General features: G+C 33.5%; 1 pseudogene; it reads right to left on the reverse strand.

Moving 5' to 3' along the window:
- Positions 1-26,559: 26,559 nt before the first annotated feature.
- LOC138381395 (DNA (cytosine-5)-methyltransferase 3A-like) lies at positions 26,560-85,026 on the reverse strand (annotated as a pseudogene).
- Positions 85,027-144,179: the final 59,153 nt, after the last annotated feature.

The following is a 144,179-nucleotide window of genomic DNA, read 5'->3' on the forward strand; positions in this document are numbered from 1 at the left end:
ATAAAGGCAAGGTATCGGGTTAATATTTAAGTTTTCTCTCTTGCCACCATCAACTTGAGGAACAACTCACCCCTGCTTAAGGTAAATCGTATGGGAGAAGAGCAAGAACTTAACAGTCATGTGTAGATAACAAGATATCATGTAAATTTTCCCCTTTTGTCCTAAAAATGTGATCAACCTCCTAAGATAGGGAAAGCAGGCATCGAAGAAAGCCATCATCAGATGGGGCAAACCACTTCCCCAAAGGGCTTGCAGAGAACTATGAGTACGAAAATAGATCTTCGAACAAGACTGGCACAAGACAGTTGTAAGAGTTATCAGTCTTTTGTGGAGTGATTTATTTGGGGTGATAAATGTTCTTTCCCCAAATCCAAGTAAGTAGAGTTCCAAGAGTTAATCCTAAAGATTAGAGATGTTTGTAAAATGGAAACACACACCTGAGCTTATCCAACATCCTCTTGTACCTCCAGCACAACAGAGTATGTGATAAAAGAGTTCTCTGAAGGTTGTTCTGGGAGCCTAACAAATTAACGTGAGTCTACTTTCAGTCCTATTTCTTAAATATGATGAAGAAGGGAGGCATATTTAATGTTTCTTTCCCTGAAATTTTAGGGCATTTCTGACTATATACTGCAGCCTGCCTCTGTGTTTTGGGTGACTGAAGATAAGGGATCTATAGAGTTTCTGACCCCAGTAGGACCTGAAGGGACTATGTTGTAATGTATTAATACCTGGGACCATGATCTGAGTAATTCCCATTCCAGTCAACAACTTTGCAGGACAACAAGGTGGCAGAGGAGAACCCTCGTGGTTTTAATGTCTCCACAAGAATGAACATGTAGGCTAGATAAGAGGAAGGATTTACTGTGCTTTGCCAATGGCTTCATGAGTCAAGTGAGGGGCAAAGAATCCAACAAAGGATCAGGGCATTTACTCTTGATAGGGTCAGGGAAAAGCATGGTGTCTCTTTGGAAGTGTCCCTTACATGCAGAGAGGGATGAAGAGTGTTGAATATAGGCCTGCAAAAACACACAGACAAAATTTACCTAGAAGCACCAAATTAGCAGAGACCCACAGCATCAGGGGAAAAAAAAAAAAAAAAAAAAAAAAAACAGAACCAGAACAAGACCAACAATCTGTGCCCCAACGGCAAGTGGGCAGTCAGATAAGGAGACCTCTGTCTGCTTTATTCTTTTCTTGTATTTCTAACCCCTGGAGATAATGCACCTAGAAAAAATGGGGGGAGGGTGTCTTAGAGCAACAACATGCCCCCACCGTTTCTAATCTAAGCAATGATTGTTCAATGTAGAATAATTTTGAATTGAGTTTTGAGGCCAAACTTTTAAAATAAACTAGAATTGATTTCAATTAATGAAATGAGATTGCATCACTAAACATTTACGAAATCTTTGTAATCACACCCGGACCCAACAGAGTTGAAAGTAGAGATGGGTGTCCAGTGGTGAAAAAAGCGAAACTGTCAACCATGTTAGAGTGCTTGCAATTTGACAAGACAGGCGTTATGTAAAAAAAAAATTACATAAAACATAGGAAATACTACTAAAATGTAATAGGCAGAATAATAAGGCAAATGAATAAAACATATGGCAAGATTATCCATGGGTTGTAATACACAATGCTTAATTAAGAAGTCTAAAAACCTACCAAATGCAAGCCACAGAATGGTTTTAGGATTTCCTTTTAGGCTTTCCAATAGCAACGCTACGTCCTTAAGCTGTTCTGTAAAATTAGAGCAGTGTTTCTTAGTGGCTAAGGGTGTGAGTTGGGAGAAATTGTGTTCCCTAGAGCAGTGACCCTCAACCTTTTTGACACCAGAGATTGTTTTCATGGAAGACAATTTTTCCGTGGACCCGGGAGTGGACCTGTTTCAGGATGATTCAATCATGTTACATTTATTATGCGTTTTATTTCTATTAATATTACATTGTAACATATAATGAAATAGTTATACAACTCACCATAGGTTGGGGACTGCTGTCCTAAAGGATATTTGGTAATGTCTGGAGACATTCATGTTTCACACAACTGGCTCAGGGAGGAGTTGTGCTACTGGCATCAAATAGGTAGAGGTCCCAGCTGTTGCTAAATATCCTATGATGCAAAGGACACTCCCCATAACTAAGAATGATCTGACTCAAATGTCAGTAACGCCAAGGTGGAGAAACTCTGGATTAAAGCAAGAGGCTAAGACTGTTTACCCAGATCTATGTGAGAGATGCACCAGCCATATGGGATCAGGTGAGCCATATGCATTAGGTGGGTTTGGGAGGATAATTCAGTTGCTGTCTCGAAATAGATATTCTAATCAGAAGAAAGTTGTTGATATGTTGTATTGTGAACCTTAATAACCAATATAAATCATTGTATCTCTTTCCTGCAGACACTGACAACAGCCTTGATAAATTAATTTAATTCAGCTAGGTTTACGATAGCACTGGAGAACCACTAACGACACACACAAACTGGTTTGACCATGCGGATATAAGTTTTCACTTAATTCTTTCTGAATCTAATATTTTTTTAAAAGTTTATATTCATTAGAGATATTTATTCCAAAATATTTTTGAAAACCATTTATGTTTTAGGCATTAAGCTAAACATTAGGTAAACAAAAGAAAAACAAAGAACGGTCTTGGCTTTCAAGAAGCTTAGAGATCAACGGAATTAAAAAATAAAAATTAGTTGAAAAAATAAACAGCAAAAAACAGGATTAATGAATTTTCATTTTTAATTTCTTGTTTTGTTGAACAAAGAATACATGTCTTAAGTGGAGCCAGATTGTAGCTATAAACACCAAACAAAAATTTATTTTAATTTGATTGGGAATATAGAACAATTTTGTAGAAAAGCAAAAACACATTTAAAAGGCCATGTATTTATATTAATACTTCTTTATCTTTCATGGAATATAATATAATTAATATTGTAAAGTTCAGAATACAAATAGATTAAATTTTAAATATCTTGAGTGCATTGTCAAATTTTAATAGGAAATATATTACTGTGTAATGAAAACCAGAGATTAAATGATATTAAATGTTTTTATCTGAGGGTTGTTTTCTCATAGTGCATACTATAATTAGAAGGAGTTGTCTTCAGACATCTACATTAAAAGAAAATATGGATAGTTTTAGAAATTGGCTATTTGAAAGCAAACAAACAAATATTCTAGGTAAACATTGACTCAAATCATTTACTTCCAACTATAATTGTATTAGAAGTGGCATTAGAGGGATAAGAATAATATTGGTTTTTTTTAAGAAAAATGTTAAAGTTAAAAATATCAATATCAGAAAAACCATCAATGTTTTTATTTTATATATGTCTCTCTTTCCATTTGTGTGTGCATGTATATTGTTATCCTTAAATTTTTAAGGCCTTTAATAGTTTGCTTGTTCTTTTCTCATATAACTGTGTATCACAATTTCTTCCATGATAAAAAGAGATGTTTTTTCCTCAGTCATTAGGAAGACTATAAAATGTTATTTAAATATTTCAAGAACAAATCAGAAACGTGATAATACACTTTTGATAATATATTATGAATTTAAAGGTACATTATCTTATATATCTGATTTTATTCTTGGATTCATAATTATCACCTCTATATAAATTTTGTACAATGCATAGATGAAAGGTATGGGAACTGTCAGCTACATAGTCTGTTAGCTAAGTGATAATCCATTTTTTCACAAGGAAAATTATTCAAAAAAGTAATATTTCAAAATATTTTATTTACTCAAATATGCCATTTTCATCTTATTCTTTTAAATTTATATATTAAGAATTCCAAGTCCTTATGAAAAACTCTAATTACTCTCCGATATTTGAAGTGTGTTTTGGATTTCTGTGACAAGCCTTGAGAAATTTCTTAATTATACCATTACAGACAGAACTGAGGAAGGTGGAAATGGCCTTATTGGAAATGTTATGTCTTCTCTGATGAGAAGTGAGGGCCAATAGGACAATCTAAAATGAATGTTTGGGAATCTTTCCTAAGTATCAAATCTTTATGGATTCCGTACATACATTATTCATTGTTTTTAAGCTGGATAAAATATTTTCTTCATCTCTTTATTTGATAGTTTTGTGTAGATTCACATTCTGTGTTTGTTGATAAATACTTAAATGTTTTGTAAAATTTATTTTTACAGATATTTGAACTATCTGTATGCATGTGTCTGGTTAGACTGTGTGTGTATCTGTAGTTTTATGTATGTGTATACTTATATATTTACATACTCGAGGGACTGTACCTCCAAATGGGTAGCATAAGACATTCAGGAAATTCAGATCTGCAATGCATTTTGAAATTTAAAAAGAAAAATAATTTTCCTTTTATGTATAAGGATATAACACAACAAATGACAACTCTTCTGAGAATTCAGCATTTCAAAAATGCGCTGAAAATAAAAAGGGACTTAGGCAACTATATTGTATCTAAGGGTGAAAACGATCAGGAAAAAGCAGTAAAGGCAGTTCAGGTTTACAGTGGTCTTTTTAGTAGCTGCATATGAGCAATTAATTTGATCTGCAGTCTAAGAAGCATTTTATAATTAATTTCTCAGCATTTACCACATACAAGCCATCACTTTAAAGTGCTATGTCATTAACAAAATCCCATTTTTTTTCATAAAGAATAGGCACACTGATCTACATTTTTCCATGCTGCCAAGGCAGAATGGACTCGAGGGATATTATCTTATTCAGAAAGAACCTTTCAAGGTTAAATAAAAGAAATGGTGCAGGGTCCCTGGGAGAGGGAAGTGATCATCATTTTCACCTTCAACTCCTCTTTGATGTGGCAGAGTCAATTTTTAATCAGCAGCCATCAGACTGGGCTTCATTTCGCCTTACAAAGTCCTATTACTCTGCCACTTTCTGGAAGGAGGTGATAAGGACAATGCTCTTCTTTTTCTCTTCATAGAGCCCTGCATATGATGAGTCCCTTTGGAGAGGCTTGATAAAAAAAAAAATAATAATAAAATAAAATAAAAACAGAGTGAGAATGTAGGGATAAAGGTCATCTCTCTGTCGGAATTAACTCTTCAAGACAACAAACTTTGATTTCCCTGTGTTTGTTTTTAGGAACTCTCCTATTGTCTTTGGAGGCAGTGGCGGGAATCAGCTGATGTGGGGAAAAGAGGCTCAAATGCAGACAGCTTTTGATAAAAAAATTATATTTAGGCTTATTAGTCTTCCCCAGACAAACAACATGGTAAATATAATGCTAATGAACAGTATAGATATTAGTGACATATATGAAAAGCATACAATTAAAATCTACTTCTTTTAGTACACCTCAAAGAAATCATTTATCATCAGAGTGCACCTAAGTGCCACACAGGCACAGTAAGAGAAAATCGCTTCTATGCATTCAGCTAAATTGAAAAATGAAAAGGAAAAAAAAAAAAAAAAAAACCCACATTTTTCCCCTCTGGAAGTGTTTTTTATGTTAAGTAAACCTAAATTATTTTTTAAACTATGCACTCATGCAGAAAAACCTCTATAATCTCTTAGTATCATTTATTGTAGTCAGCAGTCTTAATTGCCTCACTGAAATGGATCGGAGTTCTGGGAATTATCCAGTAAAATGATGTTACTACTCTCCAGCCTTCACATCCTTTGATATAATCTCATTAAAAATATCAGGCCTCTAGGTGAGGGAATACATATGGATAGTAAATGCATGTTAAGCAGGAGCACCCAAACTGATGACCTAGTTATTACAGAACAGAGCAGCAGACGATGAATTTTAATTCTGAAGTACAGCAGTTTCTTTCTTGGTTAATACCATAATTATTAACATATTTTTGGAATGAATCTGCTTGTTACTCTTGAAAAAGATAATAATATTGAACCAACCAGAATACTAAAATGACATTTTTTGGAATAAAATATAAACTCTTTTTTTTTTTCCAGAGGACCACACAAGTGAGAAAACACACGTAGTTTCATTAACTATAATTACTGAGAGGAGATGGGAAAAGATGTGTGCCAAATCCCTTTTTGTGTGTGTGTTCTTAAAATGTAGCTGAGTCGAAAAAATATAAACCTCCAGAGGAAACACACTCATCACCCAGCCAAATAAAGGGGGAAGGAGTGGAGGGGAGAGTCATGCTGAGTCCACCATATGAAATAATTAGATTTTTATAGAATTGGATTTCCTGTTGTAAATTGGAAAGTATAGTTCCACAAAGGGGGAGTGTATAGAGCATAAAAACTATCCTGTGCTATGCAGTCCAATGCGTTGTAATAACAAACCATTCTCTTTTTGATAGTGAATAACGTGGCAGACAGAACTAGCACTGTATGGACAAATCTGTTTTGTTTATTTTTTAAAATAAAATTTCAACGTTTAGATACCTATAATTTATAATTTCAAAGGTACAAAAATCTAGGTATCCCAAGTAGTGAGTGAATTTGGTTAAAGTGAGTTATCTATATACTAAATGCTGCTGAAGCATAGAGTTATAAAATTATATCACAATGATATACGCTCCTCCCCTGACTTGGGAAAAAATTTTTTGGAGTGAAGACCTGTCTCATTTTGATGATATGGGAAGCTTGATCCTGATTATTTCTTTTTTTGTTATTCTTGCTTCGTGCATCCTTGATGTAGCTACTAGTTTGTTCTATTGAAATTTGCTTTTGGGATAAAATGTTGGAAATAACGTATGGAAAAGTTCTTTTTAATTTAACACATTGGGCCAAAGTTGATTGACTAGAAGAATAAAGCTCAAGAAATTCATCTGGCAATACGCAGGTTAGTAGGTTCCAACGTAATGCCAAAGGTTAAAATGAGAATAACACTATCATTTGGTTATAACTCACTAAAATGTGTGACTTAATTTGCTTATGTCACACAATTTTCTAGAGATAAACAGGAATTATTTATAGCCGTATTGGTCATTTCTGTTAGTAGCAGAGACCAAATTATTTATAAAGGTAGGGTTTACCAAGTGAAAAAATAAATAAATAAAAAGGCCACCAATATCCCATGGTCAGAAGTATGAAGGTAAGACTGGGAAGTAGAGAAAGTGGGGAGAGAAGTTTCCATTAGAGCACTTGTTTCTTTCAAACCAGTATTTTAATGCCCATACCTGCAAAAGTTGGGGTCAAATAGAACTTACTCCTGTCAGAACACGTGCATAGCTGCCTTGGACCCATTAATCTTATTGTTCCTGACTTCCAGACATCCTTCCTTAGCCCTGGGCATTTGTCACTGTGTCCATTGTTCAAGCCTGTATTAAACGTAGTCTCTTAAAGTTGTGTGTGTTATTTCCCTCTTTTAGCCCATATTAACCTCTGTCTTCTCTGCTCCCAACTTTTACTCGCGATATCTTGTTAATCACACTCTGCTACCCCTGGAAAGCTCCATCTTCAGTCTTTCCTGGTGAATTATGGATTCAGAGATGAAGAATCCAGAAATCCTAGAACACTGGGTTTCATAAACATCTATAATAAATTTCTTCTTCACTTTTACTTGTATTTATTTATTTAGATTTATGAACAATTCTAAGGATTGAGACTAGAATTTTGGAAGGCCATTTATTTCTTCATTGTATCCATTCTGAAATGCATACGTGTATGGCTAATGTTATAAATATCAAATAAATTTGGCAAACAAGAAAAGTGAAAGCAGAGACTTGCTAATTATTTCACAGTAATTTATTTTACATATTTTATAGACTAATGATATTTATCAAGGTGGCAAAAGTTAGAATGGGGTCAATATACGTAAACAGACCAGTTGTTAAGATATATTTAAAACAAATAAACTCGAAGAAAAATATAAAAACAACATGACAGGTTGGTTCATGGTAACATTTTAAAGAGTTTGTGTTATATAGATATTAGAACTTTACTTTTGCTTCTCCTAGAACTTCCCTCTTTTTTTCCTCACAATAAGAGTAAATTGGCTAATAATTCTATCTTCATGTTGCCTTAATCTCAACATACACACAGGTAGAACCACTCATTTTAAATAAATTCCCATTCTATGTACTAAATGTATATGTTTATGTATTTAGTATGTATTCTGTATACTAAAACCAGTCCCTGTGATACAGGAGTGAGGAGAGGGATTTTGAGTAAGATCATTTGACTCTGATATTAGAACAAATTGTATTTCAAATTTTGTGGGATTTCAGTAGCAAATCATAAAAGGAGACACAATAAGGCATTATCATAAAAAAGTAGAACTTAATTATAATTTAGTGACCCCTGATACTGGGCAAATCTGAAGACAGGGTTGAGCCAACGTCCAAAGGTAATCAGTCTAGAGTAGGCTCCTGGGCCAGGTTTGTCTTGTTCTACTTTCTGGTTTGATTATTATACAACTCGGGAATTTCTTGTCTTCAAAGCCAGTGTGTGTTTACATACAATGTTCTTCCTTTCTGAGATGTCCTTCTCCCAATTTCTCTACTTGGAAAGCACTTATTCATTCTTCAGGAGCAACCTAATATGCTACCTCTCTTGTGTTTTCTTCCCCGGGCCTAAAGATTCCTCGTCTCTGCTCTGCTTCGATATTTCTGTTTGTATTGAAAGTGTCATTTTCCCCTGTTAGATAAGTTGGAAACTGAATTTGGATTGTTTCTGAATTGTTATCATTTAACCTAAGTCTCCAATAGTATAGAACTTTGAGTACAACTGTATAATTTATCTTTCTCTATTTGTGGGTCTATGTCTATATATCCTAATGTTGGTGACAAGAAAAAGAGGGAGGAAGAAAAGGAGGAGGAGCAGCAGGATGAGAAACAGAAAAGGTTTTCATGGCTGGGGAGAGATTGGTAAGGGTGGTAGAGAGTTGAGTTAGGATATTTCCAGGAAATAACAGCTCAGCTTGTCCACTTATTTTTGCTTGAGACCAAGTATTGAATGGTAACCATCAGCGCCTCATCATAATGCATATATTTTGAGAATGATTCCATGATAGAGACCCTATAAAGTCTTATTGCTTACACATTTTTGTAAACTTTTACATACAACAAATTTAGTCTTCCCTTCAATATTCTTTTGAAAAAATAAAAATTCTCCAGTAGTCATTGAATAAAATAAAATTTCTTTCAATGTGGGATTTATCCTTTCCTAAGATTTTATTACAGAGTAGCTATTTTCATTTAGCTTTGAGAAAACCTTAGTTTTTGCTTCATGTCATTTGATCTATTAAAATGCATCAGCTCTGTATTTATCATACTTCTCTAATTGATATTTTTAACCTCTTTTTATTATTCTATTGAATATTAGAGGAAATAGATCTTTCTCTTTTCTCTTTGGGGTTATCTTCTATGATATTATCAAATCTTTACTTTGCAATAATCGCTGCAGTACTGGTTTGTATCTTTTCTAAGTAAGAAGTTGAAAAATAAATTTAGCTACAGATTTTTTTTTTAATGCAAGGTAAGAACATTTGTGAACTTAGCTTTCTAGCCAGTGTTCCTCATGCTTTTACCCTATCACCTTATAAAATAATATACGTAGACAATGGAATCTCTGTGATTTTACATAGCCTTTAAACAGTTGGATGTAGAACAAAATCTTTAAGATGTTTTGGTTTGATTAAAAAGCACTGTTATATCTTTAACCACAAATATGTACAATTATACCATAAATAAGAGTATTTCAAGACTATGTAAGTCATATTTAATCTCATTTACATTGAGGATTATTTCAAGTGATAGCAGATTGATCTTTGAATAGAAAAGAGTGTTATGGGAAATAATCTTTTCTGTGTGAATCATTCCAGCAGTATTAATTTTCATGACAACTAGAAAACAATTTTAGTTGGCTATTCAGAGAAATAGAAATTTTTGGCCTAGGTGCATTTTTATATCACAAGGGGACAAAGTCAGATTCAATTAAATTATTTATGACTGGGAAAAATCTTCTTAAGAAATACACAATTATTTGATTTTTTTTTATTTTAACCAAAGGAAATGTTGTGTCTGGAAAAGCAATTTAGGCCTACTCTTTTTACATTTATTTTTGAGGATTTTGAAAAATTTTCCTTCTATAACCAGTAATTACTGTCATTTACTGAGCACTTACTATGTGCCAGGTATTTTGCTGAGTTCTTTTCCTACTTTATGTCATTTATTCCTTCTAACAACTAACTTTGTTAGGTGTCACATAACCATGTTATATAACGAAGGGAAATGTGGCACAGAGAAAATAAATGATGTGCCCTAAATCAAACAATGAATAGGTGGCATGATTTTTATTTGGGTAATCTGAACTTATAGCCTGTACTCTCAATAACTAACCATAAAATAAATGTTCAAAATTTTTCCTGGAATGGAGAGAGGAAAGGAAATAAAAGAAAGGACCATTGAGTGGAATGAGAAAATGTTCTATTTGATATAAGAAGTTTCATAAATTAAAATATAAAATAATTTATCTCTAAATATTTAAATATCTATGTTAAGTCACTAAACCTGCAAGAAACATATTTAATTTTCCTATCCATTTGGCTCTAAGTCATCTTATATAAAATATTACTGACATTCTAAATAATAAGAATAAATGGAGTGGTTGGTTACATAATTGAACTCAATCTTTCACACCCTCACCCTCACCCCCACTCTGCATCCACACCATTGCAATGAGTGTAGTCTATTTCTCTGTCTGTTGACACTGAGCTTGGTCACATCACTTGCTATGACCAATGACATATGTATGGCATGAATCACAACACTATCATGATATCATGTAAAAGGGTAATAGACTTCAAGAAGGAGTTGTCCATTTTACTTCTAAGTCTACTTTTACTGTATACCATTAGAAATAACTTTAGAAAACTTTATAAATCAAATTTTTCTTTTAGGATCAAGATTTTAGTAAAAGACATTATTTTTTTCTTACTATATATGTCAGGGATACTGATAGTTGATGTATTTAATTCTAAATTTGGCAACTCATAGTCCTGTAGAGCATCATAGTTCTTTCTTGTTCATGGTCATATGTCCAACTAAGCCCTCTTAAAATCTTAAAAAAAGTAAGGAGAAGAGTAGGGATACCAGGCATTAGTTTCTTTGATGGCCTGGTAAAAGAAGTGCTACTGAAGAATTCATATTATAATTTTGAAGCTGATGAATACTACATTGAAGCCTAGAAACAAGAAGTCTTGGTGAATAAAGAGGATTCTTGCCTAGAAATCATGCAAAATTTCAAATATTATGTAAACTATGAAAGGGAGATGGATTACCTATTGCTTTTAAATATCAACTGACACTATAAAAAGCAAGTTGGGTAAGAAATAGCCATTTTAATCAGTAGAAAGTAATCTAGCAATCTACTAAAGTGATAAGCAGGAAAAGAAAATGTTGCAGTATTCTATCGTCAATGTCAATAAAACAATTAAAGGCAGTGCAGTGACTCATAGCCCAAGAATAAATGTATCATGGAAATAGCTTCTCTCTCTCTCTTTTTTAATGTAAAATGTTGCCTTCCTCTCCTCCTGCAAAAATTAGTTAAATGTAAATGCATATTTTCATCACACCTAAAGTAAGTGCCATAACCTCAAGGTAGAGTGTAATAACCTGATTGAAGCCTGCTACATAAAGTGGAAAGACTTAATCACTTATGATCCTTGCTATATTGGCTCCCATTCCCTAGAATAATCTGTGAGATTTAAGTGTTCGTGTGTGCGCACGTGTGTGCATGCACGTGTGTGTGTGTGATAGAGAGAGACAAAGACAGAGACACAGAGAGAGAGAGAGAGAGAGAGCGAGAGAGACAGAGACAGAGACCAGAAAGAGAGAAAGAGAGAGACAGCGAAGATGTATTGGTGCAATGAACTTTATATTCTACACACACATGTGGATACACATACAATCTCCAGACTCTGATTCTGTTTTTTGTACTTTACGTTTATGGATCGATGGATGAAATAACAACACTATCATGATATCATGTAAAAGGGTAATAGACTTCAAGAAGGAGTTTTCCATTTTACTCCTAAGTCTACTTTTACTATATAACTTTAGAAAACTTTATAAATCAAATTTTTCTTTTAGGATCAAGATTTTAGTGCTTAGAAGCACAATCAAAACTTTTGAAACAGACACATGTAAATCCATATTAAAATGTAAGCAATATATTTTATAAATAACTAACCACTGACCAAGTAATCAGCTGTGTTTCAGAGAAAACGCTAGGATGGTGATAACCAAAATCAAAGCAACTGCATGTACAGAAGATGGGATAAGTTTGAAGTCGTTTTGTAGCAATCCAGTCTATCCTGGCTAGACTGTTTGGTAGAGCACAAGTCATATTTTTGTAACATACTAATCTCAAATTTGTGAGCCTCATTGTACTCACTAAAATTTTAAAGACAGTTTTGAAATTAAAATGAAAAAAAAAAAAACAATTACAGAGATTTTCTCAGTTGCAGTGTTGTGATACAGTCTCCTTCTAAGAACCATAATGTCGATATCAAAACCAACAATTAATGGAAATGTTCTTTACAACAAATATCTTTTCATTCCCACAAAAAAGTATAATATTTCTAATTAGAAAAACTTTGCCAAAATGGAAGGTTAATTATCTAAAATAAAATTGGCAACAAATGCTTAGTTAAGAAGATTTTTGATTCTCTCACATTTCATCATAATTCTCTCATTTAAATAGCATAAAATGGAAGTTTTGTGTAGTGTTAAACAGCATGTTAACTTGAATTTCTTTGTCAACATGTAAAAATAACACATACATATATATGAGTCTAATTTTTTATAGAAATGAGATGATCTGCCTGAAGGATCAATACAAAATAACATTTAGCCCTTTTGGCTTATGAGAACATCGAATGCTTGGCGGTGGGTGACAGGTAATTTCCTCTAGCCTCTGTCCAACCCTGCAGCTATTAATACATGATGATCTTCAAGTGTTATTTCTAAAATTAGGCATAACTATGAAAAAAACAAAAAAGGCTTAGTTATTAATTTTGGGCTAATTAAAACAAAGTTGGAAATGCACTCCTGCTATTGAAAAAAAAGAGTGTAATGGTGGCCTAACCATTAGGCCTGAAAGACAGACTATCACACATACGGAAAAATGTGTTATAAAGTACAGATGTTCTCCTAGATTAGAAAAATAAAGTTTGCTTTTAGCATATGTAAGCATACCATATGGAATTCATTTTCATCACTTCGATGCTTTTAAAAAATATTTCTTGAACAAATACTTTGGGAGTTTGATATGAAGATGTTAAAATATTTAATCTGTTTTTATTCTTTAGTATTACAAAAGATCAAGGCAATAATTTAGTAATTTACTACTGAATGGTATAGTTAGAAACTAATACGATGTAATGGATAAAAGTTTCTTCTCATTTGTTTATAGATTATGTCTATTTTCCATGTAAAGCCTCATGTGTATATAAATTAACTCTCACATTTTAGTTGATACATTCTTTCCTTGGCTATTTTTAGTTCAGTTACATAACTTTGAAATCTCCAAAAATTCTCATAGCCCACTATTAAGCTTCTCTTCTATTTTCATGACAATTTCTTCTTTATTTTTAATTTAATAATCCAAATGGTGATATTCCATAAAATACATGTTAGGACAAATATGTAAGACAAAAACTGACATGTAAATAGAGAAACATTTAAGCACTAACATTAGTTTTTTTTTCTTGTTTTTCCATCTATATTGTGTTCTTTAAACAGTAGAGTTAAAATATAGCTCTTTTTTTATTTGTTAAAATCATTACAATTTTTTATGTATTAGTATATTTAGTTAAAATATTTCCATCAAATTTCATTATTTTTTAAATGCTTGAGATCTTACCAATTGATTACTTTTCCCTTACCATCTTCCCATGCAAGTCTCTGGTAAGTCATCTTTCTCTTTTGCTTGAAGAAGAATTTTTATGTTTTTTTTTTTTGTTTGTTTGTTTGTTTTTTACAGAATTAAAAAAGATTAAAAATAATTGGTAGAAATATTCTTTATTCTTAGTTGCATTAATAGAAAAAAAATCACTTTTTTCTATGTGTTTTTCCAAAATACCTTCTTTGTGATAGACATGTGTGAAGCTTTTACATGGATAATTGGGTGAAAGTTTTTAAATTTTGCATAAAAATCATCTGAGTATCTTGTTAATAATATTTCTACTCTCTGAAGATTCTTTTTCAGCAGAATGAAATAGAACCAATGAACCTGCATTTTTAAGCACATATATGTGATTATCATGCATGTCACTTGAACCCACTGTGAGAAACTCTTAAATAGAGAGGTTACACTTCTAAGGTTTGAGTTTTGTATACGTAGTGGTCTTTACACCTGAGTTCCCAAATGACGTTTCCTCATTTTCTCTATTTTCCTCTTGTGTACATCAGTAGTATCATTGAATCATAAGACAATGACCTCAAAAGGCAAGTCACTTTATAATTTAATTTCTATTTCACCCATATAGATGATACAAAGAATACTTATATATATTGATTAGTGTAACTGTACAGAAATGACATAATACTGCTGTCCAAGCATATGGTAACTTTTCACAGATACAATCTAGTGTAATGGAGATTTACTAAAGCTTAAGTCTTATTGTTTAATGTCCAGAGAGTCAAGTTTCAGCAATAGAGTTATTTTTATTGGGCATTCCCAATTGAGCTATGAAGGAATTACCACCCTTACCTATAAAAATAAATACACTTTCAAATATTTAACATTGGAAAGACAGGTCCATATGTGGGGAAATTCAGTTGCCCTGTCAACTTTTGCTCTGTTCCCTTGGAAATCCCAACTTCCCCTTAGGGTTTTCTCGCTTGGATTATTATGACCACCAGAGACTAAATTCCATGCATTCACTTTTTTTCCAAGGGTCTGGCTAAGTGTAAATTTTATAAAAATTGAAATATAAAGCCAATTAGTAACTCAAATAACCAAGATTACAACCTGGGTTATTTCTGATGCAAATAAGTCTGACTCTCTTCTATGGTAAAATATTGATCTCTCTCATAGGTTGTAATGTAAGACAGGTAAAACATATTCTCATGTTTTAAATTTAAAAAAACTGTTTTGGCCGGGCGCGGTGGCTCACATCTGTAATCCTAGCACTCTGGGAGGCCGAGGTGGGCGGATCGTTTGAGCTCAGGAGTTCGAGACCAGCCTGAGCAAGAGCGAGACCCCATCTCTACTAAAAATAGAAAGAAATTATATGGACAGCTAAAAATATATATAGAAAAAATTAGCCGGGCATGGTGGTGCATGCCTGTAGTCCCAACTACTCGGGAGGCTGAGACAGGAGGATCCCTTGAGCTCAGGAGTTTGAGGTTGCTGTGAGCTAGGCTGATGCCATGGCACTCACTCTAGCCTGGGCAACAAAGTGAGACTCTGTCTCAAAAAAAAAAAAAAAAAAAAACTGTTTAATGTATGTATATATCATTTTTATGATTTGTTTCCTCAACTACCTTGTTTTTAATTGACTAACTACTGCTTAAATAACATCAAATAATAGGGTTTTTACTGTACTTCAAGAGTCATCTGGATGGGACTAATAGTCCTTAAAATTTAAGAGACTTTTAAAAAGCTATAAAGAAAAAATGTTTTAAAATATAGGCCTTTCAGACATCCTGAAAAGAAAAATTGCAAATATCACTATCTATTTAGACCTGAGTGTCTAATCTAACACCCCACATTTGGTTGTATATGCCATCCTCTCCCACTCACTGCCAAACACATTCCAGTCAGCAACTTTGGGCGTTGCTTTTAAGGACACTAGTTGCACTTTCGATATTTATCCAACATGACATCTATCACATGGAACTGTAGCAATTCTTCCCCTGAAACACTCTCTGTCCTTGTTTTTAGAGACAATTCTCGCTTCCCCTTTTCCTTCTGCCTCTCTGGATACACACTGAAGATTTTAAATCTTCCTGCTCCTTAAATGTTAGTAATCAACAGGTTCTTATTAATATAATAGATCCCGTTGCTTCTTTTCTGTCTCCATATACCTCGTTCTTCTAGTCTCGTGGTTTTCAACTAAACTCGATATACTGATGTCTCCTACTCTAAACATGGGAAGATTAACATCCTACTGCCTACTTCCCACGGTATGTGCATGTCCTACAGACACCTGAAGCTTAAAGAAAAAACAGAGCTTTGTATATGAAAATAATTATGGCCAAGAATAATCAAAACATTCCTGAAGAAGAAAACAAAATTAAAAGAACAAATTTTCTACCTGATAACATAATATATTTTAATGATATAGCTATTAGGAGAGAATTTTATTGGTTAAAAGGTAGAAAGGTTATCAGAGCAGAAGAGAACGAAAAAACAGACCCAAAGCACGTAGAGATATCTGATTTATGGAAAAGGTAACACTCAGAAGATTTTCACAATAACTTGTTCTGAGCTTATTGAATGTCTACGTGGGAAAAACATTTGATCTCTACATCATATCATAGCTAAAACAACAAATAATTCCAGGTGCATTTTGGATTTGAATTTTTTAAATTAGCCAGGCATCGTGGTAAGCACCTGTAGTCCCAGCTACTTGGGAGGCTGAAGCGGGAGGATCGCTTGAGGCTAGGAGTTTGAGACCAGCCTGAGCAAGAGCAAGACCCAGTCTCTACAAAAAGTTACCCAGAAAAATTAGCCGGGTGTGGTGGTGTGCTCCTATAATCCCAGTTACTTGGGAGGCTGAGGTAGGAGGACTGCTTGAGCCCAGGAGTTTGAGATTGCTGTGAACTATGATGACACACTGCACTCTAGCCAGGGTGACACAGCAAGACTTTGTCTCAAAATAATAATAATAATAATAACGGAATAGAGCAGTAGAGAGAAAAACAATGAGTATGAGAAGATTTTGGGAGATATAACAAATTTTAGGTAAATATGGTGGAACTAAAATGCTGCTTGTGCAATCTTGTAACTAAGAATGACATGAGAACTCCTTGAAGTTGTTGCTGGTATTTGCAATTTCATATTTTAGAGATATTAGATATAATAACCCTGAACAAAACAAAGAAGCAAGTCATGTTTGAGGTTTTGGAATATAAATGCATTGATATTATATATCAATTCTAAGCTCAGTTGTTTAAATTTTTGAACAAGTGTGTTTTTTTATGATGTTTCAAAACCACATTTGCAATTCTCATCTCTCTCCACACACCATGAATCTCTCCAAATGCAGAGCTTCCATTGACTTCAAAGGAAATATTTCACATGGAAGCAATAGGATTTGGTTAAGAACTGAAACCAAAGAAAATGCAGATACTGCAGATATATTGAGAGAGATGTCAGATCATATATTCAGTGGACATTTGCAAATGTATAGGAAGTCCGTTCTGGAAATATATTCTTTCATAAACAAGTTAAAATTGTTGTTACAAATTTCACAAAAATGCATTCATACACTATTTATCTTTACGAAGAGCCAATACACCTGTTATTTGAAAAAGATCAAAATCAGAATCATACTCCTTCCTTCCTTACTTAGAGAAATACAGTAGATTTTAAGATATTTTAAATTTTATAAAAATTATTTAAAATATATAAAAATTATTTGACAGATTTCTTTGTAATGCACAAACATAATAAAAATATTTTGAAATTTAAGCCAGTTTGGTTAAACTAATTTCAACGCTTTTCTCTGTTAAATAATCAAGTCAACAAATATATTTTCAATTATTTCCTTTTTACTGAACACAAGGCAATTTACCAGGGACTAAGAAAACTCGCATATAAACCTCACAACTAGTAGGGCAGAAAAGTAACTATGAATAGAATTACAAAGTATTGAAACATATACATACACATATAATGTGAATATTTATATATGACAAAAAATACACACATTAGTTTGAAAATTGGGAAAAATAAAACACAGTTTATAATTTCTGTACTGATGACAGTTTTTTTCTAGAAAAGCAAATTATAACTAATAAGAGTTCTACAGTTCTTATTAGACTCACAATAATATATATCACAAAGATGAAATTATCTCACAAAATGGCAGTCATTTTATTCTTACTACAAATTTTAAATCTTTCTTTATAATTTTAATGAATATAAACTACAGATCCTTTACGTAAAAAACACATACAACTTAGACAAGCAAGGAATAATTTTTTTAAAATATCAAACCAGGTAGTTTTCTTATATCTGTTAACAAGTTGACTCTCAAATTTTAAAAATAAAATTGAAATGTATATGTTCTTCATAATTTATTCCCTTCTTTCTCTCTCTCCCTCTGTATGTGTACCTCTCTTCCTCTCTCCCACCTTAGCTCTGTTGACTTGATTGCTAAGGTAATTTTTTAAAAAATTAAATCATGATACCCTGGCTCCACACCAATAATATATTGCTGTGCATTCAACTACAATATTCCTCCTGAGGCCAAAATTTTATATTCACAAAGAATAATGCTATGCAAAGTAACAGAAAACATACTGTGAATAATGTCTTACACATGAAAACCTTGGTGCCAATACTAAAACATTGGTTTTGTGTACGCAATCTAAATAGCCATAAAAAATGACAACTTAACAGTTTTTAGAACTATCAAATATATTTCAGTTATAAGCACTTTATCAATTGTTAAAGTTAATTTTTCTTAAAAAACTTTAAAGTTCTAGCTTTAGAAATATGTAAAAAGCTCATGGATTATAATTTTATCTAGTGTCAAAAATATTAAAAGGAGCATGGCACACACATAATTTTTGATGTTTACTTTTAAATGGCATAATGCTATTTATCTGAAAGCTATGCCAATTTATTGATATGAAAGTTATATAATGAGTATGTAAAAATATCTTCTACATGCTTAGAACAGTGGTCTACAATAAACTATTTATTTACAAATATTTAGTTGTTTGTTTTTATGAATTTTATTCATTTTCATTCACTTTTTACCTATACATAATAGAAAATATAAATAATCTACAAATTCTTTGGATTTTAAATTAAAACTTTTGTTAGTTTACTAGTTTCTAATTTTTTTAAACCGATTTCTTATAAATTTATACTTTTGCCAATTAAACAAGTAAAGAATTATATGATTATATGCAGTAATGCTTTTTAGAATTTATATATGTCTAGTAAAATAAATTAAATTATTTTTAAAAATTTCCAAGGGATTATTAGTAATGAGTAATTCTTTTGACAAGGTAAGAGGGGAAAAGTAATGTTTAAAAGACAGATTAGAAAGAGAGAATTCTGGGAAAATGTTAGAGTAGAAAAAACAGCAATCTGTCTCCCCACCTAGACAATAAATCATTTGAGAAATACGTCTGATGTAACTATTTTGGAACTCTGGAGTTTACTGAAAGCTTCCAGCTTCTAGGGGAAAGCTAGAGTGGTAAATTGTGATTGATTTTGGTCAATTTCAGCTTTTAGTACAGTAGCAGATGTGGCAGCCAGTTGTGCAGGTATTCCTGGAACATCTTGCATGCAGCTTGTGGCAGTCAGAATGGACAGTAAGGAAACTGTTCTCTGAATATTTGAGACCTGTGTCCTGATCACCAATTACTGCCATCCACAGAGGTGGATGGCCATTGTGGTTGCACCTCCCCTTGTTGTAAGATCCTCTTCCCCAGGCTGAAGTGACTTCTAGAGAATTTAAAATGTTAGTATACTTTTTCCCGTCCACTCCCCAACCCTGCTTCATTTTTCTCTTTTTTTTCCCCTCTTTGGGAGCCAGACAGCAAAGACTAGGACACTCAAAAGCAATTGCATGTATGAGGAAGATCAGAAAGTAATCCTATATTTACATGTCAGGCTGATCTTTGGCATGGAGACAGCCTACAATAATCGCAAACCAAAAACAGTAAACAAAAACAATAACAAAGAATAGCAAACCCCCTGGAAAGGGGAGAAATCTGATTTTAACAGTTATCCCAGTATTAGATTCAAATGTTCAGTTCTCAAGAAAAACTCTCAAGGCGCACACACACACACACACACACACACTCAAAAATACAGGAAAGTACAGTTCATTTGAAAAATCAATCAATCAATCAACAGAAACTATCCCTGAAAAATACTTGATGACAAATCTACTAGACAAAGACTTTAAAAGAACTGTCTTAAAGATGTTAGAACTAAAGAAAGATGTAGAGAAAGTTTTAAAAAAAAGTATGAACACAAATAGTTAAGATATAGAAAAACTACAAAAAAGCCTCACAAGTTCTGGAGCTGTAAAGTACAATAACTGAAATTTTAAAATGACTGTAGGGATTCAAAGGCAGATTCGAATAGGCAAAAGAAGGAATCGGTAAAATTAAAGATAGAACAATGTAAATTATTAAGCTTGAGGAACAGAAAGAAAAAAATTGCAGAAAAGTGAACACAGCCTTAGGGACCTGTGGGACACCATCAAGTGATTCAACAAATATTCTGGAGTAGTCTCAGAAGGTGGAGAGAGATATAAGAGAGGAGAGAATATTTGAAAAAATAATAGCTAAAAATATCTTAAATATGATGAAAAACATGAATATAAACATCAAGAAGCTCAATAAACTCCAAGGGGAGCTCAAGTGACTCACAGAGAGATACATTATAATCAAATTTTCAAAAAACAAAATATTGAAAAAAAAATAAGAGAAAAGCAATTCACCTCAATAAAATTGTAAAAAGATATCTACACAGAAATTTTAAAAGTCAGAAGACACTGGGACAATATGTTCAAAGTGCTCAAAGACAAAAAAAAAAAAATCAAAAAACCCCAAAAAACTGACAGCCAAGAATCCTATAACTAGCAACATTTTTTTCAGAAGTGGGGGCAAAATAAAGACAATATCAGATAAACAAAAGCAGAGGGACTTTCTTACCACTAGATTTGGCCCATATGCTCAAGAGAGTCTTTCAGGGTGAAATAATAAGACACTAGGCAAAGCCAGGTGAAGAAATAAAAATTTAATAAAATTAAATAAAAGAGCAATTGCAAAAGCTAGTATTACTATAAAAACTGTTTGTAACTCTACTTTCATTTCCTATACAATTTGAGAGACAATACATTTTAAAATTATTAATTTAAAAGCCGGTATTATTGAACCTTGAGTTTGTAACTCCACATTTTATTCTCTGCACAATTTAAGAAACAAGTGCATTTAAAAGAATTGTTAGTTTATGTTTTGGGATGCATAATATAAAAAATGTAATTTTTTGAAATCAACAATTTAAGTGGATGGCGACTGATCTAGTAAAGAAGCAGTCAGTATTTGCATGCTATTGAAGTTAAGCTGGTATAAATTTAAACCAGTGTTATAACTTTCGAGTGTTAAATGTACTCAGTAGGGTTACCACAAAGAAAATAGCTTTAAAATACATACAAAAGGATATGAGAAAGGAATTCAGTTTTTAAAAAAATTGATCACAAAAGATATTAGTAATGCATAAGAGACAAAGAGCTGCAGTGATATAGAAAACAAATAGCAAAATGACAGAACTAAATCTCTCTTTATCAGTAATTAAGTGTGAATAGATTAAACTCTACAATTAAAAGACAGACATTGGCAGAATACATAAAATAATTTTTTAAAAAAAATTATCTAACTGTATGATATCTATAAGAGACTCACTTTAGATCCAAAGACACAAATACGGTGGACCCTTGAAAAAATGAGTTTGACCTGCATGAGTCCTTTTATACTCAAAATTTTCCTATTTCTGCTACCTTTAAGACAAGACCAAACCCTTTCCATCCTCCCCCTTCTCAGCCTACTCCAATGTGAAGATGATAATGATAAAGTCTTTTATGATGATCCATTTCCATTTAATGAATAATAGATATATTTTCTCTTCCTTGTGATTTTTTAAGTAACATTTTTATTATTTCTAGCTTATTTTATTATAAGAATACAGTGTATAATACATATCACATCTAAAATATGTGTTAATCAACTATGTCATTGGTAAGGCTTCTGGTCAACAGAAGGCCATTAGTAGTTAGATTTGCAGGAAGTCAAAAGTTACATGCAAATTTTCAACTCTGTGTGGGTCAGTACTCCTAGTATCTATACTGTTCAAGGGTCAACTGTAGATTGAAAATGAAAAGATGGAAAAAGATATTCTAAGCAAATAGTAACCAAAAGAGAGCAGGGGTGTTTATACTAACATTAGAAATAAAAGATACTTTATCAAAAATGTTTACAAGCAAAAAAAAAAAAGATTGTTATATATTAATAAAAGATTAAATGAAGCAAGAAGATACAACTATTATAAACATTTATATACATATATACAGAATTCCTAAAACTCAGCAATAACAATAAGAAATAACCTAACTCAGATATGAGCAAAGGACTTGCATAGACATATTTCCATAGAAGATACACAAATGGCCAAGATGTACAAGAAAATATGCTCAATATCACTAATCATTAGGGAAATGCAAACCAAAACTATAATGTGATAGCACCTCACACTCAATAGGTTGTTTATTATTAAATTTAAAAAAGCAATAACAAAATAAGTGTTGGCAAGGATATGGAGAAATTGGAACCCTTGTACACTATTGGGGGGATGTAACATTGTATAGCCACTGTGGAAAACATTGTGGTGGTTCCTCAAAAAATTAAAAATAGAATTATCATATATAATCCATCAATTCTACTTCTGGGTATACATCCAAAGGAAATGAAATCAGTATGTTGAAGGGGTATTTTTACATCCATGGTCACAGCAGCATTATTCACAACAGCTAAAATGAGGAAGCAAGTCAAATGTTTATTTACAGATAAATGGATAAGCCAAATGTGGCATATGTATAAAATGGAATATTATCCAGCCTTAAAAAGAAGGAAGGAAATTCTGACATATGCTGCAACATACATACTTGAGAACATTATGCTACATGAAATAACCTAGCCACAAAAAAGACAAATATTGTATTATTCCATTTATATGAAGTACTTAAAGTAGTCAAAATCATAGAAATAGAAAGTAGAATGGTAGTTTCCAGAGGTTAGTGGAGGGAGAATGGGAAGTTACTATTCATCTGGTATAGAGTTTCAGTTTTACAAGATGAAAAGAGTTATGGAGATGGATGATAATAACGATGCACAGCATTCTTAATGAATTAGTGCCATTGAAATGTAGACTTAAAAATGATTAAGGTGGTAAATTTTATGTGTATTTTACCACAATAAAAAAACTGAAAACAAAAAAATGGATGAGGTATTCATTTTATTAAATAATACACTTTGTACATTTTCAAAGCATTCATATCTATAGTATAATTTATTTTTAAAACAACACCAAATTAACCAAAAAAACCATTAAATGAAGATATTCTTCCTACTATTTTGACAAATACACCTCCATGAAAACCTGGAGTGTCACTTTAAACTTAGAAATCCTGGACCCCATGCGGTATCAAGCAGAAATATGCCTGGGTAGGGAGAGCAAGTCCTTGCCCCCGAATTTTCAATCTAAAGTCTGCCTTCTTTTTGTTCCTGCTTTTTGGTCAGACCATCACTGTGAGGGATCTCATTCTCCTGCTTATGAACAAGACTGTGTGCAAGTCTAAACACTGTTCACACGCCCCCACACAGAAATAGGCATGCCTTAGCCATCACTCAGTCCCCTGTGTGCACATACCTACGGTGGGGTGAGCAACATGTGTGCTACAGTCTGCCCTCTGGAGGAAAGATCTGTAGAATTGGCCTAAGCAGGACAAGAAACTACAAGTCCAGATATGCAGAACATAGACTAGAATAGGTGAGTGCACCAGGGTCTCCTGGCCCCTTGAAGTAGGTTGTGGCCACAGGATGGTCAAAACAGGGGCTCTCTCAAGCACAGAACCTAGAGTAGACACCCTACTTGTTCAGATCTAAAAGAAAACTTTAAGACATAAAAATGCTCATTGAGTTCAAAAAACAGCAAAATCCTCAATATAAGTGAAACGGAGTAAGTGAAGAGAAAAGTGACAGGAGCCAAAATTGAACAGCTTGCTAAGGTACTAAACTCGTAGGGGACTCAGGAACAGTGGTCAGGAGCTTAGGTGTTATTTTTAGCAAGATGAGAAGCCCTTGGAGGGTTTTGAAGAAAGAAGAGACATGTTCTCTTTTTATGTTCTATAAGATCATCTTACTGCTCTATGGAGAATATGCAGTTGGACACCAAGAAAGAAGGTGGGGAATTTGGTAAGACTATCGTTTTTCCAGAGAAGATATAATGTGGCTTGGACAAGTACGGAGATAGTAAGACCTGGTTGCATTTTAGATTTATTTTGAAAATGAAACTGATAAAATTCGAAGATGATATGGATTGTGAGGGAAAAATTCAATAGAGGTTATAGGGATTTTAGTCTTAGTAACAGAGCCAACAGTGACGCCATTGAGAAAGCCAGGGTGTGTGGGGAAGGAGGAAATCATGATGTTTTGGTCATATTAAGTTTGAGATTCCTATTAAACATCCCAGGGTAATTACTTGGAACACTTCATGGGATATATTAGGCCAAGGCTCAAGGGAGAGGTAGCAAATATATTAGAATTACCAAATGGAGGTGGGAAGGAATAGAAAGGTAGAATAAAACACGTGTAAATATAATGTCATGAAAGTTAGCAAAGAAGGGTTTTGAGAAAGAAGGTGATCAACCTTGTCAATTGCTGCTGCAAAGTAGAGTAAAATGAATAGTGAGACTAAAATATTGGATTTGGCAAGATGGAGGTTGTTGTTGGCAACAATGACAAGAGTGGTTTCAGTGGTTGACAAGAGAGTGGGAGGTAAAAAAGTGAACATTTCAGCTTAAGTGATACATTAACCCATATCATCATGAATATTATGAAAGTGAGTTACCATTTCCTTTTTCCCCACAGACATTCTTTGCTTTCTGGTATCAAAGCCACATTGTTGTCTTAGAGATAATCATTTCCTTTCCTTTATGTTACCATCTGCTCATTCTTGGAGCATGTTGCTTAGGTACCAATGACTGGAGTTCAACAAAATAGATCTATAGGGTTTTCACCCATATTTTTCCTTTCATCTTCCTTTTTCTCTTCCCTAAAGACATGGGTTAAAGATATTAACAGGAGCTTTTTTTTCTTACAACTATAACTCCATGATTTATTTAACCATTATTCTAACTTCTTTTAGTATGATATTCTTCCTGGGAGGCTCTTTATCAGCCATTCTGAATTGACTCCTCCTGCTAGGCAAGTTCCCCCAGGAATTCCTTCTCAATGCCTGAAAGTGCTTGAATGAAGCTCATATGTTGACACTGGAGCTCTATGACTAAAACTGTAATCTACTGAATATACTCAATCTCTTATTATTTTACTATCTATTTGATGTTCATAGGATCAATAGTGATGGCTCCTCCTGCATATCTGATAATAGTAATTTGAGTCTTCTTTCTTTTCTTCTTGGTTAGCCTGGCTAGAGAGTTACCAATTTTATTTATCTTTTCAAAGAACCAGATTTTGGTTTTGTTGTTCTTCCTATTGTTTTCCTGTTTTCAGTTTCATTGATTTTTGCTTTATTTTATGTTAATTTTTTTCTGCCTGCTTTAGGTTTACATTGGTCTAGTTTCCTAAAGTGGAAGTTTAGGTTTTCATTTCAGATAATTTTATCTTTTCTAATATATGCATATAATGCTATAAGTTCCCATCTAAACACTGCTTTTGTTGTATTACACACATTTTAATAAGTTATATTTTCCTTTTTGTTTAATTCAAAATGATTTTTAATTGCTGTTAAGACTTGTTTGATCTATGAGTTATTTAGAAGTGTGTTGTTTGATTTCCAAATATTTGAGGATTTTCCACTATCTTTTATTTATTGATTTGTAGTTTAATTGCCTTCTGGCCTGAGAACATATTTATATGATTTGCATTCTTTTAAATTTGTTCAAATGTGTTTTATATTCAATATGTAATCTATCTTGTTAATTGTACCACATGAGCTTTAGGACAATGTGTATTGTTATTATCATATGGAGTATCTTGTAAAGGTCATTTAGACAAAGTTAATGGCACTGTTCAGGTCAACTATGTCCTTACTGAAATTCTATTAATTACTAAAGTAGAGTATTGAAGTCTACAATTAAAATAGTGGATTTGTCTCTTTCTCCTTTCAGTTCTACCAGTTTTTGCATCACCTATTTTGACACTCTGTTATTTGGTTCACACACGTTTAAGATTGGTGTGTCTTCTGAGGGAATTGATCACTTTATCATTAGGTAAAGCCCCTCTTTATCCCTGATAATGTTCTTTGTTCTGAAGTTTGCCGTGTCTGAAATTAATATAGCTACTCCACCTTTCCTTTTATTATTGTTACCATAATCTTTACCTATCCATTTATGTTTAACTTACTATTTATTTATTTATCTTTCAGAGGTCTCACTCTGTCATCCAAGCTGGAGTTCACTGATGCAATCATAGCTCACTGCAGCCTCAAACTCCTGAGCTCAAATGATCCTGCTCCTTCAGTCTCCCCAGTAGCTGGGACTACAGGCACATACCACCACGCTGAGATAAAGTTTTTTCTGTTATTATTGTTACCATTATTTTAGAGACTGAGTCTTGCTATATTGTCTAGGCAACAGGTTCTTTTTGTAATAGTTAACAATACCATATATATCTCTCACTAACTCACCTCCGAGGCAATGTAGTGGTCCACCTGAATGCCCAAATCCTTCAGCAACAGGGGCCCTGTAGGGATTCCATCAAAGACAGACAGCATCCAGATGAGCTGCTTCTTCTCAGCTGAGGCAGACGGGTAAACCCTCAGAGGGTCAAACTCCTGCTTGTAGTTATTGGTGAAGAACATCTGGAGCCTAGCGAGCCAGACGTTCCACTGCCACAGAAGCCAGTAGATGCCCTTGTGCCCGCACTTGTAGCAGTTCCAGGGGTCTTCCTTAATGGCCACCTGGGCACCAAGAGGTCCAACACTCCACACAAAACACCTGCAGCAGTTGTTCCTGCACATGAGCATTTCGTGTCCCCCACAACAGGTGGTGCAGGACCAATAGCCATTGTCATAAGTATTGATACGCACACTTCAGGTAGCATTTCTTGCCATTTTGGCACATCCCTTCCATGAAGAGATGGTGTTCCAGGATGACAGTGAGGCTCCCACAAGGGAAACAAATGTCTTCCATATTCTGGTAGTTCTGCTGCGCCTTGTACATCAGCCACTCTCTTGTGAGTTAATCAATAATCTCCTTGACTTTGGGCTTCTCTGTTGTGCTCTTTCTGAGCTTTCTGGATGGTGGGGTGGTGCACAGGCAGCTGCCTCAGGTTCAGCCCACATGTCTGTGTAAACTTCTTTGTAGGGATTCTTCTCCTCTGCTCATGGCTCCCGGCCCTTGAGGCCAGAGGACTGGAACCCCCCAATGGCCCATTCAACTATTAGCTTGTACTGTAACTGTAGGGCTCTGGCAGCGTCAATCTTATCACTTTCATGGCATGGCAGGAACAACTTCCCAAAGTGACTTTTGGCCACCTGCAGGACTTCACAGATGGCTTTGCTGTGCATGGGCTGCTTGTTGTAGGTGGCCTGGTGGAACACTGCAAAATGAGCTCAGCAGCATCAACTTCTCCACACACACCACTGGGAACTTGTCGTCTGCAAACCAGATGACCCAGCAGGTGACTTTGCTGCTCTGCTCCAGCCGGTCATCCACCAAAACACAATGCCGCATGGCCACCAGGAGAAGCCCCACAGTCTCCCCCCACAACAAGCTCCCCAGTGCCAAAGCCTTGGCTGTCCTCATACTCCAGTTCATCATCCTCCATTTTGGTGGCATTCTTGTCCCTGGCATCGACCCTGACAGGTTCAGATGCAGTGGCCACAGTAGAAGATGCAGGATCTGTGGCCTCCTGCACCTTCTGAGACTCCCCAGACCCCTGGTTTCCTTCCACAGTATCATTACTACAATTACCTTGGCTTTCCTCTCAGCCTGCAAGGCCAGGTGCAGCCCTTCTGCGGTTCAGCTCCGGGTGAGCCCTGGCCCTGCAGCTCTGTAAGTAGCTGCCGCTCTCCAGTCTTTATACTTAAAGTGTATTGCTTAAGACAACATATTGTTGTTATTTTTTTTTTATTTTTCGCATTAATCTTTTTATTTCTTTCTCTTAATCTTGTTCTTTTAATTGGTATATTTAGATCATGCACATTTAAAGCGATTATTGATAGATTAATATCCACCATGTTTACAGTTGTTTCCCCTTCATTATTTTTGTTTTGTTTTCTATTTTCCCACGTTTTTTGCATCCCTATTTCCAGTTGAGCATTTATGATTCCTTTTTATCTCCTCTTTTAGCATAGCAAAAATTTTTTTAGTGTTTGCCTTGGAGTTTCAATATACATTTTTAACTGCTACAAGTGCATTTTCAAATAACACTGTACCTCTTCACATGTCGTGCAGGGACCTTGTGTAGCCTCAGTTACTCTCTTCCATCCTTGATGACACTGCTGTTATTCATATCATGTATCTGTTGCTATATACAATTGATACTTTAATATCAATTAAGAAAAAATATTTTAGCTTCATTTATTCCTTTTCCAATACCCTTTCTTTCTTTCTTTTTTTTTTTTTTTGGAAAATTTGGAGTTTAATTTATCAGCCCTCAATTTATAGGCTATAAAAAAAGCAAATGATTTCTACTTACCAATTCTTTCTGCACGGGTTCAAGAGAAAGGCCTTTTGAGAAGTGGGCAAGTTCCTTTTGTATATTTTTTATTATTTTTATTATTTTATTATTTATTTTATTATTATATTTTTTATTATATATTATATTTTTATTCACTCTCTTAACTTTTTTATCATTCATAATGTTTATCTTTTAAAAAAGAAAAAAAGCATTAATCTATGTTCTCATAGCCATGAAAGATAAAATATGTTCAACCTTAACCTTGTTAAACCTAAAAATCTAAAAGCTCTTATCAACAAATTGGGGATAATTCACACTAAAATTCTTAATCTTATTGGGAAATTTTAGACAAAAGATTTTGATTTCCAAAAATAAGATTTATGTGGATATGCCTCACACTTAGACTTTACTAATATAGGAAGGCCAAAATATGTTACTGTGATAAGGTGATTTATAATTAGATATATATATTTGGTCTTTGTCCCCATTTCCTGTCATACAACTTCTAAAATCCTTGGAATCTCCAAAGGGATATGCCTGTTTTTTGAATGCTAATGAGATGGCTTATGGCTAAGGTCTCTTTAGCTTTAGAGGGTTGGAACTTTTAGCTTAGGGAGAGGAAGGGGAGATAAGGTGAGGGTTCAATTAATCACTAATGGCCAATAACATTTAATCAATCATGCCCACATAATGGAACCTCTCTAAAACACCAAAAGAATAAGGTTTGGAGAGCATCTGGATAGCGAAACACACAGAGGTCCCTGCAGAGTAGCATGCCCCTTCCCGCCAGGCACCCCTTGTCCTAGGCATCTGCCATTGGGCTGTGCATCTCTTAGGTTGGTACAAAAGTAATTGTGGTTTCTGACCGTAAATTTTAAATTATAACTAGGCTCAAACACATCTTTTTAAGCAAAACAGGAACCAATGCCATTTCTTTATGTAGATCTGAGATTTTTATTTACTTTATTTTCTTTTTCCCTAAAGAACTTCTTTGATATGTCTTGCAAGGCAGATCTGCTGCCAAAGAAGTCCCTATCTTTGTGTGGCAAATACTTGATTTGTCCTTTACTTTTAAAGGATAATTTCACTGAATATAGACATCTAGGTTGTTTTTCTTCCTCAATATTTTAAATATTTCAGTCTATTCTTGTTTCATGTTTACTGATGAGAAATCTACTATGATTTTACTCTTGTTCCTCTAGAAGTAAGATTCCCCAGCTTCCCCACCCCATAGATTCTTTCTAGAGTTTCTCTTTGTCTTGGGTTTTCTACACGTTGAAAATGTATGCAACTGCTCTTAATTCTGCTATTTATTTTAATTAGTGTCCTTTCAGTTTCCTGAATCTGTGGTTTTGTTTCTACCATTAATTTTTCAAATCTTAAGCATTGTTATTTCAAATATGTCTTTTGCTCTATTCCCTCTTTCTTCGCATCTGGTATTCTAATTATACATATGTCAAATCTTCTGGAATTACCCTCACAGTTGTTGGATGTCCTGTTCTGTTTCTTTTCTTTTCTTCTCTAATGCATTATTCTTTTCTCTTTGCATTTCAGTTTGGGAAGTTTCAATTAACCTGTCTTTAATCTCACTTAGTCTTTCTTCTGCTGTGTCCAGTCTACATATAATTTCTCAAGAAGCATTCTTCATTTCTGTTAAAGAGTTCTTGATTTCTAGCGTTAACTTTTGACCCTTTCTTAGTATTTTTATCTTTCTACTTATATTTTCATGTTTTTGCTTATAATCTACTTTTCCCAATAGATCTCGTGACATATTATCCCAGTTATTTTAAATTCCCTTTTTTAAAATTCCAACGTGTGTTATATCTTGAATCTGGTTCTGATGCTTGCTTTGCTCTTTGGATGTTGGTTTTTCTTTCTTTCTTTTCTTTTCTTCTTCTTCTTTTTTTTTTTTTTTTTTTTTTTTTGGCATGCCTTGTCATTTTTTTGTTGAAATCAGGACTTCTTGTTCTAGATATTCGGAATTGAGGTCAATCAGCTGTTAGTGTGAAGACTCCAATTAATATGGGTAAGGGTTGTGCTGTGTTTAATGTCTACTGCAGCTGTAGCTGTCGAAAGCTTTAAATTTCTCTAGTGTCCTTGTTTTTGTCCCCGCTCTTGAGCTAGGCTTTGCTAGACTATGACAAAAAGTGTATATCGATGGTCTTATATAAAACTGGTGCCAAAATTAGAAGGAAATTCAAACCTAGAGGATTCAATGCCAAAGCAACTTACGGGAGGCGCATAAACAGATGTGTCTATGTCTGGACTTCTAGTGCCCAGACAAGGCCAGAAGTAGAATCCTGTGTGTTCCTTCACACAGGGTCTGTGTCTTGCAGCTATGTAGGCTATAATTTACCCTTTTTATATCACAGTCTTGTTAGGATGATGATAAGGTATGGGGAGATGGAAACATCTAGAATCTAGAATCTAGAATCTTAATATTAAATCTCAGTCTTTTATTGGGCCTGTGTTTCTGGACATTGACATTCACAAATGTTTCTTCTCTGGAATTTCCTCTGTCCTTTAGTGAGACAGAAAGGCAAATGAGGCTGAAGTGGGAACAGTGCCATTCTGGGAGCTAGGATAAGGCTCTGGTAGGGTTTTTTCTGGGAGAGTAGGCTTTTCTTTTGGTTGTATTTCACAACGATTAGTCTTTACTCAAAGCTACAGCTATGAGGATATCTTTCTTGGATCTTCATTGTAAGAACCTAGTGCAGCTACAGTAGAAAAACTCCACAAAAATGTGGGGCTCTCCATTAGACTGTAGATTCCATGAGTTCTCACGCTTATGCTAAGCTAGTCCACATCCAGCCTCCACCAATTCATCAAAATTATCATTTTAAGTGTTTTATCAGTTTACAGTTCCAGGTATGTAGGGGTCAGTTGAAACCCTTTAGAAACAAATGTTTTCTTAAATTTTGGAGAGGCAATTTTTCCTGCAACCTCAGTTTTCTGAAGGGTTCAAGAAAAACCATTTCATTGTTTTTTCTCATTTTTATTGCTTTTCGGTTTGTCAGTTTGGCTCCTTACAATGGTAGAGATAAAACATCAGAGCTCTTTACATGGTAGAGCTGAACTGGAAATCCTCACTTAACATCTTAAATATTTTAAAATATCAAATTAAAAGTTATTTTATGAATTTTTGGGATAGGTTCCATTAAAAATTATTAGCATTGGTTCTACAATCTGTATATCTTCACTATTTCCAAGTAAATTTAATGAAAGATTATTTATATTCTATTAACTCCTTTGTACAAGTTAAATATATGTGACTATATTTAAACTGGCCTTTTTCATCTCTAATTCATATAGCTCAATAGACCATATTCCAACTTCACAAGCATCAATATACACAACATTGGACTACTTCAAACTGCAAAAATGTTCAAGTACTAGGTAATAAGTAGACAATGATGTCAAACTAAAAGCAAGTGATGATATACCATTGCCTCAAGAAATCTTACAGAGCTGGAATTTCCTGTCTGTTTGTATAGTTTATATAATCCCTTTCACTGCATATTCTGGTTTCTAACTGAATGCCATTTCTGTGTTTATTTATGATATCCATTCATCAGATTTATAAATGCATAGACTTTGCATAACTCTTTAGGTATGTGCACATAAAATAAATGAAAACAAATGCTTTCATTAACACAGCTGCTCTATAATATTTAGTTCAAATAATTCTGTACTTGCTTCTCACAGACAAGAGACTTGGGAAAGAAAAGGAAGTAAATATAAAAATAGAAAAATATCCCTCCTTTTAGTTAAAAACCCAAAGTAGAAGTAGTGATACTTTCACTCTAAAAGCACATTGAAAGTAGATAATAAGACACAAATAGCATAAATGTAAATGCTAAAATCTTCATTCTTACAGTGCCATCCAAACACATGCTACAGTCCTTTTAAGAGTTCTAAGGTTCTCAACTAAAAGCACTTTTAAAGAGAATATGAGCTGTACCTTAGCTAAATATGTTTCAGGTTTGTTCTAAGACATTGAAAAAATTAAGACATTTCATTGCAGACAAAGATTTTAGATTACCAAGAAAAAAAAATTCAAGGAAGTATCCTTTTATTCCCAACTAAGAAAATCTGAAGCCACATTCATATATTAACTGCACTTGCCTAACATTGGATTTTTTTTTTTTTTTAATTTAGAGATGTCCAGCCAGGATACATGATAAATTGACAAGGGAAAAGGAGTTGACTGAAAGTTTGCCTGTAACTCACGGAACAGCATACTAATACATAGAAATCCTGGATAGAATATGACAAAGAGAAATAGAAATACCAGTCTGTCCGGAAAGTATCCAGCCATTGTTAATATAAAAAAACAGTTTACATGACATCAACATTGATGTAACTTGGCAGCCAAGGTGGGTGGACTGGAATGCGCATGTGTGAACAATGACTACTTCACTGTACTAGTCAGTGGGGCGCTAGATGCCGTTGAGTGACCATGTGTACATGTGTATGGTGTGGCCCTTGCATCTAAGATGACTGAGTGAGTAGAGCTACGAATCTGCATCAGATTTTGTGTTAAGCTTAAACAATCCTCCACAGAAACTGTTCAGATAATTCAGAAGGATTTTGGGTACGATGCAATGAGTGTAGCACAAATAAAAGTGTGACACGAATGTTTCAAAGATGGTTGAGAATCTGTTGAAAGTGATCCACATTCCGGAAGGCCTGCAACAAGCAGAACACCTGAGAATGTCAAACGTGTATGGGCTGCAATCAACAAAGGTCCCACAGTGCGTACTTTGAAGGGGACTGAGACGTCATTGTCCTATGTACAATCTTTCTTGTATCTTCTTTGATAAATGTCTCCATTTTTCATATTACATGGCTGGGTACTTTCCAGACAGACTTTGTATATAGCTGGTCTCAAAACAGGGATGAAACAGGTGGATGCCATAAACAAGGGGGGAAACTCAATCCTAAAGTAGTGAAATTGAGTTGAAGCCAAAACAACCCATAGTAGATGCATGGCCAGATGTGTCTATGTGTACTTTCAATGTCTAGCCAAAGTGAGGAGTGGAATCATATGCAGTGCAGTAAGCTGGACCTCAGCTCCCTATAGAAAACCAGGAACCAGAGTTATCTTGTGCAGAACATTGTTGTCCACTGTAGTTATTCACTAGGTCTATAACAAATTATCACAAAGTTAGTGGCTTAGAACAGAAGAAATTTATTCTCTCACTGTTCTGGAGGTTAGAAGTCCAAAATCAAAGTGTTAGCAGGATCATGCTCCCTCTGAAGGCTCTATGGAAGAATCCTTTCTTCCCTCTTCCTGACTTCTGTTGCTCCCAGCAATTCTTGGCATTCACTTGGCTTGTAGCTGTGCATTATTTCTATTTATGCACAGATGTTTACCTGGTCTCCATTTCTGAATATGCATCTCTGTGTCCTCTCCTCTCCCTATAAGGACACCAGTCATTGGATTAAGGATCCATCCTAAATCCAATATGATTTCATCTCAAGATTCCTAACTAATTGCATATGCAAAAAACTTTATTTCCAAATATAAGGTCTCATTCTGAATTTCTGAGTTGACATTAATTCTTGAGGGACAATGTTCAACCTACAACATTCACTATGTCAAGAATTTGACATTGAAGTTGGACATTCACACTGGTGTCATTTCAAAGAGAGGTACCAATGAGAAATTGTAAAGCCAATTCTGGCATGTTACCTGAATTTATCTCATCTTGTAGCATAAAACACCAATATTAAGTCATAACATAAAATCTTCTCCAGATCAAATAAATTCATAGCACTCTGTCATATACAGGGGAAGCTTCCACAACTCATGATCCATGGAGGATTCCCAACTAATTTGAATTTATTCAATTTCTTATCACTAAAGCTTTCTAAAATGCCAGGTCAATTTGCATAGAAGACAAAAGACATAAGCAATGGACAAAAGGTAAAATTGTTATGGTTCTTCACGCAGCTTTCCTCTCATAGAACATCAGTTCCTCATCAATAAAATGGAGATTACCATAAATTCTCTGCTTATAACACAGATTATTGTAAGGACAACATGAAGCAATGGATTTGAAAGCATTTTGAAAACTGGAAGATGCTATGCAGACAAATGAAAGAGATTAAGAAGCTTTGGAAATGTCTATCATGTGTGCAAAATAAGTCTGAGTAACCAATGTTTAAAGGTTAATAGAGCCAAAAAATAAAAGTCTAAGTATAAAAACCCTACAAGAGGCCAAAGATTTTTCCAAAAGAACACATAATTTTAATTGTTTTATCTAAATTGAATGGTTTTAAATGATGAAAATACATTTTAAAAGTAAAGAATGAAATCAAGCACACTTTTTATAAGGTGATCTAACTAGTTTCCACTATCAATAAGCTTCAGACTGTGCTTAAAGACTCATGTCCAGTTTTATCCTTAGTTTTGTGCCTAAGGATAAGTGGATTTCTCTGTTGCCTTTCTAGGTAGGTAGTTTCACTGACATTTCCTGTAAGTCACACTTAGCAAAAAACAACATGCATTTGTACTGATATTAAGATCCTAGTGGAAAAGAAAAAGGCTGCTCTCATGAGCTCAGTTCACAGAGTTTGCTTCGTGCAACAAAGCATTCATTGCCCACTATATCCCACATTCCCAAGCATCACTACGGGAATGCCATTTTCTTACTAGCATTAAAAGACAAATTGTGAGGTTTTTCTTATGCTGTGCAAACTTGTTTTGCTGTCACTGTTATCTTGGCTGCAAAGGGTTACAGAAGTCCAAGAAATGAAAACAGTAGCTTTCCGACGTGGTATAATCCCATGCTCACTTTTTCACACAATGCAGAGGCCAAATCAACCAGAGATTGACCACGTTGTGTTAACCACCAGGACTGTAGCTCTCAATTCTTGGTTTAGACAGCCTACTGTGTCATTTCACTTGACTAATTTCTTATTCATTCTCTCCAATCATATGGAGACTCAACAGGAGGTCTGTCTGGGAATGATTAGAATGACATGTATCTTTTGTTGCATCTTTCTCACATCTTATCAGTGGGGTAAATGACATTATTTTTAGCTTATAATCAAAAGTGCATACTGGCCCTTACATCCTTTATGTCCAGCCCATAAAACATCAAGCAAGATTGCCTCCTTTATCGTGCATACATTAGTGAAATTGAGTATGCCAGGCAAATTCACTTCAGGAAATCTCTCTCATGTCAGATCGTTAGAGCACTTACTAGCACCCTTCCTGATACAATGGGAAGAGGCAAATTCCCAGCAGAAAACATTTGCGGACATGTTCCCAGTTCAGGTCCCGTTTGCTGACTTCCCCTCTGGACCTATTCTGGGTCTGCGTTCCTCATTTTCTTTTGCTTTGTGCTTCTCCATCTACCAAACTCCTCCAATCAAAGCTGTCTGGCCTTGACGTTGAATCACCCTGGAATTTGTCTCTTTTATCTTCCTCCCCTTGTTCGTGAATTATACACCAAAGACTATGTACACCCCATACAGGAGAAAAGCCTAAGGATCAGGAACACAAGAACTGAGCCCGGATTCCCCACTCTATGCTTCTTTTCTTCTGATAAAAAACTTGAAATATGTCAGGCAATATGCTAGGCCCAGAGATTAAAATAATAGAGAGAAAATTTCTGCTTTGATAGGCTTTTGATGATGTGCAGTTGATTTCAGGAGTTACATGAGAAAATATAACTCAACCACAATGCAGTAAGTGATAAAATGGTGCTGTTTCCTGAGGACTGTGAAAAGAAGAATGATGAAATATTAATTTTGTTTAGATGAGTAAAAAGCTGGATAAATGAGATGACCTTTTCTTTGAACCATATATAAGGAATCCCATGGCTGAGTTCTGATTATGGTATGTTAAGGAAAGAAATGACATCGTTTATGAGGCAGATAAAAAAAAGAAGACTTAAGTTTTGTGGGAGAAAAAGGAAGGAATACTGTTACTATCGTGACCTTGCATAGTATAGCTGTACTACACAATTAGAAAAAAGAAACTAAAATTTAAAATAAAATGTACAATTAATCTTTCTGTTTTGTCTATCATAGTACTACACAGGACAGGGATTTGGGGAATAATTCTTAAATAACAGAAATATCTGTGCTATCATCAAATTTGTAATATTTGTTGATTGCCTGTACTGTAATTTATTTAATTTTTAAAGTTATGCATGCTTTTAAAGTTTTATTTTATTTTTAATTGATAAGTAATAATTATATATATCTTTGGGGTACAATGTGATGTTTTGATACATGTATACCTTGTGAAATGATCAAGCCAGGGTAATTATCATATGCACCACTTCCAATATTTACCATTTTTTATAGTAAGAACATTTCAACTCCTCTTTTAGCTATTTTGAGGTATATATTATAATACATTATTAGTAATTTTAGTCACTTTTCTGTGAAATAGAACACCAGAATTTATTTTTCCTAACTATAACTTTGAACCCATTGATCAATTTCTCCCTTTGCCCATTCACCTCCCCCAACACCCACCCCCATCCAACTACTGCTACTAAACAGTAGTAACCACCATGCTACTCTTTACTTCTATGCTTTGACTTTTTTAGATTCCACATATAAGTGAGATCATACAGTATTTGTTTTCCTGTGCCTGGCTTATTTTACTTAACACAATGTCCTCTAGTCTCGTATATGTTGACAAGATTTCATTAGTTTTTATGGCTGAATGATATTTATTTGTGTGTGTGTGTGTGTGTGTGTATCTCACATATTCTTTATCCATTCATCTGTTGATGAATGTTTAGATTGATTCCATATCTTAGATAATGTAAACAACACTGCAATAAACATGGGGGTGTAGGTATCTTTTCAATACATTAATTTCAATTCCTTTGAGTATCTACCCAGTAATGGGATTGCTGGATCATACAGTAATTCTATTTTTAGTTTTTTGGGGAACCTCCATACTGTTTTCCAAGGTGGCTGTACTAATTTGCAATACTACCAACAGTGTATAAGTGTTCCATTTTCTCCACATCTTCATCAACATTTGTTATCTTTCATCTTTTTGTTAATTGGCAATCTAAAAGGTGTGAAGTGATATCTCATTGTGATTTTAATTTGCATTTTTTCTGATGAATAATGTTGTAGAACCTTTTTTCATGTATCTGTTGGCTATTTCTATGTCTTCTTTTGAGAAATGTCTATTCAATTCCTTTACCTATATTTAAACAGGATTATTTATTTCCTTGTTATTGAGTAGTTTGAGTTCCTTCAATATTTTGGAATTAGCCCCTTATCCAATGTATGATTTGCAAATATTTTTCCCCAGTCTGTGGGTTGTTTCCTCACATTATTAATTGTTTCCTTTTCTGTGCAGAAGCCTTTTAGTTTGATATAATTTCACTCATCTATTTCTGTTTTTGTTGCCTCTGCTTCTGGGTGTCATATCTAGGAAATCTCTTCCCAGATCAATGTCATGGAGATTTTGCTCTGTGGTTTTTTTCCAGTAGTTTTATAGTTTCAGATCTTATGTTTCAGTCTTTTTTTTTTTTTTATTTCATCTTATTGTTATGGGGGATACAGAATTGCAGGTTACATACGTTGCTCATGTACCGCCTTTCCCCCCAACTCAGAGCTCCAGGCATGTCTGTTCCCCAGATAGTGCCAGTTGCACCCATCATGTAGGTATATATCCCTCCCTTCCCAAGTCAGCACCTTCAAGCGTTATCATTCCCCAAACGGTGCGCAATGCACTCATTGTGTAGGCATACATCCATCTCCTCCCCCACCCCCCACCTCAGTCTGATATCCGATTGGTGTCGTTCCCAGATGTGTATTTAGGTGATGATCAGGGAAACCAATTTTCTGGTGAGTACATGTGATGCTTGTTTTTCCATTCTTGGTATATTTCACTTAATATAATGGGTTCCAGCTCTCTCCAGGAGAACCATAGAGATGTCGTATCTTCATTATTTCTTATAGCTGAATAATATTCCATGGTATACATATACCACAGCTTACTAATCCAATCACGTATTGATGGGCATTTGGGTTGTTTCCACATCTTTGCTATTGTGAATTGTGCTGCTATAAACATTCGGGTACATGTGTCTTTGTTACAGAATGACCTTTTTTCCTTTGGGTATATGCCCAATAATGGGATTGCTGGATCAAATGGCAGGTCTACTTGAATCTGTTTAAGATACCTCCATAATGCTTTCCACAGGGGTTGCACTAGTTTGCAGTCCCACCAGCAGTGTATGAGTGTTCCTGTCTCTCCGCATCCACGCCAACATGTGTTGTTTTGGGATTTTTTGATAAAGGCCATTCTCACTGGGGTTAAGTGATATCTCATTGTGGTTTTGATTTGCATTTCTCTGATGATTAGGGCATTTTTTCATATGTTTGTTAGCCATTCTTATAATCTTCTTTTGAGAAGTTTCTATTCATGTCTTTTGCCCACTTTTTGACAGGGTTGTTTGATTTTTTCTTGCTGATTTTCCTGAGTTCTAAATAGATTCTTGTTATCAGTCCTTTATCTGATGTGTAGTATGCAAAAATTTTTTCCCATTCTGTAGGTGGTCTGTTTATTCTCTGGACTGTTTCTTTGGCTGTGCAGAAGCTTTTTAATTTAATCATGTCCCATTCATTTATTTTTGTTGCTGCTGTGATTGCCTTGGGGGTCTTCTTCATAAATTCTTTGCCTAGGCCAATGTCTGTAAGAGTCTTTCCTACATTTTCTTCTAGAATTCTGATTGTATCACGCCTAAGGTTTAAGTCTGTTATCCACCGTGATTTATTTATTTATTTTTATTTTTTTTTTATTTCATCTTATTGTTATGGGGGATACAGAATTGCAGGTTACATACGTTGTCCATGTACCACCTTCCCCCCCAAGTCAGAGCTCCAGGCGTGTCTGTTCCCCAGATAGTGCGCATTGCACCATCATGTAGTTGGAAGGGGGGGTGGGGAAGGGAGGGATAGATATCCACCGTGATTTGATTTTTGTGAGAGGTGAAAGCTGTGGGTCCTATTTCAGTCTTCTACAAGTGGCTAACCAATTCTCCCAGCACCATTTATTGAATAGGGATTCTTGTCCCCAGAGTATATTCTTTCCTGCTTTGTCAAAAATTAGGTGACTATATGAGGATGGTTCTATATTTGGATTTTCTGTTGTGTTCCACTGGTCTGTGTCCCTGTACTTATGCCAGTACCAGGCTGTTTTAAGAACCACGGCCTTGTAGTATAGTTTGAGGTCTGGCAAATTAATACCTCCCATTTTGTTTTTGTTGCTTAAAATTGCTTTTGCTATACAGGGTCTTCTCTGATTCCATACAAAGTGTATAATTATTTTCTCTACATCTGTGAAGAATGATGTTGGTAATTTAATAGGGATTGCATTGAATCTGTAGATCACTTTGGGTAGTATAGACATTTTAACAATGTTGATTCTTCCGATCCACGAGCATGGTATATTTTTCCATCTATTTGCAAGTTCTGCTATTTCTTTTCTCAGTGTTTCATAGTTTTCCTTATAAATCTATAAATGTAATTCACCACATAAATAGAAGCAAAAACAAAAAACATATGATACTCTCATTAGATGCAGAAAAAGCATTTGACAAAATTCAACACCCTTTTACGATAAAAACGCTTAACAAAATAGGCGTAGATGGAACCTACCTAAAAATGATACGAGCTATATATGACAAACCCACAGCCAACATCATTCTGAACGGGGAAAAATTGAAAGCACTCCCACTTAGAACTGGAACCAGACAGGGCTGCCCACTGTCCCCATTACTTTTCAACATAGTATTGGAAGTCCGTGCAAGAGCTATCAGGCAAGAGAGCAAAATCAAGGGAGTCCAAATAGGGAAGGAAGAGATCAAACTCTCACTTTTTGCTGATGATACGATGTTATATCTGGAAAACCCCCAGAATTCAATCATGAGACTCCTGGAATTGATTAACGAATATAGCAAAGTCTCAGGCTACAAAATTAATATACACGAGTCAGAGGCATTTATATATGACAATAACAGTCAATCGGAAAACCAAATTAAAGACTCAATACCCTTCAAAATAGCAACAAAGAAAATAAAATATCTAGGTATATACCTAACTAAAGAGGTAAAGGACCTCTATAAGGAAAACTATGTTTCAGTCTTAATACATTTTTAGTTGATTCTTGTATAACAGGTGAGATAAAGGTTCATTTTTATTTTTATGCATGTCTATATCCAATTTTCCCAATACCGTTTATTTGAGACTATTCTTTTTCCATTGTGTGTTCTTGGCACCATAGCCCAAAATAAATTGACAGTAGATGGGTGAGTTTATTTCCATTATCTCTATGCCATTCAATTGATCCTTGTGCTTGTTTTTATGCCTATAGCATGCTGTTTTGACTTCTATAGCTCTGTAATACATTTTGAAATCTGGAAGTGTGATACCTCTAGCTTTGTTCTTTTTGGTCAAGATCTCAAGATCACTCTGACTATTCAAGATCTTTTGTGGTTCCATACAAATTTCAGAATTCTTTTTTTTTTAAATCCGTGAAAAATTGCATTGGAATTTTCATAGGGATTGTAATGAATTGATATATCACTTTTGGTAGTATGAACATTTTAACAATATTAATTCTTCCATTCTATGAACATGAAATATCTTTCCACTTATTTGTGTCATTTTCTATTTCTTTCGCCAATGTCTTAATAGTTTTTATATAAAGATCTTTCAATTCCTTGGTTAAATTTATTCCTAAATATTTTATTTGTGGTGTTACTATAAATGTGATTGTTTTCTTAATTTCTTCTTCAAACAGTTCATTGTTAGTGTGTAGAACTATTACTGATTTTTGTAAGTAGATTTTGTATCCTGGATCTTTACTGAATTAATTTATCAGTTCTGGCAGTATTTTAGTAGAATCCTTAGCATTTTCTATATAAGATCATGTTGTCAGTTAACAGGGACAATTTCACTTCATTCTGTCCTACTTGGATTTGTTTTTCTTTCTCGTGTCTAATTACTCTAGCTATATCTTCCAGCACTATGTTGAACAGAAGTTTTGAAAGCTGACGTCTTTGTCATGTTTCTGATCTTTGGGATCTTTTTCATTGTTGAGTGTGATGTTAGCTGTATGCTTGTTATATATGGCCTTTATTGTGTTAAGGAACATTCCTTCCATACCTAAGTGGTAGAGATTTTTTGTTTTTAATGAAAGGGCATTGAATTTTTGTCAATTGTTTTTTCTGCATCTATTGAAATGACCATATAATTTTTGTCCTTCATTATGTCCTTCATTTACTGATTTGTGTATGTTAAACCAACCTTGCCTCCCAGGGATTAATCCCACTTGGTCATGGAGAATGATCCTTTTAATGTATAGTTGAATATGGTTTGCTAGTACAATTGACCCTTGAACAACATGGGTTTGAACTGTGAGAGTCCCCTTATATGTGGATTTTCTTCCAACTCTACCACCTTGAAATGGCAAGACCAAGCTCTCCTCTTCCTCCTTATTAGCCTAATAAACATAAATATGATGAGATTGAAAATCTTTATGGTGATCCACTTCCATTTAATGAATGGCGAATATATTTTATTTTCCTTATGATTTTTAATAATATTAAAAATTAATTAATTAATTATAGCTAGCTTACTTTATTGTATACAATATATAATACATATAACATATAAAATATGTGTTATTTGACTGTTTATGTTATCAGTTAAGATTTCTGGGTAACAATAGGCTATTAGCAGTTAAGTTTTAGGGAGTCAAAAGTTATACATGGCTTTTGGACTACATGGGGGTCAGCATCCTTAACCCTCACATTGTTCAATGGTCAACTATATTTTATTGAGGATTTTTGCATCTATGTTCATAAGAAATATTGGCCTATAATTATTTTGTTTTGTTTTGTTTTGATTTTGTTATTTATTTATTGGATCTGGCTTTGGTATCAGGGTAATGCTGACCTTATAAAATGATTTTGGATGTACTTCCTCCTAAATATTTTAGAAGAATTTTAGAAAGACTGTTATTAGTCTTTAAATGTTTGCTAGATTTCAGTTGTAAAGCCATCTGTTCCCGGGCTTTTCTTTGATGAAGACTTTTAATTACTTATTAAATCTTTTTGCTCATTATCAGTCTGTTCATAAATCCAATTTCTTCTTGGTTCCATTTTTGTAGGTTATATGTTTCTAGGAATTTATTCATTTCTTCTATGTTGTCAAATTTGTTGGTATATAAGCATTCATAGTAGTCTTTTATGACCTTTTCTGTTATCAGCTGTAATGTCTGCTCTTTCATTTTTTCATTTTGATTCTTTCCTCTTTTTTTCTTAGTCTAGCTAAGAGCCCTTGCTCTTTTTTTGTTTTCATTTGCATGTAATGGAATGTCTTTTTCCCTTCCTTCACTTTTGGTATGAATGTCTTTAAGATGAAGTGAGTTCTTACAGGCAGCATATAGTTGGGGCTTTTTTATTTTTTAATCCACTCAGCCACTTTATGCCTTTTGATTGAAGAATTTAGTCCATTTACATTTAAATTAATTATTGATAACTAAAGACTGACTAGTACCGTTTTGTTCTTTCTTTTCTGTTTGTTTTGTAAATTCTTTGTTCCTTTCCTCCTCTAGCCTTTCCCTTGTGGTTTGATAGGTTTGTATACTAGCATGCTTTGAATCTTTTCTTTATATCTTTTCTGTATCTATTATAGGTTTTTACTTTGTAGTTACACTGAGACTTACATAAAATATCCTATAATAGGCTATTTTGAGTTAGTAACAAATTTGCTCTGAACATGCTCTCTTTAACTTTGATAATTTAATTATGATGTGTATTTATGTGGCTTCCTTTGGACTGATCTTGTGTGGTGTGCATTGGGCTTCCTGGATCTGGCTTTCTATATCCTTCACCAAGCTTGGGACAATTTCTACCATTATTTCTTTGAATATATTTTCTGTCTTTTTCTTTGGTCTCCTTCTGATACACTGATAATTTGTTAAGTGGCTCTGCTTGATGGTGTCTCATAACTTTCTTAAGCTATCTTTACTCTTTTATTCTTTTCACATTTTCTCCTCAGATTGAATGATTGTCAGTGACCTGTCTTCAAGATCACTGACCCTTTTTTCTACTTGATTTAGTCTGCTGTTAAACACCTTTATTGAATCTTTCAGTTCAGTTATAGTATTCTTCACATCCATGACATCTGTTTGGTTCTTTTTCATACTTCCTATCTCCTTTGTTGAAGTTCTCAGTTTGTTCTTGCATTGCTCTCTTGACCTTGGTGAACATCTCAATGATCATTGTTTTGAATTCCCTCTTGGATAAATCACGTATCTCCACTTCACTGGGATTGGTTTCCAGGGATTTATTTTGTTCTTTTATTTGGAATATATTCCCATTTCTTTATTTTTCTTGACACTCGGTGTTAGTTTCTCAACATTAGATAAGAAAATTAATTCTCAGTCTTATCAGACTGGCATCATGTAGAAGAAAAATCTCACTAAGGTTTTAGAATGTCTCTCAAATCTTTGTCCAGACTGCTGTCTCTGTTTTGATTGTCCCATGGAGCTTAGGCTGTGCCACATCCTTTTAGTATCTTGAGACCTGAAAGCCAGACTCTCTAGTTGTAGTGGGAAAGGTTGGGGTGTTGGCTGTATGTTTCAATTTCTTCCATCTTCACAGTAAAGCTGAGTGTGGGTGTTTATCTCCCACTCTGTCTTTCCTAAGCTGGGTAGAGGATCTGTGGCAAACACCTATACAAATCTTCAGGTTGAACCCTCTGATCCTGGGGAGATAGCTGCTGGAGGTGAGCCCATTATATTATACATTCACCTCCTCTATTTCTGTGATCTAAGACCAGTCAGGAATACAAAGCCCCATTAACTTCCAGAGCTAGTTTTTTAAGGACATAGTCCCTTGGGTGGGAGTTATAGAAGTTATGACACTTGGTACATGGGCAAACTCCTTCCAGGAAGAATGAGTAGTCCTGAATTTACCACTGGGGTGAGCCAGAGAGAAGGCTCACAAAGTGCCAAGCTCTGGCTCTGGCTGCTGGAGGGCTATTGTTTGTTTTCCCTATTAGCTCCTGATGCAAGTTCATTAGAAGCTGGGCCACTGAGTAACCACTGGAAGTGTGTGCTCTAAGCCCCTTCTAGCGAGCAAGTGGAGGCTGCAAATTCCCGCCTCCTTTCTGCATTGCTCCCAGGAAGTGTAGCCCTTGAAAGTGTTTCCATACCTGTTTAAGACAATTTATTTGTTCTGTGATGTAGGGAGACTCACATATGCCTAATCTCTGCTCCTAGAGTTGAGAGGTTTAGAATAAAGTCCTTCAGGCAGTAGCTGTAAAAGTTGGGTCACTTGATGTATGGCATAAACCCCTTCTGGGGATAAACAGGGAGCTGCGTTTTTAAAGCACCTTCTCTGCACTGTTCCTGGAGGATGAAGTCCCCCGGAGTGCTTACACACCCACATAAAACTGCTACTTTTTTCTATAGTCCAGATGTACTTGCATATACTTTGTTCCCTCTGCTCCTAGAGCTACAATGGTTTGCATGCAGTCCCTCAAGTGGAAGTGATAAAAGTTAGAATACTTGATGTGTGAACAAACTCCTTCCAAGAGAAATTAACAGACTTGAAGTTACCACTGGGGTAAGCTGTGGGAGCAGGTTCAGAAGTGCCTGTCTGCTTCTCAGGCTGCTAGGTGGGATATTTGTCTTCTCCTTAAATCCCGAGTGAAAGTTAGTGAGAAGCCAGGCCTCCAAGTAGCTACTGGAAGTGTGTGTCATAAACCTTTCTTGGGAAGAAAGAGGGAGTTATGATTTTTAAGGCTCTTCTCTGCACTACTCCTAGGGGTGAAGCCGTGGAAGCCCTTGAGAGCACATATTAAACTGCTGCTTCTTTCCTGTGGCCTAAAGAGATTTTCATGTGTTTAATCCCCTACACTGCCAGAGTTGGTGAATTAAGAGCCAAGCCATGAGGAACCTTAGAGTTAGGGTGCTATATGTGAGATTAAAATCATTCTCTCCACAGGGAGAAGATAGGTATTAAAGATCCCTTTCCCAATTGTATGGCACAGTGCCTGGATGGGGTTCATGCCTGAGTATGCCTTAGCTGCTCCTAGCTGTTTGATGTGGATGTTTTCTTGGTTGCCTGGTGGATAGGAGTCTCTCAATTGGTCTCTGACCATCTCTCAGAGGAAATAAATTCATGAGTAGATTTTTACTTGGTGTTTCCCTGAGTGGAGCAAAAGTCAGGAGCTTCCTATTCTGCTGTGAAGTCAAGTTCATGACTTCACAGTTAATACTGCTAACGTCACCTCTATATACATATTTTTTTTTTTGTTTTACTTAGCCTAACCCTAAGCAATATTAACTGTGAAGTAATGAATTTTATGTGCTATTAAAATAAACAAGTACCCAAATATAAGAAAAATGTCATAGATAACTCAAGTATAAATCATCTTGCATACTTTGAAACTCAGCCCACAGTTTGGAAGACTATAACCTATAAATCTAGAAAGTCTATGCCTATGTCAAAATTCACACATACAACAGTTCTTTCTTATAGAGACTGCCTTTTTAATCATTTTGACCTTTTATCAAAGGGGTATTTAGTATTGAAAACTTAATTTTGAATACTGAATACGCTGCTAACCAACTGGGTTGCTTGGGACAATCTATTTAGCCTCTTTTGGTCTCTGTTTTCTCCTCCATAAGTAGGAAAATGATACCTATCTCTCAGAATTATTTTTTGGATTGAAAGAAGTACATAAAGCCTTAGGCATGGTCCTTGGCATACACTAGGGAAACCAAAAGCTGTATGTTTTTTACTGTATGTTCATTATCTAACAAAGGAAGAGAATAAATTTCATTTGGATTATGTGGAAAGCATTCTTATATTCATTTCATTTAATTGATTAGTTTGAAGCAGAATGAGGGGGTTCCTGAAAATTAGGGTGACTAGCAAAAATTTATGGCCACAAACTACTCTGAGAGGTAGGGAATCATCTAGGGATACAAGAATATAACAGCAGCCTAAGATAATGTCTTACAGTAGTTACCATTTAATGATCATTTACTATGTCCCAAATGTATATGATGTCTCACTTTATCCTCAATAATTTCACAAGTTATGTCGCTTAATACATGAGGAAATTGAGGTTCAGAGGGTTTAAATAACTGGCCAAAATCAAATGCACAATGTAGAAACTGATTTTGGGAACCACATATATCTTGCTACAGTGTACTTTGTGACTATTGTCCTGTCTTCTAAGAAGATGCAGGACCCACCACAGAGGGAGAAGAGAACTAAATGCAAAATTTGTTTTCGGGACAGTTTTGTTCAGGGATATCACAGAGTAAAATTTCAAGTAATATATCCTATCAGGAAGGAAGAAAGAACAAAGGCAATTTGTGATTAGCAAGAAAAGCCTATCAGGAAAAACTAATCTCTTTTTCTTTGCACATATTTTCAAAGTAGTCCTATAGGCATGCCAACTTAAATGAAATAATTAGTGTAAGAGCTTCAACATTAGATGCAACATGATGGTGAAATTAATCTTGGACATTTAATGAAATACCATCTCCTCTTTAACCAAAAGTCTGACAGCCTAGTGACAGTACATATCTGTTCTTCAGGCCATTTAATTAAGAACTAACACTGTTGAGGCCTATTTTGGACACCAAATTAAAAGATTCTTGTTTAAATCAAGATGTGTACATGGTAGATTTTTGAAGTCAAGAATATTGCTTGCCATACTTAAAAGTGATCTTAAGTCATTTTTGGATTGAATTATGATGAAGATACCTCCAATTTCTCATTCTAAACTCACAGTATTATCTTACTTCAATCTTAAGTATTGCTGCATTTTGATCCATTCAAAAGTTTTATCTCTACCAGTGGGAAAACAGATGTGTTTTTCACAATATACAAGCAAATGCTACTATTATGTAACATCTTGTATTTCTGTTTACATTATCAAATCAGCCATGGTTGTTCTAGTAAAAAGTTAAGTAATTATGTATTTTGAATTTTCAATAAGGACACATGGCACACAGAGTTTTCCAACAATAGGAGGAAGATTAGGCTAGAAAGTGTTAATTTGTTTGGCATGCAGTTTCTTTTCTTTGGACTCTCTGAGAGATACTTAATCCATGCTTTCCAAAGAAATAAAAGTTTCCATTACATTTTATGTAATTATGTCTGGTTATTTCCTCTCAAGGTACAGTGTTTGGAAACATTTGAGAAAAATCAAAACCATCTATATGTATTATAAATTGAATCTGGAAGGGAGCAGAAGGCAAACAGAAAAAAAAAAAAGGTGGAAACTCAATATTTATGATATTTACATTATAGTTAGGTCAAAGCTATTGGAAGATGAAAAGCAGTTTAATTACCTCTTGCTCTTATTATCTATGAAATCTGGTTCAGATCTAGTCTCTCTATAAGAAACATCAATTTTGCAATGATAATATTTTCTTATTAGTAACTGAATTTTAAAATATAGCATGGTCTTTAAATTCTTCAATTATAGTCTTTAAAATCTTTTTACAGTTGTTAATTCATTTTGGTCCTTACCTTTCTAGTGAAGAATGCATAAACAATAATGTATCACTAATTTGCAAATGTAGAAAATCAAACTTCAAGAGGCTATGGGACCAGTCCCAGTGCTACCGTGACAGTTCAGCAAGACCTCCAGGAGAGAGGATAGGCTTTCTTACACCTTGTAGTTTCACTGTGCACTCAACATTCGAAACCCATTTTTAAAAATAGCAGCTAATCCTCAGATAAGGTATTTGATTTGACACAGAAATGTACATAAAAATAAAGTCCCCATTTACAAATAATTTTATTCTAAACTGATAAATCACTATTAGAATCCTCATAGGTGCTTTGTTAGTAATCGTCATAAACAACTTCCTTATAAAGAGTAAAACAAAGAAGTGCATATGTTATTTTCATATCATAAGTAACAAACTGATATAAAGTGTCAAAATGCAGTTGCAGAATCCCAAATTACTTTGCATTTCATTTTCAGCTCTATTTAAATTCTCCTTTCAGAATTGTTTAATTTTTAAGCTATTAATATCTGATGTTAGAAAGTAATTATCCTCCCATTATTTACAACATATTAAATATCCTTTTCTCTTTATCCCACATAATTAAATTGCAAACCTTTTTGCATGAGGAACATATTTTAATGCTGAGGCATCTGTTACTGTGTCCAAATCTTCTGAAGCTGGACACATACATCATATTCATGTAAAAATAATTATCTCATTTTAAAGAGTAGGCTTTCTACCATGTGCTTCCCCCTACCACTTTTAACAAGCATACGGACATTTTAATAGATCATACTTTTTCACTGACGTGTTTGAAATTAACCACATAATTTCTCAATAGTAGCCAACCCAGCATTAGTTGCCTGGTTTAGCGGCCAAGATGAAGAATAATATCCAATTCATTCCCAGTGTGTAAATGGTGAATTCAATGATTACTACTTTCTCATTAAGAATATGTTCAATTATGCTACAGATAGAACACCATTTGGTTTAATGAGGAATTAAAATGAATGGAATTAGATTTAAACTAAAATCCCATGAGCATTAATGCAGTGATTAAAGTGGGTGTGGAAAATCTTTTTTTAAATTATTTATCTCTAGTTCCAATCAAGAAGCTTCATTCTTAGCAAATCTTAAGAAAAATTAAATCATAGCAATGATATTTAAGTTCCTAGTTGCATCAACTTTTTTCTCTTTGACTCACAAAATAATATGTATAACGAAAATATTTAGAGTAATTCTCTTTGCTAAAACTTTACATTGCTCATTGTTTAATTTGCTCATTTAAAAAAACTCAAACTTATATATTAATTGTTATAGCATTTATTAGATATTTATTACCATCTAGATAATGAGATAAGTGCTTTCATGTATTACCTCTCAGGAGTCCTCACCGCCATCCTATAAAATAGGTATTTCCATTATATTTACAGGGAAATTAGCTTTAAGAGGTTAAATGACTTTCACAAAGTCACTGAGTATAGCAGGCAGAATTTTAATATGACCTCTGAGATCCCTATCTCTTGGTTTATCTACTCTATATAATCCCTGGATCTGTGAATGCGATAGATTTTACGTCTGAGATTGTTATTCGACACAGCTGATTTTAATAAAGAAAGACTATTTTTAGTGGGGCTGACCTAATCAGGAGAGTTTCTAAAAGACACTGGGCCTCCCAGGCCAGGGATTTAAAGTCAGAGGAATTAGATGAATTAATCCTGTAACAAAAGAGATTTTTATTTGTTGGCTTCAAACACAGAAGGAATCATGAGCAACCCATAGCAGACAGCAAGCAAGTAAGTGGGGATCTTAGTCCTACAATCACAAGGAACTGAATTTTACCAATAACCTGAATTAACTCAGAAGTGGGTTCTTCCTAAGAACTTCCAGACCATAACTGAGTCCAGCTGCACCTGATTTCAGACTTAAAAGCAGCTGAGCAGAGAACCCAGTTACACTGTGCCTGGACTACTGATTTATAGAACTTGTGCAACTGATGGATGTTATTTTAAGCCACTATGTTTGTGGTAATTTGTTACACAGCATAGAAAAGTAATACAAAGAGTAAGTCAGAATTTACAAGCTGGAAGTTTGATTATATTGCCTATATCCCTCCACCATAATATTTCGAGCAGTATAGACACTGCTTTATGGAAATATATATTTTATTGCCCTTGGCCGAGCATTTCTTTTCATAATCCTGTGTGAATAACCATGACAAGGCACATGGAACCCATAATCTTATAAATCTCATAAATAAAATGATGATATTTTATTCATTTATTTAGAAAATTATTTTGAACACAAAATGGCATATAAGTGTTCAATAAATTTAGTTTTCCATCTTGCTCACAAATGGTATTCAAATGATAAGACATGAAAGTTGCCAAAACTAAAGTATATCTATACCAGCTTTATGTAGAAAGTTGCTTCCATTTCTAACACTTTCCCTGGTTTAACATATTCCACTATGAAGAAAAAATGTCTACCCACTATTCAAAATTTACTGCATTTTTGAGCACTTCCCTAATCTCTCAGACAAAAGTAGAAGCTTTTTAATGGATGCTGATTTTAACTTATATGCTATATACATGAAAATAGACTTATTTTCTGTAAGCAAGTTTAATGTCTCATATATGTTTATATTACAGGCTTATAGGACAGGAATACATGTATAAATACTCCGTAAATGTTTGCTAAATGAATTGAAATGATCTTCTGAGGAAGATGGGCAACTCAGAAGAAATGCTTTTCTCAAAATCTGATTTGGATAAGCTCCCTATTGAAAATTTCTCATTGATAAAGATTGGCATAGAGGACTTAGAATAAGTATTTCAAGTATCGAATGCAACATTCCTCCTCTGACTAAACATGGATAAAATATCTCTTTTGTTCAACAGAATGAGGCACTGGTTTAAAGACAGAATGGTTTGGGATTTTTTTAAAGTATTTATTTTAGGGAAGCCATTAAGAAAGCAGAGATTGGAAAATGGGTTTTTAAATTGGTTTTCCTTTTGGAAAATGTAGCTTTTTATTTCTAAGGGGAAAAAAGCCTATAAAAGTCTCAAATATTTCTTGAACATAAAATTGTTGCACCAAACAACAGTTTTGGTGAAACTTGTGAATTTTAGGAACACAGACATACTTATTTCATTTTATTATTATTGTCATGCAAATTATATGTTTATGCATTATGAGTATCAAGACCATTTTATAATTATTGCCTTAAGAAGTTTTTTTTAATCAGGAGAAGAAAGGAGTTATGAACAAAAATTAAATTTATATGCAGAACACAGACTAGAAGAAGAGACTGAAAAGGGAAACCTGCCTTTCACATTTGACAGCTTAACTATTATGAGTCTAAGACTGATTTCCAGATAATTTTCTTTAGGTTTTTGAACATATTTTTAATTGCTGATTTAAATTCTTTGTCTAGTAAATCCAACATCTGTGCCCTCAGGGTCAGTTTCTATTGATGTTTTTTTATTCCCAGTGTGTGGGTTATCTATTTATGTCTTTGTCTCATAGTATATTTTGTGTGGGAAACTGAATATTTTAGGAAAAAAGAATGTGACAGCTCTGAAAATCTTATCTTTCTCTTCTTCAGGGTTCATTGGTATCGGTATTTTTTTTAGTGGCTTTCCTCGATTAACCAGGCAACTTCTGCAAACTGGTGTAACAAGCTAGAGATAATAGGAGGCATTGTCCTCCTATAATAAGATATTTGATTAACTCTCCCACTTTCCACCTCATTCGAAAAATCTTTCAAAAGAATAATTGATAAAATTAATACTCTACTTACATAAAAAAGCAATAGTCTACTTATAAAATTTAAACTGCATAAAAAGGTGATAAAAGACCATTCCTATAGATACAGTCATTTTGAATGATTATAATGAAAGATTTACACACAACACTTCTAACTAACAAATAAATTATAAACTTTACATTATGTGGGACCAGATAACTAATCTGAGTAATTTTTATTGCATTTTGATATTTGTGTCAGGCAGATAAATGAATCATAGTTCATCATAATTTGTGTGCTTATCTGGGTAATTTGTAAGAATTTTGAAAAATCTTGTGAAGAAGAAGAAACTTAGAAATAAAACACAAATGTTTATTTGAAAGCATTTAGAAATATTACATAGAATAAGTGTTTAAGGAATAGTTGATTTAATATTAATAGAATGGAATCTTGTTGTTTATGTTCTTAAAGCTTCATGCTAATAACTAGTAAACATGATCAAAAATGTCAAACATTTGGAAAAGAGTTAGCAGGAATTTTATATGTAAAGCCCATGTGTGAACATCAGTAAGTCAGTGAAACCTTGAAATGCACAAAAAATGTAGTGTGTAGTTGCTTTTTCTGGTGAGAAATTAGTGGCTTTCATTAGATTCTAACAGAGAGCAGTGAACTAATGTCCATTTGGATTGAAGAGGTGAACTCTTCATTTACTTGTTGCCCTAAGATCTATGCCAAGGTGTACAGTAGAATGCCCCTGTGACTATCCTAGAACATTAACAGATCTCTTTCTTCATTTCTCTCCTTGTTTATATTTTGTCTCAAAAGATTATATACCACTTAGAGAATCACAACACTCTCTACAAGGCTTCTTTAAAAATGTGTCTCAAATAATGGAATAAATGCAATCTACTTTGCCAATTAAAGAAGAATCTCATGAAAAAATTTGCACATGTATTTCTACATGTCATTTTCCTAGAAAAGAAGTTTGGAGTCTTTCAGTTCATTGTGCAACAATGTCTACATGACAAAAAAATCATTATATTTATTACTGATTCTAAATGCAATTATGAATTAAATTGTTTTTATCTATTATTCTCCCCCTCTGATTAAAGGCTTACCTTCATAGACATCAATGGAATCCATATCTCAATTTCCCGGTTTGGTTGATCATTTTCTTATGTTTTATATCTGCTGACTTCTTCTGTTAGCCATTAATTAGAAAAAGTACTATGAATGTATGATTTTCCACGTGAACAACTTACAAAAACGCCACGAATCAAAAATAACACACAATGTATTAACGAACACATGATCCCATTTCCAGAGATTCTGATTTAATGGTGGGCACAGCCTTTCAACTGAGTTACCCTGAGAGAATTAAACTTGGGTGCCCCAAGGCATCCATTGTATATAAAGAATTAATTTCTCTCCTACACATCTAGAATTGCACTATTCTTGAGAAAATTGACATATGTCACTCAAGTCATTCTTTTGATTTATGGATTCAGTTGAGCATCCAGAGTTGAAAAAGCTAGAAAGTGATGCCAAGACATTGTAGTGTGTAAGCAGGTTTAAATATAATTGAAATTATACTATTTTTCTATCAATGAATGTAGATTTGGCAAAAAATATTCCTTTTTCTATGAATATGTATATTCCAAGAAAATTATTTAAACATGACTTTACTCCTCAAGTTTATTTTAGGACTTCTGAATATAGTTTATCAGCTAGATATTTAGTTTATATCTACTAGAGACCTCTTACCCTCAAGTTCACAAGTTATCTCTGTTTCCTTTGAGACTGGCATTTCCTTTGAGTTTTTTTGTCTTTCACTGAAGTTTTATTTTCACCTGAGATTAATTAAAATGTCTTCATTACAGTTTAACTGTGAAACTTGATGAGGCTTAAGTGAAAATTATACAAAAGTGCATAGCACAGTATTTGCTTGTGATTACTGAAAATATTATTTTCTATTGGTTTTAAAATAGCTACCATTTATTGAACAATAGTTCAGAGTTATGCCATACATTTGATATACACTTTATATTCATAGAAGCTCATTTGTTTGTCTGAGAGAGTTGTTTCTCTACTTGTTTCTTGTTTCTCCACTTTTGAATAATAATTTCGTTGGATACAGAATTCTAGGTTTGTTTGTGTTTCATTCAACACTTTAAAACATTTTACTCCCCTCTCTTCTTACTTGAGTGGTTTCTAAAGGAAAGTCCAATGCAATTCTAATCCTGATTCTTCTATAGATAAGGTGTTTTTTTTTTTTTTTCTTTGTCTTCTGGCTTCTTTTAAGATTTTTCCTTTGTCTCTAATTTTCTGCAGATTGAGTATGATATGCTTAGTTGTAAATTATTTGGTATTTATCCTTATTGGTCTTCTCTGAGTTTCCTGGATCTATTATTTGATGTCTATCGTTAATTTTGGAAAATTTTCAGCCATTGTTACTACAAATATTTCCTCTGTTTCTCTTTTTTTTCTCTTTATATATTCCCATTACTTGTATGTTACACCTTTTGTAAAGGTCCCACAATTTTTGGATATTCTGTTCCATCCTTTTTATTCTTTGTTCTTTCTGCATTTCAGTTTTAAAAGTTCTTAATACATATATTCAGGTTCACTCATTCTTTCCTCAGTTGTGTCCAGTCTACTGGTGAGCCCATTAAAAGCATTTTTCATTTCTGTTGCAGAGTTTTGGATTTATAGCATTTCCTTTTCAGTTTTTCTTAGAGTTTCCACATCTCTGTTTACCCATCTGTTCTTGCATGTTATGTATTTTTTTCATTAGAGCCCTTAATATATTAATCATAGTTAAATTCACTGTGTATTAATACCAACTTTTCTGCCATATCTGAGTCTGGTCATGATGCCTGCTTGTCTCTTCAGAATGTGTTTTTATCTTTTACCATGATTTGTAATTTTGTGTGGAAAGGCACACATGATGCATTGTGTAAAAGGAACTGAGGTAGCTAAGCCTTCAGTGTGAAGCTTTATGTTTATCTGGCTAGGCATTAGGCTGTGTTCACTGTTTGTTGTAGCTGTGGTGTTAGAAGCTAAAATTTCCTCTAGCCTCTTTGTTTCTGTGTCTTTGTTGTCTTTGGGTTTTTCTGGAACCTCTTTAAATAGGATCTAATGCTTGCAGTTCTTTTACCTGTAAATTCTTGTTGTTATATAGGAGCACACTTGATGTGGTGAAAAGGTGTGGGGGAAGGAAAAACCTTCCATAGTCCTGCAGTTAAGTGTCAGTCTCTTAGCGAGCCTGAGTTGGGTATTTCTCTTACTCTAGGTCAGCTAGGCTTAAGTAAAACCCCAGTAGGTTAGGCTCAGGTAAAACAGCTTCCCTTGAGGACAGGCCTTGTTAAGGAGAACAGATAGGTCTGGGCATATGCTAAAATGATTATATTTTCCTTCCTGTTGCTAGAATTACAAAAAAAAAAAAAAAAAAAGAAAAGAAAAGAAAGAAAAAAGAAAAAAATCCCTAGCCTTTAAAGCAAAAATCCTGATAAGACTCTTGGAAGAAAACTCAGAAAGTGTGAAGGTCTCCCTAAGACCAAATCCTCTTGAAGTTTTGAACACTCAAGCTCCTTCAAACTGAGTTTCCAACAACTCATCTCCACAGTTAGACATGTTCCTACAGATAACGGCTCCAGAAGTTGCATTCTGTTCCTGGTAAGGCAGACACTGTATCTGTCTGTCTGTCTGTCTCTCCAGCGTATGGAGCGGCAGTTTGCCCTGTAACCTCAATTCTTGATGGATCGAAGAAGAGTTACTGATTTTCAGTTTGTTACCTTTTTCCTTGTTGTGAGGATAAGAGTAATGACTTCCAACCTCTTTACATCTGGGACTGCAAGTTGGAAATACAGAGAGGCTCATTTGAAACTCTGAAAACCTTAGAAATTACCAGGTTACATCCTCATTTTAGGAGTATGAAGCTGGTACATAGAGAGATTAACTCACCCAATCCACTTTCCACAGTGTGCAGAGCTAGGATCTGATTCCAGATGTGCTGAGGGCAAAGGCTCTGCTCTTCAACAACAGCTGTTTCTACCTCTCTTCGCTAAGATTAGGAAGCCTGCAAAATACAGTTCCACATATTTTAAATGAAAATAAAAGTTTAAGGAGAATGAGAATATATTATTCACCTACACAGAATCTGAGTTAAGGATTCATTGTGGTTATCTACCTGCAACTGGTATGAGCAGGTAGAAGCTCATAAGCAAAAACAGATCCCTGTTTGAAATAAACAAAATTTCGGACATAGATCTCTGTAACTAGCATATACTTAATTGGGGTGGGGGGAAGCTCATTTTGTCACAGTGCTAAACCTTCTTTTCCACCCTAGAGGTACAACGGTGTTATTTGAAAGCTAGAGATTTTTTTTTATTATTTTTATTTTTATTATTCCACCTGCAAAATATATCATTTCAAAACTAGATGGAAGTTCTTAGCTTTTCAGATTGTTATGAGTATCTTGTTAAACCACCTTGCATTTCCTCAAAAATCCACCATTTTTCCCATAAATTTGGGGAAGAGCACAAAACTCATCCTCAAATGATGTTTACTAACTCTTTAGAAAGTCTTTTCATTTCCTTAACATTTCTCATTTATAGATTGTTCTACCAGTATAATATACCTTAATAAAAATAACAAGTCTCTATATTTTCAGTGTTTTACCTAAAAGACAATAAACATTTGCATTTGGAGAAATATTCTGAAAATTATTTCTCTAGCGTTGAGTTTTCCAATTTCATCCTGATATTTAGTGTGGGTTTGCAACAATCCAGACTCATCAAAAATCCTAAAATGGAAAAAGTAATATGAAAGAGAAAGCAAAGATGGGTAACATAATATGTTTTGTAGTACAGTAAATAAGAACCTTCAGGAAATGATTCACAAGAAGTGTAAGCACTAATTATGCATCTTTTACTTAATAGTTGATAACAGCCTTCTTTAAAAAATTTGTTTCTAATGTAAGCCCTGTTAAAAACATTTTGGTCACAAAAAACTTTCAAGAAGTCCTTTTGGGTACTGTATTGGCATGAGTTTATATAAAACGTACCTCTCATTCTGTTTACTTCTAAAAATATTTCTGGCCCATCTCCTTGTCCTCATACCCTGATTTTATATGACATTAAGTAAAGCGCCTGGCTGCAATATCTCAAGAGTAGTTATCAATTACACATTTGTAACAGTAAAGTATGCCGTCAACTACGCAACACAAATGATCATAGTGAAAGTTTAAATTGCTAAAATGAGCAAACAAAAGAGGCACTTCTCTCTTTTCTTAATAACAAATATAATTTATTTTTATGCATTATTCAATATTGTCTTCCTATAAGCATTATCCCAAAAGCAAATGGGATTTGCTATGGAAATTATAATTTGAGGAAATTTACATATCAGGGGCTTCCCAGATAAACAAGTGGTGGATAATGTCTCATGATGATGATGCACATTTTTGAGCACTTAATTTATTCATCTTAAAAACACTAAACAGTAGATATGATCACTATCTCTGTTTTACAAAGAGAATTGAGATACAGATAAAGTAATATCTCTTGGTCATGTAGCTCACAGCTGAACGGGCCAGGATTCCAACGCAGGTATTTGGACTTTAAGAACCCAAGCTATTTACTACTCCAATTATGAAAGCAAAAAGGAAGATGTGACAATTTCCTCTTAATGAGAAGGAAACCACTAAATAGTCTTGGGTTGAATTTGAATCCTGAGCATAATGGAATTTCAAGCAGTTTCCCTGCTTCAGCAGAGTGTCATCCTTTCTTTTGTCTTTCTTTCTTTTTTTTTTTTTCTTAGCTGCTTATACATTTAAGCACTCCCTGAAGTCATTTTGTTTTAATCCTCCCCATAACTGAGAGATTGGGGCAATACCGCTTGTTTTTCTAGTTCCTCCCTCCTCTGTTCCGCCTCTGTCACCAACAGCAATGAGATAATGGACAGGAAGCCACTTGCCATAGCTTTGATCCTTGTCTTATGGCAAATCTCCATTGGTTACAGCTTTCTGCTTTTTCTTAGTTTGATAGATAATTATGTATTCCCTTAATCATGTGTTGCATCTACAGCTTTTCTTCCTTGTGTTTAATGTTGTTTTAACTAAATGTACATTGCCTACAGATTATGTCCATCATAGCCTTGGATCTTTTCAGGACTCAACTGATGTTAAATTAGTTTTAATATAATTTAGATTTAGTTATATTTCTCCTTGCCAAACTGGCTAGTCATTTACTATTATGAAGCCACTTAGTTCTGAAAATAGTTGTTTTAAAACATTAATTCATTCTACTATCCAATAAAGTTTTATATTCTTTATTAAATTCTTATGCAATTCTTAGGAAAAAGTAATTCTTTGGCCTAGCTGATAAACATTAATCCATGTCAATGGCATAGTAAGTATTAGCAACTTTAATTTTTATGAATCTTAATATGCAAATTGCACTATTGCAATTTATTCTCAGTTTTGATTATTTTAATGTAATTATCAACAAATGAAAAATATATTTCTTTATTATTTAGTGTAAAAATTTAGCAAAGAAGTTGCTGACATTCTTTAAATTTATACTTGAGATACTGGACTCATTATTTCAAACATCTTGGTCTGAATCAATATCGGTAATGATTCATTCTTTTGATTAAGAAGTGACTCCGTCTGTAGATGTCAGATAATTACCAAGATGACCTATAATGAGAACATTTCACAACTCTCTGATTTAAGTTTCTTATTCCCTCAACAGCATAATGACTTCCTCCTAGATCTTTTTATAGTGTCTGTGTGCTCCTGGGGTTTCTTTTTATGATCAGTCACTATCAAGGGTTGCTCCTATCATCTGTTTATAGACAAAGAAATGTGGCTCTATGCAATAAAAACTGTGTTTTGTCTAGATATTTTAGAATGCTGGCATATTTCCTCATTTTTTTTTAAAGAAAGGTTTGTCCTACACATCTGTATATAAATTGCATATAACTGCAATAGTAAAAGATGATACAGGATACCCTTTATTATTCTGTTAAGTGCTCTAAGGGAAATTAAAGTGGTTTCTTTTATATAAAATATTTAAGATTAGAAATGCAAGATGTTCTGATCCTGCCCCTTAGGAATATGGTATTTAAAAGTAAGTAAGGAAAAATGATAACATCTTGATGACATTCACTATGAATCTTGAAATTCATAGCAATACCAAAATACAAAGAGCACTTTGTAGATGAAATCATAAATTTGTTGTAAAATCACTTGATTCTTTCTTAAACAATTTCCAGGGAATAGAACATTGCACCAACATGGTAATTTTTTTTTCTATATAATTTATAACAGATTTTAAAAATTCAGACACAGTCACTAATGTTAAAAATTTCTTATGTGTTAGGGACATTGTATACTTTCTTTCTTCATGCTAAAAATGTAAATAATTTCTTTATTGCTCTTTAAAGTGATAGACAGATTTTCTGTAGCTGTCAGCTTTGTGGCTTAGTTCTTTCCTAGTTATTTTCTGGTGAAGACAAAGTAAGTGACCTTGTTTGAATTCTGTGTCTTTGTTAAAGCAACATAAATGGAAGCCTAATGCTTCCATGGTAAAGATATTGGAGTTTGTTTTGACTCTTATGTAACAGTTTTGTTTTCCAAGACAAACTTTAATGAAAAATATAGCTCATGTTGACTTCTAGATTCTATCTGAAGCACGGAAGCCTCACACTAGTTAGTTAGATGTCTTCATTCTTCTCATAATATTTGCATTTGTGTTATGTAAAAAAAAAAATGCTTAAAGAATTGAAAGTTTAGAAATAATGATAGTTCATGGTTATTTTTCAGAATCTACAAAGCAAAGGAGATTTTTTTTCCCTCTAATTGAATAAAACTATGATTTGTTGGGGAAAACCAGATATTAAACAATAACAAGCAAAACTCTCACAATATAACACAGGTACATTTTCAGTAACATACCTCATTCTTTTCTAATTTCTAAATAATACTCCTCTTAATCTCAGATATGACATTAAAATTTTAGTCATACATGCTAAAAAATTAAATCCAAACAACTTGAGAGGCTTCCATCTTCTGGTTATGAAAAATAATCACGTCAATGATGCATGAAATAAACAATAAGAAGCTTGGTGACCTGGGTTATGGCTGTATCTCTTTGTCTAATTTGCTATGTTGAGGAGTTTCCATTTCTTCATCTGAGATCTTATAGGCTTTGCACTTGATTCTTCATATTCTTTCCATCATACACTTCAAAATTCTACAAGTTTAAGAACAGGGCACATGTGAACACCAAAAATATAAATAAAAATAAAATCAATTTGGTAAGACTTGAAATCTCAATTGAACATATCTTCTAAGAGAAAAAGGCCATATTCAAGGTGACTTGATTTAAAAACTGAATTCTTAAAATAGTACCAAAAGAAAAAAAAAAAAAAAAAGACAACGACTCAGAAGTTTTTTCTTGTCAATTTAGTAGATAGTATAGAAAAGAGTTTAATCTAAATGGTATTTGAACTTCCCCAAATTCGTGTTACCTGTTTTTGCATCATCATCAGTCTGGCAAATGGCAAGGCAGTGCACCCAAGGGAAACTAGAACTTCATCTTTGCAGCTGTTTTGGTAACTGTATTAGTTCTAGGGCTGCCGTAACAAGTATCACAAACTGGGTAATTTAAAACAGCAGATATTTATTTTCTCACATTTTTGGAGGCCAAAGGTCTGAAATCAAGGTGTCAGCAGAGTCAGTTCCTTCTGAAGTCTCTTAGGGAGAATCTGTTTCATGCTTCTCTCTTGATTTCTGGTGGTTGCTGGAAATCCTTGATGTTCCTTTATTTGTAAGCTCATCACTCCAATCTCCAGCTCCATTTTAACACAGTAGTCCCCCGTGTGTGTGTGTGCGTGTGTGTGTGTGTGTCTGTGGAGCCCACGCTAATCCAGTGTGGTTGCTTAATAATCACATTTTCAAAGATTCTATTTTAAAATAAGGCTATATTCACAAGTACTGGGGATTAAGATTTCAGCATATCTCTTTGAGATCACAATTCAACCCATAAAAGTAATTAGTCTGACCCTGAGCCCTACTTTTCTCACCACTAATTCTGAAATGAGAAAAATACTTATATCTCAGGAACAAATGAGAGAATATTTATAAAATAAGTATTTAAAATTTTACAATAAAATTTTTAAACACATTTCACAATAAAGACTTTTAAAAATACTGACAAAGAACAGTGTCGGGAACAAGAAAATATGTATTCAAGTGGAAGACAGCAATTACAGAGTTGGAGCCTAAAACTTTTTATTTTCTAGTGATCGATTTCAAAGATTTCTAAAGATATTTTATAAATTAGATCATATATAAAATGTATAGACATTTATAATGTATGTCCTTATTTTACTAGCAAGGAAAGTGACTTCAAAGTTGCATACATCTCTAGAATTAGCATTGGGATGAAAACACAAATGTTTATATTTCCAGGCCTGCTCTATCTATTCAAATATGTTCTCTTTCACTTATAATTTACTTTTTAAACCTGCTTATAACTTGACATTCTATCTTGTTTCTATCTGAAGTCTGTGGTTACACCTTGCAAACACAGGAGGGCATGAAGAGTGTCCAAGAATTTGCTAGAAAAATGAGAAAGTAGTGTAAAATTATCTTGAAGTTCAATAGCTTAAACATTTTTTTGGAACTACATGATAAAGTGGCCAGTCAGATGATTTCACCTGTTTCATATTCATCATAGACACATGTTTCATGCTAAAAGACTCTGATGTCATTGACATATTTCTATTGAATGGTCTTAGTTTAGAATTTTTTTCCATGAAATCATGGTGTTGAAGGAAAGCTGAGAATAGTCAAATTTATACTTCCATGTACAAGTTCACTTTCTGACATTGAAAAAATGTACATAAAGGGAGATTTTTAGTAATTTATCCTATTGCCTAAATATGCAAGTAGTAGTTTCCATTCCTCAACAATTAGCTCTGAACAGTCTAATCTATTCAGATCAATCTTGCTGTTGTTCTGCTGAGCACTGCACAAAGGTGACTTCATGTATGAGATGGCAGCATGAAATGGCACAGGACACAGTGCTATGTAGCAGACATGTTTATCACACTCTCACACTTCTCACCTGGGAGTCAGTTTAGCAAAGAAGAACTTAAAAAAAAGAGAGAGAGACAGAAGGAGAAAGAAACTCTCCCTTTGCAATCTCCAGAAGGAGAAGTCACTCACGTTTCCATTCACCAAAGGGCTTTTGGCTGGTGTGTGCTGTGATATCCCAGAAGATAGGCTTCTGGGAACTGGAGGACTTCTCTTTGCCTACTTACCATGTGCCTACTGAGAAGTGGTTTCCTTCTCAGGGACCACTCTTCAGGGCTATGTTCTCTCTCTCCCTCCCCCTCAGCATCTCACTTTAACGGAACCCCTGTGGACCTCCAAACCCAAAATTCAGTTTCTTCTTGTTGGGCTATTCTCATTAATGAAAAATTTGTTCTTCTTTCTTCAAAAACTGGGTTGTCATATTCCATTTATATTTATTTGTCAAATAGCCAATACCCAGAATGGAAAGAAGGACAGAACTACAACACAAAAATATTGTGGGCAGGGAAAATGGGAGAATAAGAGGGAAGAAGGGCCCCTAAAAGTATCTTTTCTTACAAAGACAAGGAAGAACAAAAGTCATTAAAAAGTTGAATTTTCATATTTAAAAAAAATGTTAAATCTTCCTACCTATTACTGAATACTGAGAAGTAAATTTTTGAAATTTTTCTTTGTTATGCCACCATTAAAATGGAGAAAATGTGAGCCATTGACCTAAAGTGAACTATTCATGGAATTATGGAGTTACCCTCATCTTTCCCATCTCTATTCTTTAAACTTAAAGAGGTCTATTCTTTAAACTTTCCTGTATAGGTATTTTTTCAATATTTTAATAACTTTTCAATTCTAATCTGATAATGTGAGTACTTTTCAAATATTTACTTCCTTTCTGTGAAAGTAAAATTTGCAAAGAATACATGGATCCACTTCTGTGTGTCTATATGAAATAGGTAGGAAGAAAGAAGTAAAGAAGAAAGAGAAAAAAAGAAAGAAGGATTAACAGAGGAAAATGAAATGTTTAATATTCATAAAGAAACATTTTGGGCTTCATTTATCTCTCATTAAACAAATTTATTTTTAGTTTAAAATGGAACTTAATGTGTTGATCTCTCTCTCAACTCCACTGTTGGTGTGTGTGATCTCTCACACACACACATGCATACACACACACACACACACACACACTTACTTTTACTTTCTTTCCATCTCTCTCTCTCCTGGTCCAGTTTAGATTGTGAACTCTGAGAGAGGAGAGACATTAGATATATAAATGTACACAAATCACTCTATGAAGTTCCAAGTAATATAGCATGTGACGTTAATAGCATAAAATTGGATTTGAAAATATGTATTGCTGTTTTGGGTTTTTTTAAGGATATTGATATTAGCTTACATTAGTTAAATAAACTTTCACTTACGGCCTAAACATATTTTGTTGCTTTGTTTTTATGTCTGTCTCAGTTAAACCGTAGGAAATAGAAGAGCTAAATGCCAAGGTGTCAAAATAGAGAGCTACTTTACTCTATTTTACTTCTTGTTTCTCATTGTGACACAAGTTTAAGAAGGGTCTCTAGAAAGGGGAAAGTCCTACTGTGTATACCGCATACTCCTCTGTGATGCACCAAGTTGAAAAGATCAGCTAGCATATGAGAGAAGCCTGCACGGGGTCCTTTATCCCGAAGAGATTGCTGGGGACCCACAAACCTGTTTTAATAACATTGCATTCAGCACAGCCTTCTTGGGAACAAAGGAGACAACAGTCGCCTGCTTTCCATCTAAATGTTTGGACTTTAATAAGAACTTTATTATTTTCTATAGGAAACTATAAAATCTGAAAAATTCCTCAAAACTTCACATGTGGGTAACTACACTGCCTCTCATCAAGAATTCTATGGTCTCTTTGGGCATATTTCAATTTCACTAGGCTTAGTACACTTTTAGGATATGGCCCAACAATGAGCAAAAGAAAAATATATTTCCTCCAAGTTGGACTAATTGTTGCTTGTCTTCTTTTCATTTTTTTGATTTAGTCTCCATATAAGTCTCTTATTGCTCTCAAAAAAAGTGTCATGGGAAACTTGCTATGCAGTATGGTAGGGGTCAGGTATAACTAACTAACTAGTTATACAGTCATCTTGGGTGGCCAAAAATATTGTGGGTTAAGAAAATTTCCTTCAAAAACTTCTAGCATTAAAAATACCTCTATTGAATCCATGCTATGCTTCCTTAGTATTTCCAGCTCAGAAATATTTCATAAACAAATACAAAATTTTGAAATTAAATAATGTTCTGTTCCAGTAGGTTCACAGGCTTAGTTAAAATGTTATTAAATAAATGTGTTATTTTTTACACAAGGGAAGAATAAGCATGCTTTCTGATGCATCATTTCTATATCATACCAAACTTTAGGTGAGTCTTTAACTTATTCCTCATTGTGGAATATTCTTAGCCTTGTTTCTTCACAGAAAAACTCATAGCTTTTACACAAAGAAAGTGTAAACATGCTTTCATGATGCAAAACTCAGTTCCAACAAAGCCAAAGCATTTCTATCTGCAGTTATGTACCAACATAGCTAAGCTTACTTAATTTGCGGTATCATGCTGATAAAATGACTCAGAGCACCCCATTTTTTACTTCATTTTATTACTTATTTAAATAAACAGAAGGGAAAATATTTGTATTTTGTCTTTTAGAGGTGGATATTTTTGAATCATATTAAAACGTAAAATTTATCCAAAGATTCAAAAATTCCTTTAACATTGCTGCTTCTTTTGTGTAAGAAGACATATTACTTATCATAACTTCAGAATTTTGTTATTTTTTTCTATCAAGACAAATTTGATAATTTTATTGAATGTGACAGTTTTTACTTTACATGTGTATGTGCACATACAGCCAAACTTCATTATTTGTGAATTCTGTATTTGTGATCTTTTTTCTGCTTGCTAAAATTTATCATAATTCTAAAATCAGTACTCATGGTGCTTCTGTGGTCATTTACAGCAAAAAAATATGTGAATGGCTCCACATGTGCATTCCCAGCTGAGGTCAAACAAAGAGATGCTCTGTCTTCTTGTGTCAGCTCTTATATTATAAATATGTCCTTTTCAAGGTCTGGTTAGTGCCAGATTTTTCACATTTTTTGTGCTTTTTATTGCTGAGTTCACTATTTAAAATGGCCCTAAGCATAGTGTTGAAGTAGTGTCTGATATTTCTAAGCACAAGAAGGCTGTGATGAGTCAGTGTTGTTGGCTGTGATTTCAATGTTAATGAATCAACAATATGGATTAAATAAGATGTCTTTATACAGAAACATACATAAAACTATTGATCAGTTGATGAAAATGTTGTGATCAGAGGCTTGCAGGAACCTAACTCTGAATTTCCACTAGGAGCAACGGGAAATTCAGTGTTCATGGCAACTTTGTAAAATACAACTATTGCAAATAACAAGAATCAATGGTATATTTTAAAAAATAAAAACGTTAGTGTCATATAAGTATAAACTGAACATGTGTAAAATATTTCATTGAACTACTTAATCAATGAATTTTCTATATATCTGGTCAACAATCACATCAGTCTACCTACACCTGGAAGATATGCATGCTTTTTCCTACATGCCGACACTGTCTTGAAAGTTAGAAGCAGAAGAGGAAAACCTTTAAGCAATCGCCTGAAAAATGCTATTTTAAACCAGACAAAAATTGAGAAAAATTTCACTGAGAATTGGAATATTTTTTCCTACCTGTGGGAATGGGGCTCTGAAAGAGAGTTGACCAGATATATAGAAAATCGTACAATATTTTACAGAATCTAATGCAGAGTGCATGTGGTCCTAAGTCAATTAGGACTATTTACTTAAGCAAAAGCTTAATATTGCCAAGGAGTTGGTAATAAAAAAATGGAAACATTTTCCTATTTAAAATAGACTTACTGCTTGTTCAGGGTTGAGCCCAATATACTCTTTCCTGTAATCATAGTGAAACCACTGAATTATACCATGAATAAACCTATACTATAGAGAGATTTGCAGTGTATTCCAAGGCTCAATGGGGAATATCAATGTAACAAATGGACAAGGATATGAGCTGAAGAAGTAGCAATAGATACTGGTGTGTTACAAGTGAATGAGAACTTTTCATTAACGCCATTTTGTGCAGGATATGACTCTTCCTTCAGATGTGAAACCAAACCACATTAATAAAAACACAAAAAATTTTGATATCATAGCCATAAAGGACTAAGACATTGAATAATTCACCCCCCTCCCAGCACCAATATACTTTTCAAACATTTGGCGTAATATAAATAGCATTGGTGTTAATGCATAAAATTGGGGTGGATTCATTACATAAAAAATTACACATTCTATACAACTTATAAATTGTATGCAAAAGTATGTTTAATTTTTATTGATATGACATGAATTTAATTTTAACAATTAATAAGAAATTATGCCTAGTTTGCCGAAGTTTTGCATTGGATAAGCGTTCCTTTTACTCTCATCTTCAGAATTGAGTGCATTGGGAGGTTATCATTCTAACTACAAGGAGATGGTCAGGATCTCTCTCTTTTTGTCCTTAAATTAGCAAGCCATAAAGAATCATTTGTTCACAACAACAGCCTCATGTCATGTCGGCTGTTGCTTTTGGATAAGAGAAATCCACACGCACTACCCTGAGACTAATATCAATAATAAACTCACCCTTCCCTAGCTACTCTCTCCTTCTAGGCACTATAGAACTTGTTGAAAGAATTGTTCCGCCCTTCCCCCCAAGCCAGAGCTCCAGACGTGTCTGTTCCCCAGGTCGTGCGCATTGCACCCATCATGTAGGTATATATCCCTCCCTTCCCCACCCCCCCTTCCCGAGTCAGCACCTTCAAGTGTTACCACTCCCCAAACGGTGCACAATGCACTCATTGTGTAGGCATACCCCCATCCCCTCCCCCAGCCCCCACCTCAGTCTGACATCCAATTGGTGTTGTTCCCAGATGTGTATTTAGGTGATGATCAGGGGAACCAATTTTCTGATGAGTACATGTGATGCTTGTTTTTCCAATCTTGGGATACTTCACTTAATATAATGGGTTCCAATTCTCTCCAGGAGAACCATAGAGATGTCGTATCTTCATCATTCCTTATAGCTGAGTAATATTCCATGGTATACATATACCACAGCTTACTAATCCAATCATGTATTGATGGGCATTTGGGTTGCTTCCACATCTTTGCTATTGTGAATTGTGCTGCTATAAACATTCGGGTACATGTGTCTTTGTTAAAGAATGACCTTTTTTCCTTTGGGTATATGCCCAGTAATGGGATTGCTGGGTCAAATGGCAGGTCTGCTTGAATCTGTTTAAGATACCTCCATAATGCTTTCCACAGGGGTTGCACTAGTTTGCAGTCCCACCAGCAGTGTATGAGTGTTCCTGTCTCTCCACACCCACGCCAACATGTGTTGTTTTGGGTTTTTTTGATAAAGGCCATTCTCACTGGGGTTAAGTGATATCTCATTGTGGTTTTGATTTGCATTTCTCTGATGATTAGGGATATGTAACCTGAAATTCTGTATCCCCCATAACAAGATGAAATAAAAAAAAAAAAAAAAAAAAAAAGAAAAGAAATTGTAGTGCATATATACAATGGAACATTATATAGCCATAAAAAAGAATGAAATCCTACCATTTGTAACAATATGGATAGAACTGGAGAATCTTATGTTAAGTGAAATAAGCCAAGCACAAAAAGAGAAATATTGGATGTTCTTGCTCATATTTGGGAGCTAAATATTAAAAACAATTGATGTCATGGAGACCGAGAGTAGACGATGGTTACCAGAGGCTGGGAAGGGTAGCAGGGAGGGGGGGATAGAGTGGGGATGGATAATGACTGCAAAAATACAATTAATTAGTTAGAATTAACAATATTTGATAGCACAACAAAGCATACCCTGAACAAGTTAGGGTATGCTTTAAAATAATTCAAAGAGTGGTATTGGAATGTTCCTACATAAAGAAATAATAAATGCCTGAGGTTATGGATACCCCAGTTAACCTGGAAAAAAAAAAAAAAAAAAATAAAGTTGATTTCACTTTTGCACTGCTATAAAAAAAAAAAAAAAAAAGAATTGTGTAAACTCTTAGTTTGCAATTCTTCACCTCTCATTGACGACTGAACTCACTTCAGTGTGCTTCTGTGCCCATTGTATTGAAGATACTCTCACTAAGGTTACCTGTGAGCTTGCAATACCCAAATTCACTGGATAGTTTTCAGTATCTTACCATACCTCTCCATCACCTGGCATAATTCTCACACCATTTTTCAGAAACAAGAATTGTTAACTTCTGTCTTGAAACACACAAGATACAAAAGTAAACTTTAATAAAAACTTTTCTCCTGGAAACCCATGTTTGAAAATTTCAGATTATGACGGCACCATACTCCAGATTCTGCATATGCTCACCCAGAAATTACTGTTAGGATTTAGAGAGAAAGAGGTTGCTTGTTAACCCATGGCAGAGAGAGATTCATATCCCGATGAAATCTCAAGTCAGCTGTCTGACCTTTGGTAAATTACTTGGCATCTAGTAATCTGTTTCTTCTTCTAAAACATGGAAATAGTAACAACTAAAATTTATTGGGAGCTGCCTCTGTGTGAGACAGCATGTGCTAAGTGCTTTGCCTCTATTCCCTCTTTTAATTCTCAGAACAAATCTGTAAGAAATATGTCATTGTAATCTTCTTTGCTCATATTAAGAAAGTGACATTTAACAATTTTGAAGGACTTGCCATAGGTCACAGAGATAGTGGGTGGGACAACTAAGCTTCCATCTCTTATCTATTTACTCAGAAACCTCCGACCTCACAGCATGATCATGCTCTAACACCATCTAGTATCATACCCAGCACATAGTTATTACTCATTAAATAATAGCTGTGACATAATTGTTGAATTCAACAACATTGGAATTATTGAATAGTTTCAAAATGTAAACATTCCTGAATATATACTTTTTCTTTGAAGGATTATTGCCAAAAATACATATTAGCCAAGAATGAAAATTAAGAACAAATTTCATTTTAAATTATTTTTATTTTTGCTTAAAAGAAAGCATCTAGCACAGAGAATATGGGAATACTCACAAATAGATTAAAATGCACAGATAGAAAACCAAAAGTGAAATGGAAGAAAAGTGGCACCCAGAAGGACAAAATAACTCAAAGAATCTCCCAATGTGATTTAATCTGAAATAGCTTCAAAAGTTTCAGTCAGCTTGAACACACAGGCCAGCCAAAGGTGAACCGTTGCTCTGGAATAATTATTTCCACTCCTACTTTTTTGATATATGAACCAAAATAATGAGAGCATTTCTCTCTCTTTATGAGATGAATGTTAGTATTTGTTAGTCCTCTTATATTTTTATAAAAACTGTATTTTTAAAAGTAAGCTTATTTGTAGAGCAAACACAAAGGAAATAAATTCCTTTATAATGAAATTACTGTAGCATTAAACATGCATTCTGTTTGATTATAAAATACTTTCAGATAAGCACAATACATTTTCCAGTTCATAGAATTTACTTCTCTTAAATCTTCCCACACAAGTTATACAGATTTTACATCAGCACATGATAAATATAATAACATAATTTTCCATTAGATGCCATGAACAAGTGAGATAATGCTGTTTTCCAGGATGGGCTAAATGAATGCATTTGAGATCTTGATAATAAGTTGAAGACACGTTAAATGATGTTATTAGTTATGATATGAACTACCAAGAATAAAAAATTTAAATAGAATCTGCATGACCTTTACAATAAGTTAGTATATACTTTAAAATACCATGGTTATTATTATATACATCTTCTGAAACAGCAGCTGTTGTTGAAAATAAGTGCCCAGAAGCTAATATTGTTCCTTGCATGTTGTCAGCTTTCTGATTTCTGATTTTCTCTCTTGAGTCTTCTTTCTCCTCCTATGTGTTTGCTCTTGAATTTGGACCCAGAATTATTTCTATATGGATTCATAGATCTGCTTCTGGCCTTCTTCTATTATAGTTAGGAAAAAAAATATTTATTTTCTTTTGTTCTGAGACAAAAATCATACTTCATATTAGCTTACAGCTTTACACATCAGCACACACACAAAATAAAAGGAGACCTTGTATTTTCCCTTACGGAAGGGAAGGACAAAATCAACTTATAAGTAAAAGTTAAAACTGCACATGAAAACTCAAGTGCATCACAACTTAAATCAACAAAACAAACCTGTTTATATTAATATATATACATGTATATATGATTAAGAATAAGGAGAATAATTTAACTATAATCTGAAAATCATAAATTGCTAATAGAAAATAATGTATGAATAATCCTGATGAAATTAGTGATTTTCTAGCCAAATATAAACTTCAAAATTGTTTCAAGAAAAGTGAAATATTCAGGCAGGGTGCAGTGCCTCATGCCTGTAATCCCAGCACTCTGAGAGGCCAAGGTGGGAGGATCACTTGCTGTCAGGAGTTCTAGACCAGCATGAGCAAGAGCGAGACCCTGTCTCTACTAAAAATAGAAAATATTAGCCGGCTGTGGTGGTAAGTACCCGTAGTCTCAGCTGTTCGGAAGGCTGAGACAGGAAGATCGCTTGAGCCCAGGAATTTGAGGTTGTTGTGAGCTAGGCTGATGCCATGGCACTCTATCCCAGACAACAGAGCAAGATTTTGTCTCAAAAAAAAAAAAAAAGAAAGAAAGAAAAAAGAGAAGTGAAATTTTCAAAATTATAAAATGCTACAAGAAAGGAAAACAAATTATCAACAAATGATTCACAAAAATTAAAGGTTTTAATGTAGTCCTTTCAAAACCTAAGAAAGATATAATTTTTCTATAGACTTTTTTAAGAACACTAGCAAGATGGAAACTACTAAATTCATTTAATGAAGCCAGTATGACATCAGTAAGTACTCTTGAGAAAAGAGCAAAATAAAGAAACTTGTATATCCTGTCTATTTGGGACCATTAGGAGGCAGATTCCAGTAAGTGCAAGATATTAATTGAGGAAACATCTGCAAAAGATTGGGAAGGGGAAGGAGGAAGAGACAGTGAAACTCTTCAGACTAAGAAGCCAGTATTGTACTCATGGAAGAAGGAGAAAGGAGAAAGACTGAGGAGAAAGATTCTTAGAGCAGTGATCTGAGACAGTCTTGTGCAGCTCACTGGGAAGCTCCATTAAGAAAAATGCCTACAGAGGAATCTGAAATTGGGCAGATATGGCTAAGCTTTATTAACCCTACTCTCAGTCTTTGGCTGGAGGTGTCCAAGAAGAATGTGCTTTAGTCTTGAATGCTGCAGAGGAAAACAAAGGCTCTACAGCAGAATTCTGGCAGCTGACTGAGCTCTTTGCATATAAATTCTCTCTCAATAAGAGACCTGACGCATATACCACATGGCATGTAATGGCTCCATAGATCCTACATTACTGATGAATACAAATGCTGAAACTCTAAATGCAGTACTGGCAAATGTCAACAACATTGTAATAAAAGAAAAATAAATCATGTCTAAGAAGAATTTATTAAAGGAATGCAAGGAAAGTTTAAAATGTAAACATATTTAAACTAAATTAAGCACATATCTATTTTCTATTACCACATCATTTAATACTGTACATACAAATATATGCTAAATTTGGCAGGTGTTTGGGAAGGTTTAAATTAAAATATATGTCATATGTAAGACCTCAAATCAATTAGGGAACCTAATGGAATCTCAGACACAAAGGCTGCTAACTTTCAAAGCAGCTACAACTGATATACACATAGAGGTCCATGTGATTGGCCTTTGTGTATCAAACCCTAAGTGTTAATAATTTCATGGGCAATATAAATGACTATTTGATGCATAGAAATTCAGTCAAGAGTTGCAAGGCAAACATATCAAATTATAAGACCTGATTTCTTTCTTATTAAAAATTTTTGACAAATTATAATCACATGTAAACATGAGGTACATAGTGATGTTATATGTATATATAAATATATACACACACAGTGTGGAATGATTGAATCAAGCTAATTAACATATCCATCACATTAAATATTTATTCTGCCTGCTACTTTGTAAAAAAAATAGTATCTTAAAAAATAAGGGAATTCTATCTTTTGCCACAATATGGATGAAGCGACATTATGCAAAGCAAAATAAGCCAGTCACAGAAAGACAAACACTACATATTCTCATTTATATGTGGAACCTAGAACAATCAAACTCACAGAAGCAGAGAGTGGAATGATGGTTACTAGAGACTGGGAGGGGGCGGAGGGGATTGAGAGATGATAGTTAAAATTTACAAATGGGATTCCATTTCTTAATAGGCTTCCCTAACTTATGATGGTTCAACTTAATAATTTTTTGAGTTTCGGATGGGTTTATCTGGAACATAATACCGTTGAATGTCACGAAGCTGCTGGACTTACAGTGGTTCCATTTCCAAATTTTTGACTTCATGATCACTTTATTTGGGTATTATTTTCAACTTACAATATTTTTAACTTATGATGTGTTTATTGGGACATGACCCCATCATAAGTCAAGAAGCATATGTTTTAGTGGTTTTCTTTAACTTTTAAAATTTTACTATGTTTATTGATTTCATCAGCAACATCAACGGATCCAATATTTCATAATCCCATATTTAATTTTATAAATCACTATACTCAAAGGCACTTGAAAATAGTCAATATCTGTTCTCTCCAGTTGGTAAAATGAATATAGAGTACATTATAAATATTACAAAATATTATTTCAATGAATGTCCAACATCATATTTACCAGAAAGCAATATTTAATATTTCTAATTAAAGTCATGGAAAAGATAATGCTACTCTAATTACCACTGCTATGTAACAAAATTTTATAAGTAATGGAAATTGCATTACATAATGTAAAAGACAATGTTATTATGTTTAGGTGAATTGACTCTTATCCTGGAAAAGCTAAGGAAATCAACTAAAAATTATTAGAATTAATAATTACTATTGCAAGATAGCTAGTTTAACACATATTAAACTTAATTTTTAATGTACTATTTAGTAATTGATATTAAAAAGTGTCCATTCTTAATAGATGCCTAAATTATATTACAGTCATGCCCCATGTAACATTTTTATCAAAGATGGACCACATATAAAATGGTGGTCCCGTAAGATTATAATATCGTGTTTTTACTGCACCTTTTCTATGTTTAGATGTTTACGGATGTCAATAATTATCATTGTGTTACAGTTTGTTTACAGCAGTCTGTGTTACAGCATGTTTCAGTACAGTAACATGCTGTACATGTTTATAGCCTAGGAGCCATAGGCCGTATAGCCTAAGCGTGTAGTAGGCTATACCATCTAGGTTTGTGTAAGTACACTCCATGATGTTCACACAAGGATGAAATTGCCTAATGATGCATTTCTCAGAATGTATTCTCATTGTTAAGCAACACACAGCTATATTTATAGGAAACATTTTAACAAGAGACATCTTAAGAACTGATTGAAGACAACCAAAAACTTTCTTGAAGCAAAGGAAAGAAGAACAAAAGGAAAGACATAACTTGCTGCTGGATGGGAAAACTAAATGTTATGAAAATTATCGGTACTCTTCAAATAATTGAAAAATACTAATTTGAAATGGATTTTTGTCACTTTGACAAAAAATTATCCTAAAATTTACTGAAAAGTAGTAACCATGCAAAAATAGAAAAGAAAATATAGAAAAGCATATTATGCCTTGCCCTGACATATATTAGGAAATGTTAAAATGCCACAAAATTTAAAACAATTCTAAATTATTAGTAAGATTTACAAACCATAAAATAAATTATATTATATATTATATAATTTTATGTTATATATTTATACTATAAACATAAATTATGTCTTATTACTACTAGTAGTAAGATTTTATATTATACCTTTATATTTTATATTATTAAATTATAAATTATATAGGTACATTTATATATTATATAAATATTTACATATATGAAATGCAAATCAGTCAGGAAAATATGATTAAATTATGTTTTGATATTTGGTTAGTTGCTTTAAAAATTAAAGGCCCGGATCTTGTACCTACCAAAGTTAATTATATGCATTTATATCAAAAGTTATATGTAAAGAAAAAAATTAAAAGAAAGTATAGACCAATGTTTAATATCAATGTAAGAGCTGTTTTTCTGGGAAAACAGAAAAACGTACTGATAAATTTGGCACTTAGAAGCATAAATTTCCATTAATTCAGAAAATATCAAAATAAATTACAAAATCAAATAAACTTGGCAAGCATTTTCAGGAAAAATGGCAGAAAAGTGGCTAGTAGGCAGAGTTTATGAATAGCTCTTATAAATTAATAAAATTATATAAACATCTCAACTGAAAATAGATAATGGGTACTAATAAGCAAGGCAGCAAGGCAGAAAAGGCAAAAGCATACAGTTTACCAATAAATACATTATACAAATATAATTAAACATAAATATCTTTTCATTTATCAAGTTGCCAAAAATATTTTTAAAGCTTTATTTTTGGTGTTGATGATGCCGCAGATAAGGAGATACTACAGACATTAGTGTCAATATATAGAAAGCCTTTCTGGATTTCAATTTTGCAAGATATATATATATATATATATATATATACTGAAGGAATATATTTATGTCCTTTTAGTGTTTATTTTCAAAAACTTTGAAAAATTTAAAGATCCATAAAGTATATAAAATATATAAGATTATATTATTGATATACTCGTTAGAAAGTCTTAAAACAACTTGAGCTCTCAATAGTTGGAAATCAATTAAATAGACACATTTACATTGTAAATCCTTATAATTGATTACAATTTATTATACACACAATTTGTTATGAGACTATGCTTAATGAAGTGGAAAATTATTACAATGTATGGCTGACAGAAAAAGTTTTAAAATACAGGCATACATCACTTAATAAAGGGGTTATGTTCTGTGAAATTCATTGTTAGACAATTTTGCCCAAATATCCTAGAGTATACTTACAAAAACCTAGACTGTATAGCTTACTACACACCCAGTTTATATTGTTAAGTATTGTTCCTGGGCTACAAAGGCAATTGTAATACAATGGTAAGTATTCTAAATATATCTAAAAATAGAGAAGTTGCAGTAAAAATACAATATATAAGATTTTAATAAATTATATACCAGTATAGAGCACTTACCGTGATGAATAGAGCTTACGGAACTAAAAGTTTCTCTGGGTAAGTCAATGAGTGAATGTGAAGACCTAGAACACTACTGTAGACTTTATAAACACTGTGCACTTAGGCTACACTAAATTTACAGTAACATTATTTTTTAATCAATAATAAATTAACCTTAGCTTACTGTAACAGTCTTACTTTATACACTTTTTAATCTTTTTTTAACTTTTTGAGTTTTTTATATCACTTAGCTTAAAACACAAACACGTTGTACAGCTGTTCAACTTTTTTTTTTAAACTTCTTATTAAATACTAAGGCACAAAGACACCTTAGCCTAGGCCTACACAAGCTACACAAGGTCAGGATCGTCAATATTACTGTCTTCCATTTCTGCATCTTCCCACTGGAAGGTCTTCAGCGGCAATGACAAGCATGGAACTGTAATCTCCTATGATTATGATACCTTCCTGAAGTTGTTTTAAACTTAACCTTTTTTTTTTTTAATGAATAGGCGTATACTCTAAAATAATCGTAAAAAGTATAGTAAATACATAAAACAGTAACCTAATTGTTTATTACCACTGTCATGTATTATGTACTGTATGTAATTCTATGTGCTATATGTTTATATGATCTGCCATGCTGTAGATTTGTTTACGTTACCATAACCCCAAACTCTTGAGTAATGCATTGCACTATGCTGTTGTGATGGTTGCAAAGTCATTAAGCAATAGGAATTTTTCAGTTCTGTTATAATCTTAGGGGACCACTGTCATATACATGGTCTAGTCCATTGTTGACCAGAACTCATTATGTTGTGCATGTCTGTATTATATTGCAAAAGAATTGTTTTAAACAACAACTAAAAGCAAAATATCAAATATAGAATTAACTGTAACACAAACAAGAACAGAGTGTCACAAACACACAACAGAAAATAATAGTTTGATACCAGGAATAATGGATATATATACCTCCAAAAAGTTTACAATAAAATCTACAAATGCAATAGTGTGAAAGGAATGATGTTAATCATAATATGACCTCATTAATTTTTCATTATAAAATAAAATGCAATTTTTTTTTTTTTTTGGTTTTAGCCTGCCTTACGGGCAATCTTCCAATGCTTTTTATTATCTAATTCACACACTCATGCTCCATGGTAGAGCAGAAAGCCAAGATTTGTAAGCAGGAGAAATAGAACTAACTTTAAGAGCTGGGGATAATGAGTAGACACTCTTTGTGGGCTAGTAGTTTTGAAGAATAGGTAAATGAAGAGTAGATGAGGTTTAGTAGTAAGGAGAGGATTCCTGAACCAAGTACATTAGGTAACTTCTCACCTTCTGGAAAAATCAGTGGGAATCCAGGTGCTTCTTCTTAGGCTCTGCTTATGGTTTTCAGGTGGCCTGGGCAAGCCAAACAGAGCCAGAGGAAAGGGAAAGGAGAAGGGAGATGCAACAAAGGCAAGTGTCTACTGAGGAAGCACGGTTATCCTCGATGATATTGAAGACAACATAAAAAGCAGAGATGGATAATTAGTATTTAACCCTGATCATTGTGTAGTTTCACATTGAAATTCCATCCCTTGCATTTTTTTCCCTCTAGTCCTTTCTCTTTATAAAGTAGATTTAAGTGATGGGATGCTGTCAGTACACCTGCCAAATAATCCCCACACCATTTCAACTCTATCAGAACAAATATTGTTCTTTCACTCAGGCTATATAGAAAGCCAGTGGATTCCTTTTTCTTATTTCTGCCTGTTTAGCTTTTATCAGGAAATATATTTTCCCTATTTTCCTTAATATTTTTCTGTCCATACAATTGTTACTAAATTTAAAATGTTGGTTATCTTGTACCCCAACTTATTCTTTTTCTGTTTCCAGGAAAGCCTGTTTGGGACCTCTCTTGGGCTCTGAAAGGGCAATAAGCTCAATGAATATATACATACAGAAAAATAATTTTCAAATGTTTATTTTTATGAATCTTTTTCATAAAGATTTCCCTATAGTATCACAATAACCAATTTTTCCTAGAGTAGAAATTCAAATCAGAAACTCTCCAATAATGTTGAGAAAATGCCTATATATGGGTAGTCCAGACAAAGATCATGCCAAGGGATGGATTTGCTTCTGGATTCTCCTTATCCATTCAGTATAAAATTAAGGATAAGTTAACTCCACGTGGAAGAGGAGGCAAAGAACCCCACCAGGGCACTTCACATCAGGGAGTGTGGAAAGAACTTGGGTAGGAGCTCTTCTCATTTGTGCATGGAAGCAGGCAACACATGGTGTTCTGATGAGCCTTTTGGGGAATTGCAAGATTGAAAAATGGTGAGTATGACCTTCTTACTGTAGGCTTCTAATCTAAGGCTACAGAGGATTACTGAAATTCCCATTTATTATATCCTCAGTTTATTGTTGAGAATATTGATAAATACTTATGTTTTTACTAACTCTTGGGGCCTAAGCAACAAAACTGGCCAAGAGTCATCTAGATCTTTGAACTAGTAAATACCGTATTTCAGGTGAATGCTATTATATTGCTAAAAATGTAGTTCCCTGTTAGAAAGGATTACTCTGGCTATGAAGCACACAGAATACAGCAGAATGAAGTTTGTTCCTTCTCTTTTTTCCTTTCCCCTCTTTTCCCTCTATTCTTTCATTCTACCCTCACCTCCAAACAATATTAGAACCAAAATTTTGATAAGGAAAAGTTCCTCTGGCTTTCACTTAACAAAAAGCAGAAAACCTCTGAAAATGTAATATGGGGGCACTTGCAAAGGCTTGTTCAGTAAGAATACTAGACACGATTTGCATTAAACCAGATCTTATATGTTAGAATTCTATACAGCTGTTGTTACATTCATGAAGAGTGAGTAAACAAGCTGCCTAGAACTAGCAGTTATTAACATGTCATATTCAAAAAGTAGGAAAAAAACCAGCTTGAATGTATATGTAAAAAATATTACCCACAAAAGAAGCAGCCACATATCTCTTAAAAATACAAAGAAGTCCCACATATACCAACACATTGGGGGGAAAGTCCTTCTTTGGCTTTCAGAGTAATCAGTTTTATCCCCAGAAAATAGGTTCAATTTACTGACAGCTATAAACTGAATAGTAAATTGACTCTATAATATCATCTCTCCTACTATTACACTATGAGCCTGTTTCAAAAATCATTGTCCAGCTGCTCCATGAAAGGCTGCATAAAGATACACAGACTCTGAAAGTAATCTATTTCCCAGTTCTTTGTGGCCCTGGAAAGGCACAGAATTTATGGGGACTTGTTAGAGAAGCCAGGCTAATAAAAACACAAAGATACCTGAGTGTTCTTGGCAGTGCATTGTGCCTATAGATGTAAAAGTGTTTAAGCTTCTCTGTCCAAGATGATAGTCTTGCCATCTAGTGAATGAAATTGTAGGAGAAGATAGCCAATAATATTCACAATGCATTCTATTTACTGTGGCTAGTGACAATTAAATCTGTCTAACAAAAAATAGCATTTTGTTCAAAACCAAGTCCTATTCCCTTATTATAGTTTCTTTGGCCCTAAAAACATACTTATCTACAGCAATTACAGCCATTAAGATGCTTATAGCAACAGAGTGATAAATATGGCATAGAAGGTTTGATAGAACACTAGAAATAAAAAGATGTCTTTCCCTCTGATTTTTTAAACCTTTTGTGATGCTCTTTTCTAAAGCCAAATTTTTCATTAAACAAGGAAAAAAAACTGACATAGAAAAGTAATTACTTATTATGGCCGTTTTTGAAGAAGCAAGAATTTTAGATAATGAAAAATATCAGATATGTTGATGCTTTCAATGATTAAAATTTATTTGAAAAAGAATAATATGGGTAATGGCAAACATGGCTGTTATGATTCTCCATGTACTTATTACTTTTGCCTGCATATTTAATTAAAAACAGTATATTTTTGTAGGAGAAAAGTAGAGTAAGATATTGAAAGCAGTGGATCTGAGGAAAACCTTACATTCCTGAAAAATAGCATAATCAGACTATATTTAATTATTTTGCACAAAGAATCTTCTTTATATTCACCAAGGTAGAATGAAAAGAGAAAAGAAAAGTAACACACTGACTGGGCTTGAGAAATACAAGCAGTAAAAGTCAAGTAATTGTTCTGAAGGTATTTTTCCAGAGCTGTCCTCTCCAATACAGCAACCACAAGCACATATGACTATTTAAATTTAAGTTTAAGTTAGTTTAAAATACATAACATTAAAAATGTAATTTCTCAGTTTCAATAGCGACGTTTCAAAAGCTCAATAGTCACAAGTGGCTAGTGGTTACAATATTGAACAAAACAGCTGATAGAACATTTCTATCCTCACAGAAATTTCTACTAGGCAGTGTTGTTTCAGAGACTACTCATTAGCATCTCTATAGACCTTTCATGTTCCTGGAGTATTTCCTATAGCTCATGGAAAATCCTGAAGCAATAAAAGGAGAGAAGCAAAATATTGTTTTATAAAATGTATTGTAATTATCTTGACTCTTCAAGAAGTTAAGAAGACTTTTATTTACAGAAATATAATAGAATAGATTCCCAATATTGTTGTAATAGAAAATGATCAAGCACATTTTAGTCCTAACACTGTGTGAAAACTATTAATCAACAATTATTTCTTGAGTGCTATTATCCACCAGGCACTGTTCTAGACACTTGGAATATAAGCATAAACAGAAAAGAAATCCCCACATTCAAGGATCTAGCATTCAGATTTTGCTCAGTATCTTCTATAATTACTTGGCACCACCCTGAAATTTTAGTGGATATTAAGAGTCCTACAACCTTTTCCAGATATTATTTGTACTCAATAAAACTAGGTATGGGCTATTAATAAATGACGGATTTAGATGAGATCTAAGTTTTAGTAGAGTATTTTTCACAACATGCATTTACTAGCTTCATTTCTTTTACTTTTAAAATTTTCTACTTTTGTTAATTTTTTTTCATTTATGTATGAAGGCTCTCTTGGGGGCAAGAGACATAACTAATATGTCAGATCTTAAATACAAACATCATTTTATGGTAAATAAGGAATAATAATGCCAAATATCATAAATATGACAGAAATAGAAAAACTGATGTTTGTCTACAATACCATTTTCAAAATTTCAAATTTATCAAATTATTGTGAAAAATTTTCACTATTTTTGGTTCATACTGATTAACAAATAAACATATAACACTGGTTTTCAAAAAGACCCAGTGAGAATTTTTCTCTGAGTCTATTTTTCGCTAACCTTGTTTCATCACTAATTCCATTTCCCTGTCATGGCCTTTACATTTACAACCCTATTCTTCACTAGAAAGGAATTTGAACAAGAAAACATATTTTTACAGAAAAAATATCACCAAAAGCTGTTAACCATAAATATTCCTATAGTGTTATATACTGTTATAACTCATATTGAAATCAAAGAACTTGAATTATGTGTGCAATTGCATAGTAGGTACAATTTTTTCCCACATACAAGCACATACCTATACCCAAGCACAAAGTTTAAATACTTTTTAAGCGTGGGCTTAAGTTACAGTAAATCTAGTTATTCAAAGTTAATAGCACTACTCTGTTTTTAGCCCATCCACTAAAATATAACAGTAGAATATGAAAACCCACCCACTCACTGTGCAAAGAGCTGAAGTAAAGTAGATGGAATTTATGAATGGATTTTTACTATGGGAGTGTCCAAATTGATTTCAAACATTGAACAAATAGGTACTTAAATTTTAAACTGTTAAGACAAATTGTGGAAACCATAGACTTTCTTCTTGCAGGATGTCACTAATTTTGAGTGTGCATTTTTACTTTCAGGAAAGAGTGATGAGCAGGTGTTCAAGTGCGTGTTAATGCCAACTTCAGATGAAATCCAGAACACATGTCAATGCACTAGTTCCACAAAGATTTAGTGAGTGCTCACACATGTCAGGCTCCATACCAAGCAGGGACACCGAAGAGATGAATAAGACACTCATCTTTACAGTCTAGTTAGAAAAAGATGCGTAAAGAACTAACTCTAAGGCAGGATGATAGTTCCCACAAAAGAAATAATCATTAACTTGAGTTGGGACCCAGAGGAGCAAGTGATTCACTGAAGAACTTTTCATATACATTTTGAATGCATAATCACATTGATATAAAATATTACTAATACCTATGGAACACAGTTGCAAACAATCTATAATAGATATTGAAATCATGCATTAATACTCTAATAATTAATTGTCATCCCCAGCATGATATTTTAAACTAAGCCCTATAAAATCAAGCCTTGAATAAGAAGGAATTTTCAGTTTTTGTGAAAAATGTAGGCATCTACCCATGGGGCATTGCACTTTCCCGACAATATTTTTAGACATGTGTCAAAACGTATTTTGGCAAAACATTAAACTTGGGACAAATATTTTCTTTAGAATAGTTTACTGGTATGAAATTTTGTAAAAAAGGTTTAATGTTAATATGGTACATTTTGTCATTTAAATAACAAAGGATCTGCGTTTAGGTGACAGAACTTACCTATAGAAGGTTCATCTTTGTAACTTTAATTCTCGAATACTGTCAAGCATATGGTAGGTAATTTTAATTTTTTTGAACACTTAAATGAAGGAATAGGTACATTTAATTATGTAGGTGTTTGTAGTGTGGGAATGAACTTTTTATTCCTGATAATCTATCTGTTTGATACTCTAGGAATGGAAATCTGGAAGACATAGTATCTATTAGTGCCTATTTCATGTGCAGTTGTACCCAGTCCTAAGGGTACTTGGGGAACCTTCTGGATAGTGAAGAGATTTCTATATCTTAATTGTTCTAGTAGAGAAAAGGAAGTATAACTTAGTTTGAAATTGCTTTTGGACTCTGGACCCTAAGGCCCAGAGAATGAAAAATTCCTAAAGGCAATCCCTTTCTAGCATTCTGCAGTAGGAAATAAACCACACTGGGTGAGCTAGCTCATGATAATCTCCCCCATGATAAAGAGGAAGGCATTGCTTTCTATCATGATACCAATGACCCAGAGGAGTGAAATAAAATCACTAAACTCAATTAAACAACATCTCCAGGTTTTCAGGACAAAGTTGTAGGTTTGCCTAGGCATTCAATGTTCCAAACATATTTCAGCTGGATCACTCAGAAAATGAGTTATTAACATAATATCAAGATTGGGATTGCTTGATTTACACGTGACTCTTATCACTTTCCCAGTCTAAAGTCTAATGTCATTTTTAGCACATGTTGGTAAAAATTGATTGATCGATTGATGGATGGAGATAGGTAGATAGATAGATAAACTGAATAAATACTGGTCATACAAAGTTACTGAAGATTAATTGCTAGGTGAGAGAATGTTCCATCTATAAAACCAACTCATTTATATAAATGATAAAGTATGTAGTAATCTTGTATTTTTTGTAATTACTAATTACAAAACACCACAATGTTTTGAAAATACATTCGAATGCTACATGATAATTTTCTCCCTTTAGAAACACGTATTACAAGCCAGATGAAATTAATTAACAGCATCAATCTGATCCAAGGTACTAAATTCCTCACTTGTTACTGGAATTGGTGGTTTGTCGAATGGAGTATATGTGTTTATGAATGTATGTACGTCTTATTGAGACCTTAATTTTGTAACCACAAACTCATTCACCCAGAATCAGAGTGAGATTTCAAATACAGTAATTTATTTTACATAGCCCATTAATTACATTAGTTTTCTGCATATATCCCGATGTGCACCTAAACATTCATTGGAAAATATACAATGTTTCTACTCTAAAATAGTTCACAGCACTTAAAATACAGGCATCCATTTTCCCTGGGGACAGGTTGTCTAACATCAAATTTAAATAGATGTGGGCTGAAATTTTAGGTTTGGTTTAAAACTTGAGCTTTCACAATCTCAGCCTTACACTGGACCTTAGTTCATTCTTCCTGGGGAGTTTTTAATGGCATCTCAATCTCCAGAACAGTGTGCAGTACATTCTGCTTTTCACATTACTATTCTTAATATGTCCTTGAAATACCTGGGGTACTGGAGATTGTTCAACCACAATGCATAAGTCTTGTATTATGTAGCTGGAAGAATACTTAGAAGCACTGGTAATAAAAATGATAATATATAGATTTTAACAATTTATTTAAAGTTTTTTTTTTAAATTGAAATGTTCTGACAACAATATACAAATGCCTGATTCCTGTATGCATTTATATTTCAAATATATTAAGATTCTCATTGTTGTATGGTTTCATCCTGAGAGACATTGAAAGAAATCCTGTACAACATAAGCAATTATAACTTTTAGAAGGTGTTATTCTTTCAGTCTTGCTTTTCTCTCCCTTTGTGTTAGACTCATAATTGGTGGCTGCCTTTCAGCTCTAAAGAATGATAGCCGACAAAGGTTCTCATAAATCTAGCATCTGCTCTTTAATTTGTCTTTGTAGAGAAATAATATTTTCTCTATGGAGGTATAACATTTCTTATTTGGAGGAACATATTTATTAAATACAAAATCTGTTAAATTATTCATACAAACTGATTTCAAGAAACCAAAAGCTCTATAGTCTTTTCACGTGGTCTATAGCTTAACACTGTTCGTTTTACTATTAACACACACAAATAAATAGGAGAGAAAATTTTGGCCAAGTATGAATTCACCTGAAATTTATAAATTTCAAGTTTCAACTTTTTGGGATTCCAATTGGGCTAACAAATGCCAAAATGCAGTTTCTTAGAACAGGGAGGAAAAGGAGACTTATTACAAAGATTCTCACAAACTTTCCCCAACAAAAGATGACTTTCATGAACAATGAAAACTTGACAAGTTAAGTGCAAATGAATCAGAACATATGGATTAAATTTCCCTTGAAGTATACATGGTTTTGTAAATTATGAGGAAAAAGGGAATGGGAAAATGTAGTTTTAACTTTGCCAAACTCAAGACATTTGAACAATTGTTCAAGAAAGCATGCCACACCCATATTTTCCTCTTTTAAATTTACTCTATATAAGAAGAAACACTGTGAACCTATATAGTCAGTTCCTTCTCAGTAACTCAAATTTCTTTTGTAATTTACTCATATCTTCCTTATCATAGCCTTGCAAACAAATTTTGGATGTAACATTGCTCTTTTTACTACTTATGTATGATTACGAGAAAAGTTTAAAAAAATATGTGCTTTGTAAACAAGGACTAACTAGGTGTTAGAAGTTAAATTCAATGTAAGCCAATGAATTCCTCTTTTCCCCAAACTCTATAATAATATTACTCTTAGCAACATCGTAAGAAATAAATGTGTGGATTGCTAATATGAATTGATTACAAAAGTTTCTCACTATGCTGAGACAAGACAATTTTCCATAAATAAAATATTATATCCAATATCTAGCAGAAACCATTTGATCACCTGCACACTTATTTTTACAATGACTTTATTGTACAAGGAAGATGAGTTCTTTTTAAAGCATGAGGTTATAAATAAACCATGGAAAAAAGTCAGATATAGCATTCACTGCTAACATTTTGAAGTACATACTTCCACAATTTTTCTTAAATGTAACTATATACAAATATTATTGATAACAGTGGTCCCCAACCTTTTTGGCACCAGCAATGGGTTTCACGGAAGACAATTTTTCCATGGCAGGGGTGGGGGTGAGTGTGGGTGTGGGGGTGGGGGAGCCGGAGCTCAGGGAGTGATGCGAGCAGTGGGGAGAGGAGCTGCTATAAATACAGATGAAGCTTGGCCTGGACCTCCGCTCACCTCCTGTGCACCAATACTGGTTCCCAAGTTTCATGGAAGACTAATTTTCCACAGATGGGACAGACAGGGAGGAGGTGGGAGTGTTTGGGATGGTGGGTGGTGGAGCTCTGTGGCCCTGTCCCTAACAGGCCCACGGCCAGGATTGGGGACTACAGATTTATAATATATATACCATAATATAAATTTTGTATTATTTATTCTAATTCATTTTAGGCTTATATAGTATATACATATACTATATACATATATTTTACACTTGTATTTTATATTTACTATTAAAATTTGACAATACTATGAATTTCCCCCTCAGTTACTTTTAACTCTTCCTTTTAATATATCTATACATCTACAATATAAATTTATTTAATACATTGTCTAATTCACATTGTTTAGACATATTTATAGGTTCAGTGTTTTCCATATTATTAAAATGGGTATAGACAAATTTTGAAGTTTCCAATCTATGGAGGTTATAAACTTCAGAATAATCTCACTGCTCCTGTACACACACATTTTAGTTCAATATTCCGATAGACCCCCCCCCAAGGGGTAGGGATCTTATCTCTTTGATTCACTGCAGGACTCTCCAGGCTTAGCATACGTAATAGGCATTCAGTACATGAATGAATGAACACGTATTTCTGTCCTATCACCCCCTAAACACTCCGCTTTCTCTGAATATCACTTTGATCTCCTAGCCGCTTTCTAATCTCTGTCAGCATGGGGAAGAATGCTACGTCTTCTTCCTTGATTATCTACGTATCTGTCTATATATCTAGATCTTTCTGGCACTGGTAATGCCCTTAGTTTACTTTTGTGGTCAATTTATTGATCTATTTTTTGCAATGAGCATATATTTTTCATTATAGAAGCCAACCTAAAAATAGAAACATTATTTATTTTTAGTACATTATTAAACGTACTAAGTAGGAGAATTTCTATTAACTTAAACACTACAGACACAAATTGGCAGAAGTCATTAAGAGAGACAGAGAAGAGATATGTCCATAGGAATTCCTTTACATCTCCCCTTACCCTCCTCGGAGTCATTTTTATATATATGCATTTCAGTCTCTATCCTTTTCCTCAGCAGAAGTAGCAAAATTTCTTCCTAAAATCACTTTTTTAAAAATTTATTTTTATTTATTTATGTTTTTAGTTACAGGGTTTCCTTCTGTCACCCAACCTGAGCAATCATAGCTTACTGCAGACTTGAACTCCTGGGCTCAAGCCTCCTGAGTACCAATCACTTTTCTTCTCATCCAGTGACTTTCTTACTGTTCCGTCTAACCTATGTATGAAGCAATAATAACAAAAGTTTCCTTTTTTTCCCCAAGAGGTTTTAAATAATCACAGTTAGCTTTCTAGGCATTGCACTTACTATACATCATGAATTTGTTTCAAACAAGAGACATTTATTAGAAATTTCAGTCAATGTACTTATATAAACAATTGTCATGTGCTCAGCACCATGTATTTTATTAATACATTCAAATGATGATGACTAAATGCCTTCCATGTACTAGACACCATGCTGAATTTAGTCCTGTGTCATACATAACCACTGGTGTGAAATTTCTTGCACTTAGTAAAGGAGAAACAAACAAAAACTAAGACTGGAGACTGTGTGATAGGAGATATGACAAAGAAAAGATAGGAATTTGTGAGAGCAAACATGAAAACATATAACTGTATTTGGACAGAAGGGCAAGAAAAATTGCATAGCAGAACTAAAATTAGGAATTATGATAAAAAGGAGGTGGGACTAATTTTAAAAACATTGAGATGCAGAATCAATAGAACTTGGTGAGAATTACATTCTGATAGGGATGAAAGAAAGATCTTTTTATTTCTTTGTGGGTTCTGTCTTGGTTGATAAAGTAAATTTCAGAAAAACAAAGGGGTATGCAAATCCATTAAATAGCTGGCCACAGACAGGAATTTTTTAGATACAATTTAGAGGAATGACAAGTTCAAAGCCAGGATTTTGACATGGGCCAGATTTTGAAGGACATTGAATTACTAGAAAGCTGTTTCTAGAGTCCCAAGAAGGGCACACAAAGCCTTTAAGGATATTATAGTAATCTTTAAAATGGTTACCATGAATATAAAACATGTATTCTCTAAAATTTAAATCATTCAAAAGAAATACATATTTTTTTAAAAAATCATTAACAATAGAAGTATTATGAGTGAGGCATGTAACTAGATGGAGAGTTAGATGAGCGAGTTACATATATAAATATATACACACACGTACATATTTCTAATATATGTATCTGAGGGTTTATATTTTTTAAATGAATCATGCTCTTTTTTTTTTTTGTTGTTGTTGTTGCTGATATTTATTTATTTATTTATATTTCATCTTATTATGGGGGATACAGAATTTCAGGTTACATACGTTGCCCATGTACCGCCTGTCCCCCCAAGCAAAGCGAATCATGCTCTTTATACTATATTTGAGCTGCTTTTTTGTTGTTAACATATCATGAACCTATTTTCACCTCACTTCATATAGATCTATAACATTTGATCTAATACTCATATAAAAACCCATTGTATGGGAACAAAATAATATCCAATAGGACATTGGAAAAATAAGCAGTAGTGCATCAATTAAAGACATAAACAGCAAATTACATGAATATAATTTTGTGTTAGAAAGATTTTTGTAGCAGGACATTTTGGAGGAGCCACACTCAGAGAATGAAAAATTATTTAGGACACTTAAAATATCCTATGTAAGAGATAATTAAGGTTTGAACTGAAACAGTGCAACTGGCAAAGATCAAGTTACTTCACAGAGAAGGTCAATTATGATTAGGGCCCGGAAGTATCGAATGCTAAGAATGGAGAGATTTTATTTAAAGATATTTGGTATGCAGAATCAGATAAATTTGATGACCAATAGCATATTTGTTGAGGATTGAATATGCAAGAAGTAATAAAAATGGAATTCATGATTTTGGCTTTATGACAATGTATAGAGTGATATCATTTACCCTGAAGGAGAACATTAAAGGAGACCTGACTGTGAGACGTTAGAGTGAGAAGCTAAACTCAGTTTTTGATTATGCATTGAAGGAACTTGTGAGACATTCTGGAGAATGTGCCTATAGTTCCACAGACAGAATTAGATGGGGCCATTACTGTCAGTGCCTTCTACAGAGAGTTGGTAACTGTAGTCTATAGTGTAGATAAAATTGTTCAGGAATAATGTGCACACCGAGAAAGGTTGAGAGCAGAATACACGACAACAAGCAGGAGGACCCAGAGAAGGAGGCCTAGAGAAGACAGAGCCTTAAGGGTATTGTCATGGCAGCAGATAGGGTCAGCTATTGCTTTGAGATCAGTGAAGATCAGTATCAAAATATCCTCAACTGTTTTGACAAAGAAGATAATATTAAATTACTTCAGGGAAAGTAGTTCCAGTCGAGATATAGGGCGAGAATTCAGATTATGGTTGATTGAGAAGTAAATGAACTTGAGAAAGTAGAGTCAGGGATTGTAAAACTTTTCCAGATAGATTGGCTGAAAGGGAACAAGAGCAACTGAGGGGGTTTATAACAGAGCATGGAGTCAGAAGAATGTGGGCAACTGTGTGTTTTGTGCATACACACCTGGCCTACGAAGAGACTGTAATATGTTTGTTGGCAGCAAGGAAGGACCAGTGAGAGACTGAGAATACATAGAAAAGAAAAAAATAAATAAGAAAATAAGGTATGGAATTCAGAGGTCTGGTGAAGGGATTATCTCTTGAAAGAATATATTCTTCTGTTATGATGGGAAAGAAGGAGAAACTGTGTACAAAGGAGGTGAAAAATAGGAAAAAGTCCATGGTTGGTGGTCTTTAAGACAATATGTAAACAAATAAACTACAATAGAGTACTGAAAAAGGGAAATATCAAATGCAATGGGATTAGTTTGGAAGGATTTCAATTTGTTCCTGGAATCTTGATTTGTTGTGCCCCACATTCATGAAGATAATGGAAATGGCTAGCAAATAGAGATTTAAAGCATGGAGAGTCATGAAGGATAAGGCAACTAAATATCACAGAGTTTTGCCCTCACCTTAGCAAATAAATATCTCCACATTTTCCAATTTACCCTTAACTCAATTATTAATAAGTAAATTCTCCTGCTTGCTTTATAAAACTAAATCATCCACTCAAGTCTCATTCTCTGCTTCAGTACCTTACTCTGACAATTATGTTCACCTCCTTTTAATATTTTTTTTAAATTTTTGGTTTCAAATAAAACTATACTACAGGCCGGGCGCGGTGGCTCACGCCTGTAATCCTGGCACTCTGGGAGGCCGAGGCGGGTGGATCGCTTAAGGTCAGGAGTTCGAGACCAGCCTGAGCAAGAGCGAGACCCCGTCTCTACTAAAAAAAAATAGAAAGAAATTATCTGGCCAACTAAAATATATATAGAAAAAATGAGCCGGGCATGGTGGCACATGCCTGTAGTCCCAGATACCCGGGAGGCTGAGGCAGGAGAATCCCTTAAGCCCAGGAGTTTGAGGTTGCTGTGAGCTAGGCTGACGCCACGGCACTCACTCTAGCCCGGGCAACAGGGTAACAAAGCGAGACTCTGTTTCAAAAAAAAAAAAAAAACTATCTACTTGTCTCCAGTTCTTCAAATTCTCAATTTGCTTTTGCTTCCCAAACTCTTGAATCCTGAGATTTATACTTAGTGACTAACTTCTTCAACATGCGTGTCTCTTTATACCAGCTATCTTTTTTCTGTCCTTATACCTACATAAGGTTGCTCCCTGTAAGATTACCTATAACTTATTTATGAACTCAGTGGCTTTTTCTCAATTTTATTCTCCATCAGTTCCCTGAAACATTTAAACTTCTGGATATCCCTTAATACTCTATATACAAGCATTGCTTTTAACCTGTTTTCTTCTGTAAGATAAATTTAAAATTCACAGTGTTGTTACTACATTGTTATCTTGAGTTCTCCAACAGTCACATTTTCAGAACCAAAATTGGGACTCATGAACTAATTGGAGAATTTTAAAAATTATAGTGATTTTTTATATAAGAAATATTTAAAGGTATAACAATAATATAAATTATGCATTTAAAGATGCAGTTAAATAATATCTTTTTTAAAAGAATATGGCTTAATATCTTGGGGAATGTCCAGGAAAATCCTGGAAGTATTCAACTACAAAATAGAAAAGTTATTTATGATATGTGTTATAGGCTTAAATATAATAAATTCTATTGGAGGATAACTTTTAATTTACAATATTCATAAATCAATTCAGTAAAATAATTTTAGATATCTCTCTGATCCCCTATTCAAATTTTATTAAAGTACAAAAAAGTCCAAACAATATCCTAGTCAATAATGTTCTTTATAATATATTACCTTGAAGGTAAAAATTTCAGAATAACTTTTAAAAGTCCCATAAATATTTGTTTTTCCTCTTGGAAGTGTTCTATTTTTCTGCTTTAACCGTCAACACTCTGTAACTGTCTTCTGACTCTCTAAGTGTGTAGTATTTGTGTCCTTGGTTTGTACCAGTCACAGTAGTAAGTGTGGAGATATGGAGTTGAATAAAAATATTCTATGGAGCTTTCAGTCTGATGAGGAAAACAGTTGTTAGTCAAATTATTACATAAATAAAGAAAAACTTAGCACTGGAAGTTTTTCCACTGGAAATAAGTTTCCAAAAGGAAGCACATGGTCCTGTGAGATTTGAAGATGAGAAGAGGTTTCCCTGAGGAAGTGATGTTTGAACTGATATCTGAAAGAGATGGGTGTGGGGAGTGGGATGGGAAGACAGGACAAGATCATTATGGGAAAGAAGAACACTATGCCCACGTAAAAGGGAGATGAAACTAGGTTAAGCAGAAACAAATGAAAGTCTGTTTGCTTGTAGAGAAGCTGTAAGGGACGACTGAGTGAGGTGAGGGTGCTAGACAGGGAGAAAATCATGTCCACCAGACCACGCTCACGTATTGGAACTATGCATAGAGAAGATGCTCAATGAATGTTTGAGGAGAGAATAAACAGACTCTACTTAAAAATGTCAAAAAGATACCACTTTGGGAACTAAGCAGGAGAAGAAACAGCACTCCATGATTTCCAACAGGATTAGCATTTCAGAGATATTTGAGCCTGCAGTGAAAGCAGAAAGGCCACACATGTAAATTAGAGTATGGGACAACAAAGGTGCTTTCCACTGTGCAGAATCAAAGGACCAAGAAACAAAGAGAACTTTACTCTCCTTAAATTCACACACACCCCCCCAAAGGAATTTCCATGATAGCAATGAAGCCAGATTTGTGAAAGTAATGTTGCCAGATTCTAAGATCCAGGTTTGTTGATTTAACTTTGCAGTGCTTATTACTGGGCAGTAATGCAAACTCCTAATTAAACATCTTAAAATCAATATTCATGAAGAGTTTGCCCTCCACTTTACAAATTGCTTTTTTATTCAAATGTCTTCTAATTTCCACATGGCAGAGACTTCTATGGTATAGCTAGACATATTTGTTTTTCTAAAACTGATACTTGCTATATCTGAAAATCAAATCTTAGGAATGTAAAAACATTCCTGTTATTTACATGAGAGCAATATAAAACATTTTTGGTAGTCTATGGCAAGAACTTTTATTTTAAGAGCTATTGACCATAAACTTCATCATCTCACATGTTCTAATAATCGGTGGAATTTTCTATACTAATTATTTCAAAATTAAAAATAAACCCTGCCCTACCTAATATTCCAAGTTAGGAGCTGTAGAAAAAGTGGCATAAAACTAATAACAGCTTTGATGTGCCAAATATTATTTTTTATTTCTAATATTTTAATTCTCAATACAAGGCAAAAATCTCCTTGAGTTTGTCTTTGTAATTCTCTGTCTTAAAGAGACTACAGCTCGTTGTTTCTTCTCTAAATCAAATTCAATTACTGTCTATTAAGTTGCATTTGACATCCATAGTGGGAGGATCATACAGAAACTTTTGGTATTTTATTAAACATTCACGTATTTTATATTTAATTTTATGAATTATAGTGATGACCAATCTAGGGATTTCAAACATTTGGTAACTCTTTATGTGTCCAATTTTTGACATGTCACTTCCACACAACTCTTGTAAGTACATAAATAACTTTCTCACTGAAATGCATTTACAAAGATATTTTTGGAAATTTTACAAGCTCTGAGATAGTTTATACTAAATATTCTCTAATAATATCAGAGTTAAGAAATAATTCTCTAGGTTCATCAATGTTGTTGCATATGGCAGGATTTTCTTCTTTTTGAAGACCAAATAATATTCCATTTTAATGTATAGACTACATTTGCTCTATCCATTATCTGCTGATGGACACTTAGGTTGTTTCCATATATTCACTATTGTGATTTTAGTTATTTTAGGAGGATACTATGCTAATTGAAATAAGCCATTCATAGAAGGACCGATACTGATAATTCTATTTATATGAGGTGTCTCAAATAGTCAAATTCATAGAAAAAGAGAGTAGAGTGGTAGTTATCAGGGTGTAGATGGAGGGGGAAACAGGGAGTTGCTGTTCAATGGATATAAAGTTTCAAATATGCAAGATGAAATAGATCTAAAAATCTGTTGCACTACATGGTGCCTGTAGTTAGCAGTATTGCATTGTATACTTAAAAATTTAAGACAGTAGATCTCATGTTAAGTGTCCTTACCATAATTTTAAAAATAACAATAAATAGATGCTTTATGAAAGACAATATGCAAGTTCATTTAAAAGAAATATCAAATATACAGTAGTGTTTTAGAAGTAATGGAAATATGAAATCAATGCATAATTCTGCCTTTCCCCTACTTGATAAATAAATGCCATTGTTAGCCCAATAGGGTAGAAGTATAAAAAAATTTTCAAAAAGAAATAATGCTCTATATATGTGACATCTCTATACATGTTACACATGGAAGAACATTTAATTTACAGGTTTATTTCAATTTTTACTCCAAATATGTATTCTTTTTTTTTTTTTTTGAGACAGAGTCTCACTCTGTTACCCAGGCTAGAGTGAGTGACGTGGCGTCAGCCTAGCTCACAGCAACCTCAAACTCCTGAGCTCAAGCGATCCTCCTGCCTCAGCCTCCCGAGTAGCTGGGACTACAGGCATGCGCCACCATGCCCGGCTCATTTTTTCTATATATATTTTTAGCTGTCCATATAATTTCTTTCTATTTTTAGTAGAGGTGGGGGTCTCGCTCTTGCTCAGGCTGGTCTCGAACTCCTGATCTCAAACGATCCGCCCACCTCGGCCTCTCAGAGTGCTAGGATTACAGGCGTGAGCCACCGCACCCAGCCAAAATATGTATTCTTTTATATGAGAAGTGTTCTTGAAAATTGATATGTTCACCTTGTCATATGTTATTAATGATTATTAATTATGATATTAATGATTCCATTTTTTAAATGATAGTTGTTCTTTTGTAATCCTTTACACTAGTTTATAAGCTTCATGAAATTGAAGACTTCATTTGTATTAATTCATCTGAGTAGTTTTGGTATTGAATAATGAATATGAGGCTGAAGAATTTAGGTAGACAAGAACTTCGTTGTGTGTGAAGGGTAGGAGTGAAGAGCCAATTTTTGCACTTTTAGGTAAATATTAGAAAGCATTTAGTTTTTTAAACATTTTTTATTAAAAGATATGGGACATTTTAATTCATATACAAATTGTAAGCTACAAAATGATTACATTAGTCAGTCTAGTCATGCCTATCTTTTTCCACGGTTAGCTAAAAATGTGCATACATATGAACATTGTAAATATAAATATGTACATGTAAAATGTATAAATTGAAATTTAGAAATGTAGAAAATTATTTATGGTGACAATTTACCAAAAGCATATGAGATGTGTCAAAAGAATAATTAAATTTTCTTCTGCTGGATGTAAAACAATTGAATTAAATAGAACATAAAACTTTAATTCTTAAAAAGATTTTGATCTACACTTTCCTTTTTATTATTCAGCTGTTATTATGACCCTGAAAATGTAATTATCTCCTCAAACATCACCTTTTAATTCAAGATAGCCAGGTCTATAGTTTTATTCTGGTTAAGACGGTTCTTCTTTCTGAAAAGATTAAGGCAAGATGAGAAGAGAATGGAATTCTATAAAACTCCCAAAGATGAGAACAATGCATGGATCCATTTGTTAGAGCCCAGAAAATGAGAAGGGGAGTAATTCATAATGAAAAGAGCAAAATAAATAAAAAAGAATAATTCTTAGCAAACATCATAATTTCTAAAGCTTTAGCCATACTTCTAAAATAAAGCCCTGACAATCTGAGAAATTAAAAAGTTTGGAGACAACTCATTTGGGAGCTTTACCTCATTCATCTTTATCTCACTCAGTGTAAATATACATTTAGTGTAAAAATACTGATGTTTTGGATTAGAAGCTGCTGCCCCAGACTCTGCTGTGGTGTTCTGCATATTGCTATAATATTGTATTTTAAAATCTGAAAAATTCTGATTTCCAAGGATATCTTGTTTTCTAAGGCTACAGTTAAAATATGGTGGACTTTTATAACAACAGATTTGGTTCTCTGCTCCCTGACTTTTATTAACTTCCACTCATCCATGGCCCCGAGACTCTTCTTTCTCTAGAACTCCTACCTTACACCAAATCTATCTCTTGATTTTCTTAAAGCTTACACAAAATCTAGTGTGTATGTGTGCAGGGTGTGGCTAGCGGTTTGGAGACATAGTTTATACAAAGATGTCTCATTTATTTTCCTTGAATGTATTTAGATCTTGTAATCAGTACTGCAGTAGGGAAGTGTAATGTTTCTTATCTGAATAATGCAGTTTTTCCCCCTTGAGTAACACATTGTATATATGCGGTTCTCTGATCTAAGTGCTTAAAATGATGTTGCGTAAACTTGATATTTTACTAATGCACTCTTCCAAATCCATAAGACTTCTGGGGAAACATCACAATGGTAAATGGAAAACCTGACTGAGATAACCTTCCAGTGTGGTGGTTCCTCTGCTGTTAATATACGGGATTCTAAGTTTTCCAGTCTGCCATAGGATTTAAGTACATATAATGCCAGCTCTATTAGCAACTAGAATACTATAGTGGGCACACAATGTAATTTCTTAGATGTATCAATGTGAAAGGAGTCCTAAAGATGTTATGGTCTGACCTTCATATATTTTCACATGTTTAAAAATCTAAGATGCAAAGAGTTAATACCCACTTTCCCTCCATGGCCCCTCAAAATTCAATTTTTGAATTCTGGCTCTTCTTTCCAGCTATATTATCTGGGATACCTTTCTTAATTTTTATACTTCGGTGTCCTCATTTTTGACATAAATATACTGATAGGGTTGTTAGAAAGACTAAAGCTCTCAAGAGAGAATCAGGCATGTCATAAGCACTCAATAAACATTAGCATTTATGATGGTGTGGTTGTAACTCTTATTGTTTCTATTCCTAGCAGAAAAGATTATTGGTAGGTGGTATAGATGAATGCGTCCAAATGGGAAGTGAAGAAAGAGGAATATAACATTGATAGTTTTAAACCATATTTGGAATGCTTGAGGTACTTGCCTTTTATGAGGATTACAAAGCAGCAGATAAGATAGACACAATGTCACAATAATGAGATGATATAGGCAGAAGGTTGTGATGGAAAATATACCTGCAAAATATATACTGATATTAATTTTAAGTAAAGTATTTAGGTAAATAAGAATATAGGTAGATGGGTATGAAATTATATTTTAGATATATCATATAGTTTTTCAGATAGGAATAAGAGAGTATTTGCTAAGTTAATAAAGTTATAGGTGTGCATGTTAAGATTTATAACCATGAGTACAATAAACTCCATCTGCTATAATTACAGTTCTTATTGTCACTGTGCAGAATTACTACCAACTTTATATTGTACTTGCTACAAGTTCTCAATATTAGACAAAATAAATGCAGTCAATACATTTTGTTTAAAAGTTAACTACATCCAACATTGCTAAATGCTGCAAAGCACCATCTTACAAGGGTAACGTTCAAGTTGATTAATATAATATTTTCTCTCACAAGTGGAATCCTGTCACTATAAGTCAAGGATACCAAGGAAGAAGTAATGGCTAAAGTGAAATTTTTGACAATTGGCAATATCGCCATATCATATAGATCATTTCTGTTCTGTTTTGTCAAAGAATCTTAAATTTTTTCCTATCTAAACTTTCACAAACACAAATAATAGATCTCTTTCCATATTCTCTGCAATAACATTTGCAGTAAATTTAATTTATAATACTACACCAAGTATCCAGTGCTACACTGTCACTGAGATTATTAAAATGATAGTTCTGCTAGGTAATCTATCAATCCAAATGGCAGAACTTGAACCAATCTCGTCTATATTAAAATTACCTTCCCTGTAAGAAACCTATAATTCTTTTCCTTTCTTTCACAACTTTGCCTCTGTTTTGAGTTTTATGAATAATTGTTTTTCTACTGATCAAAAACAAATTCTAGTATACTAGATACACTGTCATTGATCACGATAAGCACTAATGTATGAATAAAAATATGTTTATGTTTCAAACTAAAACTGACATCTCTGTAGTAAGAAATCATACACAATCTAGCACATTACTATCCTTCTACCTGGGGAGGAAGACAAGTTGGGCTTTGTGAGAATCAAGATCTGGCCTAATAAAATACTGGTGAGTTGAATGCCTATCATTCTTTCCATGTCCTCCCTGCCTACTTTGATTTGTTAATACAATACATTGAAGGCATTGCTATCAGTGCCACAGAGTGCAAAATCAGGACAAAAATTCTCCATTATACATTTTCCCACTCACAGTCTTGAAGAATATTGTGGGTATAGTTTGTCTAGGATGGTTAAGCATAAAATAATATAAAACAGTTTAAAATCATTTTGTATTATGATTTAACATGGTTGGTTATTTTGACTCTAGAAACTGGATTTACAGTTTTTTTTCTGATTGGGCATCAGCTGTGTTGATTCTTACAAATCCTTAGTAAGCAAGAGAAAAGCCATGCACAGAAATCTCCCAACTGGATTTTTTTTTTCAAAATACTTTGAAACAGAAGACCAAAACCTTAAATAAAAATATAGCTGCAGTACTTAAGCAACTGACTTTTTGGACTAAACTTATTGATATCCTTAACTAAATTCATTCTTTATTTACAGTAACATGATCCTAGGAATTGGAAATTCTAATTCAAGTCCCAATGTCAGTGAAGTCCTTTGACGTCACTGATATTTGGAAAGATAGAGAGTCTTCAAAATGAAGAAAAATGTTGTTCATTTAGAAGACAACAAACAAAAAATGATTGAAAATTGGTATCAATAGATTCTTTGAAACAATATCTTGGTTAAATCAATCAATCAACTAAAAATCTTGCATTTTCAAAATTGAAGTAGCAAATAGTAGTGTACATTTAGTGGTGTCAGTTATGAAAATATAGGGAGAAACTTAAGCTCTTAGTGATCTGGGATCTGATGTAAGCTTATCTAACTTTCAGAGAAGACACCAAAAGAGTAATGCCAATGAAATGTAATAGGTTCTTGTAGAAATGCTTCACATTTTGACTGTTTAGGCAAGACTAAAACAATCAAATAGGCCAAGTGAGTCGAAAAATAATCAGTTATTTCCCATTGACTAGATAAAGCAACTCTAACTTCTATCATTTCATTTGGTAACCTGTTAGTATCACATAATATAAAACACAGCTGAATTTAAAAAACAGTAAACAGAAGTTTTGTTAGAAAATAAGCCAGAACATATGGTCGTGGGTGTTAAAGAGTTTTAACAAAGAAACAGATTGCCAATTTTTTTTTCCAGTTTTATTTCAGAGCAGCTGATTCAGTTGAAAGAGGAATCATTTCTAGAAGAAAAATTCGTGAATTCCTGCTAGGTCGGGACTCCATCTCCAGCTATACATAAAGTAGAAAAAAAATGCTCAAGAAATGAATCCAATGACATTTATATACACCTACCTTTTATTGCCCCTACTCAATTAAAAAGTTTTAAGCAAATAATATACTACTCCCCGAGAGGAAAATGAAATCAACCAGCCATGGATCTGATTCATTTTTTTTTTAATTCAATTGTATTTTTCAAATAGGTAATTCAATCACATGGCCCCAAATCAAAGCAATATTAAAAGACAGCAATTAAGAAATTTCCTTTTGCTCCTGTCTTTATCCAAATCATTTCGACCCACCAATGTCTATCAGTTTAATTAGTTTCTAGTATAGCCTCTTAGTTTTTCTGTATGTAGATAAAGAACATATAAACATATGACTAGATACAGAATATATATGTATATATAATCCTATTTTTTAAATTGACAAACAGTAAAATTTACTTTTTTGTGGTATAGTTCTATGAGTTTGAAGAGAGAATAGATTTGTACAAATACCTATGCATTTGAAATAGGGATGAGTTCTGTAATCTGCCCAAATTCCTCCATGGTACCCCTCTGTAGTCATACTCTCTTGGCATCCCTAATTCCTGGCAACCACTCATCTGTTCTCCTTTATTGAAATTTTATCTTTTTAAGTATGCCATATAACTTTTTGTGATTGGGTGCTTTCACTCAGTACAATACATTTGAGATTCACCCAAATTATTGTATCTCATCAGCAACGCGTGGGAGTGTCTGTTCCTCCAAAGGCTCGCTAATGAAGTGTTTTGTCAAACTTGATTTTTTTTTTTTTCTTCTTGCTCTTCAGAGATATCTGAAAAACAGAAAAACACACATTCTGGATAAACATAATTTCTCACTTTCCATTCCAATTTTATAAAGAATACATGCATATAGGCACACATAAATAGCTTCTAAAAAGGTGTTAGAAAGGTTGTCATGGCAGGGCAGGGCAAGAAGTCTGGTGCATAAACACTCAACTTGGACCATTGTGTCTGGAAAATTACTTTTAAAAGGCCAACAGATATTCTGAAACAGTAATAAGAATAAGGTTTATAAAGTGAGTCCAATCTCTTTTTATGAATTTCATACCGTCACCTGCTTTATGCATCCATTCCTTTCCCGACAGTTTGTTTTATTTTATTGAGCATTTACAGGCTCTTTTCACACAAAAAAACATTTCCTCCAAAATATTATGGGTATTTCAACACCATTAGATTCGTTTGTTCACTTGCTTATTACGGAATTACCTTGCTAATTATTTTCATTTCAAATTTTACTTTACCTAAATAGAGCAAAAGTTCCTAGGAGGAAAATTTAAATTCAGACTATGTTTCCCAAAATGAAGACTTCTAAAGCTGGGTCTTGATTTAAGTAGTGGACTCATGCTTGTTGCAACAGCTATATTCACTGTTTCAAGTTTAATTTTTCTTAATAACCTTGAAACTTAATATTAATTCTTCAGTTCCACCCTGTTATTGATCTTCATCATAGAAATTTTGTTACTGCTGTTATATTTTAAGTCATTATTAATGAAAAGAGTAATTTCAATTTGCCTTTAAGCATTAACTTTGGGTTTTTCAGGATTTTTTCTTTCTTTTAAGTATTGGTTCTATAGTTGAAATGACTTCTTACGGACCACTATTCTACTTTATAAACATATATTTTGGGGCTTGTAGAAACAAATTATATTAAATTGTATCTGTATGCTTTATATGAGAGTTAGAGAAAACTGTTTGTTTTTGACATAGGTCATTACATGGGAAACATTATACTTGAAATGAAATGAGAATATATACCCAATATTAGAAAACTGTTTAAGAATGCTAACTCCAATTATGGTATCAAAATATAATTATCATAATAACTCTAATTATAAGGAATTTTTTTAAAAAATAGCTATAAATCAGACCAATTTTCATGTGAGATTTGAATAGTCTTATTACTCTGCAGTTAAATCTCTTAGATTATATGTTACTAAGTAGTCAAATAAAATTATCTTTTTATTTCCCAGTATTGCTAATTTTAAACTTTGGCACAACTTAAAGGTCATAGCAAAAACGTATACGCTAAAAAAATAAAATCTCAGAATTTGTTTTTAATTGTCTGGTTTATTGTGTTTCCTGGTGGTTTTAATTTAATTATAAATTTACTTTATGAGATTCTACTAGAGGTTTGTCCTGGCTTTATGTAGATGAGTTCTAAAAATAAAAATAATTTCTGACTAGATTATATTAAGCCAAAGAACATGTGCCAGGTATAGTCACTTATTTTAGCAATTCTTAAAGGGGTTATACTATGATACGTTACAAATAGTGCTTCGTAGGTTTAGTGTCGGGTAGCATGTTTTAAGTGGGACCTTGACAAACTTGAACGTATTCTGAGAAGAGTGATCCAAATGTAATAAATTGTCTGAAAACAGTTTTATTAGTTATGGTTTATTCATTTCACACATTTGGGTAATGCATTCACATAGTTGCATACCAACTATGTGCCGATACTGTTCCAGGTGCTGGTGATATATCTGTGAACAAGGCTATTTGAATCCATGCTGAAATGGCAGGGCAAGTTTCACTGCAAGCAGAGATAACACTTTCATAAACTTACACAGTTGTCGGACAGGATAACACTTTCAAAAACCTGAAGCAATAGATTCAACAAATATTTATTGAGCATCTACTATGTGGCAAACACTGTGCTTGTTGCTGAAGATGCAAAGATATCATTCACAGTCCTTACCCCCGAGATCACAGCATGGTGTAATCACAGAGGCAGAACAATGGTTGCATGTAACAGGGAGCCATATTGGCTCAATATAAAGTATTTATTAACTATTATTATATCATTTTATTACAAGGCAGCCCCAAAAAGAAATGGACTGACTTATAATGAGATCCTTGTCGCTCAAAAGCTGAATTATTACTTTTCAAGGCCATTGTGGGAATCCTATAGAAGGCAGCACACTGCAAAAAATATTGCATTTGAAATAGAAGTGGTTTCTATTTCCCACTTGGCCACTTTGTGAGGATATTAAAAGGAAAAAGTGACTCACTGAGTCTAAACTTGGTCATTATCTGCAAAAGGATAATGGAACTTGCTTTTGGGGGCTATTGTATAAATAATCTAAGATAATAACACATTAAACTATTTTGTGATCTGTAAATGTATGCATAAATATACGATTTTAATGTTTTATAAGAGGACCAACATACTGGGATGTTAAAGACTAGATGAAATTTAGACTTCCTTCTGAAACTAAAGCTTCGTAATTCTAGAGCTGGAAGAGATCTTACAAAACCTCACCAAACCTTCATTTTATAAATTTTGAAACTACAGATATATAAAACTAAAGAAACTATGGCTATCAAGCTATGCATATACTAGCTAATGGCCAAGAAGACTCTAGAAGTATTCTTCTGTCTTCTTTGTTTTCTCTCTAAAATAGTATAATGTCTAAAAATTTGTTACTAAAAGTACTTTAACTTTTTTTATTCCATGACAGTCTTTTGGACTCCTTGTAAACAGAATAGGTAAAATGTAGTAAAATAATGATTCTGAAAATTTGGACCTAGTAATATAACATTTCATAATTATTATCGTGAGCTTTATTTTAATAAGATTTTAAAAGATGGCCAATAAAATGAAACTATACAGTGCTAAATTATTTGTCATAATTGTCATGTATTACAAAAGCAGTATTTGTCATATGTGTAAGAAGGTATTTTTGTGACTTGAATTCAAATAATCATACATTTCTTTAATATTTTATACTTTTCAAAACATTTTAGGTACACTATAAATAATGACGTTACCGATTTGTTCAAAATGAAACATCAAATTACAAATATTAACTTTAAAATCAGTTAAATCTTAGAAAAGTCAGGATATATAAGCTGATAATCTTCTAAAATCATGAACTGATGTACATTTCATGACTCTGAAAAGCCAAAGGAATAATAGTTTCTTATAAAAATATATTTTGCTCCTACCTTTTTTATGGCGTTTTATTGGTTTCAGATGTTGGGGAGACTAGTTAAAATTATGTAATCTGACAAATTATGATTAATTTTAATAAATAATTAATTTCAAAGAAACTAACTTTTTACATAAGACCATTAAGATGACAACAAATATTACAACAAATTTAAATATAAACTGGTATATTTAACTGAGCTAAGAGTGAGTAGAATTACAATTTTAATGTAATTATGAACAGTTCTTAAAGGCTACAAAGGCAATATGATTAATGGCCCGAGGGCTAAGCACGGATTGCAGTACACATTTACTTGCAATTGGTATGCAAGTTTTTTAGGAATAAAAGGTAATCTTGGAATATTTACTCTCTTTAGGGCAAACATTTTGAGTGGTTTTGCCAATAAGACTGATTAACTGAGTTTATAATCTTTTGCCTGGCCCTGTGTGGCTTTAAGGACAGGGTGCAAAGCAACTTAGCACAGACTTAGAATCTTTCTGTACCCCAGAACTGTCATGAAATAAGAATCTCAGGAGCCAGTGGTGTTTCTTTATAAATATATTTCTATCACTGAAACAAAATGAAGTTGACTGATTTATGCTATTGATGGCCTTGTCTCCTTAACAAAGGTCTTCAACCAGCATAAACAGGTTTTAGTTACTTGTTTGTGTTTTTAAAAATATGTAGTCCTGGCAAAATACTCACCATGAATATCTAATAGGATTTAATTTAATTAAAATGTCTCTTTTCTTGGTCTTTGGTCATGTGTGGAGGCAAACTCCAAAGAGATGAGAGAATTTAATTATCTAGATAAGTCTGAGTAACAAGACATTTTCATCAAAACCTTTCAGAGTATTTAGGAAAATAGTATTTTTGGAAATTATCCAGACATTATAGGATTGGTGGCTGTGTGCTAAAATTAACTAGGTGATGGCCACAATTTTCCAATTTATTTTTAATTTGTATAGAAAATCTAAATAGTCACTTAAGTTTTATTAAAAAATAGCTGCAAAGCAAAATTTTCTATATAAGAACAAAAAGTATGTTAAAGTTATTTCATTATTATAATATGCCTTAATGGGAAACAAATGGTAATTTTTGCTAGTTTCTGAATTGCATTTTCTTTTCTTAACTACATTATATTACAAAAGCAGTAAAAATAAGCAGAACTATATGTTAAACATACACTTTTAAAAATATACAATCTCGTGTTTATTTTAGTCACTTTTCATTTCACATCCAAATGAAACATGGATATAATTTTAGAAATCATATAACTGAAGGAGAAATCAAAATCGTGTTCAAATATATCCAAAATAATCATCACTCTAGAAAGCATATCAAACTTATTTTATTTAAAATAAAATGCACCTTATTTTAAAGGTGCATTATTGCCTGATTTAAAGGCAGACGGGGCGGTGGGGCCACATTCCATGACAGAGAGCCTCTTGAGACATCTTTGATCATTCTTTGTGATGCATAAAATATGTCACAGTTGTACTATAAAAGATATCAGCCATCAGGTAAGGCTGTCATTTGCTCTTGTAGTATTATATTGGAAAAATATGGCTTTTCTCTCTAGTACTTGTATGGGATTACTGTTCATGAAAACACAACCTATTTAGTCTGTGTGCAACCATTATCATACTCCTGGTTTCTTTCAAAAGAAAGTAGTCATAAATAAACATGCTAAAGAGAATAGATCTGGTTGATATTTTGTTTCAACATTCACCCATTTCGTAAGTTGTTATAAGCTGTGAATATGTTAAGTACTGGTCTACATTAAAGCTGGATTCTACAAAAGGATTGCATATTTCTCCAGAGACTAGTTGCTTTCATTTGATTTCTGTTATGCATACATCTTAGTTTACTTCAAAATCTGAACCTATGTCACAAATAATATTTATAACAAAAGAACAATAGCAGTAAACTATTTCAAAATGTTGTATTCTTATTTCTCAGCTCCTCACATATTTTTTAAATTATACGTATGTGCATGTGTGTGTATGTGTGTGTGAGAAAGAGAATTGGCTTTGTTAACATATTTAGGATAAAACAAACTACAGTTATTTTGTGTGTGCTATAACAACAGTATCTATCCATTAGATTTGTCTCTCCAATATTAACATACATAAAAAATGTTTACCTTATACTAAATTAGTGTCTTCATATTTAATTTAAATAGCAATGAGACCAATTTAAATGTTTGCTTGGGAAAAAAGAATTTAAAAATTGTGTAGAAAACCTGGAAATATTTTAATGTGAAATCTAATGAAAAGGTGACTTTTACCTTTGAAAACTCTTAATAATTACTGTTTATCAAGTTTAATAATTTAATTGGCTCCATGAATACTGGCAAGATTTCCCACAGAGTTTGTCAATAGTATAATGCTGTCATCTGAAAGCATTTGCCTACTAAGCCAACAAAAACCCAAACAAATAAGATATATAAACAATGTTGGATGTGTGCTACATCTGAACAGCTGACAAGAGTTTAGCTAAAAGACTATACAGTTTTCAGATAAATTTTAACTATTTAATAATTTGTTGCCCTTCTAAAAATAAAGATTTTCAATTTATTATTTCTATGTTGCAAAAGTACTTCTGCTTGGACTTAAAAATTTATCAATTTACTTAATTTACAAATTGGGAAGGAAGAACCCCATTTAATGGAGAAATAACATACGGTATAAGAGCCCCGATCGATTAAAGGCCTCCATCTGGTGCAAGTCTAGAAAAGTTGCCATATGTTTGAACAGCACAGCAAAACTAACTGTTTTATATGGTCACCACCTCCATATCTGTTTTATAAATTGCATTTTATTTTAACATATACGTATATATGAGAAAAACATCAGGTATAATTTCATCTATGACTCTTTGCTTAATTGGAAAGGAGACACTACATAAAAATTATAAAAGGTCCTTGGTCTTCATGGTTCAGTGTGAATGACAGTTGACAGGTTTAAATAAGAGAAAAGAGAGAGAGAGCGGCGCAGAGTTTTCTGTAAACTGTTTACTCAGTAATCTTTAAATCTGAAATGATTTTAGATTATTCTGCAATGATAGTTCATGTTCGAGGATTACTAAAAAAGGTAGAATAATAAAAACATCTTAAGGGCGAAGACTTCATAAAATCCATGTGAATATTGAAGACTGATAATATCAAAAATGTATTCAGTAGTCCTGCTTTTTTTAAAGGTAAAATTTCATAAAGATAGATTTTAAAAATCATAATATATATGTTGCTGTTGGAAAAATAACATATCAGGTTCAAATGAAATTTAGGAATGTTAATCTCTTTTGCAGCTGCTATTTTTGTTTTATGGTATTTTTACAGCTGTTTTTAATTTCTTTTAAGAAATACTAAACCTTTAGGAGAATTCCCATGTGAATAACCACAGTACAGATAATTGGTTTCATTGCAATTCAGATTATGAACATCATTTTTCAGTTGTTACTTTCAAACTATATACATAGCTAAATCTGTAAGCCATTTTCTTTATTCAGCTACTATCAAAAGGGAAAAAATCAGTTTTAAGCATTACAGAACCTTACTCTTTATCTGATAGGTTACAATGTTTAAAAATATTTACCTTCCTCAATAGAACGTTAATATATCCCATATAGTATGTGCAGATGTAAGCTATAATTTTTATTTAGAAAAGCAGAACAATATAAATTATGAAAATTCTTTTAGAACTATGATTACTTTAATAAATTTCAGAATTGGCATTATCACATGATTCTATTTCTATCCCTAACATTTTCCCCTTTGATTAATTATTACTAAAGACTATATATCTTCATTTAGAAGCATCCTTGATTAGCAGCCACACCTATACCATGCAATTTTTAATAGAAGCCACCCTTCCTATGCAAGCCGCAGGGGAAAGTAATTAAATTTAATAGAAGCCGTCTTTGTTTTACAGCCACCCTCAATTTAAAGCCACAGGGGCAAGTAATTAAATTTAATAGAAGCCATAGATTCTAAACAAAGATATACAGTATCAGTTAGGTATGCAGAGGTATAGAAATAAGACATACTCTACCTTGGGAGTTGTGAAAAGTGTGGGTTTATAGGAAGCAATATTAAAAAATGTAAAAGTTCACAAAATACTTTCTTTAAGTGATTCAAAACGGGTGGAGAAGCTATACTTGTCATCCTTCATTTTTTAAAGGGTAATCAGAGAGGTGGGGCTGCTAGATGTCCTTGCTAAACCACAATAGCTTGGACAATTGCCTGCTGTGAGCAGTGGATGCTTCTTTCCCTCTAATATCAGATGGAATGCCCTAGATGGGTTAGCAGCAATTCATAGGAACGTAAGAAATCTGAGTTTGTCTTCATTTATTCTAGATCTGAGTTGATAAGTATTTTGATTTGTTGCCTTTTTTGTTTTCTTGTATTTTAAATTATAGTGACCATACATCCTCCATTAGTTTACCCTGCCTGTAGACAATGACCTATAAAACCCAGATCAAGACAAGAAGCACCACTTGAGGGCTAATTGCAGCTTCATTCTAGGGAATGTTTGGCAGGCTGTCTCACCACACCATCTAAGCATTTTGATGGACATAAAAAGAGGTTTATGATAGAGGAAGTATTCTAGAATTCACATTGACCAGGAAAATTTTTGAGGCTCTTTCTCAAAAAAAATATGTACCGTGTAACTAGTTTTGAGCCTTAAATTTTATTTTGAGCTTTAATTCTTTTAAAATTCCAAATTTTCGATTCATCAGGAAAATGCTTAATCTATGCTTTGTCCTCAACAGTGCTTTAAAAATGCATAAGACTCACATATAAGGTAAAAGTCCCAAGTGGAAACTAAGCAGCTGGTAGCATATCCAGTGATATTCTAAGTTCATTGCCGTTAAAAGATAGTTCATAGTTACTTAAAAAGAGAGGAGAGGAAAGGCTCTGAGATTCAGCAGCCCAGATGGTAAAAGACAATAAGTGCTGTCTGTAGGCATATGGTGCACAGAGGATATACCAAATGTGAATTAATAAGGAAATTAAAACTTGTATTTTAAGTAGCATGTGAGTACAACATGGATCATGACTAGGAGAGATGAAAACAAGGCCCTAAGAAAGCCTGCATGTAGGAGAAATATAAACATGGAAATTTAAACATGTTTATAACATGCAAATTTAGTGATCAGATATCTGTTTATAGTTATGAGTTTTTGATTATTGTGGTGTCTTTTCTTTCTTAACACATGCACAATCTTATATTAATATATCTGTGATTTACTGGTAGAAAAGGAAGTTTTGTAGCTAACAGCTGTTATGTAAACTACTTCAAAGAACACAAATCCTATGTGTGTGTAATAATAAATTCTTTATAATGAATTGTGTTATCTGTGACACTGCCTAGTGGCAGCTAACAAATGTGGAGTCTTTTCAGTTGGGAGAAATTAAGAACATCTCCAAATTTAACTTGCAATGGCAACTCTCTTTTAATTAAAGAAACAAATATCAATGTAGCATTTATTCCCAAATTTGTGATTATTTTATTTAAGTACTTATAATTTTTCCCAAGGTTCAAAATATTCAATGTTAAATGCATGTGATTATATCAGATTCTCTTATCATTTTCCAAACTTAACTGAGAAATTGTTTCGTATTTGTATTCCCCTTTTTCTTTTATCATTTTTTAACATCAGAGACAGGAATGAGTCTTCCTACTTTTCTCTCTATCAGTTTCTTTCAATCAGGATTTCTCTCGTGTTTGGATTATTGAAACAGAGAATACTTTCACAGTTTTTTCTACTCTCTTGTCCCTGAGGCAAACCAATAACTCTTCTGCTTTTTAAAGAGGATTCTAATGTTATCAGGACAGGAAAAAAAATTATAAAGTCTCAGTTCCCTGCCATTGTTGTCAGGAAGGCTATTTTTTCACAGCTTGACTTGGCCATGTGTAGCTCATTGATCCCACACAAATTAATTTATTTCAATGGTGCAGTCACAGTTATTTGGAATTGTTTGTACTGAATCACATAAACACCTACTGCAACATATAAAGCCAATTATTGTATTTTTACATTCTCAGGGATCTAGAAGTAATAGAATTCCTATTTTATTTCCATATCCATTGATATACACCTGAAGTGTTCGGGCAATCTCTGGTGAATATAACAAGAGGAAGGGCTTTTAAGGTCACTCAAAACCCAGACTTAATATTGCAAATTGTTCGTACTTCTGATAAAAGCAATGTCTGATATATTTGTCCCAAAATTTTCAATCTTACTAAAATCCATTAATTAATACATCATTTTACTATTTAAAACTTAACCTAAATGAAAAATATTTTTATTTTCATTAACAGCATTAAAGATATATTACAAACATAAAAGAAAAAAGGAGCACGACGTTTACAGATTTGAGAGTTGCATATTACATTTTATCAAGACTTATGTGCCAATCCTATTTCTTCCATTACACACATACACACACACACACACACACACAACACATACATACACACATGCATATACATGCACATACATGGCACATTAAAAATTGATTTCTTCAAATGGAGATTGTGAGAGAAAGACAAGTTGTAACTACATGCAAATGGTGGTTGTATCAACAAACAAAGCACTAAAGAAAGTTCAAATATACAGTTAAAATGACTTTATCTAAAAGAATACACCATATATAATTGCCATAATGATCTCAGCTCAGGGGAAGGGTCAGAAAAATGGCTGGAGTATGGCTGAACATCAAGACTAGAAACTAGGAGAGTAAAGGTGACTACAGAAGTATGGTGTACCACTGCCCCATCAGAGATGCCAAGAAGCTGATGACTTCTGTTTTTCCTTTCAATGGGAGTGGAAGAGTGGAATAGGTAAACCCAAACAGGAGAAGCAGCAAGGGTGAGAGAACAGATATTTCTAGGGCCACTTGGTCCCCTGACCGAGGGCAGCAATTCTGATACGCTGTGTTCTTAATAAACAGGGTATACATATACTAAGTCCAACCAGAACCGAGATCGGCAGCACCAGTATTCCAAATTTCTATTCCACAAAGGTAATTTATACATAGGCTATGTTAAAAATGAGTCTCTTTTGATAAGTTTTCCTGAAGCCTATATATTCGATTCCAAATTAGAATTACATTGTACCAATTTCCTTTTTGAAAGAATAGATTTATAGTGAGATTAAAGAATATTTTTTAAAATTAAGACATTCAATTATAAATATAATGTTTTAATTCTTCATATATGATTATTTGGAACAATATTGTATTTAGGGTTGCATAGCAATGACACTGGAATGAAATAATGAATAATTTTGAACATCAAAATTTTTCAAACATCAAAAAGATTAAATTATAATTAGTATAGTGCTATATTGTGAATTTTATTTCCCTCTAATTATTATTTTTCTGCCTATTCTGAGATGTTTATTCACAATACTTTTCCCTAGCCTCCCTTGTACTCATTTTCCAATCATTTTTTTCCCAGTACCGTAAACAATTAACCTGTTATCTGCTGACTATGATTTAAGGTAGATTTTTAATTGTAGTTAAAAATGACAAAACATGAAAACTATCCTCGTAACAAACTTTTAAGTGAACAGTCTAGTATTGTTCTCTGTAAGCACATTATTGTAGAGCAGAGCTCTACAACTTTTTTATCTTGTGTAATTGAAACTTTAGACCCATTGAATAGCAACCCTCCCTCCATTTCCCCTACCATTCTTTCACCTTCAATGAATCTGACTACTTTAATATCTCATAAAAGTGGAATCATATACTATCTGTCCTTCTGTCCTTATTTCACTGAGCATAGTGTCCTCAAGTTTCATCCATGTTGTAACATATGACAGGATTTGCTTCTTTTATTAATATAAGGCTGAATACTATTCCATTGTATGTCTTTATCCATTCTGTTAATGGACATTTAGGCTGTTTCCACCTCTTAGCTATTGTGAACAATGATGCAATGAACATGGGAGTGTAAATATCTCTTCAAGATCCCAATTTCAATTGGGTATTTGGATAAATACCCAATAGCAAATGCTGGATCATATGGAATTCTGTGTTTAATTTTCTAAGTAACTTCTTACTATTTTCTATAGTGATTGCACGATTTCACATGCTCCCCCAACAGTAGTGCACAAGGGTTTCAATTTCTCCGCATCCTTCTCAACACTTGCTATGTATTGTCTGTTTTTTTGTTTGTTTTGTTTTGTTTTTAATATTGGTCATCTATCGACAGCCATAAGGTTATAATTAATGTAATTGTGGCTTTGGTTTTCATTTCCCTTAGGATTAGTGATTACGAACATCTTTTCATATACCTTTAGCCATTTGTTTGTCTTTTTGAAGAGATATATATTCAAGTCCTTTGCCCAGTTTTTAATCAAGTGATTAATTTTTTCTGGCTATGAGTTATGGGAGTTCTTTATATATTTTGAATACTAACCCCACATCAGATATTTGGTTTGTAAATATTTTCTCCTATTACATAGGTTGCCTAGTCACTTCCTTTGCCATGAAGAAGCTTTTCCATTGATATAGTCTCACTCATTTATTTTTGCTATTGCTGTCTGTGCTTTTGGTCTCATATCCAATAAATCATTGCCAACACATTAGTTAGGCTATAAGAAATGGGTAAATGGGTAGAAATGGGTAGAAACAATTTGTTGGCATATAATTGTATATAGTGGTCTCCTTTAATATTTTTTTTTTTTATTTCTGGGGCATCGGTCATAATGCCTCCTTTCAGTGGCCCCCAAGTATCTAGTCTATACTGGATCTTATCAATACTCAGAAACAGGCAAGATGGAAGCCAGTCCTTTGGGCAGAGCCCTGAAAAGCCAGAAAGTTGGATCAATGATCCAGTCCTCTTTTCCCCCTGAGCAAGAAGTTGCCAACCTCTATTGACTTCCGTTCGTTATACCTTGAGTACTGTGCAGCAGCAGCTTGCCACCTAGTTCTGTTCTTCTCAGCAACTTGCAGGCATCTAGAGTACGCCAGGTCCCATCAGCACCCTAGAAAGGTGAGACAGAAGCCAGTTTCTCAGGCAGGGCTCTCCCACTCCAAAAAAAGTCAGAATGTTGGATATATAGTCTAGTCTTATTGTTCCCATCCCAGGGATAAACTGGGAGCTAAGAGATTCCTTCTAATCATGTGACGCTGTGGCAGTGCGAGGGACCGTGAAAGAGTGTCACAATTTTTCCTACTAACTTTAATACAGCTGGTTTTATGCTTGTCTGGGCAAAGAGAAGCATCTTTTCTGGTTCTTGGATTTCTCATAAAAGAAATGGATCATGTATTTTTGAAACAGAATTTCTATGGGAGGAAAAAGTGTCTCTGGCTTATTATTTTACCATGTTGCTCTCTTTCTAATTATCCTAATATTAGAAAACCATTATCTCTTTTTGGTAAGCCTTATAAAATTTAAATTGATGAGAACAAATATTATTAAGAAAAAACAGTAATTTGAATGGTTATACATGCATTAATATGCTTTCTCTTTAATTTTAATAAAAAGATTGTAGTCTTTTGCTAACATCAAGTCAAAACGTGAATAAACTCATTTGCAGCATATATATATAGAGTGATGTATGTGTGAATGTATGTAAATACAGTTTTAAATATTACAGTATAAGTGCAACATCTGGCAATAAAAGTTAGCCATGTAGGTAAATAATGTATACTATTAGGAAATCCTTACTATAACTAATATTAATTTGCATTTTATAAATTTATTTTGTTGGTTATAATAATTTAAAAAGAATGTTCAACATAGGCCTATGAAATGTAACAATCTTAACTATGATACCTTAACTTTCATGAAAATTTTGTTTTAAAATTTTAAACTCTATCATATAACTTTAAATAAAGCTTTAGCTATAATACTGTCTAAACTATGAAAGATTAAAGGACACTAAAAAATAATCCTAGGGAAAAAATACCTTTTTCTCAAATTTTTTGAACCATTAATCATAAAACCACTTAGGCATTAAAGCTATAAAAATTGAGAGTAGAAAGTATGGAAAAATATTGAAAATCAAAAATATTTATAAGTTGAATATAAATTAAAAATACTGCAGAGAAAACGAGTTCAAGTTGAGTGAAAAATCAAGGGGAAATTCTTGCCTCTCTAATTCTGTCACGTTCTCTTAAGATTTATGTGGTCTGAGTTACCGTTCCTTAGAAAGACAATAGGAAGGGATTATTTCCTTATGATTCCTGGCACAGGAAAACTCTGCTAAGGTGATGTGTTGATCCTATAATGTCTAATGACAGAAGTGTAGCTTTGTAAATTTCCTTCTATTGCTTTATGTTTGCTAAGGATGCAGCTAAAATGTTAGAACAGACTATACTAAAAATGTGTGATATAGGTCATCAGTAAGCTTATAGGCATTTAGTGTCCCTGAAATTCATTTACACCCATTTAATGGGATGGTTATTGAAGCAAGTAAAATTTTAACATCTATTGCTGTAGAATGCAAACACAATTATTTTAATCATTAGGAAAGAATTTTGGTAATAAGACATCAGAATAGAAGTGTAGGAAAACAAAAGCTAGCATGATTAATCTACCAAAGAAACAAAAAATCAGTAGAGCAGTATTTTAGTTAAAAATTCAAATGAGAAGGAAAGATAAACCAATGCTGCATGGAAATATGTAAACTGAGATTGGAATGTACAGTCATTTCATAATCTAAATAAAAAATAAAAGCACCACCATAGGTAGGACAAAATAAAATGAGATCATGTGCCCCAATTATGTAGGTAATTTAGGTGAAGCTCAACAAGTATAACCTAAACATCGTAGAGTACGGCTTTAGTTTTCCATTTCACCTTTTTGTGTTGGAAATGTTTTATGCACTGCATGTATTGTTAGGAGAGAAGTAGGAATTAAAACCACCAGTACTGAGTCATGAGGATACTGTGAACCTTTTGAAGGCAGCAGTCTGTAGAGAATTTCAAACATTTCTATGATAATGTCTCTCCATGATTAGTCAAATTTTCATAGATTACGGTGTAGCTAAAAGTAGATTTTATCAGCATGCTTTTCTATTTGTCTCTACCAAGAAGAACTAATATGTTTGTGCATTAAATAAGGGGTAAAATTAAGTTTGAATTTAGTTTTATATAATTTCTGGAAATATATTTTATATTAATAGCTTCATCAGATATAAGCAAATACAAATTTAATTTCTGGTTGGTTTATTTCGATATTCTAAGGACACTAGAACATTTGAAGATGAAAATATTAATGAGAAAGACAAATATGATTCTTGGCAACATTTCTTCCTATTCTAGGAGATGAGCTATAACAAATACAGATATTTTTAACCATGATTTGGTGGTTAGAAATATCTTTTCCATTTAACTAAATAAAACATTTACTTTAGCTATAATGGAAGTTAAGTGGAAACTAGAAAATTATTACATATCTGACACCAACATAGTGGAAGCCAGGAGGGTAAGAATGAAATTATGTGGAAACAAACAACAAATATAAGCAGTGTGTGTGTGTGTGTGTGTGTGTGTGTGTGTATATATAATTCTTATGTTATATAAGGATATATAAAATATACAAAGAGTATATTATGCAAGGATAGTAGAGACATAATATATTCAGAGTAACTTAGGCTAAGATATTTGTATAAAAACCTTAAATTTATAAGCAAAATAGGCAGAGAAAGCAATTATGGCATTTCAAAAATAGAATATAACAATTAGTTGAATCTACCCATCCACTCCATGCCTGCATCTATACAGCTAAATGCTGCAAAAAAAAAAAAATCATAAAAGCATGTTAATAGGTCTTAGTTTAAATTTATATCCTTGGGTTTTTTTCGTTTTTAAATTTTTGTTTATTTTGATAGATTTAGGGGGTGCAAGTTTAATTCTGTTACATATATATTGTATATTGGTGGGGTCTGAGCTTTTGATATCTACATCACCCAAGTAGTGTACATTGTACCCCATAGGTAATATTTTGTTCCTCGTCCCCTCCCACTTTCTACGCTTTTGAGTCTCCAATGTCCATTATATACTCTGTGTACCCTTGTGTAGCCATAATTTAATTCATTTGAATTCATTTATCAAATCTAGCAGTCTTTTGGTGGCATTCTTGCATATTGTCAGCAAACAAAGATAATTTAACTTCCTCTTTTCCAATTTGGATGTATTAATACTTTATTTCTTTCTCTTGCCTGATTGCTCTGGTCAAGACTTCTAGTACTATGTTGAATAGAAGTGGTGAAAGTAGGCATCCTTGTGTTGTTCCAGTTTTCAAGCAGAATGCTTTTAAATTTTCCCCATTCATTTTCATGTTGGCTTTCGGTTTGTCATATATGGCTTTTATTATTTTGAAGTATGTTCATTCTATGCCAAGTTTTGAGAGTTTTTATCATGAAAGTATGCTGGATTTCATTAAATACTTCTTCTGTGTCTATTGAAATGATCATATGCTTTTTGTTTTTAATTTTATTTGTGTGGTGAGTATGTTGAACCATCCTTGCATCCCTGGGATAAAACTCACTTGAGCGTGGTGAATTATGTTTTCAATGTGCTGTTGGATTCAGTGTGCTAGTGTTTTTTTAAGGACTTTTGTGTCTATGTTCATCACAGATATGGGTCTTTAGTACTTTTTTTTTTTTTTTTTTTGACACAATCTTTCCTGGCTTTGTTGTCATGGTAAAATTGGCTTCCTAGAATGAGTTAGGGAGGATTCTCACCTCCTCTGTCTTTCAGAACAGTTTCACTGGGGCTAGTGCCAGTTCTTCTTTGTACATCTGGTAGAATCTGGCTGTGAATCTATATGGTCCTGAGCTTTTTTTCTTGAAATACTTGTTACCACTGATTCAATATTGTGACTCATTATTGCTGTATTCAGGAGCCCTATTTCTTCCTGGTTCAATCTCAGGATTTGGTATATTTTTAGGAATTCATCCATTTCCTCTAGATTTTCTAGTTTATGAACATAAAGTTTTCATAATAGTCTCCGATGATCTTTTGTATCAGTGTGGTATGATTTGTAATGTCCTCTTTTTCATTTCTGATTGTGTTTATTTGGATCTTCTCTCTTCCTGGTTAGTCTAGTTTTTGAAGAACCAACTTTTTATTTTGTTGATGCTTTGTACTGTTTTCTAGGCTCTATTCCATTTAGTTCAGCTTTGATCTTTTTTATTTCTTTACTTCTGCTAACTCTGGCTTTCATTTGTTCTTGTTTTTCTTATTTTTTGAGGTGTGATGTTAGATTGTTGATTTGTGACCTTTCTACTTTTTTGATGTTGGCATTTAATGATATAAACTTCCTTTTAGCACTGCTTTTAGTGTATCCCACAAGTTTTGATATATTGTGTTTTCATTTTTATTCATTTCAAAAAGTTTTTTAATTTCCATCTTTGTTTCTTCATTAACCCAGGAGAATGTTGTTTAATTTCCATGAGTCTGTATAGTTTCTGAAGTATCTCTTTGTATTCATTTCTAGCTTTATTCCTTTGTGGTCTGGGAAGATACTTGATATGATTTTGATTTTTTAAAAATGTAGTAAGACTTCTTTTGTGGCCTAAAATGTGGTCTATCTTAGAGAATGTTCCATGTGCTGATGAAAAGAATGTATATTCTGTAGTTGTTGGGTGGTATGTTTTGTAAATTTCTGTTAAGTCTATTTGTTGTAAAGTCCAATTTAAGTCCAATGCTTCTGTGTTGGTTTTCTGTCTTTATGATCTGCCTAGTTCTGTGAGTGAGGTATTGAAGTCCCTCGCTATTATTACATTGCTGTTTTTTCTGTTTCTTTAGGGTTATCAATATTTGTTTTGTAAATCTAGGTGCTCTGATATTGAGTGCATATATACATATATATGATCATTATATTCTTTTGCTCATTTGATCCTTTTATAATTAAATAATGACCTTTTTTTTACTGTTTTTGATTTAAAATCTCATATAAGTGTAGCTAGTCCTACTACTTTCGGTTTTGTTTTTTTTTTTATGGAATATCTTTTTCACCCATTTACTTTTGGTCTATATGAGTCTTTATGGGTAAGATGAATTTCTTTTAAGCACAATATAGTGGATCCATTCTTCCAATCTATAGCTTTTAAGTAGAGCATTTAATCCATTTATGTTCAAGTTTAATAGTGACATATGAGGCTTTCTTGTCATATTGTTAGTTAATTTCTAGTTGTTTTATAATTTCTTTCTTTTATTTCTCTGTCTTTTTGATGAACTTCTATCAGGTTGACATTTAATTTCTTTTTCTTCCTGCTTTGTGTGATTGTTTTATAAGACCTATGAGTTTTATATTTTTGTGTGTTTTCATGATGGTGAATATTTTACCTTTTGTTTTCATGTTTAAGATTTTGAGTATTTCCTGTAGGGCCGGTCTAGTGGTGACAAATTCTCTCAGCATTTGCTTGTCTGAGAAAGACTTTATTTCTCCTTTGTTTATGAATCTTATTTTAACAGAATAGAAAATTCTTGGATGGCAGTTTTTTCCTTTCAGCATTTTGAAAATGCTATCCCATTCTCTTCTGCCCTGCAAGGTTTCTGCTGAGAAGTCTGCTGTTCATCTGATAGGATTTCCTTTATGGGTGATTAGATGCTTTTTTCTTATTAATTTTAAAATTCTCTCTTTTGCTTTGACTTCATTCATTCTTATTATAAAATGCTGTGGTGAAGTCCTTTTTGCAATGTATTTGCCTGGGGGTTGTTTGGAATTCTGAATCTGAATATTTATCTTTCTTGCTAGTCTTGGAAAGTTTTTCATTATTTTCTAAAGTAGGTTTTATAAATATTTTGATCTCTCTTCCTCCTCAGGAATACTGAAAATTCATAAATTTTGTTTCTTTGGGTAGTCCGAGATGTCTTGAAGTCTTTGCTCCTTTTTTATTCTTTTTTTTTTCCCCATTATATTTGTCTGCTGGATTATTTCAAAAGGTCTGTCCTCAGGTTCTGAGTTTCTTTCTTCTGTTCAATCTAGTTTATTCTTGAAGCTTTTGAATATGTTTTGTATTTCTTTCAATGAATTTTTCAACTCTAGAATTTCTCTTTGATTCTTTTTTAATGAGAGCTATCTCCTTGGTAAATTTCTCATTCATATCCACAATTGATTTTCAGATTTCCTTTCTTTTGTTTTGGGTTTTTTTTTTTTGTTTTGTTTTGTTTTTTGACAGAGTCTCACTCTGTTGCCCAGGCTAGAGTGCTGTGGTATCAGCCTAGCTCACAGCAACCTCAAAATCCTGGGCTCAAGCAATCCTTCTGCCTCAGCCTCCCGAGTAGCTGGCATTGTAGGCATGTACCACCATGCCTGGATAATTTTTTATGTATATATTTTTAGTTGTCCATATAATTTCTTTCTATTTTTAGTAGAAATGGGGATCTCGCTCTTGCTCAGGCTGGTCTTGAACTCCTGAACTCAAACGATCCACCTGCCTTGGCCTCCCAGAGTGCTAGGATTACAGGCATGAGCCACCACACCTGTCCACTTTTCAAATTTCTTTTATTTTGGTTTTTAGATTTCTTTTCCATATCATTGAGTTTCTTTAGAATCAATATTTGGAATTCTTTACCTGGCACTGCAAGGAATTCTTTTTGATTGGGATACATTGTTAGACAATTGTTATGGTCCTTTGGAGTGTCATATTTACTTGTTTTTCATGTTTCCTGTGTCCATCTATTGAAATCTGTGCATGAGATGTAGCAGTCACTTGTCCTAATTTTTGAAATTGCTTTCAAAGGGAAGAATTCTTTCCAGAAGATTTACATATGTTTTTGGCTGAGTAGGACACTTTGGCTTTTGTTTTGGGTGCCTGCAGTAGTATGATCTTTGTATGATTTCTTAGGCAGTACATAGCATTAGTGGTATTTGTTATTTTCTTGGTGGTTTAGGCAACAGCTATAAGTTGAGGCTGTGGTGAAGTTTTGGTGGGGACTCGAATAGCAACCAGTCTTGGGCCTCTGTTGTATAAGCAGTGGGCTGGGTGTGCCTGATTTTACCTGATCCCAGAGCAGTGTAGGCCTGCAGCAGTATTAGTGTGTTCTGGGGGCAAATTTCTTGCATTCAAGTGGCTTATTCAGGAGCTAGTAGTTAGAGCAGAGCACCAGGTGTATGAGTGGGTTCGTAGACCCCTGATCAGCTGATGTGATGTGAGAGATGGCAGTAGAGGTGGTGGGGCCACTCACTAGGACTCAAGTGGTCCATGTTGGTATTACTGGTAGCTGCAATGGATTGGCCTGGCTAGTCCCCAGTCCCACAGCTGCCTGTAACAGGGTGGTGGGTGTTGTCCTAACTGTGCTTAGAAGAGCTTGATATCCCCTGTCCTTTCCCAGCCAAGTGGCGACTTCAGTCACATCACCTTGAACTCAGCCAGAGAGTACAGGGTGGCCCAGTGTTAAACTCTCAAAATGATGCTGTGCATGGGTTTTCAATAAAAGAGGGCAGGACCCCTTTCAGGCAAGAACCATGGGCAAGAAACTGAAAGGCATATGGTCTGCTTGCATCTCAGTCTCACAGAAGCCCACAGGAGGGCAGTAGAAATTATCCTGGGTCTACTTAAGAGAGCCTGGGCTCTCCTTAGCTGGGTAGCAGCTGGAGCTTTTTCAGCCCAAACTCAGCCCAAGGGTGCGGCACTGCACAACTTTAAAGTCCCAAACTGGCACCTGGGGCTTGTGACCATTGAGGGTGGGGTGGGCCTCTTCCAGTCAAACACTGAGAGCAAGATGCTATCCACTTTTGTCTCTGCCCACTGAAGCTTGTAGCAGGGTGGCAGGAATTGCCCTAAGAGTAGATAGAAGACCTTGGGCTCCCCTGGCCCTTCCCAGCTGGGTGGCAACTGCAGCTGTGTCAGTCTGAACCTAAGGGTGGGGTACTGCCCAGCTTTAAACTCCTACAACTGGTACCTTGGGCCGGTGACCAGAGAGTGTGGGGCCCCTTCCAGGCAAACAGCATATGCAAGATCTTGGGTCAGTGTCATCCACTCACAGCTTGATCCCACAACAGCCCATGGCAAAGTGATAGAAATTGGTTTAGGTGTGTGTAGGAGAGCTTGGATTCCCCTGTCCATCTATAGCTGGTTGACAGCTGCAGCTGTATCAGCCTGAATTCAATGAAAGGGCAGGGCACTGCCCAGCTTCAAACTCCCCAAATGGCACACTGGGCCTGTGATCAGAGTGTGAGATGCTCTACTCAGGCAGGCTGTCCTGGCAGGAAATTGGAAGTGCAGTTCTTTCTAGACTCAGTCCCATAGCATCTGGCTGCAGAATGGTTGGCAATGCCCCTCCTGGATGCATGCTGGAAAGCCTGGTTTCCCTGTTCCTCCCCAGCCAGGTGGGGGCTTCAGCTGTGTCAAGCTCAAATTCAGCCCAAGGATGGGGCACAGACCAGTGTCAAGCTGTCAAATAGTACCCTGGGCCTGTGATTGCCTTCATAGAGTGAGTTAGGGAGGATTCCCTCCATCTTGATGTTATGAAATAGTTTCTGTGGGATACATACCAGTTCTTCTTTGTAGGTCTGGTAGAATTTGCCTGTGAATACATCTAGTCTGGGTATTTTTTTTTTTTTTTTATTGAGAGATTTTTTTATTACTGCTTCAATCTTGGTGCTCATTATTGGTATGTTCAGGGTTGCTATTTCTTCCTGATTCACACTTGAAAGGTTGTGTTTTCTAAGAATTTCTCCATTTCTTCTAGGTTTCCAGTTTGTTTGCATAGTGGTTCTCATAGTAGTCACAGATAGTATTTTGCATTTCTGCAGTATCACTTGTAATGTCTCCTTTTTCATTTCTGATTGAGGTTATTTGAGTCCCTTTTTCTTCTATTTCTGGTTCATCAGGTTACTGGTCTATCGATTTTGTTTATCTTTTCAAAGAAACAACTTTTTGTCTCATTGATCCTTTGTATTTTTTTTTTTTTTTGGTTTTCATTTTGTTTAGTTCTGCTCCAGGCTTTGTGATTTCTTTTCTTCCACTGACTTTTGGATTTGGTTTGTTCTTTTTCTAGTTCTTTAAGATGTGACATTATGTTGTTAATTTGTGATCTTTCTGTCTTTTTGATGCAAGCATCAAAGGCTATGAATTTTCCCATTAAGACTGCTTTCTCTATACCCCCTGGATTTTGAAAGTTTGAGTCCCATTTATCATTCAGTTTGAGGAATCTTTATGTATACTAATAACAATCAAGTAGAGAATCAAATGAGGGATTCAATAACATTCACAAAAACTACCAAAAATACCTGGGAATATACTTAACAAAGTAGGTTAAAGACCTCAAAAAGGAAAATGACAAAATACTGATGAATGAAACCACAGATGACACAAACAAATAGAAAAAAATCACCTGCTCACGGATTGGTAGAATCAACATTGTTAAAATGTCTGTATCACCCAAAATGGTTTACAGATTCAGTGCAATCCCCGTCAAAATACCAGCATCATATTTCACATATCTGGGAAAAATAATCCTAAGCTTCATCTGGAACAAAAAAAAGAGCCTGAATAGCCAAAGCAATCTTAAGTAAAATGAACGAATCTGGTGGCATCACATTGCCTCACTTCAAATTAGGCTGTAGCAACCAAACAGCATGGTTATGATATAAAAGTGGAGACATAGACCAAGGAAACAGAATAGAGAACCCAGAACATCCACCTACAACCACAAGATCTTTAACAAAGCAGACAACAACATACATTGGGAAAAGGAAGCCCTATTCAATAAATGATCCTGGAAAATTGGATAGCCACATGCAGAAGAATGAGACAGGATCTCTGTCTCTCTTTGTATATAAAATTTAACTCAAGATGAATTGAATACTTAAATATGAGGGATTAAACCATAAAAACCGTAGGAAAAAATGTAGGAAAAACTCTTTTAGACATTGGCCAAGGCAAAGAACTTGTGACTAAGACCCCAAAAGCAAATACAGAAACAACAAAAATAAATAAATGGGACTTAATTAAATTTAAAAGCTTCTGCACAGCAAAGGAAATCCACAGAATGAATAGTCAACCTACAGAATAGGAAAAAATGTTTGCAAACTGTACATGTGACAACGAACTGATATCCAGAATATACAAAAAGCTCAAAAAAACAGAAATAAAAAACAAACAGCCCCACCAAAAAGTGGGCAAAATACATGAACAGAAGTTTTTTGAAAGAAGATAGACAACTGGCCAACAAGCATAGGAAAAAAATGCTCAACATTGCTAATCATCAGGGAAATACAAATTAAAAGCACATCATTCCACCTTATCCCTGTCAGAATTGGCATTATGAAAAAGTCAAAAAACAATAGATGCTGGTGTGGACGCAAAGAGAAAGGAAGGCTTATAGTTTGTTGGTGGGACTGCACGTTAGTGCCATCAGTATGAAAAATAGTATGGAGATTCCTCAAAGAAATAAATGTATACCTACCATTCAATCCAGAAATTTCCCTGCTGGGTATCTACCCAAAGGAAATGAAGTCATTTTATCAAAAAGACACCTGCACTCAAATGTTTATCACAGTACAATTCACAATTGCAAAGATTTGGAATCCATTAAGTGCCCTTCAATATATGAGTGGGGGTTAGTTGGTGTGGGAAACTTACCTTTAAAAACATAGAAATTATACCATGCATCTTCTCAGACCACTGCAGAATAAAATTAGAAATCATCTACAACAGAAACACACATCTCTACACAAAGTCATAGAAACTAAAAAACCTACTGCTAAACGTTAGTTGGATCAAGGAAGAAATTAAGATGCAAATAAAAAGATTGTTTGAACTAAATGATAAAGGGGATACAAGTTATCAAATCTGTGGGATACAGCAAAAGCAGTCATGAGAGAAAGTTCATGGCCATAAATTCCTATATCCAAAAGACAGAAAGATCATAAATCAATAATCTAATGAATCATCTCAAGGAACTGGAAAAGGATGAGCAAACCAATCCCAAACCCAGCAGAAGAAAATAAATAACCAAGATCAGAGCAAAAGTAAATGAAATCTCTAATAAAAAAACTATACAGAAGATTAATGAAACAGATTGTTGGTTCTTTGAAAAGATAAACAAAATTAACAGGCCTCTCACTAGATTAACCAGAAGCAGAAAAAAAGGGACTCTCCATATTACAAAAATCTCTATGTACATAAACTTGACTTAAACCTAAGGCATGAAACCAAAAGAATTTTAGAAGAAAACGTTGGAAAAACTTTTATAGGCATTGGTCTAGGCAAATCATGAAGAAGACCCCAAAAGCAATCACAGCAACAACAAAAATAAATAGAGACCTGATCAAATTAAAAAGCTTTGCACAGCCATGGAAACATTCTTTAGAGTGAATAGACAACCCACAGAATAGGAGAAAATATTTGCAAGTTATACATCCAATAAAGCGCTGATAACTACAATCTATAAGAACTGAAGTAAAACAGTAGGAATAAAAATCCAAGAACCCCATTAAAAAGTGGGCAAAAGACATGAACAGAAACTTTTCAAATGAAGATAGACTAATGTACAACAAAGATATGAAAAAATGCTCAACATCTCTAATCAACAGGGAAATGCAAATCAAAACCACAATGACATATCACTTAACTCCAGTCAGAATGGCTTTTATCAAAAAGACACAAAACAACAAATGTTGATATGGATGCAGAGAGATAGTATACGCTCCTACACGGCCCGTGGGACTGCAAAGTCATACAACCTGTATGGAAAGCAGTATGGAGAGACCTCAAAGAACTAAAAGTATAACTACCATTTGATCTGGTAATCCCGCCACTGGGTATTTACCCAAAGGGAAAAATGACATTCTATAAGAAAGACACCTGTACTTGAATGTTTATAGCAGCACAATTCACATTTGCAAAGGTGTGGAAACAACCCAAGTGCCTATTAATTCATGAGTAGATTAATAAAATATGGTATATGTATACCAAGGAGTACTACTCAGCTATAAAAAAACATGGTAAACTAATACCTCTTATATTATCCTGGATGGAGCTGGACCATTCTTCTAAGTGAAGTATCACAAGAATGGAAAAACAAATACCACATGTATTCACCATTAAATTGAAACTAATCGATCATCACTCATGTGCATATATGGAAATAGCATTCATCAGAAATCAAGCAGGTGGGAAGGGGGCGGAGGGGACAGGTAAATTCACACATATCTGAGTACAACAAAGTAAATTAGATTTCATAGAATCAATTTTGCAGTGCCTTGGAGTAAGAGCGGAATGTAGACCATTTAGATATTTCTTTAAGTAATTAGCAAACAAGTGTAAAATATGGGTTCGTGGAAGAGATCTGACTTATGACCTAAAGTAATAGCAATCACTAGGCAATAAATATTTTGCTTTGTGCAATGACCCTTGATTGAGCAACTTTAGGCAGAGATGGAACCATGCCATATTTACAAACACAAATGTACACACAAAGCCCAACACACACTTGATGAGTATCCCTGAGTGAATGGAAGAATGAATGTTTTAACTAATTCAATATGGCCCCATGGTTAATGGCCATATACTCTCCATTAATGGTTTCTTTTCTAAAAACTTAGAAATATTCCTGACCCATTTAAATTTCTGCCTTATTTGTTTGAAATCAGTCAGTTTCTATCTTCTCTTTTATTTGTGAATTTGTGAGTGTTTGTAGTAGAAGGAAGAGTCTTAGATTAGTCAGGATGTTTTAAAAAGGCACTTTATTTTTTAGTCTCCTGTAATATTTAGGAGAGATGAATATGAAATTTAGCTTGCCTTTATCAATATTTGTTTAAATTTTATATTAAATTTATTTAAGACTTAATACTAATTGAAAAACTAGTTCAAAATATTCTCTTATGTCCTTAGCCAGATTCCCAATGCCAACATTTTATCATATTTATTTTCACTCTCTCTCCCCCATTCCTCATCCTGCCAGATACCTTGTTTTCCTGAACTGTTTGAGAGTTGGTTGCATATATGATGACCCCTTACCCCCAATACATCAATGTGTATGTATAAAAACTATGATATTCTCTTATAGAACTATAATTATTAAAATCCAGAAAATTAACATTGATAGAATATTATTGTATAAGTCATATACTTTTTATTCAAATGTTACCATTCTCTAAGAAAGAAAGGAAGGAAGAAAAGGAAGAAAGGAAGGAAGGAAGGAAGGAAGAAGGAAGGAAGGAGAAAAAAGATAGATAGACCTTTTTCCTGATCCATGCTCCTATTAAGAATTAGTCAATGAATTTAGTTCTCATGTCTCTTTAATCTTCCTTAATCTGAATGAGTTTCTCAGTTTTTCTATTAATTTATGTTTTTTGTCTATTATGACCTTGACATTTTGAAGAATACAGGCCCTATGTTTTCTAGAATGTTCCTCAATTTGGGTTTGTCTAATGTTTTCTTATTATTAGTTTCAGGTCATGCAATTTTGGCAGAAAAACCACAGAAGTGTTACTGGGTCCTTTTCAGTGAACCATACAAGAAGCACATGGCAGTCATCAATAGTTACTGAGCAAAATCCATAAAGCACTTTGAAAAATATGACTTTCTGCTTGTATCCCAAACACATGTTTATTCAGTTTTACTTAAGAAAGATAGTTATAGAGTCCTAACTATATGCTAGGCTTCATGTATGTAACAAATTGTTGTCAAAGTTCCAGAATAGATGGGCAAATATTAGTATCATTGAGGAAAACCCTACAGAAATCATGAAACTTTAACAGGACCCTGAGTTTTGAATAATAAAGGGTAGGATGATGGAGGCCATTCCAGAAGGAGACCTAGGAGGGTGGAATTTATTACCTTGCAAAGTTGGTTCACTAAGCCGGACCCATCTGAAATCTTATGAAGTGGCTGTGGTTCATGTGAAATCAATTTTTTTCATCATCTACACTATAAACCACAATTAATAAAACTATTCTCAGCAGGAATTAATTTTCAGAAATCCAGGATATCTTTTGATGTTCATGATGGTGCACTCTAGGGAATCTACTTTTTATTGGCCCATCTATCCAAAATAGACCAGAGTTTTAGTGTTTTGTTTTGTTTCCATATCCTTAAATATAAATGACTATATTTAGTTGCTGTGCACTATTGTTACTGCTGTGATTTATCTATTTGTTTCTTAATCAGTTGAAGCTTATCAACTCTGAATTATCTAAATGAACTTATCTGTTCCTTCTTATTTCTGATGCAAGACACCACTCTACTCTAAAACAGCCCTTATGTAAATTGAAACACATGTGAAAAGCAAGTAACTACTTTAACATTCCATTAATTTAAGTATTCGAGGACTTGAGAGTATAGATCTGGAAAAGAAGCATATTGTATGTTAAAAATCTGGTAATACTGTTCACAGGGAATGTCTCTTTTTTTTTGAGAATGTCTTTTTTTTTTTTAATGGTATAATTATCTCTCATTAGTTCTGAAGCTAGAAATAAAAGAGCAACACAATCCTGCAATTAGGATACAATTGTACCTGAAACCTTGGAAGTTCAAAGTTAGAGCACTGCAACTTATGACTTATAACTAACAGAATGGTTATATTCCATATGTATTTGATTAATCTATAGCACATTATTCTATTTCTTAATAGATATGTGAGCTGCAGCTGATATGCATAGTTCAGTAACTAAGGTTAAACTTAAAAGAAGAAAAAAACTTACTCTCTTCTAAAGCATAAGTTACAAAATCACAAAGGTGAAAAGGTTTTGAGGTATTTAATTTCCTTTTCTGCCTTGAAAAGCGAGTGTAGGAAATAGAGCAAATACTAGATACATTTTATTAATCACATAGTCTAAGTCAATGCATTACATACATAAGAATGTGAAATGTCAGAGTCAATTAAATGACTGCTTGTAAAATACACCATTTCACTACCTGAGCATATTTAAATCATAGCACAGATAAATGCACTAAACATTCAAATAAGCATGTGCAGCTACTTGACTCTTTAATTTTTAAAATGGAGACATTGATTTCCATGTGTGATGATGCAAACTATGTCATCTTAGAAATGTTCATTTCTGGCTTTTGACTTACAATAGACTTTTAAAAAGTGGTCTTACATAGCAATGAGTAGCATGATTTCTTCATATATGCTCAACACTGCAGTTTTTTGGGTTCCTCAGTTGGTGGGGGAAATTGAATCAGTGGTAGCACACATTCAAAAACAACATAGGCTTCAATACTTAAGGAAATGAAAAATTAATTTTTAGCTCAAGACTGCGGATGCCTTGTGAAGGCCTTCAATCTATTAAACGTACACATTTACAACATATACATTTTATAAAGAATTAACTGTTATAAACAACAGTACTAGGAAACATTTATTGAGTGTCTGCTGTATGCTAGACAATGTAACAAGCCTTTTACTAACAGCTCTAATCTTCCCCTAAATCCTGCACAGCTATTGTTAGCGTTCCTATTTCACAAGTGACGAATCTTTCTCAGACAGGCTAAATAACTTGCTTGCTGCTGTTTAAGAATATGATTCAATATGGGTTTTAGATTAGATACATTGAATTTCATAGCCCATGTAAGTTATTCTAGTATTAAACATAGAGACAATCAGTCTTTAAGTGATATTGCATAGATATTTTCTTTGCATATCTGTGGCCTAAACTTTATTGTGTTTATTCTATAAGATCATTTTATTGTAAGTTAGATTTGTCATTTTATTTCTATTTTAAAATATTTATTTTGATAATAAAATAAAGCTGTACCCACTGAAGAAAAAATTTAAACAAAATTAGAAAGAACAATAAATTTCCACAATCCTATTACCCAGGTATAAACTCTGATAAAAAAATATTTTTTCATATTTGCTGCCACTTTGTCAGTAGAATATTTATTTATATTTAATAGACAATTGCTTACACACTAATTTAACAACTGAAATATTTATTAAATGCCTGCTATGTACCAATGCCTAAGGATAAAAAGGTAAATCTGGTATAAAAATGTTTGATTTCTTATTGCATATACACCCACAAATACATCTTTACATATTCTAGACATTATGAAATATAAAACTTTATTCATTTTTTACTTTATATAATGTCAATAAACTTTTTTTTCAAGGCTAGCCATTATGAGCTATAATATCGAACAGATGGTATAAGGTGACTAAGTGATATTTTTATGATATTTCTAATTTTTCTAAAATCTAGGTTCAAGTTTCAACTTTGCCCCAAGATGTATTTCCTTGAACTAGTGATCTATGAACAACTTTTTAAAATCTATGTGTCTTCAAATTTCAAATGAAATTAAAACTTGTATCAACAAGATTCTATGAGAATTAATTTTTATACTTCACGTGGTAACACTTTTTAATTTATACTTTTGCTATAATCTCATTTTATTATATCAGTCACAGATACGTTCTATGTAATTGTTGAGAAGCATCTGCCATGTTAGCACCAAGACTAATTATTTCATGCTGATAGTCTCTACGAACTTCCTGTAAAACATCAAGAAATGAGTAGGCTTATGTAGGACAAAGGCTTAGAACCTGTTTTGAAGCACCAGAGAAAGAAAAATAAGAGTCTGAACAGTTACTTAGAATTGCTACTGAGAACTGGTGGATACTCCCCTACGTGGTGTTGCCCATTGCTACAGCAATGCCCTGGTGGTATATTTCCCTGCAGAAGCTGAAAGTGTGTTCCACACACAGGGTCCAATACTCCCGTCCACATTCACACGCATACGGCTGTTAATCTCAAGCACATCTCCCTTTACTCAGAGGGTGCTTCAAACTTCAGCTGCACCCTGAGCCAGAGTCACTGTTCCCCAACACTATGCAAGCTACGGATTTTTACTAGAGTCACCAAACCAGCCCCTCCTCTTCATGGTGACCTCTCATTTGAAGGGAACTTGGTGTTATTTCTTGCCCATGTAACACAGCGCAGCTCATTTTAGACTATCATAGATGCTTTAAAAGGTGGATCTACACAGGGAAAGGATCAAGTTCTCTCCATTCTCCACTTAGACGGTTCCTTGGGTTCAGGGCAAGTATGAAGAGAACTGAAACATCATCTCCTTCTTATTTCTGGATGAAATTTTTCTCTCTTCCTCCTTACTCTACATTTTCTTCTTTCTCCTCCCACTCAAGGTACATAGCATAAAATTCTCCATCAAGGTGGCTTTTAACGGACAGGATTAGAGATTGTTTTTAAGAAGCTTTTGCTTTTAATCTAGTTTTCCCTGAAGCAAGGAAAAGAACAGTCTGGCTTTTGGACTGAGGAGTTGGGATGGGGAACAGTAGAAAATCTTGAGATAAAAGGAAAATTTACATTTTGATAGATTACCTTTCTATACTGACTTTATTGGACCTCAGCCTTCTGAAGAAATGTTTATCTAGTAAAAAGAAAAAAAAATCATATTTCTATTATATATGTTCTTTTATATATAGTTTCTTTTATTAAGATGTTGGTTTGTGGAAAAGTATTAGTATAATCTGTGATGTGCTATTTTATAATAGTGTCTAGACTTCATAAAATAACGTCTTTTTAATTCTCCTATATTTAGTTACCCATCTAAAAACATTTTGTGGCTGAATTTAATACTTAGCAATTATGCTGGCCAAGCAATATGCTCATAAGTATTTTCAAGCAGATATGTCTGTGCCAATTTCATGCTGCAATTTTCAACCCTACTCTTCTTGATTGTCATATAAAATGTAAGGGAATCTATTATGTAAACAGACTTTTTCAGGGCTCAAAATGAAAACTTTTGACTTACTTAAATCTTACTTGCCCAGAATATTTTCTAAAATCAATCACGTCTATAAATCTTCATTATATTATAATGGTTTGGAGGTTAAGGGGAATTGCATATTTTGTTTTTGTAATAATTCTCATTTATTGAAATGTACAATATGCCAGGTAATGTGTTTACGTTGTATATAGCTAGTCTCATTTAATTCTTACGACAATGTTGTGAAATAGAGAGCAGCATTAGGCTCTTTTTGCAACTGAAAACTCTGAAGCTTAGAGAGGTTAAGAAATTTACCAAAGACCACTCAACTAACAAATAACAGAAAAAGAATATGAACCTACTTTTTAACCAGTTATGATGGATCTTGTGCAAAGATGGCTACCAAAAATTTCTCACATCCCTGTATGCGTATGCTGCTCTGCCTACAAAGAGGAGGAATCCATTTGTTCTCCCTTTGGATCCTGGCAGTCCTGTGATTTGTTTTGACCAATACCTGTAGAATATGTTAGAAGTGATATTTTGCCAGTTCTGGCCTTAGACCTGAGTAGCCTATCAGCTTACACTTATTTTTTTCTCTTGAACAACATCTGCCATAGAAGAAGCCCAACTACCTTGCTGGTGAGACACAAGTGGAGAGAAAGATGTGTGAAAAATGAGAGACTAAAAGGAGAGGTCCCACCAACATCTAGCCCTATAGTCATCAGTTACCTGAGATATCAGATATATGAATTAAGCCACTGTAGGTTTTCCAGCTTTAGTTGAGTTGCCTCATCCAGAACCATATAAGACAGAAGCCCAGATAGACACTGCAGAATTGCACATCATGAGCAAATAAATTGTAGTGCTTGTTTTAAGTTTTAGGAGGTCTGTAAGATGAAAGATAACCAAAACACCAATACAAATTACAATTTCTTTGCTACTAAGTTCTTTATTGCATTTATTACCTAATTATAAACCAAGCTTTTAAAGTTTATTTCACTTAAACAAATTATTGGTATGAGTGTTTCACAGATGGCAAAAAAATAAAAGACTAGAGAAGTGAATAAGGAACCCACTGAAGAGTAAAATCCTTTGTTTCTACTATATTTTCTGCTACTAAAACTCCCCTTGTTAACGTTCTTACTGTTTAAATACTCTTGGACACCATAGAAAAGTTTTCAAACAAAATCATTTTAACTAATATAATTGTTAAAAGCATCCTCTTGCATTTGACTCCATATTCTCAGTGAAACTATCCCTTATTGAAACTATCCTTACTGAAACACCATGGCCTGTAATATGTTTCAGGTTGTATACACTCCAGTCATGTTCTTTGTGAAAATATTAAAGATAATTAAAATATATCTAAAATCTGAGATGAATTTAATCTATTTTATCAAATAGATAAAATATTTAATAGCATATATCAATATAAAATATGCAGATATGCTTTCATATTAATTAGGAAATCAATCAATCTCTATTATCAAATTGACATTTAAAAGTTCTTTCTATAACCAATATATAATACATACAAATTTTAATTCTATCCCATATATCACAGACATTTATAAATTCTTTCCAACAAAGGTGGTATTTTTAATAATGTTTAAAACATCAAACATTTTAGATGGAAAATAAATGTGTTAGTTTCCTTTTTTTAGCTCACATTACTTAAGAGCAAGTATGAAAAACCTGAAGTACAGCAGGAATGCTGAGATTGTTAAATTATGATACACTGTAAGATGAAATACTATCAAGCCATTTAAAACATTGCTCATGATGTGTTGCTCAATTAAAAAATGCATTGTAAAACAATATGTAATAAAATCTCATGTTGTTAAAAGAATATTATTAATTAACCAACACTAAATGACTCACATTGGCCAAACTATTAGGGATAAAAAAAGTAAAAAAATCTGCTCAAAATACTTACATAATGTATAATAATTCAAAGACAAAAGAAAAAACAAAATAATACAAAAGAGTGATTCTTTTAAAAAAATTTAATGGACAAATAATTTTATATATTTATGGGTACAGTGTGATATTTTGATATATGTATATATATTGCAAAATGATTAAATCAAGCTCATTAACATATCCATCTCTTCACATACTTATATTTTTTTTGATGAGAATATTTAAAATCTACTAGTTTAGCATTTTGAAATAAACATTATTATTAGCTATCATCACCATGCTGTGCAATAGATCACTAAAACTTATTATTTCTGTCTAACTGAAACTTTGTACTCTTTGAACATTTCCCTTTTCCTCATACCCCTCACTGTCAGCCTCTCATAACTACCATTCTACTCTATACTTCTATGAGCTTGAATTTTTTTAGATTCTACATGTGATATTATAAAGTATTTATCTTTCTTTTCCTGCCTTATTTCACTTAGCATAAATGTCCTCCATGTTCATCCACATTGTCACAAATAATAGAATTTCCTTCTGTTGCTAAGGCTGAATAGTATTCCTTTGTGTATATATATCACATTTTCTTTATCCATTCATGTGTTGACAGACACTTAATTTGATTCCACATCTTGGCTATTTTGAATAATGCTGCAACACACATGGGAATAAAGATAACTCTTCAACATACTGATTTCGAATCCTTTGGATATATATGCAGAAATGGGATTGCTGGATCAAATAGTAATTCTATTTTTAACTTTTTGAAGAACCTCCATACTGTTTCCATAACAGCTGTACTAATGTATATTTCTCTCAACAGTGTACAAGGCTTCCCTTTTCTCCACATTCTCACCAAAATTTATCATTCTTTTTGATAATAGACTTTCTCAGAATATATGAAATAATATCCCTTATCTCACACCATATACAAAATCAACTCAAAATAGAGGAAAGACTTATACAAAAGGGCAATCTAATTATTATTAAGATTCATATATTATAATTTAAATGTAAATTGCACTTAAGTTCAAAGTGAAATTTCCTAAAGAGTTCTACAGCACTGATCAAATTTTAATATTATTTTAAAAGAACATAGTATGCAAGAAAAGAAGGTCTCTAAGAATTTTCACATGAAGAGATTAGTTTTATTAAATATAATTTTAAAAGTTGAATCTAAAAACAAAAAATAAATTAAGAGTTCAAAGTAAGTTAACTTGTATTTGAGGGAAAAACAGCATATATTTGTTGAAAAAGCATATTAAAATTAGTACTAGGGACATTTACATCATTGTATTTGATAAGTATACTTGCATTTTTCCATACATGATAATCAAATTATATTTATACAATATTTTTAAATAGATGTTTGCTCATTGTAATGCTTGATTTAAAGATTTAGCTTATGGTAAACATTTGAGTTTTCTCTAGTTTTTTTATGTGTATGTTACTATTGTTATACTGATGCAAGCAAGTATGAAGAGGATATATCACTTTGTAAAAATGCTTAATATATACAAAAAAAGTACTTAAATTATTTTCATATATGATTTATTTCTTTTTTTTACATATTCATAAATAATGTTTTAGTAAATGTCAACTATGTGCTAAGTGTATTTCATTGTTATGTGGATAAATTAGTAAACAGAACAAATGTAAGCTCTGAACAAAATATAAAGGCAATGCCAAAAAAATCCAACAGCCTCTAAGTTAATTAAAAAGCTGTTTTTAAAATGTTTTCCTATAGTTACTATGTGGAAATAAAAACTAAAATTAACTATCAAGGAGAATAGTCATCCCATAAAACAAGTTGAATAATTCTCTTCATAGTTAACAGTATGAAGGTACTTGTAAATTTCCCAAATTTTTAATTTGAAATTATGTGGACAGGAAGTACAAAAATACAATTTTTATTTTAAAAAACCCAACTATCTCAAGATCAGGAGTTATTTTGAACATTTCAAATAAAACTAGATAGATAGGTAGACAGAAAGATATATGTATACACTTTGGTTTTGATATTGATATAGTGATAAATTTTATTAGCTAAATTTCTCATGGATTAACACCTGGCATATCTTGCTGTTATTTTTGATAAGTGCAACTCTAGCAATGATTAGTAAGTATAAATTTTACATGCTTACAAATATAGCAATGATATCAAATTGAATTCAACTCAAAATAAAATATATTTAACTATTTGTATACAAGGAGTTAATATTCGACAGTAACAACCTTTGTGTTTTCTGGAAAAAAATTATGCTACATAATTAATTAGCTCAATATATTACAGGATACATTTTAAAAGGGTTTTTTTCTGTAAAAAATTGAAATATAAACTGGCTGAGAAAATTGTCATTTCTTTCTATATTAAATACCAAGAACAAATATGAGGAATCTGTAGATTTTTTTCTATTAAAATTAAAAACAACAAATCCCATTAGTACTTTTCAGCATCTGGATCAGATTAATTGAAGATTAAGCAGGAAGTGTATGGTAAACTATTCCAAAAAAAAAAAAAGCCAAGTTAGCCTTTGTGACTACCTAGTTGGATGAATCACAATGATCTTACTAATGAGCAAACCACACATAAGAAAAACAAAAGTTGGATGCTGAGCTTGAAAAAATCACAATCATTTTTCCATAACCCTTGATTTTAATTTAGTGTTCACAAAGCCTCTCATCATTCTTATTGTTGATTGATTTGTTAATAAACAAATGTTATAGTCACTTCACAAGTTTTCTGACAAATGAGTGCAGTAGTACTCAACAAAGCATGGATCAGTGCTTTGTGCAATATTCCACTTGTAAAAAACAATAGCATCCATCTGCTAAAAACTTAAAGTTTGGAAACAACTGTTACACATTTCAGATTTGTAGCAATTGGAGTTTCCTATCATTACTGGCAAAACTACATTTTGTATTCTGAGCACTGTTTCATGCACTATTAAAAGCAAGTCAATAATATATCACATTCTATTTAAAAGTTTCTTTATGTTGTTTATATTTTCTCTGACTTAAATCTATTTAGGATGTGTTATACTACTCTAGAAACCTTTTAATAAATGTGTAGAGAAACAACAAATAATCTTACTATATTGCATTCTAATTAACAAAGAAAGGTCATTATCATCTCTGTCTACTGTCTGCAAGCTTGACAGCGCTATGGTCATAAGTCACAAAGCCTCAGGATCCAGGAAATTTGTTACACTAAAAATATGAAAAGAACACCATAATTTTTATTTCTTAAATAAAATAAAGTCTGACTTTGAATACAGATGTTTCCATCTTTGATGTTTGAATGTTCTGGGTAAACATATTAATGAGACTCAGCTGCATTAGTTTAGCTCAGGTAGATTGAAGTTTTATGATCTTGTGAAGTTAAAAGAATAATTGTGTTTTTGTTATAGTGCCTTTTGTGAATCATCCTAAACAAAAAAAAAAAAAGAAAGAAAGAAAAGAAAAAGAAAGAAAGAAATTAAAGCAGATGCTTCATTATTTCCTAGGCATGCTCTTTTGAATGGCCATAATAAGATTACTGACAATATTCACTGTAAATTTGCATCAATGAAGATTTTCTAGTTGAAAAGGTAGGAACACTTAAATGACTCATAACATTTTAAATGAGTAGAATAGTGGACATATTTTCCATGGTTGGCCATTTTCCACGTAATGGGGTGTGTTTTAAAAAACACATTCTTGGCCTTTATCAAAAAACCACAGATAGCTATAATTTTGGTAACTTTTACAGATAATTTATGACTTTTGCACTCAACTTAATGGGCCATAAAAAACTTAAAACAGCAGTGTTAGGACATTGCTTTAGCAGTAAAAAGGATTCTGAAGACTAAGAGGGTTTTTAGAAAGGGACTTCTATGTCAAGTGGAAAGTTTGAATTGTACTTAGAAATATGTTGCTCATTACAAACATTGCCTGTTTCAAAGTTACACCCTAGCTACTCTGATTCTTGCCAGTATATCTGAGAGTAATATAAAAGAAAATTATTAGTGTGTTTTATGCTACCTTGTTTTTTTAATATACTAATATAGGATGATGCAAATTATTGTTAGAAAACTAAAGTAAACCTGTTTGTGACAATTTACACCCCTGAAAAGTGAGTGTATATATTTCAACCATGGAAACTGATGCCTTTCATTTTTTTCTCCATGGCTTTTAAACAGTTAACATCACCTGCTGCTGTTTGTGATGAAACCCCACAGGAAATGAATGCCAAAGGTACAAGATGAAAGAGAAAGTAATTTTCTGGGAGGGGAGTAAGAGTAATTTTGCACTGTGAGGTGAAAGGGTGAGAAACCAAAAGATGTGTGAGGAATTACTTATGAAACTGGAAATAAGGATAAAAGTTGGAGGCAAAGACAGCAAAAATAGGAAAGAGAAAGAAGGAAATACCTAGTCACAGAGAAAAATAAAGGGGTGATAGATTGAAATATATACCTAGCAAATGCTACTTAGAAAATAAGTTATTGTCTCATATATAGGAAAATCCCAAACCTAATAAAACATTTCATACAAACTCAATATGTTTGAGGGGTAAAAAAATTAACAAACAGGTATTCTTGAATCTTTCTTCTCTCACACTTCACCATTATGGATAATTCTATTGTTGCTTTTTCTTTTCCTGGTCTTTCTTGTGAAGAATCAAGGGAATGTGCAGTGAGAGAGAGAGCAGGCGATGCAAGGGAAGCTAGAGTTAGTATCTGAAAGGAGAGAAAATCACAAGCAGCAGATAATGGAATATATAAATAAAATAAGAAAAAGAAAACTACAAAATTCATTCTGAGCTGAATTGAGGAGTGGAAGGAGAAATACTTGCAGAGAGAGTTACTGAGTAGCAAATAGTCAAGGAAAGAAAAGATGAAAAGATGAAACTATTGCTGTATATTGTCAACTGAGAGACATCAGAGGATACTATAATATATTTCAATAAGCTGGTGGTTGCTGAAACTGTGTTTATTTAAATGCACCACTCTTTTAAGCCTGGGCCACTAGGTGGTTTCATCCTATGTGGTTGATAATGTGGAAATGTAGACCAACAAAATATTTGAATGATTCTTCTCACTTAAAATCATTATTAACATTTATTATTGGTTGTACTATCATTGTGAACTGCATAACTCAGCATCTTTTCCATCTTGTTCTGGATATCATCACCAAATCAAAAAAGGATAATGGGGGAAATCCCTGATAACTACAATTAGCATTAATTTAGGACAGAGATATACTTAATAACAACAGGTGAAGTTAGTCAAAATTGGTAGAGATGAGAACAAAAGCTGCACAAGATGAAATAAAGAAATGGGGGTAGAGAGAAGCAATATAGCTCAATAGTGGTAGTTCCGAGTGTGACAGCAGTTTAGACTTACTAAGAAGTGTAAAAGAAATGTACGCTGATTGACAACGGCTGTCGGCCATGCAGTGGAAAATGCCAGATAGCAGTAGGTTTTCTGAAGCCAGTTTTATTCAAGACTCACAAAGGATGATAAAGCTGAACCATATTGTAGAGAGCAGTAAATGTGTTGTCACAAACAGGAAGGTCTTCAGAAACAACTTATAAATATAGTACAGAAAAATAAAGTACGTTTAATAAGTAAGACATAAGGAACGAGTGTGCCATTTGTATTAGTTTTCTATTGCTGCATGACAAATTTCCACAAACTTAGTAGCTCAAAACAATACAAATTTCTTATCTTACAGTTTTAGTGGATTAGGAGGATGGGCATTTATCAACTAGATCTTACCAGTCTGAAATCAGATGTGGACAGGGGCTGCAATCTCATCTAAGGCTTGGGGCCCTTTTCCAAGGCCATTCATGTTTTAGCAGAATTCATTCCCTTGAAGCTTCAGTTTTCAGTTCACCACTATCTTGCTGGCTGTAGCCCAGTAGTTGCTCTCAGTTCCTGAAGGCTGAATTCCGGTTCTAGACATGGGATTCTCTTATAACATCACAACTCACCTCTCAAATCCAGCAGAATAGCTCTCTCCAAGCAGAGTCCAGTCCGCCTGTTAAGGACTTGCTTGATTAGGTCAGGCCAGCCAAAGATAATCTCTCTTTTCATTGACTGACTAAGAACTATACTTAAATCTGTAAAAGCATTTCACTTATGCCATATACTACTTGTTAGATACAAGCCAGGGATTCAATTTGTTCTCAAGGGAAGGGATTTTACAAGGGCACAGTCATTGTGGTATTTTTTTTAATTGTGACTTCCACATTATTTATACACAGATACCATAAAAGTGAGAAAAAATAGTAAAATAAAGAAATATAAAATTTTTGCTGAAAAAATTCTTATTCTGAAGTAGATAAAAATTTTGAAAAAATATATTGCCATTAATTTTTAAAAAATCTTAATGTAGCAATCATTTCTATGAATAAAGTTTATAATGGGATATGAAATGAAAAATGAGCTGCCAAACCTCAGATATAAAAGTAGAAAAAAAATAAAAACCTTTTACAGATGAGAAGATAAAAGAGAAAAGTCCCATGGGAAAATAGGTCCTGTGGAAATCCAGATAAAATAATGTGGCAGATAGAAATGAGAAAAGCATATAAAATGAAAACAAAATGAGGAAAAATTGTACAATAAAATGGAGAAAAGTAATGAATAAAAGAAATAGACAAAGAAGATCTATCATTCATATCATGGATCCCCTTTGGAAAAATAAAAACCTATATATTTAAGGATATAATTATTTTATTTAAAAAAATAAAAGACTTGGAGTACTACTCAGCCACAAAAAAACAATGGTGAACTGACACCTCTTATATTATCCTGGATAGAGGTGGAACATTTTCTTCTAAGTGAAGTATCACAAGAATGGAAAAACAAGCCCTGCACGTACTCACTATCAAATTGGTACTAATTGATCAACACTTACGTGTGCATATGCAAGTAGCATTCATCAGGCGTCAGGCAGGAGGAAGTAGGGAGGGGGCAATGGGTAAATTCACTCCGAATGGGTGCGGTGCTCACTGTCTGGGGATGGGCACACTTGTAGCTATGACTCGGTCAGTGCAAAGGCAATATATGTAACCTCAACGTTTGTATCCCCGTAATATTTTGAAGTAAAAAAAAATTAAACTATGGTAACATAAAAAAAGAATATACATATTGAAAATGGGTAGAATGTGTCAGGGAAAATCCACTCAGAATATTACATACCCCATTATATCCTAATGAAGTTTCTAAAATTCAAAGATTAAACAGAGATTTTGTGTAGCCCAATAAAAATATCAGATAATTGTTTGGGGGAAAATATTTGAATCATCTCATACTTCTCCATTGAAAATGTTAATGTCAGAAGACAATAGAGGATCATCTACAAGAGGCATAATAATGGAAAGTGTGACTGAAGGAGTTTATATTCAGCCAAATTGTCTGTCAAGTACAAAGGTACAATAACTGCACTCCCACGTTTATTGCAGCACTATTCACAATAGCTAAAAGACACTTTTAACATGAAAGAATGTAAGACATTTCCATTAGCCCTTTTTGAAAAACAATTACAAAACATATTTGGACCATTAAGAAGGGAATAGATGAACAAATTACTGACCAAAACCTGGCCACGAGAGTTGTTTATATTGAGCAGTAGAAAAGAAAGAAAGAAAGAAAGAGAGAAAGCAAAACAACAAGCAAGAAAGAAATGTAATAATCACTGCAGGCAAAAAGATTCAAAGTCAGTTCTTTGAAAAAATTAAATACATGAAAATTTTAGGAAAATACAAAAATTTTAATTGATGAAAAAGTAGTCAAAAATTATTAAAAAGATTCTATTCATCTTTCGAACTTCATTTGAGAATCTGAATAACATGAATAAATTCCTAGGAAAATATAATTTACAAAAACTGAGTAAACACAGAAATTCCCATATAAAATATAAAGAAAGTTATTATGGGGGAACTTCACCCAAAAAGATAGTCATCCTATATTTCCAAAGAATTGCCACTAGGCCATTAATTAAAAGGTAGTTATAATGTTATTAAAATAATTTCAGAACATAAAAAAATGAAAATTTTCAAGTTGTTTTTATGAAGTGATATATTTACAAAACCTATCAGAGAGATTATAATGTGAAAATTATATGACCATTTAGAAGTTAAACATGTTGACAAAATTCAACAGACACACCTGAAAAAATTTAGTAAACAGTAGTAAAATAATCTTTCTTAATATGATAAAAATATAATTTTATCAGTCCCAAACCAAGGAGCTCCTGCAAACTAATATGAAAAAGATCAACAACCAAAGAGAAAAATATTAATAAAGAGTATCAGCAAAGTTCACAAAAAAAGAAATACCAACAGCCTTTAAACCTATGAATAAGGATTTTAGGATCAAATGCAAATTAAAACTACAAGGAGGAAGTAGGTTTCAGCAAATAGATTTGCAAAAATCAAAGATTTGATAACACTCTGTTGCTGTGTTGGGAAGTCCGACATACTCAAAACATTGCTGGTTAGAATTTTACCTCATACAATATCTACGTAGGACAGTTTGTCAATGTCTACCAAAATTATAAATTTATATAATTTTTGATACAACAAATGTACTTATAAATATATATCCTGGATACTTAAAATTATGCATATATGAGATTATTAATCAAAAATTTTTATAATAGTAAACACTGAAAACAATCTAAATGTCTGCAAATAGAGAATGAATTCAGTAAATTATACTATACCTACACAATAAAACTCCATGCATCTATAAAACATAGTGAGAAAAATGTCTTTGGAAAAATATGTTAAATTCTGGGAAATAATTTTAAGTGTAAAAAGTAAGAAACAGAAGTATGTGCATTATAGTCCTGTCATTTTTGTAAGAAATGCAGGGATAGTACATTTAGACACTATTCACATTTTCTTTTATATGCTTAAATGTTAATAACATATATGTTGGGGTATGGATAGGATTAGCACAAAAATGGAAGAAGACTTTTTAATATAAAGATTTCTTTTTAGAACAATTTTAGTTTCATAGCAAAATTGAGAGGAAAGTAGAGATATACACCGTGTACGACTGGCCACACAAATGCACAGGCTCCCCCATTATCCGCATCCCCACCGTAATGGTGCTTTTGTTACAGTTGATAAACCTCTATTTCACATCTTTATCATCCTGAATCCAAAGTTTACAACAGAATTTCTATTTTACGTTCTTTGGGCTTGGACAAGTGTATAGCGACATGTACCCACCATTATAGTACCATATGAAGTAGTTGGCCTGCTCTAAAAATCCTCTCTGCTCTGCCTGTTCATCCCTTCCTCTTTCTTAACCCTAGTCATCACTGACCTTTTTACTGTCCCCACAATTATGCCATCTCCAGAATGACATACTGTTAGAATCATACAATATGAAGCCTTTTTTCAGATTGGCTTATTTCCCTTAGTCACAGGTATTTAAGTTTCCTCCATGTCTTTTCATGGCTTAATATTTCATTTGTTTTTAGTGGTAAATAATATTTCATTGCATGGATGTACTTGAAGGACATCTCGGTTGCTTCCAGATTTGGCAATTATGGATAAAGCTGATGCAAACATGCTCTTGCAGGTTTTTGTGTGGACGTAACTTTTCAAATCTTCTGGGTAAATGCCAAGTAGTGTAATTGTTAAATCATATGGTAAGAATATGTTTAGTTTTGTAAGAAACCACCAAATTGTCATCCAAAGTGGCTGTACTATTTTGCATTTCCACTAGCTAATCAATGAATATACTGTGTAAATGTTATTTTTATTTTTGAACTACTTGACTGCATCCTATTAATATATTAAATGAATGTTTTTTTAAAGGTATAAATGAGTTCCTTTAAAACGAAAATATGTTCTATCCTAGAGAATGTTACATACGCTGTTGAGAAGAATGTGTATTCTTCAGCCCTTGGGTGGAATGTTCAGAAAATATCTATTAGGTCCATTCGGTCTAGAGTGCAGTTTAACTCTGATGTTTCTTTGTTGATTTCTGTCTGGATAACCTCTCCATTGCTGAAAGTGGGGATGTTGAAGCCTCCTACTATTATTGAATTGCAGTTACTCTCTCCCTTTATGGCTACTAATATTTGCATTATATATTTTGATACTCCAGTGTTAGCTGCATATGTGTAAACAATTATTATAGCCTCCTGCTACTTTGACCTACTTTTCATTAACTAATAGACTCTTCTTGACTTTTTAAAAATCTTTGACTTAAGGTCTATCTGATATAACTATAACTAATCTTGCTCTTTTATGGCTTCTGTTTGCATGAATTTTTTTTTCATGTTTTTGCTTTCAGTCAATGCATATCTTTAAAAGTAAAATGAGTTTTTGGAAGGCAGCATATAGTTGGGTATATATTTTTTTTTCATCTACTCAGCCAGTCTTTGCCTTTTAATTATAGAATTTAGTTCATTTATATTCAAGGTTATTGTTTATACGTAAGGACTTATGATGGCCATTCTGTTACTTGGTTTCTAGTTGTTTTGTAACAACTCTCTTCTTTTCTTGCTGTCTTCCTTTGTGATTAAATGATTTCCTCTGATAGTATGTTTTAAGTCCTTGCTTTTGATATTTAGGATATCTGTTATAGGCTTTTGCTTTGCAGTTACCATGAGGTTCACAAAAAACATCTTATGTCTCTAACACGTGTTTTTGAACTGATGGCAAGTTAACTTTGATCACAGATAAAATAAAAGAAACAAACAGAAACCTAAGAAGCAAACTTTACTTCCATTCCCACGTACATTTAGACTTTTGAATATCTCTTTACCTTTATACTGTCTCTTAACAAATTATTTTAGTTATTATTTTAATAGCTTTATCTTTTGATCTTTCTTCTAAGAATATGAATGGCTTACATACCATAATTATAGCCTTAGAGTATTCTGAGTTTGTCTGTGTATTTACTTTTACCAGTGAGTTTTATACCTTCAGATGTTTTTTTGTTGCATGTTATTGTCCTTTTCCTTTTCCTTCATACTGAAGAATTTTCTTTAGTATTTTTGTAAGACAAGTCTATTGATGAAGAATTGCCTCAGCTTTTGTTTGACTAAGTATTTATTTCTCCTATAAATTTAAAATACATTTTTGCTGGGGACAGTATTCTCAGTTGGTGAGTGTGTTTTTTTTTTTTTTTTTTTTAGCCCTTTGAATATGCCATCACACTCTTTCCTGGCCTTTAAGTTTTCCACTAAGAGGTCTGCTGACAGATTTATCAGAACTCTTCCAAATGTTATTTGCTTCTTTTCTCTTGCTGCTTTTAGGATCCTATCTTTTTCCTTGATCTTTGAGAATTTTCATTATCATACGCCGTGGGGAAGACTTATTTGCATGGAATATGCTCCATAATCTTTGACTTTCCTATACCTGAAGATTATATATATCTTTCTCTAGATTAAGGAAATTTATTGTTATCATTTCTTTGAATAAGATTTTTACCTGTTTTTCTTACTCAACTTCTTAAGGCCAATGATCTTACATATGCTCTTTTGATGCTATTCCATAGATTTCATTGCATTCTTTCTTTCTTTTTATTTTTATTCTTTTGTCTTTTCTGACTGTGAATTTTCAAATAGCTTGTCTTTGAGCACACTGATTATTTCTTCTGCTTTATCAGTTCTGTTGAGACTGCTTAATGCATTTTTAAGTTTGTCCACTTATTTTTCAGGATTTATAGAGTATTACTATTATTTCAACCTCTGTTAAAATTCTCTAATAAATTTCTAAATTGTTTCTTCATGTTTTCTTGAAATTTGTTGAGCTTTCTCAAAACGGCTATTTTGAATTCCCTGTGTGAGAGTTCACATATCTCCATACCCCAGCGTTGGTCACTGGTGCTTCCTTTAGTCTTGTTTGATGAGATTATATCACCTTGAATGTTCTTGATGTCTGTGAAAGTTCACTAATTTCTGGGCATTGAACAATTAGGTATGTATTCCAGTCTTCACAGTTAGGCCTTGTTTGTACCCATCCTTTATCAGAGGCCTTTCTAGGAATTCAAAGGGGACTGACTGTTGAATTCCCTAAGCCTGTAGTCACTAAAGTCATTTTAAAGCTAGAGAATGCCTTAGACTAGGTACATTGCAACTGTTGCACACTCCTACATGCCCATCCCTGATGTACTTAGGGAAGATCAGGCAGTATTTTCAGGGTTCCCAGATAAAGCCTATAGCTCATTTCCCACTCTTTCCGCAAGCAAAAAGAGGGTCTCTCTGCACTGTGCTGTCTTGACTGGGAGAAGGGTGATGCAGGCACTTCTACGGCCACTGCAGCTGGCACCACACTGAGTTGCAACCTAAGCCCATGACCTCCCGGGAGAGCATAGCATCAGGGCTAACTCAAGGCCTATGGCTGCTACCACTTAACTGCCACTGGTATTTAACCAGGGCTGAAGGCCACTTTAGTCAGCCAGCAGTGATGTTGACAGGGACTTGGGTCTGTCCTGTCTGGGTGCCAGGTTTGCTTCTGGCCTGTGGTGGGCCTAGAAACATATCTGCGAGCACCTGTCTGAAATCAGAACCCACAAGGCTCTGCCTGTTGCTGAAGTTTACTGCAGTGGGCTAGCATTATGTTCCTGGGCAAAGTCCCCCACAGTTTTCCCTCTCCTTCCCCTGGACAAAAGGAGTCTCTCTGGAGACTGCCTGGAGTTGAGGAAGGGATATTTCAGGCCTTTTCATGGGGACCACAGCTCATGTTACACTTGGTCACACCCCAAACCCATGGTTTCCCAGACTAGCACAGCCCAAGAACTAGACTTGCCCCAAAACTACAGTCACTATGGCCTGCCCGCCACTGGAATTTATTGGAGGCCTGAGGCCACTTTCCTCAGGCAATGGTGAAGCAGGCTGGGACTAGGGTTTCACCCACTGGGGTAGCAGATTCCCCTCTGGCCCATAGCTGGTCTAAATGTTCTTGGTGTGAACACTGACATGGAATCAAAGGTCACAGGATTCTACCCTGTGCTGTGTTTTGCTATGGTGGGGCTGACTGATGCTACATTCCAATATAAAGTCCTACACACCCTTCCCTCTTTATCCCCCAAGCGCACAGATTCTCTCTCTGCACTGTGCAGCCTAAAATTGGGAGAAGGATGCTGTAGGCAATGGGAGACTGTCCTTCCTACTCTATTCAATGCATCTTTCCTTGTTACTGTGCTAATACCAGTTCCTGTAATCTATCACCTGATTTCTTTAGTTTCTGTAAAGGTTTTTTTCTAGTGTGGATAGTTGTTCAATTTGATGTTCCTGCTGGGGGACAATCTTTGGAGAATTTTTGTTCTTCTTTTTTTCTTACAATCCCATTTTATTTTAAATTTGTTTCTTTAGGATTTTTCTTACTCAGAAAAATTAAGAACATATTTTTTTATTCCTTGAGAGCATATACAAAGTACATACAGGAGTATGTCTTAGGAACAAACTCTCTCTTCCCCAACTTATAAGCTTTCTCAATATCCAAAAAAATGGCATTTTTCAAATATTCTATTTTTAAAATTTTCTATCATTATTCAGGAATGCATAGTGATGAGTTTTTTTATAATTGATAATTGGGATGTATAAAACTTGCAATGTCACATGAAAATATATTTATGATTTGTATCATTGCTATAGGTTTGAAGCCTGGAAATAGGACATCTGAAAACTTTATTTTTTGATATAATTCCATCAAAAAAGAATAAAATGTGT

This window comes from Eulemur rufifrons, chromosome 3 (genome assembly GCF_041146395.1).
Source record: "Eulemur rufifrons isolate Redbay chromosome 3, OSU_ERuf_1, whole genome shotgun sequence".
Classification (NCBI taxonomy): Eukaryota; Metazoa; Chordata; class Mammalia; order Primates; family Lemuridae; genus Eulemur; species Eulemur rufifrons.